The 119850-nt window shown below is 42.1% G+C and overlaps 1 protein-coding gene across 2 annotated transcripts; it reads left to right on the forward strand.

The window, feature by feature from the left end:
* Nucleotides 1–40748: 40748 nt before the first annotated feature.
* Nucleotides 40749–115393, forward strand: top2b (DNA topoisomerase II beta). Of its 2 annotated transcripts, none has more exons than XM_077222535.1 (35): nt 40749–41264; nt 42533–42727; nt 43006–43096; nt 45403–45466; nt 46661–46806; nt 53139–53236; nt 53362–53574; nt 53723–53896; nt 54260–54361; nt 54500–54637; nt 54820–54958; nt 55350–55507; nt 58197–58322; nt 58460–58570; nt 58654–58759; nt 58842–58951; nt 59085–59177; nt 75835–75949; nt 76113–76234; nt 76525–76673; nt 78794–79025; nt 80880–81014; nt 81120–81320; nt 96423–96618; nt 98587–98678; nt 102470–102625; nt 103123–103206; nt 103297–103494; nt 104569–104722; nt 104909–105073; nt 105317–105488; nt 105719–105801; nt 105877–105966; nt 112204–112427; nt 114890–115393. In XM_077222535.1, exons 1-35 carry the CDS (start codon nt 41223–41225, stop codon nt 115052–115054), a joined length of 4839 nt encoding a protein of 1612 aa, XP_077078650.1. In that variant the 5' UTR covers nt 40749–41222; the 3' UTR covers nt 115055–115393. The 2 variants fall into 2 exon arrangements, with proteins under 2 accessions (XP_077078650.1, XP_077078651.1); XM_077222536.1 differs by having other exon boundaries at nt 40755–41264; nt 42548–42727.
* The last annotated feature ends 4457 nt before the right edge of the window (nt 115394–119850 follow it).

Raw genomic sequence — 119850 nt, forward strand, 5'->3', positions numbered from 1 at the left:
CAGATAAAGCGTTGTGGAATTTTTCGGTTCGCGTACCTACCCAAAGTGATAAGATAAAATAAAAATTCTGCATCGAAATTTATAGACAAGTAGTTTGTTTAGGCATGGTTTGTAAGGAATTACAAACCTGCGCACATATATTCAAACGCACATAACTATAGAATAAATTCTTAATGCGCATGTGAACACCATCAGCGTCTATCACAGGTTCACGTTTAAAGTCTGTTTAGAGAGAACGGTGTCGTCTTAGCGGCCCCTAATTTAATAACAAATGATCATTTAGACGGAAGTGAATCAATCAAAACTAACTTTAGCTGGAAAAAACATTTTTCAAGAGCCACTATAAAACCAAACCAATCTCTGTTACCTTAAATTATATGTTTATCTCTGTAAACCTGCTTTGAAACAATCTACATTGTTAAAAGCGCTATATAAATGAGGATGATAGACGGGCCTCGTTAGATCAAACAGTACAGTGCCACGTTAGGCCAAAAAAAATAATATATATATTATTTTTATTTTATTTTTTTCATACTGGCCACGAGCAAGCCACGTTAGGCTACACGGTCACGGTAGACCACATTGACGAGAATGAGGCCACGATATCGTGAGACACAGCCTAATGAGAATGTAATAGCATAACACCACCACCAGTAGTTGCATAGGTATTTACCTGGTTTGTTACTGGAGAACTTGCTGAGCTTCGAGAATGGTTTTTAAATCAGGTCTGATGTATGATTCGAATGCACAGGAAGACCATCTGCCCATGGTCTTAATGGCTGGTGTAGAGATTCCTCTTTCGGCTGTTGAGGTAGCTGCCCCAATTCTGAAGGAATGGCCGGTATAGAGGGTGGGGGATAGACTGCAGCTTTTAATGACGGTGGTTAAGTGGGTTCTGAAACCGGCCATCGAAAGGGGTGCTCCGTTAGGTGAATAGTGGTGCGTGGTTGGAAAGTTCTAGGGTGTATTTTTAGAAATTTAACCATAGATGTGAAGGGGCAAAAATTGTTATTGATTTTTGAAAGTGTTAGGGTGACGCCAGAGCCTTGAGCGTCAGTCTTGGAGTGCTTGAGAAAGAGTGTGAAGAATATGGGTGCGAAATGTAGGTCGGAAAAGGAGATTGTCATGAGGTAAGAGAGCCAGACAACAGGTGCGGAGAAATAGTATAATTTAATGAGAGAGCTTGCCAGGAGATCGATAAACACAAATATTCTCAATAAGAACTTAGGGCTTCTTGAAGAAGGGTAACATTCAAATAAAGTCTCTGCTTGAAGAAACAACTAACACAGCAATCAGCCTAGAAGACGATAATTAGAAGAGATCTCCGTCAAGTGAGTAGAGGCACAGGCTGAAGGCGCTCGAGGGAGACTTGAGGCAAGCGGCGATTCTCCGGCTCAGATCAAAAGTCTCTCTATAACAATCAGCTCTCCGACACGACAGGACAGAGACAGGACAGAAGACAAAATGTTAGATGGCATACATAGCATACACACAGTAATGGAATTCTCAGGCAAAGACAGGAAGGAAGAGAGGGGAGAAATAGAGACGCTAATCAAGAGAAAAGGATTCAGGTGAAAGGAGGCAAGAGCCCCAACTAGTGAACGAGTAACAGCTGATGAGGATAACGAGGGGGTGTGTGAGATAATGAAAAAATAGCGTGATGTGAGAGAAATGACCAGGATCATGACAGTGCCCCCCCCTCAACGAATGCCCCCTGGCGCTCCCGAGGGAGAGAGCTGACGGGACCGAAAGAAATCGTCAATGAGGGACTGATCTAGGATGTCACGAGAGGGGACCCAACTCCTCTCCTCAGGACCATAACCCTCCCAGTCCAAAAGGAACTGTTGACCCCGACCCCGGCGGCGAACGTCTAATAGTTTACGGACTGTGTAAACAGGAGTACCCTCGACACGAACAGGAGGAGAAGAGTAGCGCAGAGGGGAACGAATAACCGGTGTAATACATGAAACGTGAAAGACAGGATGGATGCGACGAAGATGATTGGGGAGCTTTAGTTGGACCGTGACAGGACTGATGATCTTAGACACACCAAAAGGTCCAATAAAACGAGGTGCGAGCTTTCGAGAGACAGATTGGAGAGGTAGATTAGAAGTTGATAACCAGACCCTCTGCCCGCAAATGTATCTAGGGCTCTTGACACGACGACGGTTTGCAGCCCTACGAGTGCGTCTACGGGAACGGCAAAGAGCGGTTCGAACTCTCAACCAGGTGCGCTTACAGCGTTGAACGAATTTCTGAACAGAGGGGACGTTCGAAACAGGACCCTGAGACAGAAAGAGGGGAGGCTGATAACCAAGGCTGGCCTGAAATGGCAAGAGACCGGTAGCGGAGGAGGGGAGCGAATTATGAGCGTACTCAGCCCAGAGAAGCATTTCAGCCCAAGAAGAGGGGTTACGAAAGGCAAGAGAGCGTAAAATTCGACCAACAGTCTGATTGGCCCGTTCGGCTTGACCGTTTGTCTGAGGGTGAAAGCCGGACGAGAGACTGGCGGATGCACCGATCGACCGGCAAAACTGTTTCCAAAACTGTGACGAAAACTGAGGACCCCTATCCGACACAACGTCAGAGGGGAGTCCATGGAGCTTGAAAACATGTTCGATAACGATCTGGGCGGTCTCCTTGGCAGAGGGGAGCTTTGGAAGTGGAACAAAATGAGCAGCCTTGGAAAAGCGGTCTATAATGGTTAAAATGACGGTGTTGCCTAGCGATGTAGGGAGCCCAGTAATAAAATCAAGTGCTACATGAGACCAGGGGCGTGAAGGAATAGGTAAAGGTCTCAAGAGTCCGGCAGGTGGATTGTTGCTAGTCTTAGTCTGAGCGCACTCAGAACAAGAGGCAACAAACCGACGAGTATCACGTTCGCAAGAGGGCCACCAAAAACGCTGGCGAAGGGACGCTAGAGTTCCCTTTACACCGGGATGGGCAGCGAGTCTAGACGAGTGAGCTCACTGAAGAACGGCACGACGCACAGAGGGTGGTACAAAAAGTAAGTTACTAGGACCCGACTGCGGGGAAGACGTTCGTGAGAGGGCGCGTCTAACAAGTCTTTCAATTCCCCAGACAACCGCCCCAATAACACGCTTCTCAGGAACAATAGGGGTGACGGAATCCTCAGCCTCCGAGGGACCAAATAGACGTGACAATGCGTCTGGCTTTACGTTCTTTGTTCCAGGGCGAAAAGAAATCGTAAAGTCGAAACGGGTAAAAAATAAAGCCCAACGCGGCTGACGGGCATTAAGTCTCTTAGCCGATCGAATAAATTCGAGGTTCTTGTGGTCGGTCCACACGACAAACGGAACAGACGCACCCTCTAGCCATTGACGCCACTCTTCAAGGGCAAGACGAATGGCAAGTAGCTCGAGGTTTCCCACATCATAGTTGCGCTCGGAGAGAGACAACTTGTGTGAGAAAAACGCGCAGGGGTGGACCTTATTATCGACGGGTGAGCGTTGGGAGAGAATGGCTCCGGCACCCGATTCGGACGCGTCCACCTCAACGATAAATTGCCTGGTAACGTCAGGGAATAACAGGATTGGAGCTGAGGTGAATAAGGATTTCAGACGATCAAACGCGTTCTGGGCGGACTCGGACCAAAAAAAGCGGGACTTGGAAGATGTCAAAGAAGTCAAGGGAGCGACAATCTGACTAAAGTTACAAATAAAACGCCGATAAAAATTGGCGAAACCGAGAAAACGCTGAAGAGCGTTTCGAGAATCTGGAACTGGCCAATCAGTGACTGCTTTTACCTTGTCAGGGTCCATACTAACCCCCTCCGGCGAGATTACCGAGCCCAGAAAGGAAACTGATTGGGCGTGAAACTTGCACTTCTCAGCTTTAACAAACAGTTTATTCTCGAGAAGACGTTGAAGGACCCGTCGAACGTGCTGAACGTGCACCTGGAGAGATGGAGAAAAAATAAGAATATCATCGAGATAAACGAAAACGAAAACGTTCAGCATGTCCCGAAGGACATCATTGACCAGAGCCTGAAAAACTGCGGGGGCGTTGACCAACCCGAACGGAAGAACGCGATATTCAAAGTGCCCCAGGGGAGTATTGAACGCAGTTTTCCATTCATCCCCTTGCTTAATACGGATTAGGTGATAAGCGTTGCGGAGATCGAGCTTAGAAAAGAACTTGGCTCCCTGTAAAATCTCAAAGGCCGATGACATAAGCGGTAAAGGATAACGATTCTTTATGGTTATGTCATTCAAACCACGATAATCAATGCACGGACGCAGCGATCCATCCTTCTTTTTCACAAAGAAAAACCCTGCACCGGCCGGGGACGTGGAGGCAACTATGGTACCTGTGTTTAAGCATTCAGACAAATACTTCTCGAGAGCCTCACGTTCTGGCGCGGATAAAGAATACAAGCGTCCGCGAGGGGGCGTGGTACCGGGGAGGAGATCAATGCTACAGTCATATGGACGGTGAGGAGGGAGCGAGGCCGCCCACGAACGACTAAAAACCATACTAAGATCGTGATATTCCTTCGGTACGCCAGACAAATCCCCTGGCTCTTCCTGCAACACAGAGACAGAGGAAACAGGAGGAAGGGCAGAAGTTAGACACTCAACATGACACGAAACATTCCACGACACAACAGAACCCTCCACCCAATTAATCTGAGGATTGTGTTTAGTAAGCCAAGGATGACCTAAGACTAAAGGGTAATAGGGGGAACAAAAAATCTAAAAGGTAATGGTCTCATGGTGGTTACCAGAAACCGTGAGAGCCAAAGGAGAAGTCTCTCGTCTGACCCTCGGTAGGGAACTTCCATCAAGGGCAAAAAGGGGAGTGGCTTCTTCTAACTCTTTCAGGGGAATACCCTGTTCACGCGCCCAGCCCTCATCAACGAAGTTTCCCTCCGCGCCCGAGTCGATGAGCGCCCTGCAGAGAACAGAGGAACCGGGCCAGCGAAGGTGAACCTCAAAGGTGGTACAGGAGATAGGTGGAGAGTCCAGAGAAATTGCGCTCGCCAGTAGCCCTCCCCTCACTGGCGAGCTTCTGGCTTTTAATGGGCATGACAAGACAAAATGGGCGGCGGAGGCACAGTAGAGACAGAGACGATTTACAATTCTTCGTTCCCGCTCCGATGGAGTGATACGGATACCACCCAGCTGCATGGGTTCAGAGCCAGACGGAACAGAGGGAGAAAAGGGCAAGGCAGCTGGTGCAGAGGAGAGAAGGGCCGATTCCATTCCACGAGCCCTACGGCGGAGGTCGAATCGCTTCTCAATCCGTATGGCCAGCTCAATGAGAGGGTCGAGGCGAGTCGGAACCTCACGCGCCAGTATCTCATCCTTGACTTGAGCGTTAAGACCCTTGAGAAAGCGAGCCAACAGTGAAGGTTCGTTCCATCCGCTGGTGGTGGCCAGGGTACGAAATTCTATGGAAAAGTCAGCAACTGAGCGCTTACCCTGGCGCAGTGAAGAGAGAAGGCGAGAGGCTTCCTCCCCATAAACAGAACGGTCGAACACCTTGATCATCTCTTCCTTAAAACGAGGGAAACGCCTTACACACTCGGCGTCCAACTCCCAAACTGCTGTTCCCCATTCGCGAGCCCTTCCAGAGAGAAGTGAGATGACGAATGCCACACGAGTGGAGTCCTCGGAATACGTGGAGGGCTGGAGAGAGAACACAACCTCGCATTGAGTCAAAAATGAACGGCAATGAGTCGGCTCACCGGAATAACAGGTAGGATTATTGACGCGAGGTTCAGAGAGGGCCTGCGAAGCGTGAGTAGCAGATGGATCATGGCGGACCCGGTGAAGCTGTAGCGTGAGATCATTAACTTGAGCAGCTAGGGAATCAACGGCGCGCCGCGCAGCAGCCAGTTCCTCCTCGTGTCTTCCCAGGACAACTCCTTGGATCTCTATAGCTGACCTGGCAGGATTCTCCGCAGCTGGATCGTGATGGCCTGAGTATTCTGTCATGAGGTAAGAGAGCCAGACAACAGGTGCGGAGAAATAGTATAATTTAACGAGAGAGCTTGCCAGGAGATCGATAAACACAAATATTCTCAATAAGAACTTAGGGCTTCTTGAAGAAGGGTAACATTCAAATAAAGTCTCTGCTTGAAGAAACAACTAACACAGCAATCAGCCTAGAAGACGATAGTTAGAAGAGATCTCCGTCAAGTGAGTAGAGGCACAGGCTGAAGGTGCTCGAGGGAGACTTGAGGCAAGCGGCGATTCTCCGGCTCAGATCAAAAGGCTCTCTATAACAATCAGCTCTCCGACACGACAGGACAGAAGACAAAATGTTAGATGGCACATAGCATACACACAGTAATGCAATACTCAGGCAAAGAAAGGAAGGAAGAGAGGGGAGAAATAGAGACGCTAATCAAGAGAAAAGGATTCAGGTGAAAGGAGGCAAGAGCCCCAACTAGTGAACGAGTAACAGCTGATGAGGATAACGAGGGGGTGTGTGAGATAATGAAAAAATAGCGTGATGTGAGAAAAATGACCAGGATCATGACAGAGATACCGGATCGAATTTATTAATTTCTGAGGTGAATTCCCCTGGACGCATAAAACCATAGAATGCAGATAAAAACATGGCTTCTAGTAGAATATTGAGGTACGTGGAAAAGAGACCTTTGCGGACAGAATTTATTAATCTTCGCAGTAAAGGCAGGGTAATATGCAGACGTTTATCTGTAGTTATACTGGAAGATTTGGCCAACCCTTTAACTAATAAGCGAATAGAAGTTTCGGAAAAAATACTTGGAAAATTGGGATTATGATATTTTGTGTAGAATTGGACGCCAGCAAGGAGTCTGCAAATAGAAGACATTTTTGAGTGCGATTTTCAAAATTAAAGATGAGGAAGGAGCAAACGGTCGAAATTATAATAGGGAAAACGGAAATATGGAAGGAGAAGCAAAACATTAGGAAAGCTGACCATGCTGACGTGTAAGCTTTAAATGTAGAGGGAGCGACACCTTTAGAAATGTAATGTCTCACTGACGTGCGCAGATCGTTTAATCTAGCGTGATTGCTGCTAAGGGAGGGCAGGTTGTTGGATCCGGGTTGGCTGAAGGGCACAGCTGTCTGAAAGTCTGAAATCGAAAGCGAGAGAGCGCATCAGCAATAACATTGCAGTGGCCGGGAATATGTTCGGCTTTGATAATGAAATTAAAAACAACAGATTGCCAAATTAATCGTCTCAAGAAAGGCATGATCGTAGGGCAAGCTGATCTTCCTTTATTGATGATGGCAACTGTGGCTTCGTTGTCACAGAACATCATAATACGTTTGCGTGACCACTCTGGGCCCCAGATGACGCTAGCGACGGCTATAGGATAAATCTCATAGAGCTCAGATGACACGGAGTCAGACGCTGTTTTAGGAAAATCATTAGGCCATTTCTCGGCGAACCATTGCCCTTGGAAGAACCCACCGAAGCCGATAGACGGAGCAGCGTTGTCATGATTCTGCCATCATGTCCTTGTATTCTTCTAGTATTGTGGCAGGATAATGACAGACCCATGTTTTATGTACAAGCGCATGGTCTGTTGTTTGGGCCATGTGCTTGTGTTGTCTTGTCTTGCAACCCCGCCCCCTTGTTATCCTTGTTTTGTCATGATTGCCTTGTTAGCGTCACCTGTTCCCCTCGTTAGTTTCTTGGTATTTAATCCCCTTGTGTTTGCTGTCTTGTGTCGGTTCATTGTGTCAAAAAATTTGTGTATCATTCTCCGTGCTTATCTGAGTACTTTGTGGAAGGTTGTGTCGTTGTGAACATTTTAGTAGTAGTATAGTTTGTTTTCGTACAGTCATAGTCTAGTCTTGTCAGTCTAAGTATCCCTGTCCTGTCCGTATTTTGCCCCCTCATGGGTTTTGTTTTCTTGTTTGTTACCAATAAACCTTGTGTTCATCGCACTCTGTCTGCATTTGGGTTCACCTCCTTCATCCACATAACAAGCGTTGGTGAATAATTGTAGTTGTAACAATGATTCGAAATCATCATTGTAGAAGAACGAAATACCGTTCCAAACGTTTATCAAGCTCTTTCAAAAGTTTAAGTCGGACAAACAGCCATCGTCTATTAGGATCTGATCGCTTAGCTTTTCCACGGAATGGGCCAGAGTTAACAACAGTGAGATAAAAGCCCTGCCTTGAGGAATGATGCTCGTGGCGAAATTTAGGTGGCCGAGTAGCGAAAGCATTTCGCGCTTTGATACGGAATGTAGGGAGGAAAAATACTCCAAAAAGGACCTGATTCTTGAAAGCTTTTTGGGGGGGAGAGAAGCTTGCATTAGAACTGAGTCGAGGGAAATGCCTAGAAATTCTAACGAAGTAGAAGGGCCCGAAGTTTTCTCAACAGAGAGGGGAACGCCGACGTCGCTAAAAATCTGTTTATGTAGAGAATTGATGATTGAGATGATGGAGAAATCGATCAGCAGAAATAATCATCGAGGAAGTGCAGGACGAAAGGTAGTCTGCAAACGTTCAACAAGATCCAACAAAGAGAAAGGCTATTGAAGATATGGGGGCTACTCCTGCACCCGAATGTAAGCCTAACTGCAAAATAGAATTTTGAATTCCATTTAACGCCGAAAAGTGGCAAGTCAGAAGGGTGAATTGGCATGGTTTTAAAAGCATCCGTGATGTAGGCTTTAGCTAGCCAAGCAGCTTGACCGGTTATCTTAATTAAATGAATAGCATTGTCTACCGAAGGCGTAATGTTGGGAGAAGGGTGCTAAAGGTATACATTCGTTCACGCTCGCTGTGGTGGCAGAATGTGGAGAAGACATATCAAAAATGAGATGTTTTTTGCCGTAGTATTTCCGTGTTGCGACGCCGATGAAATTGTTACGAAAAGGCGAGAACGGAGGGGAAGCAAAAGGGCCAATGACATATCCTTTATTGACCTCTTTTTCTAGCAGATTAGTAACCACATCAGGTTCAGTTCACATTGGCTGATTGCCAATTTTTAGCTATGAAAGAGGTAGTGAGATGGGAAAGAATGTCCACCCGAAACCCTTGAGATTGTTGATTAGATAATCGACAAAAGTCGGATTGGGGTGGGAGTAGAGGTAGCTAGAGAGATTAGAAATGTTAATGGGAGTAGAAGGGTGGCTTTTCAGAATTTCCTCCCTTTTCCTCGGATTGCAGGTTTGTACCGGCGTGGGCAGACCGATTTCGGGTGCGGATCCTTGCAAAAGCTGCAGATGTGGTCATATTTACATTGGGAAAAAGAACAAACAGATTCATTAAATTTGTTACAGATAATGCCACCTTTGTGATCTGGGACATGAAGTTTCTTGCTGTCATGTGAAAGCCTTACGTTCTCAGCACCATGGACAGTGTGCGGCTCTTGGCTAGCGAATGCTTTCGGGAAAAAAGGAGCCGTGTGTCCGTAAGCGCTACAAATTGTAACCGCAAGCAGATGGCCAGTTCTGCCATTTCTTTTAAATTTTCTGGTTTCTAATCTACAAACATAGCTCCACTGTTCTCTGATCGGGACACCAGCAAATGGGTGACTGCCATTTGATTAAATTACTAGTGAAGACACAAAGCAGTGTCCGGTTTTACCGACATGTGACCAAAAGGCGCCGACCTAACTAGAGATCCCGTGTGCAAACTCCCCAGGGTCCCCCTCCTGAAGATTGCCCCTCACAAACAAGACAGTGTGTAGCCAGATAGTCAACCACTATTCTGGTGTTAAACTCATCAATTCACAGAAAACGCACACACAATCCCCCGGAGGGGATGAGCAAAAGTTCACCAAGCGTCAACCACGGGATGAACTTTTACACACACGCACACACATACACCCACAAATACACCCACAGAAACACTCATTTTGACCACGTGTGAGACAAAATACCTTGTTAAATGTTTCGATATGTGTATAAAATGTTTGTTGTTGTGTTCCACTATTCCCATGTGATTTTCATTGCTACAACCATCAGCTTTATGATATGTGATATGCGTTTAATCACAAATAATCATGTATCTTTATCTTACTAGCACACAGAAGTACCGTGTGTGGTATTGTTATGATCCAAGCAATTCAATGGTATCGAATTCTTAGCCCAAAGTGCAACATGATGCATTCTTTTATTAATACTAGACTAGAAATGTTTTATGATTCAGTTCTGTCTCCTCTGTACATTGACCGGAACGAAGTGTGCCGCCACGCCTCCTCCCAACCGATTGGATCGGGCACATGAGAAAGGCGTGCCACTGCTCCCTTTAAACATGAAGCGCCACTTCTGTTCTGTGCAATCCTACGCCAGAGAGAGGTTCCCTTCTTCAACAAGAACTCCAACCAGAGCTCTTCGTTGCTTTCTAAATTTCGTTTTACTTTTAATCTAAGTTTTTCTTTCCGTTTATCTACCTCAGTTGATAGTTTTCCTTCGTTCAGTGCACTCACGAACGAAACGAATTTAAGATTAAGCATCTGTCGTACGAGCTGAAGAGATCGCAACATCTACCTCCATCCGAAAGAAACTCCGGACATCAGCCTACGTTTCTTTTCAAACCAGCTGCACAAAAAGGGGCCATATCAATGCAAGTATAATCTCAAATGGAATGCTGTTTTTAAGGTTGTCTAGAACCTCCTAAAAGCCTTTGGGTCTCATTTTGAAGTAACTGTATGAACTTCTGTCCTGAGAAGTTTTCTCTCTCTCTCTCTCTCTCTCTCTCTCTCTCTCTCTCTCTCTCTCTCTCTCTCTCTCTCTAACTTTCTCTCTGCAATATTTCGTATTGCAATTGTGATACACACAAAGTATGTACACAATTTTGTGGTTTTTCCCTTCTTTGGAAAATGTATATTGTAATGAGTGAAATGATTGCATTATTGTCTTATGTTGTGGTAACATTCAAATTAACATGTTTATATATTTACATTTATATGGGCGGAAAAAATTACTCTTATTTTGACATGCTGGCTGGAGAGTCGCGGACGAAACCGTGAACTGCGTATGCTCCCTCATATCTGCAGAGGAGCTGTGAAAGAGCAGACGCGACTCTTTCGTTTCTTTTCATTGAATCCTGTTTTTGCAGGTAAAAACATGGACATTCAAAAGAGTTATGTAACTATACCAGCGATTGCACTATCACTATTACTGTTTAGTGAATGTAAAGTGTTATATCTGTTTTAGTTGATGATGACGTTTTGTTTGCCTTGATGTATGCTCACTGTAACATGACGAAAATGAGATACGTTTGCTCCAGTGGTCATTATATGTAGCTATACTGTTGTATTAATAGTTTGTGTGTCATGAAAAGTTTGTTTGCTCGTGTTAATTAGTTAATATGTCGAGTTTAGTGTATCTTTGAAGCTCTCTCTGTGATCGCGTTTGGCGCGCTTGCCGGTCACGTGATCGGGCACTGATAGAGACGTAGGAAAAAAAGTGAATTGTTTCACAATGGTTTTAAGGAGCAAGTGCGTTTTTGAATGCACATTTTCAGAGTTCATGTGAATTAAGTTCATACTTAATCTCATCGTGTTAGTGAATATTGGTATTACTAATTATAAAACACAATATATATATATGAATATATATAAGTTAAATGTTAACTAAAGATGGTAAAGGGAAGAAATGAGACAAAAGGTGATCTATTTTGGTGTTGGTGACAAAAGTGATGTAATAAGACAGACAAAAGAATGTGGATTAATGCTTTAAAAGCAACTGTTGTGCTTAATTGATTTATTGTGCATTAAATAAAGATATCTGCAGAGGAGCTGTGAAAGAGCAGACGCGACTCTCTCGTTTCTTTTCATTGAATCCTGTTTTGCAGATCACAGTAATCTGTCAGCTGGGTCTCCTGAGCCGGGACCTGTAACACAATCATTTTCTGTTTCGTGTAATTGTATGTTTTTCTATGCATATTTACTCCTGCGTGATTTAAGTAGTTTATGTAATCTTTAGTCTTGTTTTATTAAATTCCATAATCCTTTGTATTGAATCTGTCTCATTGTTCCATACTTGAAGTCCCTGAAAATGTCGATTTAAGTTCCAAGCTCTATTTGGTTTAACTTTTGAAATATCTAAAGTGCCTTACACGAAATTATCCTTTCTAGTGGCCACAGAAAGGGTATTGTCGCGCATACCTGTCAAGTTTTGGATTTGAAAATAAGAGAAATTTTCCGGCGCCCACCGCGATCAGTCCCACCACCGCAACCCTATGGAATTACTTTTGTGCCAATAATAATGAACGTAACTTTTCAAGAAACTGATGAAAATATAAATTGAAACTGAAAAAAATATCTTTGAAACTGAAAAAGAATAAATCGCGGGCACATTTTTTTACTTCGTTCTTAATACACGGCATGTTTTGCTAACTATTTCTCATATTTCGTTTGCTGATCTGAACTTACAAATGCGCTTCCAGAGTTTTCAGTTACGCTTCTGAAGTTTTCGTTTACGCTCCCTGAGTTTTCGTTCGCAGTTCTGACACATATCTCTCGGTGGGGGCGGGGCTAGTAGCAGTGTTTTCTCATTGGCTACTGAGTTTTTGATTGACAGCTTCGTGACTTGGAAGTGAAGACGTCAGTGTTGTTTACATGTTTGAATGTGAGCGTCTGTAAGCGCAGCTTTCTATTTCATTTTACTGATATTAAGTTATGTTTGTTTTTTAATTTTATCTGTATTTACCTGCTGCTACTACTTTGTCGACAGAAGCTTTTAGGAGTGCAAGAGATCTATTGAGTCTATTCACTATTCAGGTGTAATTGTACATTAAAATAGGCCTACTGTATAATACTGAAAATATTGTATAGTGTCCAATGTTTTCGGAGAATATTTGTTTATTCCTGATGATTCTTTTGCATGTTAGGCTCTGATTAGGTTGAGCTGTTACAATTAAAAAAAAAACTAGCATAGTGTGTGATATTCAGCCGTCGAGAAGAAAGTTTCACTTCAACCAGGTAATCAAGGTTGGCAACCATGTCCATCACATTACTCATTGTCAGCATATGCATTTACACCATCAACATTAATGATCACTTACATAAGAGGAATTTAAACAATATAAAAATTACAATCGTGGCCTGTTGTCAAATGATACAGAGGGCATTTCATTACATATGTCATACAAAGAATGTTTTTTATCATGCTGATAATTTTATTTAGTTATTTAATTTAGTTAATATTATCTTCTAACATTTAAAATTGTAAAATTAAAATTTTAACAATCATCAACAGTTTCAATTGTCAAATCAATTGTGATTTATACAACCAGTTAAATGAAAGTAATTACAAATATGAATTCAAATAAATGTACATTCTTTATTGTCAATACGGCATATACACAAGTATCAAAGTGAAAGTCTTGGATGCAATAATGTTGTGACAGGAAAGACCAGAATCCACAAAACATTACCTGCATACTATACGTGTAATGCACAGTATTATCATGATATACATTACTATACAAAATGCACAATTACAAATACAGAATACATATTTAAAATTCATATACATTTTAAATGATGCTATGATCCTTTGAACAGTTCCTGTTATAGTAAAAGTAACAAAGCAGTGACTGGGTGGGTACAAGGATAGTCCGCCCAAAAAATGAGAATTCTCTCATCATTTACTCACTTCATGCCATCTCAGATGTATATGACTTTCTTTCTTCACATAAACATAAACAAAGATTTTTAAGGAAATAATCCATCTCTGTGAGTCCATATAATACAAGTGGATTGTAATTCATGTACATATGACAGTTGGTCGGAAGTGAGTTTTAATAGTTTTAAACGGTTTACAATTTACATTATTAGTATTTTTCTTGTCTAGCCTATTGTTTCACTCCAGAAGTGATTGATTCATCCACTGAGGTCGCATGGACATCACGGTCACTGTGTGTGGTTTTTTAAGCATCTTTAGGACTCGCAGAGATGGATTACTTTCCTTTAAATCTTAATTCGTGTTTATCCGTAGAAAGAAAGTAAAATGCATCTGGGACAGCATGAGGGTGAGTAAAATAAGTGAGAATTGTATTTTTGGGTGAACTATCCCCTTAACATTCATATGCTGTTGGTATGCTAATCCATGATCAGCATAAACTAATATAAATTAAGTGCAACTTCTTGTGTACTTGTGAACTGTTTGTTTTGATCTAGAGGAAATTAAAATATTTGCTATTTTATAAAAACAAAATAAATCAGGTGTCTGAAGATCAAGATCCCAGTCATTCAAATGTGATGTGTCTGAACAAAGTCTGATGTGGACAGTGTATCTCTGGTACTATCACTCCATCCTCTGTGTCAGCATCAGAAGTTTGTTTATGGAAAAGTTGCTCAACTCCCTGGAAAATGAGAAAGGAAACATATTATAATCAATACAAACTGATTTGAACTCCCACATACAGTAACAAGTTGAAGACTTAAAATATTTATTTCAAACAAATTATATAAATGTTTTAAGGGATTTTACAGTACTAAATATTTACATCTGAGTCATGCACCATTTATCATCTGTAATACTGTTGTGTAACCAGTAGATGGCTGTTATAGCCCTATATATAAACATATATCCATGGCTGTGTATTCCCTAGTTGCTGGATGTTTTCAGTCATAATTACTTGCATGTATTAAGTTTTGAATTTGGACATATATTTATTATTAAAGAGTATTAAAGATTAAACATTTTTCTCAGAAATGTTAATTTGAAGTGAACATTTTTGCATTATTATTAGTCAAATATGGACACAGAAAAAGCATTTTGTTACTCATACTAGCTACATATAATAGCTTTATCAGTCATCTTTATCACACAAAAGTAATCAGAATAAATATTGTGACCAGGGTGATACTTCAAAATAATTGTGTGTTTACATATCATGAACAGAGACGTGGTCTGAGTTCAAAAACTCTGCATCACAAATTCATCAGAAATTGAGAAATTCAGGTTTAAATAGCTTTATTGGCATGGTAAAAAAAGGCTTTACATTGCCAAGGTTGAATCAGGCAGTGATTGACAGCGCTCTGGTCCAATGGCATCGGTCATTGTCTGATACAGTACTTTTTGTACTGTAGGCTACACAGTACAGATACTGTACAGTACTCTAGCCCAATGTTGTTTGGGGTGGCTGGGGGGAATATTATCTAATCGAAGCAACTATGATCTAATCAAAGACATAATCGTATGTAGATAAACAAGTCATGTAATGATTGGGCTAACCGTTGAATCAAGACAACACTGTATAATGTTATGGGCTCACTGAGCTCTAAAATGCCTCACCACCTTAAAAAGCAAGTACTGCATTATAAATAGTATTAGTATTGTATATATAAAAAATAAAAAAAGACTTACCACGAGTATCCAGTATCCTGATAGTGACGATGACTAATGATAATGATATCATTCGTCTGTAGGCTACTATTCCTTCTATAAGAAATCATCTCAACAATATAGTGTACCAGCAAATAAATACACAAACTTAATATCAGTAAAATGAAATAGAAAGCTGCGCTTACAGACGCTCACATTCAAACATGTAAACACAACACTGACGTCTTCACTTCCAGGTAAGTAAGCTGTCAATCAAAAACTCAGTAGCCAATGAGAACACACTGCTACTAGCCCCGCCCCCACGAGAGATATGTGTCAGAACTGCGAACGAAAACCCAGGGAGCGTAAACGAAAACTTCAGAAGCGTAACTGAAAACTCTGGAAGCGCATTTGTAAGTTCAGATTAGCGAAAGAAATATGAGAAATAGTTAGCAAAACATGCCGTGTATTAAGAACGAAGTAAAAAAAATGTGCCCGCGATTTATTCTTTTTCAGTTTCAAAGATATTTTTTTCAGTTTCAATTTATATTTTCATCAGTTTCTTGAAAAGTTACGTTCATTATTATTGGCACAAAAGTAATTCCATAGTTACGCTGAACCCAGCAGAAAGCAGCAGGGCGCATAGATGACGTCACGACCCCGGATAATGAGCTTTCCAAGGAACTGGTAGCTCATGCTCTTATACGCACCGGAACTCTGGCCATTGGTCAAACCTAAAACAAGTGGGAGGGGTGCTAACCCATCCTGCCACATTAGCATTTTCTGAATTTTGGAGTGCAAATTGAGATGGGAGTAGTTGATATGTTAATAGCAGTGTATATAATAGCTGTGCAAGTAGCTATGTTTTATTTTAGAAACCAAATTGGTTTCTCATTGCATTTTCTATTTTTTTTGTTGCATTTATCAATCCATTCAACTCAGCCATTCAACCCTAACCAAGTTATTGTAAGTGTATAGTAAGTGAATTACCCAAGTTATAAGTGAAATTACATGTTATGTTTTGTTTACTTTGTGTGAAAAATTGCTAAATACATTTATCAATAACTACATAGGCCTACCAACACTATTAGTCAAATTAGTTAGATTAAAAAAACCACAAACTTAGTGTAAAATACACATTTTACATACATTTAGTTTGACCTCCTGAAGAGCACAATAAACATTTTTGAGGGTTAGCCACCTCCTTCTCCAGATTGTACGTAACTGTGAATGAATACAGTAATTACAAACTTTTTAGAAAAATTCAAACATTTTTTTTTGGAGCTTTTTGAAATGTACCTTCGCCTAGGGATGCTAAGTGGGCTTATTTTGCATTTTAGGCTCATTTTGAGCAGAGCACATGCTTTTTGGATAATCATCACAATATTAGTTGATTTTTTATTTTATTTGTCCATATTGGGGTGTACTTTTCAACCATGTAGTATTGTTAAGACATCCTCAAGTCAAGTCACCTTTATTTATATAGCGCTTTTTACAATACAGATTGTTTCAAAGAAGCTTTTACAGAGATAACAGGAAAATAATGTTATAATAATATTGTTAAATTTAAATATAAAATTAAATGTACTCCCAACTAAGCAAGCCAAAAGCCAATGGCGACAAAGACGAAAAAGGCAACTGTGGCAAGCAACCAAAACTCCATCAGTGACAGAATGGGGAGAAAAACCTTGGGAGAACCCAAGCTCAGCCAGGGGGCCAGTCCTCTTCTGGCCAATGAACGAACAGTGTATGATTATGATTCAGGCAGCATTACAGGTAAGAACAGTGGCGGTTCTACATTGAATTACACACTGGTCGAGACCCCCTTCAAGCACAAACAGTTATATTCTATTATCACAACATAAGTGAAAGAGAAAATTATATTTCTCAATTGCACAAATCCTTCATTAGAACATTTGAAAAACACACTTAAGAGAATCCAGTTATTTAACTATTGCAATTACAACAGGAAACACACTTTTTAAGGTTCACAATCTCCACCTCCAACATTGCCAAAAGACAATGAATATAAGTATATGACAGTATATAAGTTATCAGAACTTAAATAAATATACACTATATACATAAATGTGCCAAAAATATGGCCAATAAAATATATAAAAAATGTAACGAGAGCAGCAATAATATAAAATATTAAGAACAATATACAAATAAAATATAGAATAAATATTCTAAATAGCACACATCCTTCATCACACAAACCATTAGCTCCTTGGTTACTGCCTCAAATTCTATGCATGGCCACACTTTTAGTTAGTTTAGACTTGTTAAGTTATACTTTGTCATGAAATAGAGTTGTAGCAAATAAATAGCAAATGTTCGTCTTTGAAACTACCTACAGATTTGAAAATTCCGTTGGCTAATTACAGGGCCTAACGTTAACCCAAGTGATGGAAATAAATAATAACTGAACTTGTAACAGTTTTGTTGCAAAGCACAATATTATGGTGAAATTAGATCTCGTGTTTGTTGAGTTAAAACCAAATTATTGTTGTATAAGCATAGAAAGCATCATAGCAAAAAGGCTAACAAAAGTAAGAGTTATACCCACCAATTAACATTAGCCCTTTTATGTAAATCCCTCCCACTTTGGAAGGATAAAACACTGTGTTTTTAGATATTGAGTTAGACTTGATTGAGATGACTACAGCAGGGCTCTCAAGTTTTATCAAAAGTTTAGAGTGAGATTTAGAGGAGGAGCCACCCAAATATTTATAGCAGCGGTCCCTCGACTCAACCAAATTCGCTTCAATTTTTGCTAGCAGTTCAATTTTGCCTATATTGTTCATAATTGACCAGCACAAATGGAAATTATAACAATTGTTAAATCTGATAAAAAGACAAATTCATCCAAATAAAATAAATAGTTATATTTAAAAAATACAAATTTATTGAAAAATAAAAATAAATTTGACCCCAAACAAGCCAACTGAACATCAGTGCTCAATGTACATAGTGCTCAATGTACATAGCATTGTGTCATAACAACTTGCCCTGAGCATGTATGTCAAGACCCAAACCGGTCACCTTTACAGGGGTCATCGGATGCCCATTTTCCACAAGTTGGTATGATTCTTTTGGGTCTTCATGTAAAGTTTGTAAAATACTTTGGTTAAAATTTCTCAATGGTTGTGTAAAACAACACCCTTTTTTTACCTCTTAAAAAATCCATTCATGACATGGATACCGTAATCATACAGAGAGAACATAGTTGCATACCTTTATCTTTTGCTAGTTTCTCCTCCTCTTCTTTTTTTTTCTAAATTGGGCACCTGATGGCTTTGACCTTGTCCTGTCCATCTCTGTATTTATTTGGCACTCGACAATCAACAGATCCCCCCAAACACTGTCTGTCACTCATGAGTCACGACCAGAAGTCAAGACTAAACCATTTCCCAAGGTGACAACATAATCGTTTTGTATTATCTATTTTTATTAGCTATTTCACACAATACGGAAAAAAAATATTTGCAGGAACTGTAGGGCTGTATTTATAATATTATGATTGGGTGAACTGTCCCCCGCGCCCCTCCTCCTCTTTCCCCTTCTCACACAGCTTCTGTGCATGGCACCTTCTCAGCAAGCAGGGGCGGCTGGAGCTGCAGGGAGGTGCCAATTCCCCACACACAGAGAGCTACTGGGTCAGAAGTCAGATTGGATCAGAACATTATATTATGCAGTTCATCTGGTTGAAGATCAGAGTCATCACGCGAGAATGGGGACGAGTTTGTTGAGGATCAGTGCCGATGACATGTTGTGTTGATGAGGTCTTCACAGGGAAGAGTCTAGTTGACACAAACTCTGCTGAGACTTCAGGGATGCGTTGTGGTCATGTCTAGGCGCAGTATATTGGCCCGGATCCGGCTGATTACATCATGCGTTGTGGTCGTGTCTAGGTTCAGGACCACCATCTGATCTGGATACGGTCCAGATCCAGCTGCTAACAGTAAACCTAAAAAGCTAAAAAGACAAAAATTAGTGTAGATGCCATTCTTTTTATGAAGTAGTGAGTACATCAGGTGTTATAGGAAGTGTTCCTGGTTCAGGCTGACCTAATTTTTGCAGCCTAATAATCATTTAACTGATTTGAATAATAGGAATGTATAGTGTTCTATGTGTATGGCAGGTTGAAGAGATGTGTTTTTAATCTAGATTTAAACTGACAGAGTGTGTCTGCTTCCCGAATGTTGTCAGCTCTGTAGTGTTACAAATTTATCAAATGTTTTTAGGTTCCAATACAATAGTATATACACTGAGAAAGTTTAGTAGACTGAATTTAGCATTTGAAGTATAAATGATGATATCAGAATTATCAGTAAGAGATTCATTGCCAGTCCTGATCTATCTATTGTAAGTCAAGCAATTCAGGTGTCGGACATTAGCTTTTGTCTGTATGCACTTCCTGGCCATTAAGATGGGTGATACAGTCGGGCAAATTACTGAAACTCTCACCTTTTGTTCTAATGGCTCTCGAGCCACTGTCCCAGTCGGTGAAGAGTCTGGCTGATTGGATTAGGATATTTACATTTGAATCACCCTGTTATGCTGACGAGATCAGGGCTGTGGAACTTCCGGTAAAGTGCTGATTCCTGTACTTCACATTTACATGCGTTGTTCAGATTGCCTCGCCCCTTTTATGTAAATCCCTCCCACTTTGGAAGGATAAAACACTGTGTTTTTAGATATTGAGTTAGACTTGATTGAGATGACTACAGCAGGGCTCTCAAGTTTTATCAAAAGTTTAGAGTGAGATTTAGAGGAGGAGCCACCCAAATATTTATAGCAGCGGTCCCTCGACTCAACCAAATTCGCTTCAATTTTTGCTAGCAGTTCAATTTTGCCTATATTGTTCATAATTGACCAGCACAAATGGAAATTATAACAATTGTTAAATCTGATAAAAAGACAAATTCATCCAAATAAAATAAATAGTTATATTTAAAAAATACAAATTTATTGAAAAATAAAAATAAATTTGACCCCAAACAAGCCAACTGAACATCAGTGCTCAATGTACATAGTGCTCAATGTACATAGCATTGTGTCATAACAACTTGCCCTGAGCATGTATGTCAAGACCCAAACCGGTCACCTTTACAGGGGTCATCGGATGCCCATTTTCCACAAGTTGGTATGATTCTTTTGGGTCTCCATGTAAAGTTTGTAAAATACTTTGGTTAAAATTTCTCAATGGTTGTGTAAAACAACACCCTTTTTTTACCTCTTAAAAAACAGCTCTGTTCACAGTGACCCGTTTCGGTGCATGTCTCTTTAAATGATAATGAGCAACAACTTTTTGGCTTTTTTAGGATTAAAAAAAGTGAATGGATTTTTTTCATTGCATGGTGATTGTGTCCACACACTGCAAAGACACATTTATTTGCAAATACCATATAAAAGTGTATTTTGCATCCGATGACCCCTTTAAAAGCAGTTGGAGAGTTTTTGAATGCATCAAAAAATAATTTAGCACGAATTTGGCTATACTCCTCAACATCAGCTCTCACTGTCTTTGATCACAGGCAAGAGATATCGTCCAGGAATCGTAAAATCAAAATGCTAAAATAAATAAAAATAAATGAAGATGTCCGCAAACCGCATTCATCAGATCGTGCTCTTTCAACTTCCACTCCGTGTGTGCGCGTGTTGTCTAGTAACGAACGTGCTTGCAGCGGGAACACATAATTTAACCGGAAACAACTAATTCTAATTTCTGATTGGCTGGTAGCTAGCATTTAACTCTGTATAACTCGAGACAGATGCTATGAACTCGGCAGAGAACTTCCCTCCGTTTGCCTGCGTCTCGTCCATTAATTGTATAGCGGGACAAGTTCCCTTACTCCTCAGCGTGAGAAATACAAGGTGTGGCGTGTGAGCGTGTGAACGGGTTGAAATGCGTGTGTCTCACGCCCAATGCGTGTGATTTGAGAGCCCTGCTACAGCGACGAAATAAATAACTTATACCTCAACAATCTCCTGGTCTGCAACTCTATCTTTTCTACATGTGAGAAGAAAAAAGTTCACCACAGATGGTGCTGTGACCCGGATGGAGAAACTGAAACTCAACAAAGAATGAACTTTTCCAGACTGATTTGAAACTTCAAAGCTCAAAGATCTCAAAAAAGCTAACTGAGTTCCAGAACTGAAGCTCAACAAAGATCTCAACAAAGATCTCAACATCTGACTTTCCAGTTCCAGACTGAATCTTTTGAATCCAGATTGAGCTCAACAAAGATCTGACTTTCCAGTTCCAGACTGAATCTTGAAACTTCAAGCTCAACAAAGAAAGAACTTTTTTTTTTTTTTTTTAATTTATGCAGATTTTTTTTAACAACAGGTGCACATAATACAAACAAAAAAGGCAGTAAATCAGACAATTAAGGCACAAACAAAAACAACCTAAAAAAAATAAAAATGAAAAAAAATTTAATAAAAAAAATAAAAAATAAAAAAAATAAAAATAAAAAAAATAAAAACACATACAGACAGCAGTTACACATTTTATAGAAAGAAACAAGTATAAATATACGTGTCAGTACAATGAATAGATATCACAAAAAGTCCATTCACACCTTGAGTCGCGGAGGCCTGAGCCAGAGGGGAGTGGCAGTCTCAGTAAAGATAACTACCCAAAGATTAAAAAAATAAAAAATAAAATAATAATTTTTCTTTTTTTTAAGTGCATTGCATTTAGGTCCCAGTTTGAAATCTATCCTTCCTGATGTATTCTATGAAAGGGCCCCAGATCTTCTTGAACTTATCTTGGGAGCTAGACATAGAGAACCGAATTTCTTCAAGGTGTAAACAGGAAACCATATCATTAAGCCACCTCTTGAAGCAAGGAGAGGAAGCTGACTTCCACTCCTTTAGGATAACCCGTTTTGCAATGATCATACCAAACATGAGGGCTTGTTGTAAAGCGAATCGAAGAGCCAAAGAACCTTCGGAGCAGCCCAGTATTACTAAGAGACAGTCAGGAATCAGTTGTCTATTGTAAACAGCACTGTATAAACTGAAAATGTCGACCCAGAATTTAGTGAGCTTAGAGCAAGACCAGAAAAGATGCCCAAGAGTTCCATTAGTTGATTTACATTTATCACAAGTGGGGGAGACAGCCGGAAATAATTTGTTCAGTCTAGTCTTGGAATAGTGCAACCTATGAACTACTTTGAACTGAATAAGCTGAAGTCGACCATTAATAGAGCATGCTTTTATCCTTTTTAACCCTTTCCCCCATAGCTCGTCAGATATAACTTTGCCGGTGTCCTTGATCCATGCCTCTTAAATATGGAGAGAGGGGGTTGCCACAACAAAGAGGTTAACAAACCGGGAGATCAAATGCTTGGAGGTGGGAGGGCTGGTCATAGTATCAAAAAAGACATGTTGCATGGGGGTCACATCTAGGCGAGAAAAAGTATGCTTGACAAAATTCCTAATTTGTAAATAACGAAAAAATTGTTTATTAGGGAGTTTGAACTTAGCCTGGAGCTGAGCAAAAGATGCAAAGTGATTATCAATGTAAAGATCCCTGATAGTAGTTAAACCTTTATCTGACCATTGCGTAAATACAGCATCCATCAAACCAGGCTTGAAACAGGGGTTCTGACATATGGGGGCATGAATTGAATTTTCTGGGAGTTTCAGAATTACCTTGATTTGCTTTAAAATTTTAATCGAATTACAAAGCAGAAAATTGCGTAGCGATTTAATTTTAATGTCATGTTTTGAAAATAGAATGGCTGACAAGGATGCACCAGTAAATAACACAGCATTACTAGGCTCAATCTCAGGCCATCTAGGGCAGGGTCCACCCACCTCTGCACCCCCAACCGTGGACTGATTCCAGAAAACCCATGCTCTGGCGTTGCAGGCCCAGTAGTAATGTCGAAAGACAGGCAGGCCTAAACCACCCTCCTCAGTGGGCTTCTGTAAGTGGGCCTTTGAAATACTGGGGGGCTTGGAGGCCCATATGAAGGGCATGATAATAGAGTCTAACGTCTTGAAAAAGGAAGAAGTTAGGAAGATGGGCACATTCTGAAATAAATAAGTACATTTAGGGAGCACGACCATTTTAACTATGTTGACACGGCCAATCAATGAGAGGGGGAGAAGTTTCCATTTATCTATCATACCCTTGAGCCTGCCAATCAGATCCATATAATTAAGTTTAAAAAGAAGTTTTGGATTTCTGGGGATGTTAATCCCCAGATAGGAAAAGTGGTCATGAGAGACTCTGAAGGGCAGATTGAGATGAAGACTGGAGTCAAGACTGCTAGACAGAGGCATAAAAACAGATTTCTCCCAGTTTATAGTAAACCCAGAGAGTCGCCCAAAGCCGTCTATCAGATTAAGAAGGGGTGAAAGGGATGTTTTTACATCTGAAAGGGTCAGAATTACATCATCTGCGTACAGACCGATGGTGCACTCGGATGTGCCGCACCTTATACCGGAGATTTGGGAGTTGGCTCTAATGGCTATGGCCAGCGGCTCAAGAGCTAGAGCAAAAAGCATTGGAGAGAGGCAGCAGCCCTGCCTGGTGCCGCGGTGTAGCGGGAATGGGTTGGATCTTTCGTGGTTGGTTATAACAGAAGATTGGGGGCTAGCATACAGCATTTTTAATATATTCATAAATTTCGACCCAAAACCAAATTTGTCAAGAGCAGCGAACATGTATCTCCACTCCACCTGGTCAAAGGCCTGCTGGGCATCTAGTGAGATCACAGCAGAGTGGGGCAATTTAGTTGAATACATTAAATTAAGCAAACCCCTTGTGTTTGAGAAGGAAAATCAATTGGGGATGAAACCTGATTGATCAGGATGAATTAAAGTGCCAATATATTTGTTTAACCGGTTAGTCAGGACTTTAGCTATAATTTTTTGGTCAGAATTGAGCAGAGATAGGGGACGATTTGCAGAGACATTTGTTTCGTCTCTGTCCTTTTTTAAAAGGACACAGATATGGGCGTCGTAGAGAGTATGAGGGAAGGTACCCTTTTTTACAGAGCAACTGACCATCCGAAGCAGGAGGGGGGCGATAACGTCAATGTGCGTCTTGTAAAATTCTATCCCAAATCCATCTGGACCGCATGCTTTGCCACCGGGAAAAGAACGAATAGCATCTCTAATCTCCTCCAGTGTAAATTCAGATTCCAACTCTAGTCTTGCGAACTCAGAAAGGACTGGAATGTCTAAAGTATGGAGAAAATTGGCAATATCTGTATCCGTGGCAGTAGATCTGGAAACATATAGCTGGCTGTAAAAACTAAAAAATCTTTCATTAATCTGCTTGTGATCAGTTAATAGCTCACCGTTGGAGGAGGCAATTTTATGTATTGCCCTCTCAGATATGACGCCCTTCAGTTGCCTAGCGAGTAATTTATCGGCCTTCTCACCCAGCTCAAAGTGCTTCTGCTTTAGTTTACGAATATAGTTCCCAACCTGCTCGCCCAAAATATGATTATATTCATATTTCACTTTCAAAATAGAGCTAAGTGTGTCATCAGAACCTGTGTTTCGATAATCCTCCTCCAGTTCAGCTAGTTCAGCCTCATTATCAGTGCGACGCCTGAGCCTAGCCCTTTTGCGAGACGACTGATACGAGAGATGTGCCCTCTGATCACGGCCTTAAACGACTCCCACAAAATAGAATCTGAGACAGCACCATTGTCATTTATGAGCAGAAAATCAGCCATCTTGGTAGATATATAGCCACTGAACGTGTCATCTAAATATAGAGAGGGGTTGAATTTCCAACTATAGTGAGTGGCATAAAGTTTAAAATCAATAACGAATGAGAGGGGCGCATGGTCGGAAATTAAGATGCTATGGTAAGTTGAGCTTATTACATTCGAAATAAGTCTAGAGTCAACCAGCATATAATCAATTCTTGTGAAACTGCCATGCACAGGGGAGAAAAAAGAAAATTTCCTTTCTAAGGGGTGTTGGTGCCTCCAAATGTCAACCAGGTCCAGAGATTTGGCAAGGCTATTGAGAACATGGACAGATTTCAATAACGGGGCCACAGACGAAGAGAACCTATCTAATATCGGATCAAAATAGCAATTAAAGTCGCCGCCTATGATTATGTTGTAATCATTGTATTCTGTGACCAGGTTGAATATTTTACAGAAAAAATTGGGGTTATCGAAATTTGGGGCATAGATGTTTAAAAGAACTAAAGGGACTGAGTTGACCGTACCCGTGACAAGTATGAACCTCCCACCAGGATCGGTAGTCTGCGATTCGAATACAAATGGGATGGTTCTGCGAACAAGAATGGCACCCCCCCCTGGCCTTGGAGGAAAAGGTGGACTGGTACACCTGAGAAACCCACGCAGATCTTAAGCGCCTCTGCTCTGAGGGTTGGATATGGGTCTCCTGCAAAAATACAATATCAGAAGACAGGGACTTCAAGTGTGAGAATACTTTACCTCGTTTTAGAGCCCTGCCCATACCCCTACAATTCCAAGTAGTAAAAGTGATGTGGATCCAACAGAGAACTTGAACAAAATCCAACAAGACATTCTTGATCTTTCAGCAAAAGTACACCAGATGACTGAAGATAATTTTTCATGGTTCGGAAACTTGATTGGTAGACCCTGGCTGTGGATAAAGGAAATAGCAATTATGTTGTTGTTTGTTCTACTGGCGTACTATCTATGCGTCCACAGTATCAAGTGTTTCATTCAACATATGAATCACGCCTCTCACGAGAAAATCACAGTTCCTACCAGAAAAGACTATTACACGTAGGAACGTCACGGACCCAAAAATTGCATGTTTGTTTCTGTGTCAGCATGCAATTGCAGAAACAGCAACACAGAAGCATGTGCTTGTAACGATCACAAGTTACAAGAATTAACTTTTAAGTGTTTAAATTTGTATATAATGTGAGAGTTATTAGAACTCTCAAAGGGGGAAATGTAGTGTTACAAATTTATCAAATGTTTTTAGGTTCCAATACAATAGTATATACACTGAGAAAGTTTAGTAGACTGAATTTAGCATTTAAAGTATAAATGATTATATCAGAATTATCAGTAAGAGATTCATTGCCAGTCCTGATCTCTCTATTGCAAGTCAAGCAATTCAGGTGTCGGACATTAGCTTTTGTCTGTATGCACTTCCTGGCCATTAAGATGGGTGATACAGTCGGGCAAATTACTGAAACTCTCACCTTTTGTTCTAATGGCTCTCGAGCCACTGTCCCAGTCGGTGAAGAGTCTGGCTGATTGGATTAGGATATTTACATTTGAATCACCCTGTTATGCTGACGAGATCAGGGCTGTGGAACTTCCGGTAAAGTGCTGATTCCTGTACTTCACATTTACATGCGTTGTTCAGATTGCCTCGCCCCTTTTATGTAAATCCCTCCCACTTTGGAAGGATAAAACACTGTGTTTTTAGATATTGAGTTAGACTTGATTGAGATGACTACAGCGACGAAATAAAGAACTTATACCTCAACAATCTCCTGGTCTGCAACTCTATCTTTTCTACACATGTGAAGAAAAAAGTTCACCACAGCTCTTAGTAGCCTACAAAATGATATTAGAAATGTACTAAATAATAATTTATTTTGTTTTAAACGCTTTTATAACAGTTAGTTACATTTTATTGTAAATTTAAGTAACAAGGTACAATATAGGCTTCAACTTGAAGAATGTTTGGAAAAAAAATTCATGTTGTATGTAGTGGTGTAAAGTATTTGAGTAAATTAAATTATAGTTAGCTTATTTTTTGGCTTATCTTTTTGGCTACTCTGTAGTTTTACTGAGTATCAAAGGTTTTAGCAATTTTTACTAGAAAATTGATTTATTCGTTTTTACTTTACATCCATGCATGAATGAATTCCCAGTTCCTATGGGTTTCAGCATTTACATTTTACAAAGCAAATTCTGAGTTGACATGTCCGTGTCCCACCCCCCAAGATTACGGTTATAAATATGAACCTCGTATGAAAGGCAAAGTGGGAAGTGTTGCTGCAATTTATAGTAATATTTCCAGAATTACTAAGAAGTCTAGTTTCAAATATAATTTGTTTGAAGTGTTGTTGCTTAATGTTGTAACGCGGTGCGGTTGAAGTAAAGATGAGGCAGGATCCAACTGCAGCACACGCTTTAATTAACAAACTACAAACTTTACAACAAGCGAGACTGGATACAGGGCTCGGGAACAGGAACAACCAACATCACGTTAAACAATAGACAAGAACTCACAAAGACAAGACCGAAACACAGGGCTTAAATAATCAGGGACAAACGAGCTAAACAAGGGGGCGTAGGAAATCAGAAACACCTGGGATAACTAATAGACAAGACAGGGAACCATAGAACAAGACAGGGCACAAAACCACATTGTAACAAATGTAACAATATCTAGCATAAATGATAAATCACATTTGAAATTTGTACTGGCTACTGCATACAGGCCACCAGGCCACCATACAGACTTTTTCAAAGAATTGACTTTCTATCAGAGTTAGTGCTGGCTGCAGATAAAATCCTAATTGTTGGTGATTTTAATATACATGTAGATACCAAAAAAGATCCATTGGGATTGGCATTTGCTTATTTTCAACCCTATTAGAAGAAAATAAACAAACCCCTACGTCAAGTCAAGTCACCTTTATTTATATAGCGCTTTTTACAATACAAATTGTTTCAAAGCAGCTTTACAGAGATAACAGGAAAGTAAAGTAGTAATAGTATTGTTAAATTCGATATTGCGATATTGATATTCAATATCAAAATTAAATGTTAAATGTCCCAAACTAAGCAAGCCAAAAGCCAATGGCAAATAAAGGCGAAAAAAGGCGACAGTGGCAAGGAACGTCCTGGTTGCGTATGCAACCCACCGTTCCCTGAAGGAGGGAACGGAGGACGTAGTCGACGGTCGACTGAATGGGGATCTCGCTAGAGAGCCTATCCTCTTCGAGTACTATTGAACGAGCCAATGTAATTGGCGTGCGTGATTCGCATCACACACTCCGCCCCCGCGGCGCGGGTATAAATACGGAAGTGGATGCACGCACTAGTTGCTTTTCGCTGAGGAGCCGAGGGTAACCCGGGGTCAGCGGTGGTCCAGCGGTAGTGGCAAGGGGACTACGTCCTCCGTTCCCTCCTTCAGGGAACGGTGGGTTGCATACGCAACCAGGACGTTCCCTTTCAGTCGATAACGTCAGACGTAGTCGACGGTCGATTTAATGGGGATAACCTTTGAAAACGCCACTAAAGCTGCCACCTTCCAGTGCCTAAACAAAAGCCTCCTGATGCCCCCGCAAATTTAAGGCGGGGAAGGACAGGGCTTAGGCCAGGGAAGTCACTGCTGTTCCTACAGGACCACTGGGAAAGCGTTCCCCGTACATTGGAAGGAAGGGACGCTGCGGAAGCCACATCCAACCCAGATGGAGGTAACGTGGAGAATACACATATGAACTGGGCGGAAACCGGGCAGTCTAACATATGGAATGTCACTGGGGTGGCTCCAGCCTAAGACGGGGGAGACACACCGGACAGTGACGGCAGAGAGACTCTGCCGAGGGAAGACACGGGCTCGCCGCAGGGAGCCGTATCGTGGAAGAATACACATATGGGGTCGCCGTAGGGACCGCAACATATGGACCCAGCCTAACACAGGTTCCACACTGCTTACGAGTGGTAGGCCTAACACCAGACGTTCCGCACGTCCGACGTCGGAGGGGTGTGGAGGAACTCAACAGGGTTCAAATTTAAGGGAACTCAACTGGAGTAGAAAGGCCCACGTATCCAGTCCATAGGAGGGGAATGGCGCAGCAAGCCGACACTTGAACCGGGCTCACGGTGAAACTGGCTTCATGAGAAGGGAGCCCACAGGAAGCAGCGGTTCAACTAGGTGTCGTCCAGCCCCCAACTCTAGAATCTGTTTAGCAAAGCATATCGTCAACGCCCAGGTGTCCTCCCCATAGAGGAGCTCAACACCTAAGTGGACATGTTGCACCTCGGATTTTTACCGAAATGAAGGCAAGCACTAAGTGCAACTTTGCATGGAAACAGCCTTCCCTCTCTGCTGAATTCCAACAGATATTTGTAGAGCTGGTCTGAGGTCTATGGCTTGCGTTCGGTACACGTCCAAGCGAACGGACAGAGAAGCCAGGGCTGGATCTGCCTCCTCCAGGGCAGCGCTTGCAGGCTAACCACCTGCTCCTATTACGGGAGAGGTAGGAACCCTGGGCACAATCCGAGCCGGGGTCTCAGCTTGTGAGAGTTAGCCGGCCCAGACTCCAGGCACAATACGTTGACCGAAAGTGAGCAAGTCGTTACCCTCTAGTAGAGACCACGCGAGCAGGGGAACTGATATAACAGAATTTTTAACTCACTGCCTGCAGTGGCTCAGGGGCGGTCTCTGCAGTGCAGTCGCACTAGGGACAAGGCCCAAGAGGATAAAGAGGGATGCAAGGATTTACAAGACCTTGCTCCTCAGGAACCTGACGATCAGAACGTGCTTCTGCCCACTTCTGCAACACGATGAGCGTCGTTTAAACACCGAGGCAACATCATTTTGAGGGTGAAGGAAAACAGCCTACTCCAACCCATTTTGCAGGAAAGAGAGCACTGAAGTGATCGAAAGCTTTCAGGATCTCCTCTGGAGAGAAGACGCACTCAACGACTAGGTTCCACTTCCAAAGGCGTAAGCACGCTACCCATTTCTAGGGGGTGCTCGCAGAAGTGATGGTAACTATCACATGTCCCTGTGATAGCCACCTGAACCTTCGCGTTCAGATGTAAGACCGCCCGGAATCTCCGGGGGAAGAACGCGGGTGCCATCGTGCCCCGTCCCTGAAAGAGTTTTCAGGGGAAGTCAGGAAGGCTGTCGATGGGAACCAGGTCTAGTTGGGCCAATAAGGGGCAACTATGAAGACCTGTTCCTCTCCTGACTTGGCACGTAGGTGCAAACGACAGGCGCAAAAAGACAGGAACATTGCTCAACACAACATGTGAAGATCACTGGGCTTCAGAAGCATTTTCTGCTCAGCACTTGAGTGTGATAAGTTCACTGAGCTTCAGGAGCATTCCTGCTCAACACCTGAGTGTGATAAACTCACTGAGCTTCAGGAGCATTTCTGCTCAACACTTGAGTGCGAAAAACTTCACTGAGCAACAGGAGCATTTCTGCTCAGTACTGCGTGTGATGAATTCACTGAGCTACAGGAGCATTTCTGCTCAACACCTGAGTGTGATGAACTCACTGAGCTACAGGAGCATTGCTGCTCAACACCTGAGTGTGATGAACTTTCAGGAGCATTTCTGCTCAACATGAAGTGTGATGAATAAACTGACTTGAGCAGGCGCAAGGCGACCATGAGTCGCAGTCGCTTTTAGAAGGCTCACTGGGGTTAAACGCATTTCTGCGGGCCCCTGTGGCAGCTGAGAGCCAGTGTTTGTCCAAGGGTAGTCCGCTCGGTTTATACAAACACTGGCAGGAAGACGAAACCGGAGGGGCAACTGAGCGGCCCCGGAATGGTCATGACCCAGCTGGACCCAGGGGATGGAGTCTCCACTTGCCCTGGCTATAACTGTCGTGAGGCTCGATGCGGCACGTTTGAGTAGAGCGGGAAGAGTGGAACAAAGCATCCTCAGAAGCTTCTGACTCCAAGGAGGAGGTGACGGGTGAGTTGTGACATGCAAGGGAAGCTTGCGCAACGGTCGCAATGTCTAACAACTCGAGGCACGAATGCCCGTGTAGTCGAGGGTCGCCCAGGCCCCCGTTAAAACACGCCCTTTGTACATGGCCCCTCTGTTGAAGAGGGTTTGGCAGCAGACCGGGATGAACTATAGTCACACAGGGTGAGCTGCTCTGCCACGGTCACCTCGGGACTCGATCATGAAGCTAGCGCTGAAGCGGTCACATATGGAGGAAGCCAATGGCTGCAACTACCATATACCCCAGGAGCCTCTGAAAGTTCTTTCAGTGGGACCCTTTCTCACTTCAAACACCAGCTGAACACATTCTCATTGGAGAGACGTGTTAGACCGAGTCCATCTCCAAAACTGAAAAAGAGATACTCAGCCCGTGGGCGAGATTACTCTCTTCCAGTTGACCTGAAGACCCAACGAGCTCTGGAGCACTCGAAGGGAAGGACACTGTACTGATACTCCACCCTTACACGCAACACACAGGATGGCCTGCGGTGCGGAAGGTAGAGATCTGAAGCACATGTCTTTCAGGTCGGAGCTGCAGACCAATCTTGGGCCAAGATGGTCACGACCCACCACCTAGTAGCACGAAGAACGAGTTTACCACTGGCCTTCGTACCGACTGGAGGAGCGGCTATATCAAATCCTTCGCCAGCAGGATAAGATAAGCACGCACAAGTCAGGAGCACTGCTCAACACTCGGTGTGATGAACATCACTGAATTTTCAGGAGCACGTCTGCTCAACACCTAATGTGATGATTATCACTGACTTGAGCGGGGTAGCCGAGCCTGAGGTGGGGCAGCAAAGTAGAGAGAGTGGTGTTAGTGTGCCGTGCAACACCTGTCTCCACTAGCGGCAGGGGGCGCGTGAGAAGGCGGATGACCGGGTCCTCGAACGCACCAAGCTGCCTGCTGGTGACCAAGGGGGAGCTGAGGGGTGTAAGGCTATACAGGGTCACACCCGCCAGACTGGCCCTCTTGGGACCCAGGAACAGATGAAATTGCTCTCTCTTTGAAGTGTGGGTACCGCTTGCTCCGTTTTTTTTTTTTTTTTTTTAGGGAGCCAGCGGCGGACAGACACACACACAAACAAAGGCTCCCCCCGGCCCTCACCCGGGGGGAGGGAGTGATCGTGCCACTCCAAGAGCATCTCATCCATTCCTGGGCGGCCCGCTCCGGAATGCTTTCGCTGTCGCTTGCCACCTGGCTTGGCAGCGCCTGGAGCGGGCTGGGCGTCTCTACTGCGGCCGGCTCCATGCTGAGGCCTGGGTGGAGGCTGCTGCGGAGGCCCAGCAGGAGCGGCGGCCGGGGAACGCCCACGGCGACGAGCAGGCGGAGGAGCTGCCACCGGCGGCAGGTGGAGGCAGCAGCTGGCCACCGGGGCAGGATGTGCCGGATGACCTCCGTCTGCGCTTGAGCGGCACAGAACTGTTGGATGCAGTTCTCCACCGCGTCGCCGACCAGCCCAACCTGGGAAATTGGGGAGACCAGGAACCGAACCTTGTCCGCATCCGCCATACCAACCAGGCTGAGCCAACGAAGGCGCTACTGGACCACCAAGGTGGACATCACCAGACCGATCACGCACGCTACGACACTCGTGCCCCGGAGGGTGAGGTCGGATGCAGTGCGGTGCTCACCTATGAGCGCACGGTCTGGATTACCCTCGTGCATGCCATGGGTGCCCTAGCCTGCAGCAACGCCATGGCATTCAAGAGGAAGCGGCTTGCCCACAGGCTTTGTAAGCTCTGCCCGTCGGAACGGACGAAAACTCACAGGCCTTAGGGGGGAGACGAGGATCCCCCCAACAGGCAGCGGCCGCCAGACACAGGTGCACCTGTGTCGACAGACCGCTCCAATGGAGGGACACCTCACAACCCTTCACCGTTCCTCCATCAAGGGTAATGAGGGGGAAAAGCTATTCAGGCAGTTTCTGGCAGAGAAAGATGCTGTTCACCACCTGATAAGCTCTCCATGCATTTCGGGAAAGAAAGGCACTGGGGCGGCGAGCTGAGAACCAGCGCGGCCCGCCCCAAGATACCAAACTCCAGATTCCAACCGAGACTGAACGGGACACGGTGGAGGTTCCACTTGAGCCCGGCAGCCTCGGCGGCCCGTTTCAGCATAGCTGATAATTCTGGATCCGGCTCGGGCAACATTGAACTCCCAGAGGGAGACAATGCAGCCGAGTCATCATCTCTAGAAGTCAGCTCACCCTCCGATGCTGCAATCGGCGTCCTGTCCTCCAGGGGAGCCCCGAGTGAAACCGCTGGCCCACCCATTACAGATGGACCAGCAGACAACACAGGAGGCTCCCTTTGGTTGCAGTGGAAGGGAGGAGTGAGGAGCCCACAGGGAATGGTTACCGGGCGGGACATCCAACACTATCCTCCGGTCACCCATCCCACACAGCACCCCGAGGGTGGGGCATGGTAATGGGGACTCGCTCTCCGCGAACGAAGGCGAGTCTCGCCCTCAACACTGCGACAGTCATGTTCCCACTCTCTTTTTTTTTTTTTTTTTGTGAAAACATGAGCTGTCCACAAAAGTTGTCTCAGCGTGCTGTAAGGCCAAACACGTGACACAACAATTGTGACCATCAGAGAGAGACAGGGAACGACCGCACCCAGAAACGCACGGGCGGAATGACATCTTGAAAAAGACGCAAACGCACCCGTGTTGCTCTTTCAGAAAATAGGACCGTCACCAGTGCCGGAGCACACAGGGGAATGACCGCGGCAACACTGAACAGAGAACTGAAACAGTGAAGCACTCACTTTTCCGCCCTCTAACCGGCCGTCAACACACACAAACATTTAGAAATTTGTTGCTGTTAAAACAGCAGTTGAGAGCTCAAAGCTCGCGATCACCGCTGCACTCGCACTGTAGAACACCAGCACTGGGAGAGTCTTCCTGAAGAACACCGACACACTGCTCGTTGTAGACAACAGCACTCTCAGAGACATCAAACGATCGGCTCCGAAGCGAAAGGCAACTAGTGCGTGCATCCACTTCCGTATTTATACCCGCGCCACGGGGGCGGAGTGTGTGATGCGAATCACGCACGCCAATTACATTGGCTCGTTCAATAGTACTCGAAGAGGATAGGCTCTCTAGCGAGATCCCCATTCAGTCGACCGTCGACTACGTCTGACGTTATCGACTGAAAGGGAACCAAAACTCCATCAGGTGACAGAATGAAGAAAAAAACCTTGGGAGAACCCAGGCTCAGTATTTATTTGAAACAGTGGTATTTATTCTAGGTATTTATCTAGGTATTTATTTGAAACAGTGGCTAAACTAACGAAAAATAAAGCTTCAAGCCCAGACGTTTCCAAGCAGCACAGCAGTAATGACTTTATCAACTTTTTTACTTACAAGATTGATAATATCAGGTAGAAAATTATAACTATACAACCGTCTACTACAGTATCGCATCAGGCAGTGCAGTTTAGCCTCACTGACGAATAATTTGATTCATTCATTGCTATAGGAGAGGGTGAATTTTATAAACTCGTTAATTCATCAAAATCGACAACATGTATGTTCAGGGGTGATAGTAGAAAAAAATCCTGAGCCTGAACTTTTTTCCCTGGGACAGATGCGTAATGGCGAGTTTATCCTCCGCTAATTTCTGGCACAAAGTGATGATCAATTGTTCTTCTAGTCTTCTTATATTGTTGTCATATATTTTTTCATTATTTTTTGAGAATGCAAGACACACACAAACACATGCCTATCTTCATAATTCTTGACTTCTAAAGTTTTTTTAATTCGACCCAAATCCTAAATGTCACTTGCACTGCACTGCAATGTATTTTTTTCATGATTAATATTGCATTGCAAAATAATGTGTGCTGGTCAACTAGTCTAAAATTAAGAAACCCCTAGAAAACAGTAAAAAAAAAAACCATTTGTAGATTTAAGATAGTTCTAATTAATTTGTTATTTCAATATCCAAATATGATAGCCTACTTGATAAAAAAAAGGGCTTTTATTTGAGCCGTGCTGTCTTTGCATTTGAACATTGCACGTTTTAAACAGGACACGCATTAGCTGAATAAACGTTAGCCAATACAAACATACTTATAGAAAATAGTTGACAATGAATAGACAGCTGGAGTCCTGTCACAGGACCAATAATAGCAAAACGAATCACTTATTCTAAAAAGAATATCAAGTAGCCTATATGTTAGAAGAATCTGACATAGGGCTGTGTTAATAGTAAACGTCCGTTATTTAATGAATTTTAAAAACACGGGATCGATAATAAAAAATGCTTTCTGGCATTTTGACAGGAAAAAAACCACAACCAAGAACAAAACAGTTCGTCAATTTTCATTTTACAATTATCATCTCTCTCTGTGCGTGCGGTCTGTGTTTGTGAGAGAGAGAGAGAGAGAGAGAGAGAGAGAGAGAGAGAGAGAGAGAGAAAGAGAGAGAGAGAGAGAGAACGCAGCACTGATACAACGGTTTCTTATCCACAAGTAACGCGCTAGTTTTCATACAAAATTATTATGTAACATAATTAGGTACTTTAGTTATTATAACACAATAACGTAACACATGCAGGCTACGTTTCTCAACACTGAGGCCATGTCCACACGGACACGGGTATTTTTATAACCGGAGTTTTTCCTACAGCGTTTTTAAAAAAAATCCCGTCCACACATGCTCGGTCTCCGTCTACATGAAAACGTAAAAACACGCAATCAAGCGCGGTCAAGAGCATGACACGCCAGCAGGCGGTGATATAAACCTTAACCCTAAAGCCACGTTGGCCAATCAGAAGCGCAAATCTGATGTCAAACACAGCTGATAACGGCGCACACTCTGACGTCGCAAGGCAAAAACCCCGGTTTCACTGTCTACACGACAACACTGTAACCGGCGTTTCTGAAAATCCTCACCCTGGCAGGGGTTTTCAAAAATGTTCGGTTTCAGTGCGTTTTCGTGTGGACGAACGGCCGAACCGCGTAAAAAAAGTCACGGTTATAAAAATACCCGTGTCCGTGTGGACAGGGCCTCATGAATAAATAAACGCCTGTTTGCAGACTCGCGCTTATTAGTAAATTAATCCACAAATCACAGCACTTTCATAATCAGTAAGCCATAGCGATTTTAATTTTATTTAGATTTATTGTTCATCAATACTTAAGCTTTTTATAATTTGCATGGCTGTATGATGTCTTCATCTTATCTGAGTGACATGAATGACGGAGTATTTTAAGACAACCCATGCGATTGCGATCAGTCCGTGTGATAATAGAATCCAGATTAAGTTAACTCAATACAATATTTAAACTTTCCACATCCACCTCAGCCCTTTTACCTTCAGGAATCAGAAGTACTGTGACTACTGTAGCCTACTGTCCTCGCTCATGAACTTAGGCGGCCGTGGGAGTGGAAGAGGATCGAGCGGGATTCTTTATTGCTGTCGATTTTCAGTCTCTGTTTAATGATAGGCCTTACGCATCTGTCAATCATACCCGCTTGCTATTTGGGGAATGAACCCAGCGCTATGATTGGTCGAACTCTGCTTCTTTTGCTGTTGCTTTTTTTTCTCTTTTTTTCGCAGACACGTCTGTACGCCGGAAATCCGGCGTGGCGCCGGACCGCTATCAGGCCTGTATGTTAGACCCTATACCGACTAGACAGCTGAAAAAGATGCTTCCAGAGGTCCTGAATCCTCTTCTTAATATCATTAATTCATCTTTGCATTAGGATACGTGCCAAAAATTTAGCTGGCTATGATTAAACTGCTTGTTAAAAAACTGCAACTTGATCCTACAGAATTAGTCAATTACAGGCCGATCTCAAATCTACCTTTTCTGTCAAAGATACTAGAAAAGGCAGTATCTTCACAACTATGTTCCTTTTTAGAAAGAAATGGTATCTGTGAGAATTCATAATATTTATCTAGTTCCATCTGGTTGGGGGTCGGAGTCATCACGCCGGTATGGAGACTGGTTTGTTGAGGTGTCCATGAGGGCTTCACAGGGCTGATGAGGCTGGCACTTCAGGGATGCGTTGTTGTCGTGTCCATTCGATGGTCCTTCATCAGATCTGGATATGGCCTGGATCCGGCGGACTGTGGTAAACCTCGGGATAAACAGAGAGACTAATATTAGCATAGACGCCCTCCTTCTTATGATGTACCAAGTACTCCATGATTTATGGGAAGTGTTCCCGGTTCCGGCTGATCTAAACTAGTTGTTGAATGCATCAACAGATGCTTGACAAATGCATTCACAACCTTGAAACTATTGAACTTTGATACATAAAGTAATACATAATTTCCATTCAACCTTTGGCCCGCAACAATAGAATAATGACAAACAAATAAAAAAAAGAAATTTTTGCACACGGCGCACTCCGTCTCCCACTTATCCTGACTGGGATGGTACGTGGGAAATTATGTTTGCAGTTCAACTGTGAAACTGCACTTACGCTTTAGCATTTTGCGTGCAATGCTGCTCCGCTGTCTGCTCTGCTCCCTGTGTATGTGCGCGTCGCAGAGCCATCCACAAGGCAGCCTCTCGGGAATTACGTCACGCAACAAAGTACCGTATTGTGTGCAAAGGCAAGCGCCAGTCAATTTAAAGCTGCAGTAGGGAGTTTTGAGAAAATGTTGACTTAGCCTGAAAATTTGAACAAGCACAACTTACAGGTCCAACCCCCTTGCTCTCTGCTGCGCTACAGCCCTCCCTCCACAGCTCCTCCCCCACAGCGAAGCCTGCCGTGAACGCGCAGGCTAGTAAGCAGGAGCACCGATGACGGCGGATTATAAACTGTTATGGAACATTCACTAATAGGGATGAAACATCAACAATATGCTTTACATTGACTATGGCCTGCCCATACTTTGACTACAAACTTGGTCCTCAAATCATTATGTATTTTGCAATACATGTAACTTTATAACGTTGCTCTCTTTCTCTAAGTTATAAATAGCTAGTAAGATAACGTTAAAGGATTAGTTCACTTTTAAAAATACTTTACCTGATAATTTACTCACCCCCATGTCATCCAAGATGTCCATGTCTTTCTTCAGTCGAAAAGAAATTAAGGTTTTTGATGAAAACATTCCAGGCTTTTTCTCCATAATGGACTTCAATAGGACACAAACGTTTCAAGGACCAAATGACAGTTTCAGTGCAGCTTCAAAGGGCTTTAAACGATACCAGACGATGAATAAGGGTCCTATCTAGCGAAACGATCGGTCATTTCAAAAATAAATAAAAAACTTTAAGTTGGATAAGCACAAATGCTCGCCTTGCTCTGTTCTGTGATGCACGTTCGTGATCCTGTTCGAACTCGTTCATCAAAATGAACAAATCTTTTTTCGAGTCATTTCGTTCGTTGAATGAACTAAATGACTCTGAAAAAGACTCGTTCAAAATGAACAAATGTTTTTCGAGTCATTTCGTTCGTTGAATGAACGAAATGACTCAAAAAAAGATTTGTTCATTTGGATGAACGAGTTCGAACAGGAGAGTAACGAACGACGGTACGTGCTGGCGCTGTGCAAGAGAGGGGTGATCAGCGCGTACACGAGCATGATTGACACTGCTAAGACATTCCTCCTGGCTCTGATTAGTTGTTTCTGACCTGGAGCGGTGTATTTCAGCAAATGGCAATAGGACCACAGGGAGGAGCCAGAGGAGCTTGATTTTTTCACAGATTATCCGTCTCATATTCTACTGTCAGGACATAATGACAGTTTTAACAAATATTTGTTTACAAAAGTTACCAACTGGAGCGTTAAAGTACACGCTTAATGGTCCCATAATAAACAGTGAAACCGGACATTTTCATGAATTTATAGCCCCCCCCCCCAGGCAGTACGTAAACAGTGGACGTGTCCGGGCAAGAGGGCGTTTGGTCACCCTAGCCTTTTAGGCCATTACTGGATGCCAGTGATTATAGCTTATAAAGTAATAAATATGGATATTTTTCTTACAAAAACACATCGCTTTGCTTCAGAAGGCATATTTACCCTCTGGAGCCATATGGATTACTTTTATCAGGGATGGATGCACTTTTTGGAGCATCAAAATCTCAATCTCTTAACTCCCATTAGGAACTGTATATATATTCCTAGGCTTGACCAATGCAATATTATGGGATAATTTTCATTTTTGGGTGAAGTAACCCTTTAAGTTCTCATGACTGAAGAAGGGGAGAGCGAACAAGGAATCAGTTTCGCTAGCAGCCCAGTCTTTTGATAAAAAATAATTACTACCCTAATTTAATAACAAATGATCATTTAGACGGAAGTCTTTATGCTAAACTTTAGCTGGAAAATTTTTTTTTCAAGAGCCACTATAAAACCAAACCAATCTCTGTTACCTTAAATTATATCTTTATCTCTGTAAAGCTGCTTTGAAACAATCTACATTGTTAAAAGCGCTATATAAATGAGGATGACTTGACTTGACTACTTGACTGCTCTGGCAACCCTATAGTATCCAGCTGCAGACCCGCAGCACCACCAGTTTCAGAACCCCAGCACCAGAACAGGAAGTAAGGGGCGGAGCTTACGTTCTAACACCAGCGCCAGGACCGGAAGGGAGGGGCGGAGCTTACGTTATAAACCGAGTAACGCCACCTAACTTTTTGGAGCGTAATTTGCTTAGACACGAAACAGCATACTTTTATTACACACGAAACGTCAAACTTTATACGTATGTTATAATCATACATTAAGGAACAGTACAATAAGCATTTTAAAACATTGATTTTGTGTAATATAATTGTATTTAGTTATCCGTTTCATTGTATTATGAGAGTTACTTCCTGATCATGATGGTGAAAAATAATGCTTGAAACTTATGGGCATTTTAATGTATAACAGTTTAATGGTTTTAGCTAAGCAGTTACATAAGTGTAGATTTATGAAGGTAAGACCTTTGTTTTTGGTTTTAATGAAGGAGTTTTGAAAGATATAAAAACAAGACAAGCCTTGGAGGTTTTGAAAATTATATACAATTTGATAGCTGATTAGACCTCTGTGATATTTTATTTTCTATTTATTTATTTATTTATTTATTGTGTTTACAATTTTTTTTAAATTGTTGTGATATTGAAGGTATGCATTGTTGATATGAATTTGCAATACCTGGTTTGGATTGTTTGATAAAAAAAACGTATGGGCATTTTATATAAAATTTACTTTATTTCACAAGAACATGTGCAGCATGCATTTTTCTTTATGTAAAATAATAATGTCAAAAATCTAAAAAAGAGAGAGAAAATTCGGCATTGTTTTAAAAGAAACAATAAAAATGTATACAACAAATGACCAATTCACCCCTAGGCCCATTTTATCACAACAATCCTGTATAAATTTAACTTACAATGTATCAAATGAGGAACTCACTCTCAGGCCCATTTTGTCCTTACATTCTTGCAAAAATAACTACAATGCAATAATAATAATTCCGCCCTTCCCTCACCTCCGGTTCTGGCGCTGGGGTTCTGAAACTGGTGGTGCTGCGGGTCTGCAACCAGCAGTCAATGATGGTCTGGCTTTTTGTAACGTTAGTGTACCTGCGGGTTGAATTGAACCTGATGTAAAACGGGGACAGCTCTAGTCGACTCCCAAAAAACTGGACTTCTGGACACCCTACCGTATTTTTACAGACAGAAAGTGAAATTGCTTGGGTCTGTGGCAACGGGACAAGTCAGTTATTCCCGAAATTTAAAGTGTGTGACGTTGCAAGACGCCGAACATACTCCTATTGGTTGAAATGCCGGCGCTTCAGATTCTTTGGCATCTTATTGGTCGGGTGGAGCTGTGGGGGCATGTCGCCATGCGGATTGTGTAGCCGGACGGACGCCGCGGCTGTTTGTTATTGAATGGAAATCCTTTTTATGTGGCAATATTCCTATTTAGCACACGAAAAATTAAATGTATTTGTTTGTATCTTTTATTAACTTTTTTGTTTTTTTTAGCATGTAATTACGCAGTTTTTTAAAAACATCTTTTAATATTAAGGAGCTATTTAAAAGTCTTAGTTAAAGCCCTAGGCCTTGAGCAGGCGCCGGTGGTCGATTTTAACAATAGCCGAGGCATAGTCACGTAGAAGCGGGCACACTTCCTCCATGAAACCAGCACGCAGAACCTCACATCCATCACAACAGTAAATACACAAAGGAAAGAGAAACCACGGGAGCCCAGCCCGGATGGTGCCCGGCGTTTGAGGCGTTTGGAGATCACATATGGACAATTCCTGATTATTTTTCTGGGCACACACAATAGAAAATGTCTAACGGTGCAGCGGGGAGCGGGGGCTTAACCTGGGTGGTAAGTCATATATGATTACTAACGTTGTAATTCACTTGTTATTAAACACATACGTTGCGAATTCAAGATTATAACCACGATGTGTACTCACGCGTGTGCTTTAGCCTTTTAGCTGCAATATTCACCCATTTCAACATAAATGATCCCACAGACTCATCTGCATCTCTTTATTATTCAAACAGTGCACATAATATTCATTTAAATCTGTTTTAAATACCTCACATTTAATCAATTTGTGTATAAAGATAATGATTTGTGAAGCTCTTCATGGTGATGTAGAGGAAAGTTATTTTGTGTTGATTCTCAGCTGTGAATAACTCTTCACTGATTTCAACTCTCTCATCTTTGTTAGAGACAAACCTACGGATATGATGTTTACACATCAACAGACGTTTGCTCTATTACAACCAAAAGGCCAAGATTACCGGGGGACAGGGTGAAAGGGTTTATTTGGGTTTGATCACTCAGTCACAACAACAGGGCAGTCCATTGAAAAATAGATGTTAATTATAATAACTGATCCCAGGCCAGTACTAATGAACTAGGTTACTATGAATTCAAGTGACTGATCTTAACAGATATATGATGTGTAGATTTTTGGAAGTGACATTGTTAGACTTGGTAAAAATAACGTTGACCCAAAAAATGTTGTTACACATTAGAGATTTACTTTTATTATTTACGTTTTTTTTTAGATACTATTTACACAGTTGTAATAGGAATCTTATGTTTACAGATTATATTTACAGTTAGTTTACAGCCCTTGCTATCATAATTCATTTCAGCCCCAAAAAAGAATTCTGTTATAACAGCACCTTAATAAATAAGTGTGTGATGTTGTTTGAGACCAATACATTGCAAGTCACTGGAAATCTGACATCATGTTAATTCAATGTAATCTAGGAAATAACAGCTTAGAGAGTATTATAAAGCACTGACATTACACAGTTTCGAAAATAATTTTTCCAATCATAGACATGTTAAAAGATTATGGGTGGGTTCAACAAACTTCAGACAAGACAGACAGATAGATAGTATACACCAGTACATGCATGACTTTAAAGAGATTATCTATTGCACAAGTATATTTGCAAAGCAATTGTTAATCCTGGCAATCTAGATGATTCACCAAATATTTCAGCTACCTTTTGTTTCTGTAAAATAATTCCAACCTCAAAAGCAACTAAAAGGTTCGCAAACTTTTTGAGAGAACCACTTGATAGCCGCGGACAAGTTTAACAAAGTTGCATGGATGTATCTAACAACAGACCCTCTTTGACAAGAACAATGGTGCGAAGAAAGAGGAAGTGAACGGCCGGGGAGATGCAGGGAAGAGTGAGGCGGGCAAGAAAGAGAGCTCTAAGAAGATGTCAGTGGAGAGGATCTACCAGAAGAAGACTCAACTCGAACACATCCTCCTCCGTCCAGACACCTATATCGGCTCCGTGGAACCCGTCACTCAGGTAACCGAAAACTTTGATTAAGATCAAGATAAGTCTATCAAGATAATGTCTAAAATTTAGACTGACATTCAGAAAAATGTGAATCCAACCTTTTATAATAAAACTCATTTTAAGACAGAAACAAGTTATTGAAATTTAGCATGTTATGCTTATTGTAGTAGAATTAGTCTTGAAATAAATGTTAAAGTGACTGATTGACTTCTTCAAAGCTTGTTTCAGTGTCATCAAATGCATTTTAATTACTTTATATAATACTCAAGTGATTGTGTGTTCTACAGCAAATGTGGGTTTTTGATGAAGAAATTGGAATGAACTTGAGGGAGATCACGTTTGTCCCTGGATTATATAAAATCTTTGATGAGATCCTTGGTAAGATTTCTGTTATTTTCCTTTCAGTGAAAAGAAAAATCAGGATTGCTTAGTGATCATTTGTTTCCACTTCATTGTTCAGTAGTCTTCATTAAACTTAGATTTATAGCATTTCACCAATAACAGATGTTCTCAGAAGTTATCTATGTTATTTAACCATTTGTTGTTTCATTCAATTTTGCATTCAATTCTTGTCTCACAACTTGCTGGTTTGAAAGCATTAAGACACAGAGGTTTTTGTCTCTTATATCTGTAGCAAAAATGACATATAAATTAAGTTTTGTTCATTTCTCATTTCAGTGAATCGATTCAAAACTGATTCAGCCATTGTTTTGCATCATCGCTAAAAAAATTTCACATACACTATCTCTGAAATGTACCCCTCACATTTCAGCAAAAATTTGAGTATATCTTCTCAAGGGACTATACTATAGAAATGAAACTTGGATATATTTTAGAGTAGTCAATGTGCTGCTTGTATAGCGGTTTATATTTATTGTCCTCTGAAAATAACTCAACATACAGCCATTATTGTTAATATAGCTGGCAACAAAAGTGAGTACACCCTAAGTGATAACAGCTGTACGTCGTCTAACCATGCAAATCCACGTCCTATTCATCATTTTTATGTATTTGTCTGCTTGACAGGACCGTACAAATTTGTGTATCTTGTATTAGAGCAGTTAAAATTTGTGCTTTGAGTCCAATTCTCTCATACTGACCACTGGATGTTCAACATGGCACGTCATGGCAAAGAACTCTCTAAGGATTTTAGAATTAGAATTGTTGCTCACCACAAAGATGGCCTAGGCTATAAGAAGATTGGGAACACCCTGAAACTGAGTAACAGAACAGTGGCCAGAGTCATACAGAGGTTTTCCAAGAAGGATTCCACTCGTAACAGGCCTTGCACGGGTCAATCAAAGATGTTGAGTCCTTGTGCTGTGCGTCAGGTGCAGAAGCTGGATTCAAAAACAGACACTTGAGAGCTGCCAGCATTGCTTTAGAGGTTGCAGAAGCGGAAGGTCAGCTTGTCAGTGCTCAGACCATACACCGCACAATACAAGTTGGTTTGCATGACCGTCGTCCCAGAAGGAAGCCTCTTCTGAAGCTGGCTCACAAGAAAGCTGGCGAACAGTTTGCTGAAAGCTACCTGTCCAAGAGCATGAATTACTGGAACCATGTCCTGTGGTCTGATGAGACTAAGATAGACTTGTCTGGCTCAGATGGTGTCCAGCATGTGTGGCGGCGCCCTGGTGAGGAGTACCAAGAAAATGTTGTCTTGCCTACGGTCAAGCCTGGTGGTGGTAGCATCATGGTCTGGTGCTGCATGAGTGCTGCTGGTACTGGGGAGCTGCGCTTCATTGAGGGAAACATGGATTCCAACATGTACTGCAACATTCTGAAGTAGAACATGATGCCCTCCCTTCAGAAACTGGGCTGTACGACATGATAACAACCCCAAACACACCACCAAGATGACAACTACCTTGCTGAGGAAGCTGAAGGTGAAGGTGATGGAGTGGCCAAGTATGTCTCCAGACCTGAACCCTATTGAGCACCTGTGGGGCATCCTCAAGCGGAAGGTGGAGAAGCACCATGTGTCTAACATCCAGAAGCTCCGTGATGTCATTATGGAGGAGTGGAAGAGTATCCCAGCAACAACCTGTTTAGCTCTGGTGAATTCCATGCCTTGGAGGATTAAGGCAGGGCTAGATAACAATAGTGCTCACACAAAATATTGACACTTTGAACACAGTTTTGTTCAGTTAGGATGTACTCACTTTTGTTGCCAGCTATTTTGGCATGTTGAGTTACTTTCAGAGGAGAGTAAATATATACCGCTATATAAGCAGCACATTGACTACTCTAAAATCTATCCAAGTTTCATTTCTATAGTCCCTTGAGAAGATATACTAAAATGTTTGCTGAAATGTTAGGGGTGTTCTCACTTTTGTGAGATACTGTAAGTCTCAGCATGGCATTTTTCATATATTTAAACGTTTTAGTAATATTATATGGAGTAAAGTAAATATTTCTGGACTAAATACGTACTATAATATTTGCTGTAGTCAGTTGACAGAGAATTTTAATGTTTCTGCAGTTTGTCAACATTTTGCAGTACAAAATGTTTTTTTTGTATAATTTTGAAATGCGTTATTTTTCTTATTAATACTATCACTAGTAATAATACAGATATTATCACTATTAGATTTGTTTTATAGGTAATCTGCTATTTTAAAACATCTGTATGATAAATGTCTGTGATCTTTCATGCTGTAACCAGTGATTTTCTTTACTATCAGTCAATGCAGCTGATAACAAGCAAAGAGACAAGAACATGACCACCATCAAAATCACCATCGACCCGTGAGTGCAGCTTTAAAATTCTCATTCACATCTGCTCTGATTAAAGACTCTGACTCTAAATGATCTTGTATCAAGTAAATGTTGGTGCTGGCAGACAGTTGACTACTGCAGTGGCAAAATGTTGATGTGATTGATTCTTGGGAGAGCATGCAGTGGGTGTTACGATCTAATAAAGTCCCATGTCTGCTCATTTCACATTCACCTCACCTCCATCACACACACACGCACGCACGCACGCACACGCACACCTGCTTATGTAGTTTATGGCGACTCTCCATAGAAATAATGTTTTTTATACTGAGCTTATCATATTTTCAATCCCTAACCCTAAACTAACCCCTAAACATAATTCATACAGAAACCCTGTGGTGTTATTGGAATAAAAAACACACCATGTAGCAGAGGTGTGAATCTTGCAAATTCAATTCGAATTCAGACGGTAACGATTCGATTATTAAATGATTCTCGATGCATCATGACCTCCAAATCTTTACTTGAAAAACAGTCAATTTAGTTTAGTTAAAACTCTTTCTCTTTCAGCTTATTTATTTACCAGCTGTTATCAAACTTAATCACATTTCAAATTACATGACAACCTCTTCTCGTATCACCTTAAAAATTATTATATTCCAAAGCTTTACCGTTTTGTATGTTTGGTTTACGGGGACACAGGAAGTGTTTACGTTGTAATACCAGTATAAAAGTACATAATTTTGTCTTCATAAACCATGTACACACACACACACACACACACACACACACACACACACACACACACACACACACACACACACACACACACACACACACACACACACACACACACACACACACACACACACACACACACACACCACACACACACACACACACACACACACACACACACACACACACACACACACTCTGCATCTGTCTGTGTTTGCTGTCTCTTAATAGATTTGCAGATTTAGTCACTTTCTTTTGACAAATAGTTTTATAATGCTAATCTGTCCTAGGCAGATGTTTTGTATACTATCCTTTTCTTAAACACAGAAGGACATACTACAGTTCTTCTTTTATGAGAATTTTAAATATATTTGAATTGTTAATAATATTATAGCAACAGCCTGATCTTGCTGGAAAACACAATTTGTAAATTCTGAAAATTCTGTTTCTTTGCGTTGTAATGTCTTGTCCTCCTGGTTCTAAAAGAGAGTCCAACACCATTGCCGTGTGGAATAATGGGAAGGGAATTCCTGTTGTTGAACACAAAGATGAGAAGATGTACGTGCCTGCACTGATCTTTGGACACCTCCTCACCTCTAGCAACTATGATGACAATGAGAAAAAAGTCACAGGTAATACAAGCACACCCTATATACTGCAATTGTCAAATGGTGCATCTTCAAAAACTCCTGCTGGCGAGTTTCTTTTTGATGGTAGTGTTTTTCTTGTTTTCTGCTGGTTATTGAACTTGTCTGTGTCACAGGATGGTTAAGCAGTCTAATGGGTTGACCAGTGTTGCACAATTAATCATATTTAACACAATCAATTGTAAATTATAAATTTGATTAAAATAGTGTAGTATTGGTGTGCACGCAAACACAAATATCAGAAAAAATTGGTGAATAGATAGACAAAATGGCTTTAATTGAGCCTGGTTAATTCTTGACATTTCCTCACTCAGGCAAGGGTGATTTTTGCAGTGTGGCTCAAGCTGAACAGATGCTGAACACCGTGAGACAAAAATTCACTATAAACCTATTTATCAACATGATCTTTTGCAGTACAGATGTGAAGCAGTACAAAATACTGAAATGAAGCTGACTCACTCTGGAAGATTAAACAAATTATATAAGTGTTACGTATGAGCAGGGAGGAGGAGAAGTTAGAAAGATGCAGCAAAAAGTTTATTAAAAAAACAAACAAAACACACACACACACACACACACACACACACACACACACACACACACACACACACACACACACACACACACACACGCAGGCACACACACACACACACACACACACACACACACACACACACACACACACACACACACACACACACACACACACACACACAACTGAAACACATAGGTATAAATACAAGGGCTAACAAGGGACAGGTGAAGGTGTTTTGTTACTATAGAAATTGTGAGGGTAACTAACTACAGAAACTAACAAAGTAGGCAATGAAACAAAGGAAACAGGCACTAAACATTGGAAGACAAAAAAAAAACAGGAACAATAGGTACAGAACGCTACAAAATAAAAGTCCATTAAACAAACCCAAGAACCACAAAATCAAGGCAACATGTACCACTAATATTTAAAATCAAAATAAAATCCAGTCAGTTTTTAAAATGTACATATTTCAGTTATATGACAAATTATCATCAAATTAAATGGAATAATCTTTAAATGGTGTGTCATGTTAATATACAGTCTACTTTATTCTACTTTATAGTTTTATATATGTGGTGCGTACCTACTTAACCATATTTTGGGAACACATTTGAAAGCGGAAAAGAGCTAAATCGGACAAAACCTCCCTTTTGGGAAGTCCTCATTTGTGAAAACTACAATATATATATATATATATAAATTTTTTTTTTTTTTCAATTGTAAAAAAAAAAAGAAGTTTTTCTGCTAGGGTTTTCAGGTTTAGTTATTGTATTTATAACTAGCTGTATATAAAAAGAATGGAAATCTATGGAATGGCCCTGTTTAGGTAGCTAAACAAAAAAAATGTTCTTTTTCACACACATTCTACTTATTCTTGACCAGTTGGTCATCAAAATGTCTGTGGACTGCCCTGTATTCACATCTTTAGTGGTTGTTAAATTCTTTTTTACATTCATTTTCATATGTTCGCCCTCTCTATCTTTAATTACTGTTGAGTGAGTTCTTCTCTTAAAGGTGCAATGTGTAATATTTCTGATAATCTATTGACAGAAATGCAATATAAGATCCATAACTATGTTTTCAGTGGTGTAAAAAGACCTTTCATAATGAACTGTTATGTTTTTATTATCTTAGAATGAGACATTTATATCTCAATAACCGCGGGCGCCCCCTTCTATGGAGGTCGACATATTGTGTCGTCATGTTTCTACCGTAGCCGACAGCGAACAAACAGCGCTACAGACCGTGTTTCGTCTCTACCTTGAAAAAGAAGTTTTCAGTGGTGTAAACTTTGCCTGTGTAGATGCTAACTGCATAAAATTTGGCACAGGTGTGTGTTTTTATTTGAATTTTACTATTTCACCGCCATTTTCTTAAAAAAATCTTTTTTGCACTAGCTACACAAAATATTCCCACTCAGCGCCTTTTGGACAAAAATGTCCCCATTGAAACCCATTAAAAATGCAATTTTTAATCCCAGGTCCATTTAACTATAAAATGATGTAATCTTTTTTAAGAGGCTTTCATTCTGTTGACAAGACTTCAAAATTAAAATTTTTACTATTTTTTATCAGATGGTGCCATTTTTCCAGGTTTGGCCTATAAAACCAATATCGCTTTATTCCTGTTTTCTGTTTCGGCATATTATAGAGCCAATTGGATAAATTGTGCAACAATAATTGTGTGGGTGTGTTGGTATGGATGTCAGAGTGTGGTTAGTATGTGTGTAATAAAAAAATGTGTGTGTATATGTGTTTGTGTGCTTGTAATATTTGAGAGAGAAAAACTCAATTGCAAATCTAAAATCCAATCACTGTGTGCACCAGTGGAGTTTTGCTGGCACCCAATGGGGAAAATCTGTTACTGCGCCCAACAAACTCTTACCGAAAGCTCATTTTTTGAGATATAATCCTCAAATTTGGAACAAAACTTGTTTAGATTTATGGCTTTGAATTTATATCAGTTTTAGAGTTCAACATGTTTCATAAAATATATATTTTATATAAAATAACGATTATAATGTTCATAAATAATTTTCATAAACTTAAACCTCTATACAAAATTTTTGGTTTGACTTTTTTCACTTGTTTAACTTCAGCAATTATCTGCCAAGGGTCCTCTTTAAAATGAGACCAAACTTAAGTCTTTGCACCCAAACCTAACATTTTTATGACAGTTTTTTGACATGGACATTTTTGTCCACTTTGTAGCTATGTGTAACTTTTTTTTTGTTAATGTTAACTGCATGAATTTTGGCACAGGTGTGTATTTTTATTGTAATTTTACTATTTCACCCCATTTCCTTTGAAAAATCTTTTTTGCACTAGGTCCACAAAATACTTCCCTCTCAGCGCCTTTTGGACAAAAATGTCCCCATTGAAACCCATTAAAACCGCAATTTTTAATCTCAGGGCCATTCAACTATAAAATGATGCAATCTTTGTTAAGAGTTTTTCATTCTGTTGGCAAGGCTTCAAAATTAAATTTTTTACTATTTTTTATCAGATGGTGCCATTTTTCCAGGTTTGGCCTATAAAACCAATATCGCTTTATTCCTGTTTTCTGCTTCGGCATATTATAGAGCCAATTAGGGCTGGGCGATATGGACCAAAAGTCATATCCCGATATATTTAGTCTGAATATCGATATACGATATATATCCCGATATTTTTTCCGCAAAGTGAGAGCAAATGTTCAGTCAAAGTCAAAGCCAAATATGACATGTCACAAGTAGTTTTATTGAAACTGGCTATTTCGGTGAACAGTTGCAAAATCAAATGAATAAATAATAAACGGGTTTCTTCACCTGGTTCACAATTAAATGCTTTGTTCAATAACAATAAAATGTAAACATAAACAGTATACTGTATAACAACAGGAGTACCTTTTTTTAAATCAAAGCTCCATAAGGTGCACATTTAAATAAATAAAAATTCTTAAATAAAAATAGCCTATAAAATAAAATAGGCCAATCTTTTTCTGAAAAAATATATTTTTTATGAGAAAAGTACAATATCAAACATTTCTTAGTTTGACAACTATAAATGACTTATTAAAATCAAATTACAGATTCTCTTCTCCTTTCTAACAAATCCACAGATGCAAATAACGAACGAACATTACAAAATAATAAAATATGACAAACCCTAGTATGAGCAGCATTTATATATAAAGAAAGAACAAAATAAAGTGCTCAGTTTAAGATTTTTTTTTAAACATCAGCTTGAGATAACCTTTTCCTTTTTGTTAACTCAATTTCTTATCTGAACAGTCTCAACCAGTTGCAGAAACAGACTATCAACTTAAACATTTCCCCCCTCTTTTTTTACTTTGATAAACAGTAATGCTGTCTTGAGGTAGACATTTGAAGAAAGACAAGTGTGTCCTCCTTCATTTAAAGATTTTGTGCGAGAAACACCAGCCTGTCAACGGCATCCGGCTTCAGAGATGCTCTGTGGCAGGTCACGATATTGCCACTGCAGCTGAAAACCCTTTCGGAGGGTGAACTGGTAGCTGGTACCAAGAGATACTTTTTTGCCAGTTGGCACAGAGCTGGAAAGACAACTTCATGATCCTTCCACCACTTTAGGGGATCAGTGTCACTATCCACACTTGCAAGTAACTTGACGGTTCATTTTCAATAGCCCCCCTCTTGGTTGGTACAGTGGTGGTGGCGGCTGTGCGCTGCTTGAAGAAGCTTGCCAGTGTCTTAGCTTTTGGTGCTACTGCTGCTTCTTCGTCTTTTACTAACCAATTCCTCCGCACGCTCCGCAGACGTTGTTGCTTCCTCCATGTTTGTTGAAGAGTGGCTGAGCGTCTGTTCCTGCCCCTCCCCCCTCGAAAGAGGAGGAGCAGTGGCGGGTGTGCGGGAAGCAGTGCAGAGAGCAATGATCACAGCACAAATTTGAACTATATCGCGATATATGCGATATGGTCTAATTCCATATCGCATCTAAAAATATATCGATATATTTTTTATATCGATATATCGCCCAGCCCTAGAGCCAATTGGATAAATTGTGCAACGATATTTGTGTGGGTGTTTTGGTATGGATGTGAGTGTGGTTTAGTATGTGTGTTATAAAAAAATATGTGTGTGTGTGCATGTGTGTGTTTGTAATATTGAGAGAGAAAAACTCAACTGCAAATCTAAAATCCAATCACTGTGTGCACCAGTGGAGTTTTGCTGGCACCCAATGGGGAAAATGTGTTACTGCGCCCAAATAAACTCTTACCGAAAGCTAATTTTTTGAGTTATCATCCTCAAATTTGGAGAACAATTTATTTAGATTTATGGCTTTTATTTTCTTGCGGTTTTATAGCTCAACTTGATTTATAAAATATATATTTTGTATAAAATAATTTTCATAAATAATTTTCATAAACTTAGGACATTTTCATAAACTTATACCTATATAACTTTTTTTTGGATTTACTTATTATAATTTTTTTACTTCAGCAATAATCTGCCACGGGTCTTCTTTAAAATGATACCAAACTTAAGTCTGTGCTCCCAAGCTTCACATTTTTATGACAGTTTTTAAACACGGACATTTTTGTCCTCTGTGTACCTATGTGTAACTTTTTTTAATTGATGCACAAGGTTAATGAACCGTTATATTTGTATTACCTTAGAATGAGAAGTTTCTATCTACATACATACACCGCGGCTTCCTTTACATTGAATTCGGCGACATGTTTCTACAGTACCCCTAAATGGACAAACACGTTTCGTTACTATGTAGCTCTTCGTGCAAGGAAGCAAGCTTAGTTCAGCGAATAAAACACGGACACAATGATGAACAAGTAACAATAATATTCGGAGTAACATACAGTTTTACTAAATAATTAAGTAAACATAATTTCTTAATTTATCCTTGTAAAGAAACCTTATTGCTGAACAGGCTACTCTCTGCTGTCTCAGACGATGACATATTTTCCTTTCGGCCACCGTAACTTTTGTTGGTTGCGATTCGTAACCTCACAACTAGATGCCGCTAAAAATCACACATTGCACCTTTAAGGGAATTTTTTAAAATTGAATACGGTTTAAGTGGACAATTTTTTATATTTTCCTTAAACCACAAACAAACAGTAGCCTATACATAAACTAATAATCAAAACACTCTCATCATGACCAGAAAACAAGTTACTATAAGTAGTAATGTAAAAGTTTTAATTTTCTTGCCATCCATGCCAAATAATTTCCTCAATTAGAACATAATTTATTATGAAAGTTCTTAGCATGCTGATTGACAGAGTAAAATGTTATCATCTAAAGGCGACTCGTTAACTTGTGTCAAACCTTGCTTATTTGAATGCCCGCAGTCATACATGCAGATAAAAATATTTTTACCTTGCTGCATTCTCATTTTCTGCAGCGTGGTAGTCAAAGTTAGTGCTAGATACAAATATTACCGCATATAGCGGCAAAAGATCATTGTCATAAATGTCATAAAGTGTATGGCTCCGTTGTTTTGACGCGCTGCTCACTTTTTAAACTGCAGGATTAGTCAAATAGCTCCACCGTTGTCATAGTCTCACAGTCCGGATGGAATCGAGCTTTGTTTTTCATGTGGCTAAGAGGACATACAGTTGCCCCTCACAATTTTTTTTTTGATTAATCGCTATTAATAATCAATATTACAATATCAAGAGAAATAATCAACAGTTATGATTTTTGTCATGATCATGCAGCCTTTAGATGCAGTTTTGCTGTTTGTTCATGTTAAGGATGAGCTTTCAGCTGATTGTAACTCATCAATCTTGTGTTCTTCAGGTGGCAGGAATGGATATGGTGCTAAACTCTGTAACATATTCAGCCTGAAGTTTACAGTAGAGACAGCCTGCAAGGAGTACAAACGCAGCTTCAAACAGGTACAGACGTTTTACTGAAGGGTGATTTGGATTACAGGAAATATGTTGTGGTTGTGATAAAACTGCTGCTATCTTGAAGTCTTACACTTTAATTTAAAGTTTTTCTCCTCCCATCTCTCCCAAAGACATGGCAGGAGAACATGGGAAAGACCAGTGAGGCGAAGATCAAATACTTTGATGGGGATGACTTCACGTGTGTCACCTTCCAGCCTGATCTGGCCAAATTCAAAATGGAGAAACTGGAAAAGGACATTGTTGCTCTGCTAACACGCAGGGCGTATGATGTGGCTGGCTCTTGTAGGGGTGTCAAAGTCATGCTCAATGGAAAGAAGCTACCCGTAAGTCAGCTGTCATTTCCTTAAGTAAAAAAGAGATTTTTAGACAACAGTGTGATGAGGATTTTCTTTTAAATCTGAAAGACATACAAACATTTCTAGAAATTTCTTGTTGTCTCTAATGAGCATGTATTTTTGTCTCGTGCTGCAGGTGAATGGTTTCCGCAGTTATGTGGATCTCTATGTGAAGGACAAACTGGATGAGACGGGAGTCGCTCTAAAGGTGGTGAATGAGACGGTGAATGAGCGCTGGGAAGTGTGTCTCACCATGAGTGAGAAGGGCTTCCAGCAAATCAGCTTTGTCAACAGCATTGCCACCACCAAGGTCTCTGAAACACACCGTTACTTATTCCTGAAACTAGGGATTTAGAAAATCACACATTTTTCAGAATTGTCGGTTGGCTGTCTAAACGACTAGTTAACTGAAACCTCTGCATAATTAAACTAGTTTAAGGTATGCCAGACCCCAATCTGATTGTTTTAATATAGCAGTGGTGCTTTAAAGCTGATTAAATTAATTGTGCACTGTTAGGAGGGTTAAACAAACTAAACTAACAACAATAACACAGCATTCTCTGCTATACTCCACTCAGCGCATCTGCTATACTGGTGGTTTCTTAATATTCATCTGTTTTTAAGATGCTTCTTTTAAAGTGATGTAATACTTATGAGATGTGTGATATCTTAGGGAGGAAGACATGTTGACTATGTTGTGGACCAAATTGTGGCGAAACTGATTGAAGTGGTGAAGAAGAAGAACAAAGCTGGAGTCTCTGTGAAACCATTCCAGGTTTATATTCACTGCTCAACACACTCACAAGATATAATATCTATTTACACACTTGGAAATTTGCTTCTTCAATATCTTAAGATGTTGAGTGCTAAGAATGTCCTATTTCAACTATTCTAAGAATTTTTTTAATTTCAGGTTAAAAACCATCTGTGGGTATTTGTTAATGCCCTGATCGAGAACCCAACCTTTGATTCCCAGACCAAGGAGAACATGACTCTACAGACCAAAAGCTTTGGCTCCAAATGTGCTCTCACTGAGAAATTCATCAGATCTGTAAGTGTGTGATTATCTCTTATCTTAGTTCTGATGATAGAAAAAGAGAAAAGTTTCACATTTAATGTGCACAAGACAACACGTAACATGTATTAAGAAAATCAATTGGTAATATTTGGTTTAATTCTGACTTCAATAACCATTGAGTTGTGGTAATATCTTAGTTATTTGTCCAATCATAGGCCACAAATTGTGGTATTGTGGAGAGCATTCTGAACTGGGTGAAGTTTAAGGCTCAGACACAGCTCAACAAGAAATGCTCCTCTGTCAAACACAGCAAGATTAAAGGAATTCCAAAACTAGACGACGCCAATGATGCTGGTGAGTTCATGAAAGATATACCCCTTTTCTCTTTTCTGCTGTCCACAGCCATATCACCAGATTTTAAAGATCATGTTCTGCTCATTAGGACTTAGCGATATGGTCCAAAAATCATATTTCTGTATTGTATGTTATATTTCTTTTTTTTTTCCCATAAAGTAGGCTAAATGTTAAAGAGAAGTGGTGTAGAAAATGTTTAATAGTCAATAATAATGTTACAAAAAAAAATTAGAGGCTGTTGGACTTATTTCATTTGGTAATTGCAGTTTTGCTCAATATTGCATATTGTAGCAGCTTCTTTGCTTGGCAGATGACTTAAAGTAGAGTAAATATGAACGTATTGTTTAAAATGTTTGATTCATCTTTGAGTAACTCTTGCTCTGTCATGTAGGGGGGAAACACTCTTCAGATTGCACTCTGATCCTGACTGAGGGAGATTCAGCCAAGTCTCTGGCTGTGTCTGGTTTAGGAGTGATCGGGCGAGATCGATATGGAGTGTTTCCGCTCAGGGGAAAGATCCTCAACGTGAGGGAGGCCACACACAAACAGGTAAGCTGCAGGAATCTTGACACGGAAAGACAAACCATACTAGAATATAAAAGCAGAGAATGTAATGATGAAGTACAATATTGAAAAAGGTACATGAGAATGCTTTATATTTATAATAGTGATCGACCGATATTGATTTTTTATAACCGATACCGATACAGATTATTTGCATGTGTATGTGCCCGATAACCGATATGCAGAACCGATATTTATTTACTGTTATACTTCTGTTTTTGGCACAATTATTACAACACAAATGAACTGAACAAACCATTTTATTTATAACAATCACTCCCTCCTTGCATACAAAAAAAAAAACCTTTATATTTATACACAAATAAATAGAGGGGTCTGAGTCTAAAAAATAAAGTGCACTGTTACTAAGTGTCTTTGTTTAAAAATAAAAGCTTTGATGAGGTAAAAAACTATTCTAACATATTTGGATATGTTTATTTGTTTTCATAAATGGTAAACTAATCAAATTACAATAAAAACATTTATATTATTACATTATATAATTTATATCTAAATTATACATATCATTTATAAGCATTAGCAGCAACAATGTTAACAATAGGCAAAATAAATGTTAAAAGTCTAATGTTTTCATATGGAAAAAATAATTGACAGGGGAGTCATATCACCTTTGCAGAAATGTAATTCATTTTAAACAGTTTTAGAAGGTTTATGTGCCGTTTAATAGGTTTAAACTAAGAGTGAGGAATAATTCACTGGGTAATATTAATTCACTGCATAATATTAGCTGGAATAGCCTATAACATCAGGAAAGTAACAAACAAAACAGCATAGCCTATACATCATTGCATTTTCCAACTAGTATGTTATTAATTATTATTAATATTTTTGTCGGTCTAGATCATGAAATGCTTTATGACAAAGTGCTGTTTATCTATGCATTTACACATAACTATAACATTAGGCTATACGTTACTCAACCGCGATCGCGAGTGCAGATAATAAATAATTAATTTCCACAAAGAGGTATATTTAGATGTGTAATAGCGAAATAATTGCTATGTAGTAAATGATAATATAATCTAGGGTGTTTAAACAAGATAATCTTGTCAAAAGTTTCATTCAGTGGCCGTGCTTGAGCATTCCTGATCATCAACCCAGTGAGTGCTCAGCAATATGAACGAACTTTTTTTTCGAGACTAATGGTGAGCAAATACAACAGATAGAGAATTAAATTCAGCGCTTTTATTTTCAACATGCACTTATTCATGTCTGTTTTATTTAATTCATGTAAAGTTACGTCTTTATTGGGGAAGGACATGACGGATTAGGCTACGGTACGTGGCTCAATGAGTTCGTCTCAATTTTTTAGAACCAAGCTGCATAAATAAACTATATCAGGCATTTATGTCTCAAATCTCATTTCTGCATGTATGTCTGTTATGTTAAATAAAGTTGAATAATTAAAGCAAAGCAAGTAGAACATATACTTTACCTGTGCACAGAGTTGTTATTGACTGATCTCCTCAGACGCGGGCTGCAATGGCGGAATTCTCAAAACGGCCACAAGATGGCGCCGTTTATCGGAAAATCCGATATTACAAAACCGATTCCCGATTATGGGAAAATGCTTAAATATCGGGAAAAATATCGGTAAACCGATACATCGGTCGATCACTAATTTATAAGCGCGTCTAACAGACCTGGTGTTTACTGCGTCTTGCCCTCTCATGCTTCGATAGATGTGTGTGCTGTTTAATGCCTTTGATTCGTTTTTCCTCATCGCATAGCTTTCATTTGATCCTTATTTGTAATTGTTAGAAAGTCCTGTGAGTATTTCCATTTAGCATATTCTTACAACAAGTGTCCTGTTATACTTAGGTTTTCAAAGAGCGCGTCAAACAGACGAAGCACAGTAGAATAGGAGCGCAATAATTATGACTAAAATACACATTTTGCTAAAATAATTTTTTTATAGAAATTAAGTGTAGGTTTCAAATTCTACATGTAAAACAAGTAATCATATTTTTGAGAGCAGTAACTGTAAAGGTTAAACCGAATAATCCATTAATGTAATATGATTACCATGTTCAGACGAGTGAATGTGTGTTCTTCATGCCTTGTACCTTGTAAAGTTAAGATTTTGTGCTTTTATTTTTGTTTATTATCATTTTTAATGAAGTCGTTTTAATTTCTGCTTTAAAATAGTAAGCAATCAGTTGATTTTAGGTTTAGAATGAAATGTTTGTATTTTAACCCTTTTTTCTTATAATGTAACGCAGGGGCGTCCAATCCTGCTCCTGTCGATCGACTGTCCAGCAACCAATTAAGGTCTTCAGTATCACTTGAAAATTAAAGGCAGGTGTGTTTGATTAGGGTTGGAGATGAACTGTGCAGGACAGTCGATCGGCAGGAGCAGGATTGGGCACCCCTGATGTAAAGCATAGCCTACATAGAGACATTCACTATATTTGATTTCATAGGTTTAATATTACACATTGTTTGGAGGACAGCATCGATTAATCGACAAAAATTATTGACAGATTAACCGATTATCAAAATAATCATTAGTTACAGCCCTACTGGATAACCCCACCCCAGTTAAATCTCATTGGCCCAAAATTCCACTTTAAACATATCTGCTTATTAAACATCAAATATGTTTTGACTGTGATTTTTTTTAACTGATAGTTGACTCTTGCTTTGATTGTAGATAATGGAGAATGCAGAAATCAACAACATCATTAAAATTGTGGGTCTTCAGTACAAGAAGAGCTATGAAGATCCAGAATCCCTGAAGAGCTTACGCTACGGAAAGATTATGATCATGACTGATCAGGTGTGATTATGTGCTTTAGTTGGTCTTAATCTTATTAAATTTTTAAGAGAACAGACACTTTCTATTCAGAATGCATGCAGGATTTTTTATGATTTCCCTAAACCTCTATTCATAATTTCTGTTATGTGTACTATCAGGATCAAGATGGCTCTCACATCAAGGGTCTTCTCATTAACTTCTTCCATCACAACTGGCCATCTCTGTTGAAGCACACCTTCCTAGAGGAGTTCATCACACCCATTGTGAAGGTATGATAATCATCCAACTACAACAACAAAAAAGTTCAGTTTATCAAGTTCTTTTATACTTGTTTCTTAAACTTTCTCTTTAGGCCAATAAGAACAAACAGGCAGTATCGTTCTACAGCATCCCAGAATTTGAAGAATGGAAGAAGCACACAGATAATTTTAAAACTTGGCACATAAAGTACTATAAAGGTTTGTTTTCTGGTTATTTGAAAAAGTCTGCATCAAATAACAAGCAGCATTCTTGACTATATGTTAACTGCATATTTGTCAGGTTTGGGTACCAGCACAAGCAAAGAAGCAAAGGAATATTTTGCTGACATGGAAAGACATCGAATTATGTTCAAGTACAATGGCACCGAAGATGATGCGGCCATTACACTGGTTAGTTTTTTCGCTGCTGTTCATAATGTTGGATCTTGTTTGTACTGTGTTTTGTGTAACATTACATTGATTCAGATATTAATTGCATATAACTTGGACATATTGGTTAACATTGTCTGTGATTTCTGCTCAGGCTTTCAGTAAGAAGAAAACGGATGACAGGAAAGAGTGGCTGACTAATTTCATGGAGGACAGACGGCAGAGGAGGATGCATGGACTGCCTGAGGTACAGCTGCCAGTTACACACTACAGCTCAAATTAAAGAGAAATGTTTCTAATGATAAACATAACACTCTTAAAACAGTCTTTATGTAGAAGTAGCGAAACGTCCTGGTTGCGTATGCAACCCACCGTTCCCTGAAGGAGGGAACGGAGGACGTAGTCGACGCGACTGAAATGGGATCACGCTAGGGAGCCTATCATCTTCGATTACTATTGAACGAGCCAATGGAATTTGGCGTGCGTGATTTGCATCACACACTCCGCCCCCGCGGCGCGGGTATAAATACGGAAGTGGATGCACGCACTAGTTGCTTTTCGCTGAGGAGCCGAGAGTAACCCGGGGTCAGCGGTGGTCCAGCGGTAGTGGCAAGGGGACTACGTCCTCCGTTCCCTCCTTCAGGGAACGGTGGGTTGCATACGCAACCAGGACGTTCCCTTTCAGTCGATAACGTCGGACGTAGTCGACGCGACTGAAATGGGATCAACCATTGAACACGCCACTAACGCTGCCACCTTCCAGTGCCTAAACCAAAGCCTCCTGATGCCCCCGCAAACTTAAGGCGGGGAAGGACAGGGCTTAGGCCAGGGAAGTCACTGCTGTTCCTACAGGACCACTGGGAAAGCGTTCCCCGTAAGTTGGAAGGAAGGGACGCTGCGGAAGCCACATCCAACGCAGAGGGAGGTAATGTGGAGAATACACATATGAACTGGGCGGAAACCGGGCAGTCTAACATATGGAATGTCACTGGGGTGGCTCCAGCCTAAGACGGGGGGAGACACACTGGACAGTGACGGCAGAGAGACTCTGCCGAGGGAAGACACGGGCTCACCGCAGGGAGCCGTATCGTGGAAGAATACACATATGGGGTCACCGAAGGGACCGCAACATATGGACCCAGCCTAACACAGGTTCCACACTGCTTACGAGTGGTAGGCCTAACACCAGACGTTCCGCACGTCCGACGTCGGAGGGGTGTGGAGGAACTCAACAGGGTTCAATTTTAAGGGAACTCAACTGGAGTAAAAAGGCGCACGTATCCAGTCCATAGGAGGGGAATGGCGCAGCAAGCCGACACTTGAACCGGGCTCACGGTGAAACTGGCTTCATGAGAAGGGAGCCCACGGGAAGCAGCGGTTCAACCAGGTGTCGTCCAGCCCCCAACTCTAGAATCTGTTTAGCAAAGTATATCGTCAACGCCCAGGCGGAGCCCTTTACACTCATCATAGAGGAGCTCAACACCTAAGTGGACATGTTGCATCTCGGATCTTTGCCGAAATGAAGGCAAGCACTAAGTCCAACTTTGCATGGAAACAGCCTTCCCTCTCTGCTGAATTCCAACAGATATTTGAAGAGCTGGTCTGAGGTCTATGACTTGCATTCTGTACACGTCCAAGCAAACGGACAGAGAAGCCAGGGCTGGATCTGCCTCCTCCAGGGCAGCGCTTGCAGGCTCACCACCTGCTCCTATTACGGGAGAGGTAGGAACCTTGGGCACAATCCGAGCCGGGGTCTCAGCCTGTGAGAGTTAGCCGGCCCAGACTCCAGGCACAATACGTTGACCGAAAGCGAGCAAGTCCCTACCCTCTAGTAGAGACCACGCGAGCAGGAGAACTGATATAACAGAATTTTTAACTCACTACCTGCAGTGGCTCAGGGGCGGTCTCTGCAGTGCAGTCGCACCAGGGACAAGGCCCAAGAGGATAAAGAGGGACACAAGGATTTACAAGACCTTGCTCCTCAGGAACCTGACGACCAGAACGTGCTTCTGCATACTTCTGCAACACGATGAGCGTCGTTTAAACACCGAGGCAATATCATTTTGAGGGTGATTTAGGAAAACAGCCTACTGCAACCCATTTTGCAGGAAAGAGAGCACTGAAGTGATCGAAAGCTTTCAGGATCTCCTCAGGAGAGAAGACGCACTCAACGACTAGGTTCCACTTCTAAAGGCGTAAGCACGCTACCCAATTCTAGGGGGTGCTCGCAGAAGTGATGGTAACTATCACATGTCTTGTGATAGCCACCTGAACCTCCGCGTTCAGATGTAAGACCGCCCGGAATCTCCGGGGGAAGAACGCGTGTGCCATCGTGCCCCGTCCCCGAAAGAGTTTCCAGGGGAAGTCAGGAAGGCTGTTGAAGGGAACCAGGTCTAGTTGGGCCAATAAGGGGCAACTATGAAGACCTGTTCCTCTCCTGACATGGCACGTAGGTGCAAGTGACGGGCGCAAAAGACAGGAGCATTGCTCAACACAACATGTGAAGATCACTGGGCTTCAGGAGCATTTTCTGCTCAGCACTTGGGTGTGACAAGTTCACTGAGCTTCAGGAGCATTCCTGCTCAACACCTGAGTGTGATAAACTCACCGAGCTTCAGGAGCATTTCTGCTCAACACTTGAGCACGAAGAACCTCACTGAGCGACAGGAGCATTTCTGCTCAGCACTTGAGTGTGACAAGTTCACTGAACTTCAGGAGCATTCCCTCACTGAGCTTCAGGAGCATTTCTGCTCAACACTTGAGTGCGAAGAATTTCCCTGAACGACAGGAGCATTTCTGCTCAGCACTTGAGTGTGACAAGTTCACTGAGCTTCAGGAGCATTACTGCTCAACACCTGAGTGTGATAAACTCACTGAGCTTCAGGAGCATTACTGCTCAACACTTGAGTGCGAGGAACTTCACTGAGCACCAGGAGCATTTCTGCTCAGCACTGCGTGTGATGAATTCACTGCGCTACCTGTGATGGACTCACTGAGCTACAGGAGCATTGCTGCTCAACACCTGAGTGCGATGAACTTCACTGAGTTTCAGGAGCAACTCTGCTCAACATGAAGTGTGATGATCTCACTGACCTGAGCAGCGCAAGGCGACCCTGAGTCGCCGTCACTTCTTAGAAGGCTCACTGGGGTTAAACGTATTCTGCGGGCCCCTGGGACAGCTGGGACCCCGTGTTTGTCCAAGGGTAGTCCGCTCGGTTTACTCAAACACTGGCGGAAAAATAAAACCGGGGGGGCAATTGAGCGGCCCCGGAATGGTCAAGACCCAGCGGACCCAGGGGATGGAGTCTCCACTTGCCCTGGCTATAACTGTCGTGAGGCTCGATGGCGGCACGATTGAGTAAGCGGGAGGGGTGGAACAAGGCGCCCTCAGAAGCGTCTGACTCCAAGGAGGAGGTGACGGGAGAGTTTGTGACACCCGCAATGTCTAACAACTCGAGGCACGAATGCCCGTGTAGTCGGGGGTCGCCCAGGCCCCCGTTAAAACACGCCCTTGGTCACCTCGGGACTCGATCGTAAGGCTAGCGCTGAAGCGGTCACATACGGAGGAAGCCAACTTAGGCTGTCGCTATCGTATACCCCAGGAGCCTCTGAATCTTTTCAGTGGGACCCTTTCTCACTTCAACACCGGCTGAACACATTCTCACTGGAGAGACGTGTTGGATCGAGTACCTCTCCAAAACTGAAACAGAGATACTCAGCCCGTGGGCGAGCTCTCTTCCAGTTGACCTGAAGACCCAACGGGCTCTGGAGCACTCGAGGGGAAGGACACCACGTGTCCTTCAGGCCAAAGCTGCAGACCAATCTTGGGCCAAGATGGTCACAACCCACCACCTAGTAGCACGAAGAACGAGTTTACAACTGGCCTTCGTACCGGCTGGAGGAGCGGCTATATCAAATCCTTCGCCAGCAGGATGAGATAAGCACGCACAAGTCAGGAGCACTGCTCAACACTTGGTGTGAAGAATATCACTGAATTTTCAGGAGCACGTCTGCTCAACACCTAATGTGATGTTACTATCACTGACCTGAGCGGGGTCGCCGAGCCTGAGGTGGGGCAGCAAAGTAGAGACAGTGGTGTTAGTGTGCAGTGCAACACTTACCTGTCTCCACCAGCGGCAGGGGACGTGAGAAGGCGGATGACCGGGTCCTCGAACGCCCCAAGCTGCCTGTTGGCGACCAAGGGAAGCTGGGGGATGTAAGGCTATTATACAGGGTCACATCCGCCATACTGGCCCACTTGGGACTCAGGAATAGAAAAATTGCTCTTCTTCTGAATATGTGGGTACCGCTGACCCCGTTTTTATAGGGGCCAGCGGCGGAACAGACACACACATAACAAAAAACTCCAGCCGGCCCTCCAACCAGCCAGAGGGAGTGGATCGGCGACCACTCCACAAGCAACTCCTCCATCCCTGAGAGCCCGTCCAGGTTCAGCGTTTTCTTTTGCGCTGGAACTTACCACCTGGCTTGGCAGCGCCTGGAGCGGGCTGGGCGCCCCTTCCGCGGCCGGCTCCGCGCCGGAACCTGGGTGAAGGCTGCTGCGGTGGTTCGGCGGGAGCTGAGGCGGCTGCAGGCGGACGCCCTCGGCGACTAGCAGGCGGAGGATCTGACCTCGGGGGGCGGGTGAAGGCAGCAGCGTCCCTCCGAGGCAGGATGTGCCGGATGGCCTCCGTCTGCTTCTGAGCTGTAGAGAACTGTTGGGCAAAGTTCTCCACAGCGTCGCCGAATAACCCAACCTGGGAAATGGGAGAGTCCAGGAACCGAACCTTGTCCGCATCTCTCATATCGGCCAGGTTGAGCCAGAGATGGCGCTCCTGGACCACTAGTGTGGACATCGCCGAACCCACCGCGCGAGCTGCAACCTTCGCCGCCCGGAGGGCGAGGTCAGTTGCAGTGCGGAGCTCACCCATGAGCTCAGGGTCCGAACTACCCTCGTGCATGTTCATGAGTGCCTGGGCCCGGTGGACCTGGAGCAACGCCATGGCATGCAAGGAGGAAGCGGCTTGCCCACAAGCTTTGTAAGCCTTGCCCGTAAGAGCGGACGAGAACTTACAGGCTTTAGAGGGGTGACGAGGATCACCTCTCCAGGAAGCGGCCGCCGTTGGGCATAACTGCATCGCAACGGCCCGCTCCACCGGAGGGATAGCCTCGTAACCCTTCACCGCTCCCCCATCAAGGGTAGTGAGAGGGGAGGAGCTACTCAGGCGGTTTCTGGCAGAGAAAGGTGCCATCCATGCCCTCGTAAGCTCCTCATGCACTTCAGGAAAGAAAGGAACCGGGGCGGCGGACTGAGAACCAGTACGGCCCGCCCCGATATACCAATCATCCAACCGAGACGGCTCGGGACACGGTGGAGGGTTCCACACGAGCCCTACCGCCTCGGCGGCCTTTTTCAGCATAGCTGACATCTCTGGATCTGGCTCGGGCAACACTGGTCTCCCGGAGGGAGGCAGTGCAGCCGAGTCATCATCTCCAGAGTTCAGCTCCCCCTCCGATGCTGCGATTGACAACGTATCCCCTGGAGGGGCCCCAAATGACACGGCTGGCCCGTCCATTACAGAGGGACCAGCGGGATCAATGGGGAGCTCCACCGGTTGCGGTGTGAAAGAGGAGTGAGGGACCCACGGGGCGTGGCCGGGCGGATTACCCCTCACTGTGATCCTCAGATCACCCAGCTTGGACGGCACCCCAGTCCTCCTCTGGGAAGGTAACCCAGAGGAAGAACAGGGGCGGGGCCCAGAGGTGGGGACTGCGCCAACGCTTTTAACGAAGGCGAGTCTAGATCTCAACACCGAGATGGACATGTTCCCGCAGTGAGAACATGTCTCATCCACGAAAGCTGCCTCAGCATGCTGTAAGCCCAAACATGCGACACAACTTTCGTGACCGTCAGAAGGGGATAGTGCCAGACCGCACCCAGAAACGCACGGATGGAATGGCATCTTGAAAAAGACGCACTCACACCCGTGTTGCTCTTTTAGGAAATGGGACCGTCACCAGTGCCGGAGCACACAGGGAATGACCGCGGCAAACACTGAATAGTCTTCCAACTAACAGTGAAGCACTCACTTCTCGCCCTCTAACCAACCGTCAACACACAAACAAACAGTAGAAATTTGATGCTGTTAAAACAGCAGTTGAGAGCTGAGAAGCTCGCGATCACCGCTGCACCACGCTGTAGAACACCAACACTGGAGAGGTCTTCCCGCAAGAACACCGACACACTCGCTCGTTGAACACAACAGCACTCTTCAGAGACATCAAAGACGAACGGCTCCGAAGCGAAAGGCAACTAGTGCGTGCATCCACTTCCGTATTTATACCCGCGCCGCGGGGGCGGAGTGTGTGATGCAAATCACGCACGCCAAATTCCATTGGCTCGTTCAATAGTAATCGAAGATGATAGGCTCCCTAGCGTGATCCCATTTCAGTCGCGTCGACTACGTCCGACGTTATCGACTGAAAGGGAACAGAGTATTAGGACCCGTTCACACAAAACAAGTGTGTGAATGCACCTATGGCATGACTAACTTTTTAGTTAAACTGCTTTGGGTTAGGCGATATGGAAAAAAATATTTATATGCATCATTTAACTGTGACCAAATAGAAGTCAAGTCACATTTATTTATATAGCGCTTTTACAATACAGATTGTTTCAAAGCAGAGATTACAAAACTTTTAAACATAAACTTAAGATATGGCTTAAGGCACAACAGACATGTAGCCATTAGCAATTTATATATTTTTATATTTCTTATATATATATACGTATATAAATTTTTTTGTTTTTACATACTGTACTTATGTCGCTTTTGTGATGTATTTCATCTTCCTGCAGTATTTGCAAAATTATATTGTAATGTAATGTAGTTTTGCATGATCATTTTAGTGTTTTTTTTTTTTTGGTGCAGTATTTGTTGAAGCACTGTAATTTTGTATTGATGATGTTGGACAATAGTTAGTATCACCTGCTCAGGAACTACAGATGAAAATTGGCTACTTAGCTAACTCTGGCACATTTACATTGTCCCTGTTAAAATAAATAAATGAATAAATAAAATAAAATAAAGATAACAGGAAAATAAGGCAACAAAATTTGTTTCCAGAAGAAAATAGCATCACAGTCCAGTTTATGTAAGTTCAGTGATGTTTCATTTTTGTTGCAAAAAAGTTATTAATTTATATATATATATATAGCCGCTCTGGAGAAACCCGTAATGTCATTGTCCAGCTCAGTTCAGTTCTCATATAATTGTGTCAATGCAGGCAGATCAATTGTCTAGTTGACACAATCTCTGCTGACACTTCAGGGATGTGTTGTGGTCGTGTCTAGACGCAGGTCCACCATCTAATCTGAATACGGCCCGGATCCGGCTGATTACAGTAAACTTCGGAATAAGCAGAAAGACTAACATTAGCGTAGATGCTATTCTTCTTATGATGTAACGAATACGAATGACCTAATTTATGCAGCCTAATATTATTAAAATCATTTAACTGATTTGAATAATAGGAATGTATAATTTTCAATGTGTAAACCAGGTTAAAGAGATGTGTTTTTAGTTTAGATATAAACTGACAGAGTGTATCTGCTTCCCGGACAATGTTAGGGAGACTGTTCTAGAGTTTTGATGCGAAATAGGAAAAGGATCTACCGCCAGCAGTCGATTTTGATATTCTAGGAATTATCAACTAGACAGAAATTTGAGATTGCAATAGACATGATGGACTATAATGCATTAAGAGCTCGCTCAAGTACTGTGGAGCTAAACCATTTAGTGCTTTGTAAGTAATCAGCAATATTTTAAAATGTATATGATGTTTAATAGGGAGCCAATGCAGTGTTGACAGAACCCAGGCTAATATGGTCATACTTCCTGGTTCTGGTAAGAAGTCTAGCTGCTGCGTTTTGGACCAGCTGTAGTTTGTTTATTAAGCGTGCAGGGCAACCACCCATAAGAGCATTACAATAATCTAGCCTTGAGGTCATGAACACATGAACTTTTTAAGATGAAAGAATGCGGTTTTACAGATGCTAGAAACGTGGCTTTCAAATAAAAGATTGGTATCAAAGAGCACACCCAGGTTCCTAACAGAGAGCAGCCATCAATTGTTAGACAGTTCCCCTTCAGGGACTACCGCTGCGTGAAATCGCAGTGGGAACGCCCTCAGCGTGACGCGTCTGAAGCATGAATGAAATCAGTCAATGGAGAGAATGAGCGTACGGCGAGTGACGTCATCGACCAGGAAGCTATAAATATCCCCTGAGTACACAACACGCCAGCTTTTAGTTACTTCAGCAGCTCTGTGTGTGTCTGAATCTGTCGATTGTGTTTGTCTGTTTTGTCAGGAGTTTTCACTATATATATTTTATATAAAAAAAACAATATGAGCGAGCAGTATAAGAAGTGTGTTCCCCCCTGTACTCGGCACATCACGGGTGGGGATTCACACGAGCTAAGTGTGGCTTGTTTGGGAGTGCAGCAATGCCCAGTCGGCTCTCGAGGGAGTCGATTGTCAGCATTGCGAGCGTTTTCCCTTGAGAACTCTGCGCTCGCGGCGATCGCTCTTCGAGGAGAGTGATTTGCTGCGAGCTCCCCGAGGCTCGGGTCCCGCTTCTGTTGAGGCAGAGCGGCGGCGCTTGTCTTGGGGCTCGCAGATGGATCTCGCTGGCGACGTTGAGACGGGCTCCGCCCTATCTCAGCTATCTCCGACGAGATCTAGTGCCTCTCACCCGGCTCTGGAAGCACGCGCTGCGGCGGTTACTTCTGCCCGGGTGGAGGCACATGATGATGTTGAATTGAGATTTTCCAGTTCTGAGGAGCTGGATGTCGAAAGTTTATTATCAGAGAAAACTAGTTTATCACATTATACTGCAAATGAAGAAGGTTTGATGGATGTATTATCTCGGGCTGTTGAAAAGCTAAAAAAAAAAAAAAATAACAGTATCGAGTGGCCAGCTGATAGACAGGTTTCTAGAATTAAAAGCAATCTAGATGATAGATTTCTGTCTGCACGACCTCAACCTTCTAGCCGGTGCTTACCGTTCTTCCCAGATCTTCATGCTGAGTTTTCAAAGACCTGGGTTAGACCGGTTTCAAGCAGAATTTACACAAATCAGTCCAATGCTTATGGTAACATTGTTGGTGCTAAATCTGCTGGTTATGTGACGATACTGTAGGCGGAGGAGACGCTTGCGAGCTATCTCTCTCCTGCTTCATCGTCTTCACTTAAAGCACCGGCTCTTCCACCAAAAAATAAATAAATAAATAAATATATATACCTCTGTGCTGGTGGGGAAGGCTTACTCGGTGGCTCGGCAGGCGGCTGCATGTTTGCATACGATGACTTTTATGCAGGCTTTTCAGGCCGACCTGCTCAAAGGAAATCTGAGGGGGGTCCCCGCCGAGAGAGACTTGCGTTCACCTCCCTTAAGGGTGCCCTGTCTCTCCCGGCGCCCTCAGGGGCCCGTCCTACTAACCCTGCCGAAACAGGGCGTAGAAGGGTCTGGCGAGTGCTTTCCCGAGGGACGCTCGCCGCCTCTAAGGAGGGTTCTAGTGTGTTCAGACCAGTCGTTCCCTGCCGGTGCGCCGTTACAGGGCACTGTGTCTGTCACGCAGAATGTTCAACCAGAGCAAAGTCTTTCGTCGAGTTCGTCTTCAAAAAGAGCACAGCAGAAGCGGAGTGTCACGTCTCGTGCCCCCCTGCAGAGAAACTGGAGGGACGAGGCGGGGTGCTCTCCGGCGCGGCCTTCTCGGGGCAGGACTGATCTGAGGACAGTCATTGTCGCCAGAAAGGCCGCGTCGAAAAAGTCCTGACGGGCTGAACGTCAGGACTCTGAGGGTGGTCCCCATCGGGAAAAACTTGAGTTCACCGCACAAAAACACGGTGCCCTGTCTTTCTCGATGCCCTCAGGGGTCTGTTCTACTAACCCTGCCTATACAGGGCGTAGAGAGACTCGGCGAGCGTTTTCCCGAGGGACGCTCGCCCCCTCCAAGGAGGGTTGTGGAGTGCTCAGACCAGCTGTTTCCTGCCAGTATGTTACAGGGCGCTGTGTCTGTCACTCGGGATGTTCATCCGGAGGCCAGCCTCGAGAGGCTGGTTCCCTTAGTAGAGTTCCTGGCGGAATGGGTCCCCCACCCAGCAAGGAGTTAGGATACTACTTCATCGAAAAAAAAAAAAAAATCCTGACGTGCTGAACGTCAGGGTTCTGAGGGTGGTCCCTATCGTGAAAGACCTGAGTTCACTGCACAAGAACACGGTGCCCTGTCTTTTCCGATGCCCTCAGTGGTCTGCTCTACTAACCCTGCCTTCACAGGGCGTAGAGAGACTTGGCGAGCGATTTCCCGAGGGACGCTCGCCCCCTCCGAGGAGGGTTGTGGAGTGCCCAGACCAGCTGTTCCCTGCCAGTACGTTACAGGGCGCTGTGTCTGTCACTGGGGATGTTCAAATCAGATCCGAGGACTGGTTTGTCATGATAGATCTAAAGGACGTTTACTTCCATGTATCTATCCTCCCTCAACACAGGAAGTTCCTGGGGTTCGCTTTCGGGGGCGAAGCGTACCAATATCGGATTCTTCCGTTCGGCCTAGCACTGTCACCCCGAACATTCACGAAGTGTACGGATGCTGCTATAGCCCCGCTGAGGTTACAGGGCATCCGCTTTCTGTACTATATAGACGATTGCTTGATTCTAGCTCAATCGGAACAACAGGCGGTTCGGCACCGAGATGTCGTTCTTGCTCATATCAAGTGACTGGGGCTGAGGCTCAACGCCAAAAAGAGTGTTCTTTCTCCATTACAGAGAACCACTTTTCTAGGTGTAGTGTGGGATTCAACGACGATGCAGGCACGATTGTCACCTGCTCGTATTGCTTTGATTCTCGCTGCAGTAGATCAGATCAAGCTAGGCCAGTCATCCACTGTAAAACAGTTCCAGAGACTGCTAGGTCTCATGGCAGCTGCATCCAACGTGATACCTCTTGGCCTCTTGCACATGAGACTGTTACAGTGGTGGCTCAGGACCAAGGGATTCTCCCCGAGGGGAAATCCGCTTCGCATGATCGTGAGTTTGCGACGGTGTCATCACGCCCTGATCATGTGGAAAGATCCTTGGTTTCTGTCCCAAGGCCCTGTGTTAGGAGCTCCTTGTCGTCGCGTTATGCTAATGACAGATGCCTCTCTCACGGGTGGGCTCAGGGTCTGTGGGAGGACCATCATCGTCTGTGGCACTTAAACTGCCTAGAGATGTTGGCGGTGTTTCAGGCTCTGAAACACCTCTTCCCAGACCTAAGGGGCCACCATGTTCTTGTCCAGACAGACAACACATCGGTGGTTTCTTATATCAACCATCAGGGGGGTTTGCGTTCTCGCCCGCTTTACAAACTGGCACGTCAGATCCTTCTATGGTCCCAGGGGAAAATTCTTTCTCTGAGAGCTTTTATCTCCCGGGGTATTTAAATCAGGGGGCAGACATCCTGTTAAGACAGGGGCCGAGGCCCGGGGAATGGAGTCTTCACCCCGAGGTGGTGGAACTCCTATGGAAACATTTCGGTCTTGCCGAGGTAGACCTATTTGCTTCTCGAGAAACATCACACTGCCCGCTGTGGTTCTCTCTCAGCCATCCAGCCCCGCTGGGGTTGGATGCGATGGTACATCCGTGGCCAAGGTCACGCTTGTACGCTTTTCCCTCGATCGCTCTGCTCCCAGGAGTTCTGGAGAGGGTTCGCCGGGACGGGCTCAGTCTCCTGCTAATAGCCCCGTTCTGGTCGGCCCGGGTATGGTTTGCGGACCTAGTGTCTCTCCTCAACGGCTCTCCCCTAGAGATACCGATCAGGAGAGATCTGCTCTCTCAGGCGAGTGGGTCGATCTTTCACCCCCGTCTAGAGCTATGGAGGCTGTGGGCTTGGCCTCTGAGGGGGCCCAGCTCATAGATTCTGGTCTCTCGGCTGAGGTCGTTGAGACCATCCTCCGATCCAGAGCTCCCTCCACGAGGAAGTTATATGCCGCGAGGTGGAAACTTTTCACCTCTTGGTGTGGAGAGCGCCAGCAGGACCCAGTTAACTGCCCGGTTGGTACAGTCCTGGATTTCCTGCAGGACCGTCTCTCCACAGGGTTATCCCACTCCACACTGAAGGTGTATGTGGCGGCCTTAGCTGCTTACCACACCCCTTCAAGTGGAGGTTCCCTCGGGAAACACCCGCTTATGTCTCGCTTCCTTTGTGTCACCTTGAGGCTGAGGCCTGCAGTTCGCACAAGGGTACCAGCTTGGGATCTGGCCGTCATCTTAGAAGGTCTCTCCCTTGCTCCTTTCGAGCCCATCGAGGAAGTTTCGGAAAAGTTTCTTACTCTAAAGACTATCCTTCTTCTCGCTATCTCATCTCTAAAAAGAATTGGAGATATTCAAGCACTTTCGGTGGCTCCCTCGTGCCTGGAATTTGCTCCTGGTTGGTTAAGGCCTTTCTCTTTCCGAGACCAGGTTATGTTCCTAAGGTTCCAACTGTTTCAGTTAGACCTATAGTTCTGCAGGTTTTCTGTCCTCCGCCTTTTCTGACGTCAGACCAGGAGAAAATTAATTTGCTGTGACCAGTTTGGGTTTTGATGCTTACGTCCACAGAGCTGCCCTGTGGAGGAGATCGGAACAAATGTTCGTCTGTTTGGGTCACCTAAGAAAGGGTGTCCTGCATCTAGAAAAAGGATGAGCAAGTGGGTGGTCGAGGCCATCCCACTTGCTTATGGTTCGGCCCATTAGCATTCACTTTGGCTGTAAGGGCTCATTCCACCCGGAGTATGGCTGCTTCTACAGCTCTTCTTTCAGGAGCTTCTCTTCAGGACGTTTGTGATGCGGCAGGCTGGTCCTCACCGCACACTTTCGTTAGATTTTATTCCCTCGATCTTAGCTCCACTCCCGGGGCTCAGGTTCTCTCGTCGGTTTGTGTCTCCTAATGACACACGACGGGGATTTGGTCGTATGGGGATGTGGGTATTGCGTTCCCACTGCGATTTCACGCAGCGGTAGTCCCTGAAGGGGAACGTCCCGGGTTACGTATGTAACCCTAGTTCCCCGAAGGGACGGACGCTGCGTGTCCTGCCATACTCTCGGCATCCCCTTGGGTCGCTGCTTCAGTAACTTTTAAGCTGGCGTGTTGTGTACTCAGGGGATATTTATAGCTTCCTGGTCGATGACGTCACTCGCCGTACGCTCATTCTCTCCATTGACTGATTTCATTCATGCTTCAGACGCGTCACGCTGAGGGCGTTCCCACTGCGATTTCACGCAGCGTCCGTCCCTTCGGGGAACTAGGGTTACATACGTAACCCGGGACGTTTCCATTTCAATGTACATAGTTTTCTCGTGGAAGGAGCTCTGGATTGAAGGACGGTCTCAACGACCTCAGTCGAGAGACCGGATTCTATGAGCTGGGCCCCCTCAGAGGCCAAGCCCACCGTTTCCACAACTCCGTTTAACCCCTTTCTATTATGTGCAGGACCCATAGAGAAATATTTGGCAGAAGTTTCCACGCTGCCAGAAATTCCGATAAGGGAACCAGTCTCTCGAGACTGGCCTCTGGATTTGATTGAACAATCATTTCGGTGCCCTGAAGCGGCGAACCGGCAGGGAACAACCGAACTGACCGTTCTACAACCCTCCTCAGAGGATTGCACAGGGACGCTGACACCTCGGCGACCTGAAGCGGCGAACCGGCAGGGAACAACCGAACTGGCAGCGCTGCGACCCTCCTCAGAGAGTCGCACCCCAGAGGGCGCCGTTAGGAGAAACGATTTCTCAAAACTGTCCCTCTTTTTTTTTTTTTTTTTTTTTTTTTCATTCGACAGGACTTCTTGTCTAAGCTTTATTAGAGATGACGACAGTCCTCAGATCTTGCCTACCTCTAACTAGCTTAGTTCCTACGACCCTCCTCGGAGGATCGTAGGAAAAAGCAGGCACCTCAGCACCCTGAAACGGCGAAACGGCAGGGAGACCGAACTGACTGCTCTACGACCCTCCTCGGAGGATCGTATGGGGACGCTGACACCTCGGTGCCCTGAACGGCGAACCGGCAGGGAACAACCGAACTGGCAGCGCTGCGACCCTCCTCAGAGAGTCGCACCCCAGAGGGCGCCGAGGAGAAACGATTTCTCAAAACCGTCCCTACCCCGGAGGGGACCACCCTTAGAAGCCTGATAGCCTCGGCATTCAGGTCTTCTTCTTTGCACTCTATGCCAGTTTCAGGAACATAGATTGGTGAGGAAGAAACCTCTGGAACGCCGCTGAAAGGTTTAGTTTTCTTGAAAGCGGAGCGTCCAGAAGAACAGACATTTATCTTTCTTTTTCTTTATTTTTATATCAGAAAAACGTATACATATAAACATATATATATATATTCTCGAATAGAGTCAATGCTGACATCCCCACATTCATCTATGTCCTTAAATACTTTACCCACCAGTACTGCCTAATAAAATGTATTTATTATTAAAGATGGCTGGTGGGTTAAAAATGATGACGCCGACGCGGGAGAGAGAAAGCTCGCAAGCGTCTCTATAATCCAAGGCACTGTCATACCATGATACTTAATACCCATAACATTACTCTAGTTAGACATTTGGGTATTAAACACATAAAATAGAAACCGGTTTATTCCACGATCTCGACACCTCAGTGTGGAGATAGGGAAAAACCAGTAATCCCCGACGAGCAGGCTGAGATACAGAGTTTTCCTGTTTTTTTTTTTGTTTTTTTAGATATATTTCATCTAATAAACTCTTTTTATTTTCACTCTCATAATGTTCAGCTGTCCAGTAAATATTTAACTAGCAACAGCATTAGAAAAACCTCCTTTTAAAAGCTCCTCTTTATTCAACAGAGTTATGAGCTGCCTATTTATTGAAAAATCAAACATCTGCCTTTTTCTTAATATTTTTATTTGTTTTGTTCACTTTTTCTTAACAAAACACTAACGATACCAATTCCTCGGAACTGGAAATCGCAGCACACTGGATCTGCAGGTGAAAGCTGAGATAGGGCGGGGCCCGTCCCAACCCACGCTGTCAGATCCGTTTTCGAACCCCAAATGCGAGTCGCCGCCGTGTCTAGGCAACAGCGGGACCCACGCGGGGAGCGCGAACCGTACCGTCCTCCTCAAAGAACGATCGGCGAGAGCGGAGCGTCTTCATAGATAGACTCATACAATGCTCACAATCAGCCCCCGCGAGGACTGACTGAGCATGCTCCACTCCCAAACAAGCAACACAAAGCTGATGTGTGTGTCCCCACCCTTATATAACGAGGGCAGGGAACAACACACCGTCTATAATCTTGCTTGCTCGCCATAATAATGATAGATATATTGGGCTTGACAGATAACAATAAATAGACAAGGACAGATATACAGAGAGCGCTTGCTGAAGGTATAGAAGCTGTCGCGGTCTGATTTCAGGGCTGCTTTATAGTTTCCTGGTCTATGACCTCACCTATGTCGTAGTGGGCTTCCATTGGACTGATTTTACACGTGCTTCACGACGTAATCACGCAGAGCGTTCCCATCGCGTCTCAAACGCAGCTCGAGTTCCCTTGAAAGGGAATCTTTTTTTTCCAGAATTAAGCAATAGAAAATTACTAGTCATCCAAATTTTTATATCAGCTATTCATTCCGTTAATTAATTAGACTTGTCACTACACCAGATTGTTATCAATTGAACACAACCTTACAGGTTTCATAATTCTCACTATTAATGCGTATGGTAGTAGAGGGTTAATAACCACTACTTGCAAGTACTAAAAGTATATCCAACTTTTTTCACATACATACGGTCCACTCACATAAAGCGATATATACTCTACAGCAAATCTGACACAGACACTGAGAAAAAAGTGTGAAAACTCTTCTAATGTGCTTGTGCCCATGACCCTACTGAACATCTGAACACAAACAACGATCAAATAAATGCACATTGATGGATCTTCTTTCGCCTGTTCTCCAAAATGTAATCAAATATATGTTTGTAACCTGTGTAACCTGGTTTACTGTATCTAAGCAAAGGCATTCGTTTTCAAGAGAAACAGGTCGCCGCCACTGCACAATACACACAAATTGCAGGTTCTGGGTGTTCATTTCGTTCTCTGTGCACAATGGTAGCTTATTTAATGTATAAATTAAGGTATGTCCAAAAAAAACTGGTAATATTATATTTTGTAGTAATGGTAATTGTGTGCTTTTAGCGTAATAATCTGTTTGGTTGTAAAAAAAAAAGATCTGTATAAAATTAAATTGAATGTAACTATACCTGTGGAATCGTTCACAGATAAGTAGATGTTCAGCTGATAAAGATCTTCATCACTGTCAAACAATAGGATGCATCTGCAGATTTGTTTCAATTGACTGAATATAGGGAACTGAACAAATAATTCAAACTGATTCATGAACCCAATTTAGACAGTTTTGCCAACTTGTTTGATCAAGTCTTTAAACAGAATCGACTCAAACGAGTGATTAATTTGTGAATGGGGCATAGCTCATTAAAATATGGGGCACTAAAATAAATTAATAAGAGGAGTGTTGCCCAGCGTAACAAAGTAAAAGTACAGGGTTTTTTATTTTATTTTAAATGTACTCAAGTTAAAAAAACAACAACCCACATTTAAATATAAAAGTACAAATTTTCCCCAAAAAAGTACATGTAACGGAGTAAATATGGTTCGCTAGTACTTACCTCTGATATTACACATTTTTACGCATTACACATCCCCATCCCTACTAACTACATAAGGCCAATACAAACTTAAAAATGTCAAGACTTTTTCAAGCTGTTTAAAACTCACTACTGTTAAAAAATTAATACATTTCTGATCTTTCATTGTGCACATCTTTTTCTTTTCACAGCAATACTTGTACGGCACAACAACACGACACCTGTCCTACAATGACTTCATCAATAAAGAACTCATCCTCTTCTCCAATTCTGACAATGAGCGTTCTATTCCATCGCTTGTTGATGGTGTGTATCTTGATTTACGTTTTGTAACATGTTAAACTCTGGATTTCTCTTCTTAGCTGAGTAAATAAATGTTGTTGTTTTTTTTGTGTGTGGAATAATTGCAGTTCTGATTATGTTTGACCGAAGTAATAATGTAGATGTGACTTTCATCTGTTGTATACAGGACTGAAGCCAGGTCAGAGGAAGGTGTTGTTCACCTGTTTGAAGAGGAATGATAAAAGGGAGGTTAAGGTGGCCCAACTGGCCGGATCCGTGGCTGAGATGTCTGCATACCATCACGGTGAAGTTAGTAGCAAACATTTATTTTCCTTTCTTCTTTAATTTGTTCTGGGTCATTATCAGTGCAATGATTTACTGGTTTTCTTGATGCATTGATTAAAATGTGATTCATATGCATTAGCCTTGGAATATGTATTTTAAAACTTGAATTGCTTATTAAAAAAAAAAAAAAAATCAAGATATTATAATGTTGAAAATGACCAGGTATCAAGTGTACACTTATTTATTGGAATAAATATGAAATTGAACGAATTAAAGATTTATTTTTTTTACAAGAAATGCTGTCTTTTATGCAGCAAGCCCTGATGATGACTATCGTGAATTTGGCCCAGAACTTTGTGGGCAGCAACAATGTCAACATCCTTCAGCCTCTTGGCCAGTTTGGTACCCGTATCAATGGCGGTAAAGATGCTGCCAGTCCTCGTTACATCTTCACTATGCTTAGGTAAGATTTTTTATTTATTTTGATATAGTAATTTGTGAAGTGAGTGCTCAGACCATGTATAATGGAGCATTTCTAATAATGATTAGATTTTAGAAATGTTGAGATCTTCATGATGATGCTTTTTAAGGCTGCAACTAGTGCTGCACGATTAATCGTATCGCAGTCGCAATCGCGATGTCAAGCCAATGTGATTATATGACGCAAAATGCTGCGATTTTATATGAAATAAACAAATTGGGGCTATTAACGCAATTAACGCAGTATCTGTTATTTTTGTCATCCTTTGGCTAGTGTTATATGATCCCGCTCTTATTTGTGCGAATGCTTTTGAACCATTCATGCGCGACAAGACAAAAGAGAGCACGCTGCCTGTGAATGTCCTGACTGTGACGCAAAAAAGACGCGCGACAGTATCATGCGTGCGCACAAGACAGCACACCAGAATACAGTTCTCTTTCGCGCTTGAAAGAACAATAACACACACAATTATGCCAAAATGTCGTTTTGTCGAGTATCTTCGTAACATAAGAGCATTCTTATGATGGACGTAAAGAGCTGTGAGAGAATGAGGCGCGTGTGAGATGCGTGTCCCTGTCAGCAGCAGCTGGTCTTAAAGGGACAGTAAACAGTAGCCACTAATTATCTGTCAGTAAAGTTAATCAAAGAACAAAGGAAATAGAGAAAATTACTCAATGCTCTTGACTAAAGAGCTTTTGTAGCTTTAATAAGGATTAGTCTATATATATAATTTATAATTTATGCAGCACCTGTTTGATAACTTTATTTAATTTCTGTAGATGTCCTACCTGTTAGACAGGAAGGGCACAGGTAAATATGACATTTATTATGGGTTTATATCAGGATTGTTTGAAGTTCACTGAAATTAAAAGCTGTTATATTTTTTGAAGCCTAAAAAATGTTTTAAAAAATGTATAGCTTTCAATTGTAACAGAATCACTGTAATGTTGGACGGCTATAATTAATGTTTAAAATGGGGAGGGGCTTCATTTTTATCCAGACATCAATAGCTTATTGATCATTATAGGTGTTATTAATCATTTAGTTGTTGTTGCTAGTTTGAGTTGAGAAATACACATTTCAGAATTATCACCAATCTGTGTGTACATTTTGCTTTAGAACCAAGCAAGTTGACTCATGAAACCATTTGTTTATTATATCGCTATCGCAATCGCAATATTAACCTCAATAATCGCAATATGACATTTTCCCCAAATCGTGCAGCCCTAGATGCAACTAACGTTTATTTTGATAATTGATTTTTCTGTCAATTATTTATTTGATTAATCAGATGAAAAAAAACAGTAATAAAAATTTGTACTCTAAATCCATTATTAAAAATGGATTGTACTCCAAACAATGTGCTATTTGAAGGCTATGAAAACAAATATAGTGAATATGTGAGCAATATCACACGGGTATCAGTACGGCTGGAATTCGGCCGTAGGTAATCACAGCATGCTGATATACAGCCATACCACGAGCCTACGAGTGTGATATTGCATTTATACAACAGTTCTACGGCACAAGGGAGTAAATAAATAAGAAACAACAATGGAGTGTCTTCGCCTCCTTTTCTAATTCTAGAATACAAGAACCAGTAATGAGGTCGTATTTGTTGTATTATGTAGAGTAGAATATTATGAGAGAGAGATTGACTAAATGAGTGTATTACCTGCATTTGATATAGCATTCATTCTTCAGGTCGATGTTCATAATATTATAACCAAAAAATCAGTTTGGATATCCGCTGAGGAAAGCGATATGTTCGTCTTTGTCCTTCACATGACAGGGCTAAAACAACTTCCATATCACGTTACTTTCTCAATACCAAATACGGCATATTATTTATAGAAAATAATATTTATTGAACAACAATATTTAAATGGGGTACAGGGTACTTATGCAATTAATTAATAATCAAATCAGTCAAATGATCATTATCGATTATTATCAATTTTATTTGATCGATTAGTTTTGGCAGCCCTTTGCAATGTTTCATTACATTAATTCATCCTGCTAGCATATAGTTTGACATATTTTGGTTAATAACTCTGTCTTCAAATACACACACCAAAATCAGTTTTTCTCTTTTCACACAGTCCATTGGCCAAGCTGCTGTTTCCTGCTGTGGACTCCAGCCTGCTGAAGTTTTTGTATGATGACAACCAGAAGGTGGAGCCAGAGTGGTACATACCCATAATTCCCTTGGTACTGGTAAACGGAGCTGAGGGTATCGGGACTGGCTGGGCATGCAAGATCCCCAACTATGACCCGCGAGAGATTGTCAACAACATCAGCCGTATGCTCAACCACCAGGACCCTCTACCCATGGTAACACCTTATCCTCGCTCTTTTACTGATTTAATGGAAATGTGACAGCATCAAATTTTCATATAATGATTTTCGCTGAAACTTTCCTCACAGTATCCACTATAATTTTAACTTAAGAGCGGGAGTGGCCATATGTGACTTGTGTGTAAGGCTTCCGCTTTTAGCTATTTTAGTCGTACAGAAACTATTTGTTATGCTTCTTAATATTGTACACTTAATTAGTAAAGGAATTTGGCCTAATTTGCAGAGGTGAACTGCAAGTGCCATTCTGTCCATGTCCAATGTATAACCAAAGAAAAAAAAAAGTGAAGGGACCAGTGTTTTCAATTTTGTAGCATGTTTGTGTCTTGAGACCTTATCTAGCTACAGTGATTAACAGCTGCCACTACTGCTTATACAGTCATATAACACCATATACCAGGGGTATTCAATTAAAGTTCCAAGAGGTCCGGTCTCTATATTTCCTTCCCAGCGAAGGTCCGGACAATACTTTTTTGGAACAGTTATACGTTTCCATAGGGGCAGCTGTAGAACTCTGTAAAAGAAAAAAATCCTAAACACTCAAAATAGTCATCAAAGATGAGATACCCCAAAAAATTTAATATTTCTCCCAACTGGACATGAATATAAAAGGTTAGATCAGATGTTTTTATTAGGCTCTTTTTTTTTTTTTTGCTCATCATGAGCACAAAATAAAGTTAACTAGTAATTTCAGATTTTTTTGTCTTCTCTTTCCGTCTCTAAATGATTTTTCAATTAATCATGCTAAATATCGGGGAGAAAACGTCTAAAGGTGCCACACATTAACTTAGCTGTCACAAACCCGGTTTAGTTAAACGGTCGGAGTCATCTGTATGACAGATACAAATTTTTGTATTTGCTGAATTCTCGTTTTCTGCAGCATTTTTGCAAAAGTATCTTTTTTTCTTCTCACCGTGTTTCTGCTGTTGTTAAAATAACCGCGTCATCTGCAGCTCTTAATGCTGGGCTTTATGTCTTTATCGGGAGAAAGCAACGCGGATGGAGCGGAATCTATTACTGAACATGCATCTCAGGACTTTGTTTGTGATAATTGACTGTCTTGTGTAGTGTAGTACTATTTTATAATAGAACCAGCGGTCAATGTAACCTCTGTAAAAAAACAATGTTTAAATAATAAGCTGATGGTTCTTTTCATGTTCAATGAATATTTTCTGTAGCTTCATTTAATTTCCGGGTTCATTCTGTCATTTACCATCTACCCATTTATGTGTATTTGTTTGTATGTTTGTTATGTGTTTGTGATTTTGTTAATAAAACTTATTTTACGATCTTAATCTTGTTACTTGCTCTAAGCGCTGTACATGCTAAGAAAGAATTATTTTTCTGTGGCCATAAAAGATACCCTTTTCTTAGAATAAATAAATAATCAAAAGAGTTTGTTGGACGAACTGATTAATTGATTGTAATATTAATTTAGCTACATCAAGTTAATCCAATTAACTGACCCAAATATTCATAATTAGTTATTATTAATATTTCCAAACTTTGAGCTAATCCGTTACAAGGGCTTGAATGAAGTGCGTTTGGCTCTACATTTAAATATTAGAGGATGTTACGCTGAAAGATCATTATCGTAAACAACCCTGATCGCTTGTGGTGTGTACCACTCCGATGTTTTGACACGCTGCTCACTTTAAACTATAGAAACAGTAAATGGCGCAATTATGTCCTCCGGTCCGGATAGAATTAAGGTCCGCCATTTGAATATCACTGCCATATACCATATCTTCTGACAGATGGAGGAATCATCAAACTCAAGACTAGATTAAGTTAAGACTACTCATTCTGTGCCTCTCTTTATGCTTTTCTTAGCTGCCCAGCTACAAGAACTTTAAAGGTATCATTCATGAGCTGGGACAGAACCAATATTTGGTCAGTGGAGAAGTGTCCGTCCTGGACAAAAATACCATTGAGATTATTGAACTTCCTGTTCGCACCTGGACTCAGGTAAGGTCCCTGGTAGAAGTCTCGATTTTATGACATTAGATCTATTTATTGGAATACCGTGTGCTAGTGATGCCAAAAATTACATGTTTTTTTTCTCTCTCTCAGGCGTATAAGGAGTCGGTTCTTGAGCCCATGCTCCAAGGGACAGATAAAACTCCTCCTCTGATCAACGACTATAAGGAATACCACACTGACACCACAGTGAAGTTCGTGGTGCGCATGACAGAGGAAAAGCTGGCACAGGCAGAGGCAGCCGGCCTTCACAAAGTCTTCAAATTGCAGTCGTCCCTCACCTGCAACTCCATGGTAAAGACCTTCCCTCCTGAACAGTTTCACACCTTGATTAATTAAGTCAGAAACATTCTCTACGCTGGTACACAGGTTTCGGTGCTTTGTTTGATGGCTGTGTATGGTCCTGCTGTACATACTTGATGTGCAGTCTTGCATTATTGCAGTAACAATTTCTGTACTCAAGGGTCTGATACCCCTGTTACCTGTTAAAAAAAAAAATATATATATATATACATATTAAAAAAAATCTAACCTTTCATTGAAGTAAGACAATTGAAAGTGGGGGAAAAATCAAAATATGAAATAAATGTTTTTCTCCAAAACGCGTTGGCATCAATTAATGACATCCCCAGAATTTTTAATGAGTAAAATGTCTCTGAAGTACAGTCAAACCAAAATTTATTCAGACACCTTCAACATTTCTCACATTATCACAGTTTATTCGTTATAGTTTAGAAAATGGTAATACAATATGACAAGAACTTTAAATTTAAGGACATAATTAGATAATACCAATTTAGGTCAACCAATTACCAAGCATCGCTTAATTTTGTGTAGTCTGTGGTGTAAAAAGGTCGCATTAGCAATTAAAGAAAAAAGTAAAACATGGTCAGGTCAAAGTGTCTGAATAATTTTTGGTCCCATATTTTTTATAAATTTTACTGTTAGTCCACTGTATGAATAATTTTTTTGGTATGATATGTCACAGTTTACTTTATTTTGCTATCCATAAATGAACTATAGTGTCCTGTACCCACTAGTAAAAAAATATAAAAAATTATATCTGGTGTCGGAATAATTTTTGGTTTGACTGTATATTCCCATTAATATTTACCTTGTTTTAGCACACCAGGGTGACTAGGAACATGCAATTATCTAGCTATGACTTCTTGTTTCACAGGAGTTTAAATATGAGGAAACACAAAGGCCAAAATCTGTTTTTTTTTTTTTTTTTTTTTACTATTTTTTATCCATCACAATGGGTAAAACCAAAGAATATAGTTCTGATGTGCAGCAAAAGATTGTTGAGCTTCACAAAATAGAATGTGGCTGTAAGAATTCCCATTTCTACCATCAGGGCAATAATTAAGATTCCCTTTCGAGGGAACTCGCGATGCGTCACTTGACGCTTTGGGAACGCCCCCAGCGTGCATCCGTCTGAGCATCAATGTCAACTAGTCCAATGGAAAGAATGAGCGTCACGGGCGGGTGACGTCATGACCAGGAAGGGATAAAGGCTCACCCGGTGAAACGCGGCATTAGCTTCTGTGTCTCAGCAAGCGATCTGTGTCATTTTGTCTCTGTCTATTTACTGTTGTCTGTTGCGGAAAAGGATGGAAACTAAGCAAGTGTACAAACAGTGTGTTTCTCCCTGCCCGCGTTATTTAACGGGTGGGGACACACACGAGCTTTGTGTCGTTTGTTTGGGAGTGGAGCATGCGGTCTCAGCCTTCGAGGGGGCTGAGTGCCAGCATTGTGAGATGTTACCGCTTCGCATTCTCCGCTCTCGCCTGTCACTCTTTGATAAAGTGAGTGGGCAGGCTCGCGATCCACAGGGATCAGGACCCGCGTCTGCTGAGGCGGCGCGGAGAATGCATTCCTGGGGATCGCAAAAGGATCTTTCGGAGGGGTTGGAGACGGGTCCGAGGGCTCTTTCTCCTTCCTTACCCGAGAGATCCAGTGCTCTCTCCCCGGTGTCGGAAGCACGCTCTGCGGTTTCTTTCGCCCGGGGAGAGAGCCCTCCATTACTTTGTTGCTCTTCCTCCGAGGAGGTTGATGTGATGAGTGTGGAGAGTGTAAGCACACACATGGGGGAAAGGGATTCACAATTTATTTCCCCAGCATATGATGAGCTGGTGGATGTTATGTCGCGGGCTGTAGAGAAATTAAATATTGAATGGCCATCTGAGAATAAGGGCGCTCGTCCTAAAAGCAAATTAGATGAGCGCTTTTTATCTTCCACCACATTATCTCCACCACGAGGGCTTCCATTTTTTCCCGATTTGCACAATGAGATTTCTAAATCGTGGAATAAACCATACTCATCACGTCTTTTCAGCCCTCATGTTAACACTTATTCGAGAATAAGAGGGCTGAAAGAGTATGGTTATGAGGCGATGCCCCAGGCGGAAGAGAATTTAGCCAGTTATCTTTCCCCTGGTCCCGCATCGTCTCTGAAAGCCTCGGCTTTGCCCACTAGACCGCTTAAAGCCACTTCGGTGTTAGTGGGCAAAGCTTATACGGCAGCAGGTCAAGCTGGAGCATGTCTGCATACTATGGCAGTGCTCCAGGCTTATCAAGCTGACCTGCTGGGGGATCTGGATAGTAGTGAGGGAGTCAGTCATGACGATATTCGTGAACTTCGTCGGGCTACCGATCTTTCTCTCAGGGCTACTAAGGAGACCGCCAGAGCAATTGGGCGGTCTATGGCAGCCTTGGTAGCTGCTGAGAGACATTTATGGTTAAACCTGTCTGAAATTAAAGAAAAAGATCAAGCTTTTTTATTAGATGCTCCGCTTGATCCTTCTGGTCTCTTCGGCGACGCAGTCCATGCGGTCGTCGAGAGATTTCAGGAGTCAAAAAAACAAGCGGACGTTTTTAAAAAGTTTATCCCTCGCCGGGTCCAGCCCCCTGGGGCTGCTGGGCGTGAGCAGCCCCAGCCGTCGAGCTCATCATATCGTGTGCATCAGAAAGAGAGTGTTGCATCTCGTGCACCTCCACGTAGAGACTGGAGACAGACGCAACCCTCTCAACCGAAGTCTTCTAAGTCGAAGCCGGATCTGAGGACCGTACTTCAGGCGAAGAAGACTTCGGTTAAAAAAAAAAGGTCCTGATGTTCATGCATCAGGCCTGTGAGGACAGCCCCGACCGAAGTGGAGCGGTGTACACCTCATTTTACGGTGCCCGTTCCATTTCGGGGTCCTCACGAGACCGTTCTGCCAACCCTGCCACCCTCGGTGCTTCAGGGCGCAGCGGTCTCCAGCGAGTCGCTGATGCTATGCTGCGGCACAGCATCGGTTTCGCGCCCTCTGAGGGGGGCCTTAGAGCGGCCAGTTCAGGTAGTTCCTGCCATTATGTTTCAGGCTCCGGAATTGGCTGTCTCGATAACACCAGAGACCAGCCTCGAGAGGCTGGTTCCCTTAGTAAATTTTCTGGCAGCGTGGAAGCTTCTGCCGAATATTTCTCATTGGGTCCTGCAGATTGTAGAGAAAGGATACAGAATCCAGTTTGGTTCTCGTCCTCCTCGTTACAACGGGGTGCTGCCCACAGTGGTGCATCCCGAGCAGGCTCTGGTAATGGAGCAAGAGGTAAAGGCCCTGTTAGCAAAGGAAGCTATAGAACAGGTGTACTCACCCGACAGAGAGTCGGGTTTTTACAGCCGTTATTTCATTGTTCCAAATAAGGATGGGGGGTTGCGTCCCATTTTAGATCTTCGTCTGTTGAATCGTTCAGTACAGAAACTCAAGTTCAAGATGCTGACACTCAAACAGATCGCGACTCAAATCAGATCCGAGGACTGGTTTGTCACGATAGATCTGAAGGACGCCTACTTCCATATCTCCATCCTCCCTCAGCACAGGAAGTTCCTAAGGTTTTCTTTCGGGGGCAAAGAATACCAATATCGGGTTCTTCCTTTCGGTCTAGCTTTATCACCCCGCACGTTCACGAAATGCGTGGATGCAGCTCTAGCCCCTCTCAGGCTTCAGGGCATACGTATTCTGAACTACATCGACGACTGGCTGATTCTGGCGGAATCAGAGCAGTCGGCGGTTCGGCACCGAGGTGTCGTTCTCGCTCATATGCAGATGTTGGGGTTGAGGCTCAACGCCAAGAAGAGTGTTCTTTCTCCAGTACAGAGAACCACTTTCCTTGGTGTGGTATGGGATTCAGTGACGATGCGGGCCACTCTATCGCCCGTTCGTGTAGCTGCTATCCTGACAGCCACCAAAGAGCTAAAGCTAGGCCAGTCACGCACTGTGAAACAGTTCGAGAGACTGTTGGGTCTCTTGGCGGCAGCGTCCAACGTGATTCCTTTTGGCCTGCTGTACATGAGACCTTTACAGTGGTGGCTAAGGACCAGAGGGTTCTCCCCGAGGGGAAACCCACTTCGTATGATCAAGGTCACGCGGCGGTGCCTTCGTGCCTTAATTATATGGAGGAAACATTGGTTCTTAACCCAGGGTCCGGTATTGGGAGCTCTTTGCCATCGTGTTACGATCTCGACAGATGCTTCCCTCACCGGCTGGGGAGCGGTAATGGAAGGCCGCTCGGTTCAGGGTCGGTGGAAAAGTCATCATCTTTCGTGGCACATCAATTGCCTGGAGATGATGGCTGTCTTCAATGCGTTGAGACAGTTTCTCCTAGACCTGAGGGGCCATCATGTGCTTGTACGAACAGACAACACATCAGTGGTCTCTTATCTGAACCGTCAGGGGGGTCTGCGGTCGCGTCCGCTCTGCAAACTGGCGCACCAGATCCTCCTGTGGTCTCTGGGGAAGGTACTCTCCCTGAGGGCAGTGTATATTCCTGGGGACCAGAATGTGGGGGCAGACATCCTGTCGAGGCAGGAGCTGAGGCCAGGGGACTGGAGACTCCACCCCGAGGCGGTGGAGAAAATTTGGGAGTTTTACGGCCAAGCAGAGGTGGATCTGTTTGCGTCTCAGCACACGACGCACTGTCCACTTTGGTTCTCCCTTACTCACCCAGCCCCCCTGGGGCTGGATGCTATGGTGCAGACGTGGCCGAGGCTACGTCTGTACGCATTTCCCCCTGTTGCTCTGCTCCCAGGAGTTCTGGAACGAGTCCGCCAGTACGGAATAAGCCTACTGCTTGTAGCACCACGCTGGCCGAGTCGGATCTGGTTTGCGGACCTGATCCATCTCTTAGACGGTCCTCCCTTGGAGATCCCGATCAGGAGAGACCTTCTGTCTCAGGCCGGGGGCACAATATTTCACCCTCGACCAGAGATTTGGAACCTGTGGGTTTGGCCTCTGAGGGGGCCCAACTCATAGAGAGTGGTCTCTCAGCTGAGGCTGCTGAGACCATCCTAAGCTCCAGAGCTCCAGCTACTAGGAAACTATATGCGCTGAAATGGAAAGTTTTTTCTGTATGGTGTCACCGACATCAGTGGGATCCGGTTAACTGTTCTGTGAACACAGTACTCGAGTTCTTGCAGGAGCGCTTTACGTCAGGTTTATGTCCTTCCACACTTAAGGTTTACGTGGCGGCCATTGCGGCTTACCACGCCCTGGTTGGGGGTACATCGTTGGGTCGAGACCCCCTGATTACACGTTTCCTTCGTGGCACATTGAGGCTGAGGCCTGCAACTCGCACTAGGGTGCCAGCTTGGGATTTGGCATTAGTACTAGAAGGCCTGTCTAGGGCTCCATTCGAGCCCTTAGATTCGGTTTCAGAGAAATTTCTTACCCTTAAGACTATCTTTCTGCTAGCTATTTCGTCCCTTAAGAGAGTTGGAGACCTTCAGGCCCTTTCGGTTTCCCCCACTTGCCTTGAGTTTGCACCGGGGATGGTCAAGGCATTCTTATATCAAAAACAGGGATACGTCCCTAAGGTGCCGACCTTGATTCCGAGGCCTATCGTGCTGCAGGCTTTCTGTCCTCCTCCTTTTACATCTGCGGACCAGGAAAGGCTGAACCTCTTGTGTCCAGTGCGAGCACTGGATACTTATGTTCATCGGACATCTTCTATGAGGAAGTCCGACCAGTTATTTATTTGCTTTGGATCACCTAAGAAGGGTCTTCCTGCTTCTAAACAGACGGTTAGCAAGTGGATAGTCGAGGCTATTTCACTTGCATACAAGTACTCTGACCATCCGTGTCCCTTGGTGGTCAGAGCTCACTCAACGAGGGGTATGGCGGCCTCTAAAGCCTTGTTATTTGGGGTTTCCCTCCAAGACGTTTGTGATGCGGCAGGCTGGTCCTCACCGCTCACATTCGTCAGGTTTTACAGTTTGGACCTGGATGCTGCCCCAGGTTCTCAGGTGCTTAGTGCTTAGTTCCAACAGACTGACACTCAGGTACTTGGAATTCTGGCGTTTTGGGTATTCTCGTTCCCAAAGCGTCAAGTGACGCATCGCGAGTTCCCTCGAAAGGGAACGTCTCAGGTTACTACTGTAACCATAGTTCCCTGAGAAAGGGAACGAGACGATGCGTCACCCTGCCATACTTCCTGCTTCCCTGTGATCGGCTTGCTTCGACTTTTTGAAGCTAATGCCGCGTTTCACCGGGTGAGCCTTTATCCCTTCCTGGTCATGACGTCACCCGCCCGTGACGCTCATTCTTTCCATTGGACTAGTTGACATTGATGCTCAGACGCATGCACGCTGGGGGCGTTCCCAAAGCGTCAAGTGACGCATCGTCTCGTTCCCTTTCTCAGGGAACTATGGTTACAGTAGTAACCTGAGACGATTTCCAATCAACTAAAGATTGTTACAAATCTGCCTGGAAGAGGACGTGTGTCTATATTGTAGTGAACTTTTTCCTTGTAGAAAAGTTAGAAGCTCAGACCAGGAGACGGAGGAAGTTTTCCAAGCAGAAGTTCTTTTATTGCTTGTCGGTAGCTGCAGTCATTCCAACATCATCTGACTTCTTGAGTCAAACATTGTAATATATATACATTATAAGAGGGAGGGATTACATTGTGATGGTGAAAACTCATATACAGGTTTAGGAACCTGTATTCAAAGAGAGAGGGAAAAAACCTATTCAAACCCTGAGACTCCAGAACAGGTATGACAGGACTCTCTCTTGCTAAGACAAAAGCTCGCGAGAGTCTCCAAGAGTTTCACTAACATGTTTCATTTAACTTACAATAGAAAGAAAACCCGTCTGACAGCTGTATATAGAGACACAGAATAAGACAGGACTTTCGTGCTCCACAGCTGAATGCTAAATTCAATTTACAGAACTTTCTCAGTTTATATATGATAGTATTAGAAGTTAAATTAAACATTTGACAAAGTTGTATTCCTTCAATTCCCCCTTTGGGAGTTCTAAATAACTCCCACACTATATACAAATTTAAACAATTAAAAATTCATTCTTGCAACTTGTGATAGTTACAGGCACATAATGCGCTCTGTGTTTGCTTTTCTGTAATTGCATGCTGACACAGAAAACAAACATGCAATCAGGGTTTGTGAAGTTCTTACGGATAATAGTCTTTTCTGGTAGGAACTGTGATTTTCTCGTGAGAGGCGTGATTCATATGTTGAATAAAACACTTGATACTGTGGACGCATAGATAGTACGCCAGTAGAACAAACAACAACATTATTGCTATGTCCTTTATCCACAGCCAGGGTTTACCAATCAAGTTTCCAAACCATGAAGACTCATCTGGTGTAATTTTGCTGAAAGATCAAGAATGTCTTGTTGGATTTTGTTCAAGTTCTCTGTTGGATCCATTAACCCGGTTCAGCGCTCAGGTCCGATGATGGTGCAGGCTCCTCCTTGAGTTGCTAGAATGTAATCCAAGGGCACTCTGTTCTGTAAGATCATTATCTTGTGCGAAGCGAGAGTGTCCGTGATGTTACCAAGGGCCAAAGCCGTATCATTGGCCAATTTCTGTACAGAATTTGATAAGCTTCTGACTTGATCAAGGGCTTGCATGACACCATGTATTTTTTTTTCTTTCGTGATAGTTGGTTCGGCAGTGAGTCTAGTTGTTTTCTGGAGGTTGTGGCTTCATACGCAGGTGAGGAGGTTGGTGCATATGGGTCCCAGACAGTCATCAATGGTATCTGCACAGAGCAAGAAAGAAAAACAAAAGACAGTAGAGCAGTATTTGTTCAAACACTAGGTTTGTGAACTTTTTCTGAGTCTGCTATTGTTGTTCCATCTTTCCCTATTTCTTAAACCTTTGACACCTAAGGAACATTGAGGTAAGGATGGACTAGGATAGGGCCTATGAGGGAATCTTCACCGAAGGGTTGGCCCCCGACGCCTGTTGCAATCTGTTCTTCCCTCGGCTCCTCACTGGTTCGTGTCCTATCCTATCCCTGTTGGTGGGGGAACAACCTTACAGTGTGTACAATGAGTCCAGGTTTTCCTTCCCTGACACAATACTGCAGCGGCTGTAATCAACATCACTTGATGTGGCCCATGCCACTTTGGTTCTAATGGCTTATTTCTGAATGACTTTATCATGACCCATTGACCTGGGATGATTGTGTGTCCACCTTCTGGTGGAGTCTGCCAACATGACTCAACTCTCCCTCTGGCACTCTGTACCGCCTTTGTTAGGTTTTCACAGTAAGCAATCAGGGCATCTGAGGCAAATGTGTACATCAGCATTTCTAAGATCAATCACACCTGGCGTCTGCATGGGGCGTCCAGTAATAATCTCATGAGGGCTCAGTCCTACTGTTCTGTTAGGTTATGCTCTCATACTACACAGTACTGCTGGCAGTGCTTCGACCCATGGTACCCCTTCCTGATGCATTTTGCTTAGTCTGGTTTTGATTGTTCTGTTCGATCGTTCAACCTGTCCTGATGCTTGTGGCCTGTATGGGCAGTGAAGGTTCCACTTAATCTGCAACATTCTAGACACTTCCTTGACTATCTGTCCTGTGAAGTGTGTACCTTGATCTGAGTCAATGCAATCTGGTAATCCCCATCTGGGAATGAAATCAGTGACAAGACATTTAGCTGTATGTGCAGCTGTAGCACGCCCTGTTGGACAAGCTTCTACCCATCTTGAGAACTTATCTATTACTACCAAAACATCAGTTTTTCCCTTACAACGAGGCAATGATATGTAATCAACTTGCAGGTGACGAAATGGTCCTGTTGGAGCTGGGGTATGTGCTGCTGGTGTAGTGGCTGCTGATATATCATTATTCTTCTGACATGTAACACACCTCTTGGCTGTTTCTGTGGCTACATTTTTGAATTTTGGATTCCACCACTGATTTGAGAACCTGTGATTCATCGTTGCTGGACCACAGTGACCCAAATTGTGTATTTGTTGAGCCAAATATGGCAACAGTGATTCGGGAGCAACATACTTTCCCCCTTTGGTCCAGCAATCAGATGAATCCACTGTGGCTCCTTTGTCTAACCATGTCCATGCTTCATACAGAGGAACGTCTTTGTACAGATCAATTATTGATTCAGGAGGCATAACCCTTGTCTTCTGTGCTGCACTACCTGAACACACTTGTACAGTTGCATAGAAACAAGCCAGTTTAGCTGCTATATCAGCAAGAGCATTACCTTTAGCTTCCGTAGTATTAGTTGTGAGATGTGCTTTCACTTTTATCACTGCTAATTTCTTTGGAAGTTTCATGGAAAACATTAGATCTTTCACTAATTCAGCATGCTTAATGGGGGATCCAGGAGAAGTTAGAAACTGTCTGGTTTGCCAAATGACACCAAAATCATGAATTACCCCAAAAGCATATCTGGAATCTGTGTAGATATTAGCAACTGATCCTGAAGCTAGCGTGCATGCTCTTGTTAGGGCTACTAGTTCTGCAGCTTGAGCTGAAAAATGATCTGGAAGACGTCCTGAAGCTAACACTTCCATGGTGGACGTTACTGCATAACCTGCTCGTCTGTTACCTTCAATTACTTGAGCTGACCCGTCAGCAAACAACTCAAATTCTGAATTCTCTATGGCAGTTTCTTTTACTACACTCGTAGGTGTATATGTAAGCGTAACACAATCGTGAGTCATTTCTCCTACATCCTCTAACAAATTCTCAGTCATTGCAGACATCATGCATGAGGACGGATTCGTGACAGGTGCACGCTGTAAGACAATATTCGGGGCTGTGAGAGTTGCTAACCAATTTCCCCAGCGAGAGGAAGTGACAGAAGTGACTTTTGCTTGATTCATTAATGCGGACACTGCGTGCGGACATCTTACGTTTACAGACTGTCCTAACACCATTCCTGATGAAGCCTGAAGCGCTAGATGCACTGCCTGTACTGCTCTGAGGCATGGGCCCATACCTTGAGCTACTATGTCAAGTTTACCAGAATAGTAATGAATTGGGCGTAAACTGCCCCCATGATCTTGCATTAGACATGCAGTCATGAAGCTTAAATGTTCATGGACATAAAGTACAAATGGTCTATCAGTTTGGGCAATTCCTAATGCTGGTGCTTGACATAGTGCTCTCTTCAAATCATTGAACGCTTTGAGGTGACATTCTTCCACACAAACAGTATCAGAATCTTTACCATGGCCTTTCAACAAGTCATAGAGCGGCTGTGCAATTGAGGCATAGTCTTCATCCAAGGTCTACAGTAACCTGCTGTTCCTAAAAATGATCGGAGTGTTTTAATGGTAGTAGGCGGGGGTATGGCTTTGACTGACGCCGCTCGATCCTGTGTAATGGATCTGTTTCCTGCAACAATTGTTTGACCCAGAAATGTGACTTGCTTTTTAGCAATTTGAGCTTTGTGAAAGCTGCATTTGTGTCCTTTCTTATGCAAATAGTCCAACAATGATGCCAATTCAGTTTGATGTACCTTGTGATCTGTTGAGGCAATCAAAATATCATCGACATATTGGATCATAGTGGACTGTTTTACCGGACATTCTGGGTCACACAAATCACGTCTGACAGCCTGATGGTATATGGTTGGGGAGTTTTGAAATCCCTGTGGCAAACGTGTCCACTGGTATTGCTCATAGTCAACTGTGAAAGCTAACCATGACTGGCTGTCAGAGTGCAACGGTACAGAAAAGAATCCATTAGACATCAATTACTGAAAAAATCTTACTCTCTAATGGTATGCCATTACAAATTGTGGAAGGATCTGCCACTAGAGGGGTGATTTTATCAATATTTTTATTGGCTACTCTATAGTCTATTGTAAGTCTCCATGTCCCATTGGATTTCTTGATGGGCCAAATGGGTGAGTTACAGGGACTGTTGGTTTTAACTAGCACTCCTTGCGTCAGCAACTTTTCTACAATAGGTTTGATCCCCTGTATAGCTTCCTTATTGATCGGATATTGTTTGGTGACCGGAGGTGGAGTCCCCGTCAATTTTATTGGTTCTACACCTGTCAACAAACCACAATCATCCTTGTCTTTAGCCCAAATTGGATGATTCTGTAAGAAAGCATACTCTGGAGGGATTACATTATTGGTAGAAACTTGTGCTGAGGAAATTTGAATGCTAGCAGATTCTGAGGACATGTCTAAAGTTAGATGTGCCTGTCTCAGGAGATCCATGCCTAAAATTGCACCTGTGTTTAATGGAGCACATAGCAGTTTTGTAGTCAGAGTTTTAGGGCCAAATTGTTCCTCTATGGGCGGGGTTTCATACAAAACAGAATCTTCACCTACTACACCAGTTAAAGAAAGTTTGGTTTTCTTGTACGGTATGTCTAAACTTTTAGCCAATTTTGTAAGAATTATTGTAATCTCTGCACCTGTATCAAGCAAAAAATCTATTTCTTTCTCTTGTATGCTACCTTTCACAAAAATTCTTTTGTCATTATGATGGATTACAGGTGAAAGGTAGCTACTCACAGCCCCAACAATTAGTTTTTTTCTGGTCTTTTTGTGCTCTTAGAAGAGCCTGAACTAGCTGTCCTAAAGTTTCAGTGGACACTTGCGGAACTATTTCAGGGTTGTATGCAGGCTGAGAAGGAGCAGAATTATGCATAGCATTTCTTTTTGTATCTTGCAACTTCTTCCTACACTCTTTCTCCCAATGTCCTAATTTTCCACAGTAGTGGCATTTGCCTTCTTTTTTAGACCACCTGTTTACTGGTGGCGTTGTGGTAAATGTAGCTACTCTCACTTTGGCTTTAACATCAGCATCTCTTTCCCATGCTGCCAAACTGTCTAAGTTACTTCTGAGAGTTCTGTTAGATCAAGCTATATCTAGGAATGGCAAAGCTCTTACGAATCAGTGGTCCTTTGTCATCAAGCACACTTTCAGAGTCATCCACTATTCCACTGTACGTTACAGCTGACTGACAAAACCTCTCAGTATATTCGCACACATTTTCATCTTTCTTTTGTACACAGCTAGTAATTCTAGACCAATCTATTTTGGGCCCTAAGATATTCTTTAGGATTTTCAAAACACCTTCTCTCATATCACTTCTACTGGCATGTTGTAGTTCAGAAGTCACGGCAGATTCAAAACTGTTGAATTCAGTTTCAGTTAAAATTTGTGACATTAACTGTGTGACCTCTGTTAACGACATGTCATATAGACGCATTTTGCTGATTAATGTTCTTCTAAATTCAGAAAACTGTTTACGTGCTGAAGGTAGGCTCTGGGACAGTCGCTCTATGTCTTTAGGTCCAAGTGCTTTTGCAACAGTTTGGATTTGGACAACAGAAGAGTTGGGAGGAACACTTTCAGTTCCCTCAATTCCCTGCGATCTCTTTCTAGCACCACACACATTTACTGAATTTGCAGGCACATCAGTTACTGGGCGGAGAGCCGCATCTGTTTCAAAGAACGCTCGTAAGTCAGGGTAAATGTTATCCGGCTGACTAACTTCTTCTACATCATTTTTTTCTATAGGTTTGTTGCGGTTCAATTTCTTAGTCAAAGAAGAAATTCTAGCACGAAGCTCTTTGTTCTCTTTTTCTAGTTCTGAGTTATGCTGAGACTGTTGTGTAGCTACTGCTAAACCAAATTCTCTGTGACAACAGATAATTGCTTCCACATTATTCTTGCGAACACTTGCTCCTAGAACCTTTTTACACTCTTCTACAGACCAAATCTTATCTGGATGAATCTCATATTTCTGTGTTAGTTCTTGTCTAACTTTTTCAGTGACTATTAGATCCATCTGTTCTCCTAACAGTGTTTTAAATTCGCTATCTGACGACAAAGGAGTAGCAAGACCACCTTTTTCCGTTGTTGGAACCAGCCGAGCATTTTTTCTAACCATTTTGTGATGTTTCTTTATCACACAATCAAAAACACTAAAACTTCTCTGATCAACAGAGGGTACACTTGTTAACACAAATCAACTATTGTTAAACTTCCTTGTTACCAACACATCACAAACTATTAGCATGTTACGCTAATCTTCCCTAAAAGAAAAATGCAAAGGATCTTTCACCTTCTTAACTTTTAGAGGATAAAATAAACAAAAACACTAAATCTTCTCTGCTCAAAAGAGGCTACACTCGATAACACAGTTAACCTTCCTTGCCCAGAGCAAAGGGTAACACACAAAATATTAGCACGCTACGCTAATCTCCTCTAAAAGGAAATGTAAAGGATCTTTCACCTTCCTAACTTTTAGAGGATAAACACATCCCTGTTTGAACAGAGGTTCACCAATATTAACACGTAATGTTAACCTTCCCTAACTTTAGAGGATACCTTCTCTAGCAACGTAGAGGCTATACTTTCATCTTTAAAATAAACTTTTAAAGGGTAACTTTGTTAGCCAGACACTGCAGCTGTCTGATAACTGTTCTCTGACGGCGCAGAGGATTGTACTGGTCTTCAGTGGTTCTTTGAATAGAGTGAAACTCACCAAATCGTTGTTTATACGGAAAGGATTCCGTCTGGAACTCAGTCAAAAAAAGTTTGTTCTTTGTTGAGCTTTGAAGTTTCAGGATTCAGTTCTGGAACTCAGTCTTTGTTGAGTGGAGATTTCAGTTCTGGAACTCAGTCTTTGTTGAGTGGAGATTTCAGTTCTGGAACTCAGTCTTTGTTGAGTGGAGATTTCAGTTCTGGATTCAGGTAAGATTCTCTCTGGAATGCAGTCAGATCTTTGAGCTTGAATTCCAATCTGGATTCAGGTGAAGTTAATTCTATCCGGCTCACGGCACCATCTGTAGTGAACTTTTTCCTTGTAGAAAAGTTAGAAGCTCAGACCAGGAGACGGAGGAAGTTTTCCAAGCAGAAGTTCTTTTATTGCTTGTTGGTAGCTGCAGTCATTCCAACATCGTCTGACTTCTTGAGTCAAACATTGTAATATATATACATTATAAGAGGGAGGGATTACATTGTGATGGTGGAAACTCATATACAGGTTTAGGAACCTGTATTAAAAGAGAGAGGGAAAAAACCTATTCAAACCCTGAGACTCCAGAACAGGAATGACAGGACTCTCTCTTGCTAAGACAAAAGCTCGCGAGAGTCTCCAAGAGTTTCACTAACATGTTTCATTTAACTTACAATAGAAAGAAAACCCGTCTGACAGCTGTATATAGAGACACAGAATAAGACAGGACTTTCGTGCTCCACAGCTGAATGCTAAATTCAATTTACAGAACTTTCTCAGTTTATATATGATAGTATTAGAAGTTAAATTAAACATTTGACAAAGTTGTATTCCTTCAATATTGTCTTAATGCATGGCAAGGAGGAAAGTTTAAGTGGCCAAAGACTCTCCAAGGATCACAGAAGGAGAATTACAGAGATTAGTCGAGTCTTGGGGTCAGAAAGCCTAAAAAAATAAAAATAACCCCTAAATCACCACATGTTGTTTGGGAGGGTTTCAAGAAATATCATCCCCGCTCGTCCAAAAACAAACTCCAGCATATTCAGTTGTCAGACATAACTTGAATTCTATGGTCAGATGAAACTATAAAAAGAGCTTTTTGGCAGCAAACCTACCAGATGGGTTTGTTGCAAACAGGGAGGAAAAGTACCCCATGTCCACAGTTAAATATACCAAGGGATCTTTAATGTTGTGGGTCTATTTTTTTGGTTGGAGGTCTTGGATATATCTTGTTCAGATACGTGGTATCATGGATTTTACACTGTAATTATTACTGAAAAAATTATATGATCACTAAGTTTTGACAACATATTTTGTTGAGTTAAAGCAATGTAAAAATATAAGTTAAACAATTTTCAACTTTTTTATGTTGTACAAGATTAAACTATTTTTTAAGTTCAAATGACTTAAACATCCAAGTTGATTGTACTTCTTTTTTTTCTTCTTTTTTTTTACAGTTTAGCTAAACTTGACACTATTTTCTGAGAGTTTATCAAACCGAAGTAATCTAACACTGTTTTAAGGATAATTAAAATGTGAAACGATACTAACCGCCTAGACATTTACCATGGTCTATTGTGAAACGGATAACTGATAGATGATACCATATGATTAGTTTTTTGCCTCATGCTTCTTTCTCTGTGGTCTGTAGGTGCTGTTTGATCACATGGGCTGTATGAAGCGCTATGAGTCTGTGCAGGATATCCTGAAGGAATTCTTTGAGCTGCGCTTGCACTATTATAAACTGAGGAAGGACTGGCTGGTGGGCAGTCTGGGCGCTGAATCAGCCAAACTCTCCAACCAGGCACGATTTGTGCTTGAGAAGATTGAGGGAAAACTATCAATCGGTGAGATATTTATCGAAATGTCTGTCAGATTTTAAGATCATTTTTGGCCTGCATTCTCTTCTGAAATATATGTATTTTTCCTGTCTTTTGGGTTGGTAAGTTTGAATTTTCACTTCAGTGTAAGTGGTAAGTTTTACTGCAGAGGACAAATTAATGAAGCGCTCTTTAAATTTAAATTTTAAACAATAAAAAATGAATGTCATGTGCTTTCAGTGTATTAGGCTTGGGCAGTATCCAAATTTTGGTACCGTCAAACCTCCTCCCTATTTTACCGGGGTATACGGTATTACCGTGACTAATTAAAAATTGTGACATAAGGCTCAGACAGCTTCACCAAACTGTTGGCTTTTGCCTACACCGTTCAGAAACTTAATACCAGATCGGGCAAAAAAAAAAATCAAGGCCAACCCGTGCACGTTGTGTCTGATCCCCCCTGACGGCATTAAATGTAATATGAGCCGTAGCCCTATTTAGACTCGACTATTTTTAATACGTGGGCCATTATAATATGGTGGCGCCAAATAATTTTTTAACCCAGGTGCTGAGGGGGTGGTAGATATAAATACTATTTATAAATGAGCAAAAATGGGACAATTAATAATATTTAATTATTTTAATTATGACAATTGTATTCATTTTATTAATTAATTTAAATTAAATTAACAAGCAACAAGCAAGAAGTGCATTTGTAAATCCGGTGACACGCGTCCATTGATTTTTATTAATACAACTTTTCTGTCAGGGCTGCAAAGATTAAGTTGACGATCGCCATCTCCTAGTGAACTCGCATATATAGAGAGAAATGGAAATCATGGATTACATAATCAGAAGGTATAGGCTAGCCTTTTTCTTTTCGTTTTGAATTGTTTCGTTTAAAGAAATTGACGATTGATATCTCCGTATGAACGCGCCTATAGAGAGAAATGCACATCATGGATTAATCAGAGAGTATGCTGCCTACATTTCTTTTCCTTTTGAATTGTTTCGTTTAAAGAAATTGAAAAATCGCCATCTCCATAGTGAACGATAGAGAGAAATGCACATCATGGATTACATATCAGAGAGTAGGCTAGCCTATTTCTTTTCGTTTTGAATAGTTTCGTTTAATTTGATGATCGCCATTTCCGTATGAACGCGCATTGAGAGAAATGCACATCATGGATTAAATATCAGCGGGTGGCCTATTTCTTTTCGTTTTGAATTGTTTCGTTTAATGAAATTTCAAGCTTTATTTAGTTATAGGCCTATCTGTCATGTCTGTGAGACATACACTGAGTTTCGGTTAATTTTTTGATGAGATTTCAATGCAAGTGACCGCGGCGCGCCAGCGCACGATCATGTCATGATTATGTTGTCTGCTATATTTGATTCTTATTTATTATTTGTTGATAAAAAATTATTAAAATTAAGATACAATTTATACAAAACGAAATTCACTTTAAAGAAAGGCCTTTTACAAAATGAAACTTAATTAAGTGGTCAATGACTGACTCCCGATGCATCCAATCTTACTCGTGCTGTTCAGTTTTCATTATCAAGTTAAAAAAATAACATTATAATATTTTAACAAATATAAACTAATGCGCTTATTAAATGAACTCGGGGCAAAATGCATCCTCGCAGCAGTGAGTGGGTGGTTGTTTCGGAGATGCGACATTAGGTTAGAGGCGTTTCCATCTCTCGCGGTCACCTTTTTTATTGCAACATTTACAAATTGCCTCGTCAGTATTTACCGCCTCTCCCTTCTCTCTCTCTCTCTCTCTTTCTCCTCCACACTGTCACTTGATGACAACTACATAAGCATTTTTAGGCATTGAATAAAATATATTATATATTATATATAAGTGCCGGTAATGACGGTATTGAAACTGATACCGTTGCTATTTTAAGACCCCGCGGTATACGATATTACCGTAATACCGCCCAACCCTACATTGTATTTTAATAGTTTGTATTATTTTTTACCAGAGAACAAGTCAAAAAGAGATTTGGTCCGAATGCTGGTGCAAAAAGGATTTGAATCCGACCCCGTGGCTGCCTGGAATAAAGCCCAGGAGAAGGTATGTGAGGAAACATAGATGATAGATACAGTAATGTGTTTATATGCATCTGTTAGAGGACAGCATTAAACATAGAGGACATGCATTAAAATAAAGCCAGAGCCTGACCCATACATTTTAAGACCAAACCCACAATTTTAGACATATGGAATATTACTTTAACTTTAATATTTATTTTTATTATTAATTACTTTTAAAAAAAATCTCATTGCAAACACCATGGACTACAGGGATTTTTAAATCCTAACCGATTATAAAATCTGGTTGCATCACGTACATAACGAGAATCTTTACAGATTTTCTTGTCTCAAATGTCAAACATGCACACTTGGGGTATAACGGTACATGTACGGTGCATGCAGTCGCAAAGTCTTAGCCTCAGACGTCACACCCACTGTGGTTGGCGTTGACGTTGGCTGAACGTCTGATGCATATGGCACACTTTTCTGGAAACACATTAGGAGTTTTGAAGTCGTCATCTGATTGGTTGACTTTTAGAAGTTAATGCAAAACCTGCCTTATGTGCAATTTAAAGTACATGTTTTTTTATTTTATTTGAATGTTGATTATTATTTCTAAAAATAAATAGCAACTGAATTTAATCTTTTAGGCTCTGTTGTTTAATATTACAGTAATATTTAATTAAGGGCTCCCCATATAGTTTTTACAGCTGTAATAAGATAGATTGTTTTTATCCTTAAGAAAAGGTTAATTTGTTAAAAAAAAGTTTAATTAAAAGAAAAAAGAAATTTTTTTTTTACTAAGGACTAAAATGTTTACCGTTGCTTGGCAACATCATCAGCATGTTAGCTAGCAGCGTTCTACACTCACCCGGTATGTTCAAAACTGAGGCGAATTCTCCTCAGCTCTTCTCTTTGTTTGTACAGTTGTGGTACATATTCGAATATGTCTAAGGCAGTCGGGTTGCCGCAGTTCCACAAGCCGTTGCTCTGTCTCCGCTTTCTCACAGACCCGTAGAACAGTTTCGTTGTTGCCGTTTCAAAACTTCTCTTCACTACACGTCACTTAACTTATTCACCTCCGTTTTCTTGTTGACATTTGTCTCTCATTGGCTATTGTGAAAGTACTGCGTAATCATAGTCATAATAATCCTGATTTAAAATGCTAAATATCAAACATATTTCATATTATCGGGGTGGCGCTGATGTGTCTGCGAGCAGATAAGGAGGTTTGATTTGTAAACGCCTCACATTACCAGATTATCTGGGCCAAACATCGTAACTAGGCTTTCCTGTAGCTCAAACAGTAGAGCGTTGGCGCTAGCAACGCCAATTTCATGGGTTTGATTCCCAGGGAAAGCAAGAACTGACAAAATGTAAAATGTGTACCTTCAATGCAATGTAAGTCGCTTTGGATAAAAGCGTCTACAAATGCATAAATGTAATGTAAAAACGGACCAAGGTCCTGGACAAGAAGATTTTTTCTCAGATTGTTGGGTTAAATCGGCCTAAAACTCCTGTAGTCTAAGCCCTCCCTGCTGAAAAGTCCAGCTTAAAATTGTATGAATTCTATGTTGGTCCAAGCTGGTTAGAGCTGGTATTATGCTGGTATATATAATTCTTATGCTGGTGACCAGCAATGTGACTCTACTGAACCTCACATGCGTTAATGGAGTTTGCACATCACTAGTTACGTTTACATAGACACCTTTTGTTTCAATGAATCCGAACATAGTGTTTACATGAATGCTAAATAAAAATGTGTCACAAGCTTCAAATCGAAATTGATTTTTTTGACATGCGCTCACTGCATGAATTTAGTTTACCGCTGTTTGCGTGTACTAACCATTCTCCTATATTGCTTATTTTCTTTTTTTTAAAGAGCAGACATAATATTGAGGGTCCAAATTAGGAGACGACAATCACATGAACCTTTCTTATGTGCTGCTTATGTTGAAACGCCCCTTCCCTTGCATCTGTGGAGGACAGTCCAAAACAAGGACCGGTGGGACCTTGTCCTGCTCCACTTCAAAGACGATGAGTGGAAGGAGAATTTTAGAATGACACGACGACAACAACAACAGCTTGTTCCACATGTCATACATCATTACGGAATTTCTAAATCATTGCACATGCTTTCCAGGTTCGCGTTTCAATCTGTTCGAGTGTAGGGCTGGGACGGTTACCACAATACCGCGGTCACATGACGCCTACCGCGGGTCTGAGCTTGTCACCCTCATCACCGCAAAAAAAAACTTCGGCCTGCACATTTGTGCATGTTGTGTCTAATGACATGGATTCATTGATTCTAATGACATAGATTATGTCTAATGACATTGTGTCTTACATGGATTCAAGGATTACATGGATTTTCTAAACAAAACTTATCATCAAAAGATGGAGCAAATCCGACCTTTCGTGAGTTGGGGAGCGCCATCCATCCGCACCAACGTTTTTTGACCAATTTTCGTGACCAATCGTCGCACGGGGATAAAAATAAATAAATAGCCTTAATAAAACGCACATCGGCAAACCGGACCTTACCTGACTAGGCTACTGTACAATTTTATAATTTCGTTTTGAATTTTGTTTAAAAGTAGACATTTCAAGCTTTCTATTTATTTCTCATGTCTCTGAGGCAAGTAGTCGCTGAGTTTCCGTTCATTTATGAGTCGAGTTCCATTTCACGTGCAATGCAAGAGATCGCACAGGCGCCTCCACGTCCTGATTACATGTCTGCTTTATTTGCTTCTTATTTATTAATTCTAGGCAATTGGTTGATGAAACAGTGATTACAATTGAGATATTATTTATTCAAAACGAAATTCAATTTAAAGAAAGGCTTTTTACAAAACAAAACTTAATAAAGTCAAAGTCATGTCTGTGCCATCTTATGGTCATATCTTACTCATGCTGCACTTTTCATATAATCAACATAGATTAAATAAGAAAATAACATTATATTATGTAAACATAAATATGTAATACAATTTTTGTAATTAAGACATGTTGGAAAAGGTGTTTATCTTTAATTTCCAGTGTGAACATAATGTATTCTCCTGAAAATTATGTATTTTCAAATGTGTGCTGAATGTAAACTCCTCTTAGGAATTTCACATTCAATGCGAATGTATCTGAGAATATTCTTGGTTTTCAACCGCGGTTAGAAAAAAATCCATACAGTCCCAGTCCTATTCAAGTGTTTACATGTCATCTCAATCTGATTAGAAAAATTTTAAAACACCCCTTACAATCCGAATAAAATTTTAATCGGATTTGGCCAATTCATTCCGATGGACGTGGTTACATGTGACTTTTTTATTCTGATTGTGCTACAATTAGAAAGTCTAATTACAATCGGATTATTAGGGTCCATGTGAATGCAGCTAGTGTCCCTGTGATGTGTGTGGAATGTTTAATAGGACTCATATACCTGTAGTATATAGAGTGTGTGTGTATATATATATACTCGTGTGATACATATCATCATGATCTGTGTCGTGCTTTCAGCGGCTCGTGATGCACACTGGTTGGCTTTTGGCTTGTCAGAGCTACACACTTTCATTGACTTGAACAGTTTGATTCTCATCCTTTAATAGTATAGCTCCTAATTTATTTAAACAAGCTGTGTTACTATGAAAAATTATTACCTCAAAATATAGATCTTTATGCAGCTGCAAGGTACTTCATCTACATTAAATACATACACCTCTTTTGCTCACATGCCAGCGATCACCAACCCCTGTTCTAGTGTTTTAACAAGACTGTTTTATTTAGTTTACCTTTTTACTCACTGTTTCTATATGTTTGGTCGGATTACGATGCTGTCAGTCTTTGGAGGATGAGGATGGTGATGGTAATGACAGTGACATCTCAGTGGACTCTGGCTCCTCCTCTGGGCCAAATTTTAACTACATTCTGAACATGCCTCTGTGGTGTCTGACCAAGGAGAAGGTTGAGGAACTCCTCAAGCAGAAAGACCTGAAGGTATCACTCTTACAGTCATCTGTAACCGTGTTAAATTCAATGATTCATATCAGTTTTTATACACTTAATTAATATGACTGAACTTCGTTACTGTAATGTTATATCATGTGTGAAGCAATGTTGGAACCTTCTTTTCAAAGGAGTGACCCAAAAATGTAAATTCTGTCATTATTTATTTTGTTATAAGGATAAACAATATAAGGACAAACTTTTGTGATGACGCAACAGGAACATCACTTGAGCATAACAAAGATAGAAACGATAATCCAATATTTATACCGGTTGCCAAATTTGTAAATTTTTTCTGGTTTATTGGTATATTTGACCACTTCTGTTCCCGGTCTTCTAAAGTCATGTAATAGCTTTGTGTGAGGAAAAGACCAAATGTTGTTATTCACTGAAAATCGGGTGTAGGGTGAACTATTCATTTGACTAATAACAGCTGCAGGTTGAAACCTTCGCTGTTAAATCTGTGTGCTCTTTAATTTGTTGTATAGAAAGCAGAGCTGAATGAACTCCAGAAGAAAAATTCAGAAGATCTGTGGAGGGAAGATCTGGCCGTCTTCATTGAGGAGCTGGACGTGAGTCTCATTTATAGATGGTAGCTTAAGGATTGGGTTGAATCATGATGATGTGTAATAAAGTACTTGAGAGTTTTGTCTTTCTTTCAGCGTATAGAGGGGCAGGAGAGGGAGAGTGTGAACTCTGGGAAGGCCACGAAGCTGGTGAAAGGGAAGGTGGGCAAACCTAAAGTGAAGAAGATGCACCTGGAAGAAACTCTGCCCTCTCCCTTTGGTCGCAGGATAGAGCCACAAGTCACACAGGCTATGAAGGCCGATGCCTCCAAGAAACTCACCAAAAAGAAGAAGGTATGGATGTGTGTGTGTGAATCTGAAATGTGTTATATTTACTCTGAACGTTTTTACATTAATATGTCATGTATTAAATATTTTACAGGAGTTGGAGAATGCAATAAACAGCGATTTTTATTACAAAGCTATTTCAGTTTTTGCATTTATATTTATAGAAACTCTATAGTTATTTTTTACAGTGATAGTAAAAAAGTGAATTTTTACATGCATTTACACCCGTGGTTACCATGATCTACAAATGTATAATATTGTGAAAGAACAATGGTAAATTTTAACGAGCTGGTATAAAGTAGAATCAAGGGCTATAGAGTCTAACCCAGGCGTTGGGAACCTTTTTTGACCAAAGAGACATTTTTATGTTTATTTTTGGCTAATGCATTTTCCTAAAAGAGCCACAGCTAAAAAGAATATAATATTATATAAAAAACATATTTTTTTCAATAATAGCAACTTTATTAGGTCCATAGCTAACTTCAAACAGTCCCGCCCACTGAAAGCAGCGCGCATTATCATACAACACATTTATAGGACATAAAATGTCTCTGGGGCAAAAGCGAAAGTACCCAGTGAAATGTAACTCGCGAGCCGTTTAGGTTTCTGACCGCTGGTCTATCCTGTCCTAGTTTCAGAACCTTTGCATTTTTTCCCCCTGTAAAAAATAGTTTTTTTTTACACTTACAGATGTTACTGTTCTTTATGGCAGTAAATGTATGTCTGCATCGCAACTCAAACTCAGTTTTTTACTGCCAAATATCTTTTTCAACTAGAAATATTTTGTAATATTATTAGTAACTGCACTTATTTGTGAAAATACAATATTAATATTGTGATTATTAGTTTATGTAATTGTCTAGAGCAGGGGTGGGCAACTTCGGTCCTGGAGGGCCACTGTCCTGCAGTGTTTAGCTCCAAACCTGACAAAAACTCACAATGGCCCTCCAGGACTGAAGTTGCCTTTCCCTGGTCTAGAGTCATGTATCAATTAAACCTAAATAGGCTGAAGCACAACTAATAAATGTCAAGTGTGGTACAGTGCGTGTCTGTGTCTAATGATGTCTGTGTTGGTGTCAGAGTGAGGTAGATCCAGCCTTGAAGGTGCAGTTTGATGAGGACAGCGCGCTGGGCTCCAATGGAGGAGAGAATTCCCTCATTTCTCCATCCGGCCTTCCCAAACCAGGAGCCAAACCAAAAGCTCCGCGGGTCAAGCGAGAGAAGAAAGAACCTGGTAACAATAAATATTGGCACTGTATTTAACTTCAGTTTACTTTCAAAAGCATTTTTTTATGTATTATTATATATATATATATATATATATATATATATATATATATATATATATATATATAAAATAATACATAAAAAAATGCTTTTGATATATATATATATATATATATATATATATATTCTTCAGGTACTCTGAAACAAAGGAAGCCATCAGGTTCTAAATGTCCAGCTAAGAAAGTAAAAAAAAGGAATCCATGGTCAGATGATGAATGTGATGATGATCGTTCCGATAATGAGCTGGATGAAATTGAACCTGTTATTCCCAGGGACACCACATCCAGGAGAGCCTCAGGTGTGTGTGCTTCCATTATACCTCTGTACAAAATGAAAATTGTTACTGTTTTAATAATGTAAACCAGGCCTGAGTGATATGATCGTAAATGCGGTGTTATTTACAGGTGAAAAAAAACATTAACTATAAGTGGTAAGATTGAAACATTTTTAAGTTGAATTTACAACAAAAGTGACTCTTCCATATGAAAACATGACATTTTAGACATGCCTGAAATGTTCTGTTGTGTTTTATGTTTTACAGCTGTGAAGGCCAAGTACACGTTTGACTTCTCTGAGGAAGAGGAGGGTGGCGACGAAGAACAGGAGAATGATGGTTCATCATCACCAGTTCACTCCTATAAAAACACAGAGCAGCAAAATGACGATGAAGAAGATGATGAAGACATTTTTCCTCCAAAAACAACATTTACTTTGTATGTTCTGCCTATGTATTCACATTTGGGTGAATCTCACAAAGCCTGTCACAAGCAGTTTAAGTTTTACAATAACCTAACAAGAATCTGAAAATAATGGCAACTTTTTGTGAGGTCCACCCATTTAATGAAACAATGTTGTATACTTTTATTATTATTATTATTATTCTCAAAGTGAAAATCAAATATGGATTCCAACTCTTTTTTCATTTTAATGAAATAATTTTCAGGCCTTCTTCACCAGCGAAGAAAAGGGACCCAGAGCCTGTATTGTCATCTAAAACAGAGTATGCTAACAAGAGCAGCGATGATGGTATGTGTGTGTTCAATGTGGTGTTTTATCGTGTTAATAATGTGCGTGTGTTAATAATGTTAATTTATTCTTCAGATGTGAAGCGAGACAGTGATGATGACAGGGGTCCAGTGTTTTCATCATTTTCCAACAGTTCTGTTTCTGAGAATCCTCCAGCTAAAAAAGGTACCTGACCGGCAACCAACCTGTGATGAGTGATAATGTTTAAATGCCAAAATTATCTTGAAACTGACCCTTTTAATTTCTTTATGTTTGTTATTCCTCTTATTGTGAATGATTCTTGAGTGCATGTTATTACAAAAATAAAATTGCCCTAGCAGTATTTCATCAAATTACAATAATGTATGTTATTTCCTGATCAAATCCTGATGGTGAAGACCTGGTGATGGTTTTTCATTGAACATCCTGTTGCACTCTTTAAATTATCAGTATAAATGCAATAGACTATGGATATTGTACAGAATTTTACCACCTCCACCTCGTTTTGAGCCCGGAAAAACGTCTCGGGTTATGACTATAACCCTTGTTCCCTGAGAAGGGAACGAGACACTGCATCGAGAATCGACTCTTTGGGGACGCTCCCTTAGCGTGCGCCTCTGAAGTATGAATGAAACTATTCCAATCCTGATTGGTGTTGCGTCATGACGTAACATGTGACGGCATAACCGGATGCATAAAAGCGACGCCGGCACACACACACACTAGCCTAGCGATGAAGCAAGACGCTCTAAGGCCTCGAGGGGTGTGGCAGGACGACGCAGTGTCTCGTTCCCTTCTCAGGGAACAAGGGTTATAGTCATAACCCGAGACGTTCCCTTTCGAGAGAACTCTACACTGCGTCGAGAATCGACTCTTTGGGGAACGAGTGCCCACTAGGCCACGCACCGAAATAGGCCTGTCCCGGAGTGAAACTGTTTAGGCACTCAGCAAGGACTGAGCACGTGTGCACCAGGCGTACAAGGAAGGTTGAGACTGTAGAACGTAATAAAAGTATGTGGAGTAGCCCAACCGGCTGCCCCACAGATCTCCTGTAGAGGTACTCCCGAAAGAAAGGCCCTAGAGGAAGCTATGCCTCTAGTTGAATGGGCCCTCACGGCTAAAGGTGAAGGCAAGTCGCGCACCTTGTAAGCCTCAGTAATAGCCTGAACAATCCAATTACTAATAGTCTGCTTGGATGCCGGGAGCCCCTTCTTAGGTGACCCAAAACATACTAATAATTGGTCCGACCTTCTCCAAGAAGAGGACCTCTCAAGGTACATGCTCAAAGCTCTGACGGGGCAGAGCAAATGAAGCTTCTCTTCTTCTGCCGACACATGAGGCGGAGGATGGAATGCCTGAAGGACTGTAGACCGAGCCGCATTAGATGGAACTTTAGGCACATAGCCCGGACTCGGGTGCAAAAAAGCTTTTACTCTGCCTGGGGCAAACTCCAAGCAAGCTGGTGTCACTGCCAGGGCTTGGAGATCTCCCACCCTCTTAAGTGAGGTAATAGCCAAGAGAAATACCAATTTTAGCGTTAAGTCCTTAGGCGAAGCCGACTGCAAAGGTTCGAAGGGGGCCAGGGATAACCCTTCAAGAACTATTGCCAGGTCCCAGGCAGGAACCCTGGACCTGGTTGCCGGTCTCATCCTCCGAGTACCACGGAGAAAACGAATGACCAACTGGTGCCTCCCCAGAGGCCCATCACTCAATGGCGCATGGAAAGCCGCAATGGCAGCCACGTACACCTTAAGTGTGGAAGGGGAGAGACCCGCAGAGAAACGATTTTGAAGAAACTCCAGAACTGAAGCCACTGGGCAGTTAACTGGATCTAACTCCTGTTCTCTACACCAAGTGGAAAATACATTCCACTTGAGGCCATATAATCTCCTAGTAGACGGAGCCCTAGAGCTAAGTATGGTTTCAACCACTCCAGCTGATAGACCAGCATCTAGGTACTGAACCCCCTCAGAGGCCAGACCCACAGCTTCCACAGCTCTGGGTGAGGGTGGAAGACTGTGCCCTCCGCTTGAGACAACAGATCCCTCCTCAGAGGAATCTGCCATGGCGGAGCTATCAGGAGTGATATTATCTCTGAAAACCATACTCGGGTCGGCCACAATGGGGCAACCAGAAGTAGACTGATGCCCTCTTGACGGACCCTCTCCAGGACTGCCGGAAGCAGAGCGATCGGGGGAAATGCGTACAGTCTGCACAGAGGGCGCGATCTGAGTCCCCCTTGTCGGTTCAGATAGGCTACCACAGACGTATTGTCTGATCGTACTAAGACATGGCAACCTTTGATGTCTGGGAGGAAGCTCCTCAAAGCCCTGAACACAGCCATCATCTCTAGGCAGTTTATATGCCACGAATGATGATGGTCCTGCCACAGACCCCTGGCAAAGCGGCCGTCCATGACCGCGCCCCAGCCAGTGAGGGAGGCGTCTGTCGAAACGGTTTTCCGGCGACCTGACACTCCCAACACTGGCCCTTGGGATAGGAACCAAGGTTTCTTCCATATTTGTAGAGAATGAAGGCATCTGCGCGTTACTCTGATTATACGAAATGGATTCCCCTTGGGAGAAAACCCCTTGGTTTTTAACCACCACTGAAGGGGCTTCATGTGTAGAAGGCCCAAAGGAATGATGTTGGATGCCGCTGCCATGAGGCCCAGCATTCTTTGAAATTGCTTTACAGTGATGGCCTGGCCTAGCTTTAACCTGGATACCATCGTCAGAATCGACTCGATACGTGCGGGAGACATTCGTGCCTGCATCGTAATCGAGTTCCACACGACTCCCAAAAACATTGTGCACTGGGATGGTTCTAGCACACTCTTCTTTGTGTGAGAACCCGATATTGGTAAGCTTCGCCCCCGAAAGCGAACCTCAGGTATCTCCTGTGACATGGAAGGATGGAGATGTGAAAATAAGCGTCCTTTAGATCTATCGTGACATACCAGTCCTCGGATCTGATGTGACTCACGATTGCAGGAATGGTTAGCATTTTGAACCTGAACCTCCTCAGAGACCGGTTCAAAACCCTGAGATCTAAAATTGGCCTTAACCCCCCATCCTTCTTTGGAACTATAAAGTACCAGCTGTAAAACCCGGACTCCCTGTCTAAAGGATGAACACGTTCTATGGCTTCCTTTAGCAGCAGAGTCTGTACTTGTTGTTCCATCACCTGAGCCTGCTCTGGAACCACTGTAGTCTGCACCACCCCCGAAAACCTGGGGGGGCAGCGCGCGAACTGCAGTCTGTACCCTGATTTTATTATATGCAGGACCCATGCAGATATGTTGGGAAGATGATACCATGCCTCTACAAAATCTACTAAGGGTACCAGCCTCTCGAGACTGGCCTCTGGTGTTTTTCGAGGATTTTTCTCGACTCCCTGAAGCGGAATACCGGCAGGGTGTAGTCGAAACGGTTTTTGTGACCACAATTGATGCTCTTTCTTTGTTATAATATTTTCGCTGGAAAGAGATGCGGCCCGAAGCGTCGTTGACGGCGGGCAACCTACATCGTTTCCTAGAGGGCTCTGCTGCGAGAACAACCTCGGTTGCTCTACAGCGGAGGGGACAGCCCTCAGAGGTCCTACCACTTCGGTTAGGACCTCTTTCCCGAAGCCCTCCTAGCCTGAATTACGTCCCACAGGTCGCCTTTCTGGCTGGAGGACTTCGATTTCTGAGAGTGTTTCCTCTGTTGCCAAGCTCCAGGAGGAGGGGCTCTAGAGGAAACGCTCTCTCTTTGCTCTGCTCGGTGTGAGGAGCTGGCTGATGGCTGGGGCTGATCTCTTGGCCCCACCCTACTAGATTTAGACTTCGCCTTACGGGGGAGGTACTGCTGGAACGCCGCAGATTGTTTCTTCGCCTCCTGAAACCTGTCGACGACCGATGTAACGGCGTCACCGAACAGGCCAGAAGGCGAAAGCGGCGCATCCAGCAGAAAGGATCTATCTTTTTCCTTCATACCAGATAGATTTAGCCACAGATGTCTCTCCGTGGCCACCATAGCTGCCATAGAGCGGCCAATGGCGCGGGCCGTCTCTTTTGTGGCCCGGAGAGACAGATCTGTGGCTCTTCTCAACTCCGCAAAATCCTCAGGAGTTGGCCCCTCCCCCTCATCTAAATCTTTCAGGAGGTTCGGCCTGGTATGCCTGCAAGAGTGCCATAGAGTGCAGACATGAACCAGACATGAACACGACCTGCCGCCATGTAAGCCCTGCCTATTAATGCAGATATATGGGCTTACTAGGCAGCGCCGGGGTTTTTAGGGAAGATGCAGACTCAGGGAAAGATAACCCGCTAGAGCCTCCTCGACTTTAGGCATCTTCCCATAACCCAAATCCCGTGCCCCCACTACATTGCTGTAATCCACCACACTGGGATTGGAGACACGGGATGAGTGCGGTTTATACCACGATCTCGAGATCTCTTTGGAGATCGGGGAAAAACGGCAAACCCCGGCGCTGAGGTTGTGATCTGTGCTGCAGGAAACGCTCATCAAGCTTGCTTCTCACTTGCGTTCCCTGCTCATCATGTGGCCAGCTAATGTTGAGTCTGGCCACAGCACGAGTCACAACCTCTACCAGCTCCTCATAACCTTGGCCGTGAACTGGCGCGCCTAGATCACGGTCATCCGCTTCAATACTGAGCACATCCACTTCCTCGGAAGCAGAGAGCTCAAGCATTGGGACCTGATCATGGGCAGGAGAAGCCGCGATGCGGGCTCCTGCACCACTCTCAGGGGCCACGAGATCCTCAGATGAAGAATGAGAAGGTGCCTCAGCAGTCTCAATTTCATCTAAAAGATCCCGCTGCGAACCCCACGATCTCAATCGCCGCGCCGCCTCAACAGACGCGGGACCAGAACCATGGGGAGCGCGAGCCTGACCGTGCTTATCAAAGCACGCCAGCCGGGAGCGCAGCACTCTAATGGGAAGTGCTTCACAGTCTACACAAGCAGCCCCCTCGAGAGCTGCTCGTGCATGCTGCGCTCCCAAACAATTCACACATAAAGCATGTGTGTCCCCACCCGTGATAAAACGAGGGCAAGGGTGCACACAAGCTTTAAATTGTTCGCTGGCCATTTAATCAAACTTTCTGTGACAAACAACACCAAATAAGACAGACAGTTTTCAACATAGAGCGCTTGCTGAAGAGCGAAAAGCTAGTGTGTGTGTGTGCCGGCATCGCTTTTATGCATCCGGTTATGCCGTCACATGTTACGTCATGACGCAACACCAATCAGGATTGGAATAGTTTCATTCATACTTCAGAGGCGCCCGCTAAGGGAGCGTCCCCAAAGAGTCGATTCTCGACGCAGTGTAGAGTTCCCTCGAAAGGGAACCCTGATCATGGCTGAAGAAAATTATTTTTACAGGCACGTATTTTAGGTATTTTAATAAGATAATTGGATTTTTTTATTTTAAGAACTCTATCATATACAGTGTTTCCCAAAGGAATTTGTGAAACTGGGCTGGGTGGGACCTCTGTCCCACTAGGGGTGTCCATACAACCCCCACTTTTTTTACTTTCTTACATTTTAAAAATAATTCATTAATCTGGTGCACTTTGAGAGTTAAAAATTAAGAGCTCCAACCCATGTTCAGTGTGTAAATTGAACAAAGAAAGAGTGTGTATTGACTTGTACCTGAACTTTAAAGGGGGCTCTAGGGCTCTTGCGCTAGAGATGCAGATCCGCTGAATCCGCTGTTAAAAATAAATCATTTCTCCCGCCAAACGCACGAACCTATTATATTCTCTGATTTAGATATATCTGCAGCTGATCATCGCATTACAATTATTCAAATTGTATAATTGTAAGCATGATGTGTTAAGCATGATGATATGTTACATACTAAGTGTAGTAGGCTACTACTACACTTAAGTAGTGTACTGAAGTAGGCTGCTTTTAAATGAACATTTATTTAAAATAAAAGTCCTTCTTTGGCAAAATTACATTTCATTAATTAGCCTAAACACAGTGACAATTTAAGTTTGAAGGGATTAAAGCCTGTTTCTTTATTCAATGTTGGAAAACACTCTAATCAGAATAATTTCTGTTAAGCTTGTGTATATTTTTAGTTAAAGCTTTTAAGTTATAATAAAGCAATATCTCAGGGTTTTACTTTGTGTTTTATATAATGATCACTACGAGGTGCTCTAGGCATATGTTTTCTTTGATTGGTTTTCCCTGAAGAGAAAAACATTAAAGAGTGATCTCTTACGCATCTTAAAGTGAAATGATCCCATGTCTTTATTAAAATCAACACATTAATGATTTATCTCTCATCTGATCTGCAGAGATCTTTACTAGTGGCCATGTAGCTCACCAGTTCAGCCCAGTTATGATCTTAACAATAAATGTGAATGGCCAGTTTCCAGTCTGTTAAAATCATTTTGTTCTGTTTGTCCAGCTAAGAAACATGCTGACACGGCACCTAAACAGAAGAAAGCTCTAGCAAAAGCCAAGAAGCCTGATATATCCGTTTGGGACTCAGACTCAGACACGGGCACTAAAAAAGCACCAGCAGCATCAAAAGGGGGTTGGAAAGGCCGAGGCAGGAAGAGGAAGCAGTCGAGCTCAGAGGAGGAGGTTTATAACCCTGTGAAGAAGACTGGAAAGACTTCCACAAGCAGGGTGAGTGATATATCCACTACTAATAATAATCCTAAAAGCTATATCTGTATTACAGCTTGTGAAAAACAGTATTTCAATGCAGATAATGTAATGCATTTTAAATAGTTTTTAAAAAAATGCATCATATTATCTGTTTATTATAAAATAATTAGGGAGTGGGAAACCAACATATTGATTTCTGTGATTAATATTTACTGTTTAATGCAGTAAAAATAGAAATAAGAATAGAGAATCAGTATAGAATGAAGCTATCTTTGGAACACTCACCAGCTCCGCAAAGTGAGCGAGAGAGAGCGTGTCCAACTGATGGTCTGCATATGTATCCAGCTGTGCTCAACCCAGTGTCCTCTTCTTTGGAAGAAGAGCACGAGCACGACATGCGAGACGAAGGACCTCATGAAGGAAGCTTGCACGTTGCAAGCTCCGTCTGGCTACTTGTTTTTGATCCTGTCAGTAACATGCTTCAGTGTAATTACAACAGTCAAGTCAAGTCAAATTTGTTTCTACTCTTCACAAATACTCTTCACAATTTTCACAATACTCACTTTTCACAAGCGTCAGCTAAATGAATAAATGTTTTCACAATACTCTTTATTCATGTGTAAAAATCACATCATAAAATACATTTCAGTTGGATCACTAATCATCCACATATAGGCAATTGCTGCTTGGACCCTGAAGATTGCTGCTTGTGGCTGTATTTTGCTCTGTGATTAATAGTGGTTCTTATTATTATCAGTGTTAAATGCAGTTTTTGCTGCTCAATATTTTGGAGCAAACCATGATACGTTATTTTCAGAATTCCTTGATGAATTAAAATTTTATGAACACCATTTATTTTAAATTTAATTGTATTTACTGCTACTTTTGATCAATTTAATGCATCATTGCTGAATAAAAGTATTAATTTACATACCCCAATTTTTTAAATGATAGTGTATCATGGTTTCCACAAACGTATGAAGCAGCACAACTGTTTTTCAACATTGCTCCTCAAGAAAAATCTCTGATTTTTATCAAATCAACATATTAGAATGATTTCTGAAAGATCATGTGACACTAAAGACTGGAGTAATGATTCTGAAAATTCAGCTTTGAATCACAGGAATAAACTACATTTGAAAATATTTTAAAATATAATTTTTTTCTTAAATTTTACAATATTCTTAATTGTAATATTTTTTTTACCTAATTAAATTATTATAGTTAAAATTAGGTACAGTTAAATGTGATATTTATTATAATGTGTTAATGTGAATAAAGTTCACTTTAATTAAAAGTTTATTTTTTTAATGTTCTGTAATTTTTTAATAAATTAAAAAATAATGCCATAGAAAACAGCATTACTGGTGTGCATCTTGAGACGAAGCAGTGGCACTGACATATTTTAATTAGTTGCTTTCAGTTAAAACAGCTCAAACATGTATTTTAGTCTAGTTTAAGCCTTGTCTGTAAAAGCAGAGGAAAAAGTGATACTTATGGTCCACTCAGTGAAACCATTCACTCATATACCTAATCTTCAGACCAAGTCTGCAAAACTGCAAGCATAATATATACTGCATTATCTGCAGTTTGCAATTGTAAAACCATCTTTTTGCAAAATGCTAAACAGTTTCCATCACTAGAAACATAATTCAAAACTGCCATTTAAATGCCACACTCATTTTCTTATGATCGTTATTATACCCAATTAAAACTTACTGTTTTGAGAAATAAATTATTTTTTACCTTGTTGTATTTCTATTTATTTTGTATATGCTGTACATACAAGTCGTGACCTATATTTCTGTAGTGCTTTATACAAGACAACATGTCTTGAAACAAATTCAAATTCTGCTCTAAAGCAGCTCTAACAAGCCAATAGTGTCATTATACAGCTCAAGCAACAATTTTACACATGTACGTGTGAGTGCTATAACAAACTCCTGTGCTCTCCACTGCGCACTGAAAATGTAAAAGACACAAGATAGTGTAGTTTGGTGTACATATGGATAATCATTTGTGTAGAGTTGCTATGCAAAAACAATTTTTAGAAGTTAAAATAGTTTTGAATTGTTTGTTGTGTGCATGTTTTGTGTGTAGATTTTAGAGAAAAGGAGCCATAGTTTTCCGTAAAGTAATTTTTTAAAAACGGCTAGTCAACAAGATGTGTAACACATGAATATGTGGATGAACATTTTGGCCTGCAGGGGATGCCAACGGTCTGGTGATTATAAATCCAGGCTGGTGCTCAAAACTGTGCCACTTAAAGATTCAAAATAATTGCAGAACCACAATATTTTATTATCAATAGAACTGTGATGCACAGTGGTAAATAATATTGCGCACTGCACTCAAGCTATACTCAGTGGTCAGATGCGTCCAGATAAGTTCTTCACTTTTTTTTTTTTGACTCTGTACTCTTCCTCATGGGTAAATGAAAGATCCAGTGTCTTATGTTGTGTATGTGTGTTTGCATCTAGAAACCAAAGAAGGCTGTGTCTGACGATGAAGATGATGAAGACGCAGGCATGAACAGCTTCAGCCGTCTGGACTCAGGCAGAGATCGATCCGGTAGAGCAAAGAAAGAAGTCAAATATTTTGCAGAATCTGATAATGATGAGGACGACGACGATATGTTTGACTAGAAAACTCACTCACACATAGTCCAGAAAAATCCTTGTTGAAGAACAGGTTCACTGTCTACTGCCCTGCAGAATTTTGTACATTTTACTCTCCATTTTATTTCTTCAATTGTGATGTTGAATTCTTTCTACTGTGTAACTGCTTTACTCTTTTTATCATTATTGCTATATTATTATTGTTATGATACATTGACAATGTTGTTTTTTTTATCATTGAATTGTATTTGTCCTGAGCAGCTTTTAGAAATGTAGACTGCTGTGCTTTAGCACCTTTAATGGTTCAACGTTAGAGATCACTTACCTTTTTGAGATGACTTGGAAATAAACATGAAATGTAAATTATTTGTTAGTCTGTAGCAATGGCAGTACCACTGAAATGTTGCAAAAATGTTTGAGAGACAATGACAGGACATGCTGTTAATTACCACAGAAATGTCGACTCATCCTGCCGTTTTTAAAAATGAGCTAAAGTAGTTAGGCAGAACCAGAAGTTGATCTACATCGAAAAGTTCTCCAAGGATGCAAAAACAACGATTTAGACAACTGTTACAGCACAACATTTAACATTGTATGAAATAATTGCACACAATCAACCACAATCGCAACCTCTATCTCACACATTATGCATACATTAACATGGACCATCCAAGTACTTCCAAACATTTTAAAATAAATACATTTTTTTATCGTTTTCCTAGAAGGGTGCATGGTAAAGGCAATGGTAAACATAAACTAAAGCAATATTAATGTCCAAAAAAGACAGGCAAAACAAAGGAATTTACAATTTGATACACTCAGGGTTTTGATGAAAGATATTCTTGAATTGTCATTATCTAAACTCCTTGGGTTCACAGGTTTTAAACACAAGTTGATAATTTCATCCTTATGAACTGTTTTTTTAGTTTTGTTTGTTTTTTGGAAAAAACAAAATGTTTTGTAAATATTAAAGGACTGTTCCTTCGTAGGTTAAATTTGGGCCAACTTTGTGTTTGACAGTTGACTGCCTTTCAATGAAAAATCAACAAGATAAAAACAAATCTAACATCTCTGACCAAAACCGACATGTACAAAAAATGTTACAATCTACTCTTTCATCGGTTCAGAACTCATGTAAGTTAGTAAAGAGCTTCCTTTTTGTTCAGAATCAAAATGACAAATTTGCATCACTCGCTTTTCTTTATGTACAGAGACCAGCAAACAAATGCAATGGTTTCGGCATACAGTATAACAACAGCAAAATTATGTTTCCTATTATTAAAGATTTCCATTACACGAGAGTAGATGTTAAAACTTCATGCTGATTTGTACTCGGCTTTCGCCAAGATAATCACCAACTAAGACGTAGCTTTACAGTAACCTATGCTTCTCCATCCATTCTTTCCATCTGGTGACGTGAATTTTCTGTCTGGTGTTAATACAGTGTATTGCGTGTCAGCACACACAACGGCTGCAACCACAGTGCGGTCCCCCCATAACAACCCTCTGGATTGAGCGGAGTAGGGAACATCTCTAGGGTCTTCAAGTGGGCACCTTCCGTCCTCAGTGTTTCGTCGACTAGCCCACGACACCTCAAGAGGGCTCGACAGTGACTCTGGCGTCCCAGAGTCACCCCCTCCGTCCCCCACTCAACTCAGCCCAGCTTACTGACCTCTACTTCCCTCTTGCTGCTGAGACCTAACCACAATCTCACAATCTCTCCGCAACCCAACCATACGCGCCAACCCGTTTGACTAAGGCTGTCGAGCCCCACTGGTGCGTTAATATGCAGTTTCAGTGGCAACGGTTCCGTATGGCATACCACCTACCACAAAACACAATATCTGCCCAACCACCCGTCATCCACGCAATATACACAGGAACGTAATGACTGTGAATACTATACAACCTATACAAATAAACCAACAGTTGCTGCTGAGACCTAACCACAATCTCACCGCAACCCAACCATACGCGCCAACCCGTTTGACTAAGGCTGTCGAGCCCCACTGGTGCGTTAATATGCAGTTTCAGTGGCAACGGTTCCGTATGGCATACCACCTACCACAAAACACAATATCTGCCCAACCACCCGTCATTCACGCAATATATACAGGAACGTAATGACTGTAAATACTATACAACCTATACAAATAAACCAACAGTTGCTGCTGAGACCTAACCACAATCTCACAATCTCTCCGCAACCCAACCATACGCGCCAACCCATTTGACTAAGGCTGTCGAGCCCCACTGGTGCGTTAATATGCAGTTTCAGTGGCAACGGTTCCGTATGGCATACCACCTACCGCAAAACACAATATCTGCCCAACCACCCGTCATTCACGCAATATACACAGGAACGTAATGACTGTAAATACTATACAACCTATACAAATAAACCAACAGACCTTTCAAGTTTTCAAGAATTCTACGAAACCGTAGCATGGCGGCCTGTACACAGCCAGCTAGAATCTTTCCGTCTCAACCACAGCCAGTTGCTGCTCCTTTCTGCTGCTTCAGATAAGTTCTTTACTGTACGACGCAACTCTTGGCCACTGAATCCGACGTCTCTGAGGAACCGGGTTGTAGAGTGTGCGACAAAACCACAACAACCCACTTCCACTGGATAAACCTGGACTCTCCATCCTCGCTGTTCTGCTTCAGTGGCCAGATGAGCATACCGCAGTTTCTTCCTCTCATATGCCTCATCTACCGCATCCTCCCATGGCACTGTTAACTCTATCAGTTGAACAATGCGTGCTGATCCAGACCACAAAACAATATCTGGTCGTAGGTTAGTGGTGGCAATCTCAGGTGGAAAAATAAGCCGTTGATCAAGATCAACCAGCATCTTCCAGTCCCTAGCAGCTTCCAGTTGTCCTGGGCGAGAATTGGTGTTAGCACCTTTTCTTGGTGGTTGCTCGTCTGGGCGGAGGAATATTGTTTTCTGCGTGTAATGTTTTGCTAGAACAGGCGGCAATTTATTGGTCATACTACGCTTGCCTTCCAATGCTAAAGCCAAACATCGCAATACTTGGTCATGACGCCAAGTAAACCGACCCTGGCTAAGAGCCACCTTACATCCTGTCAAAATGTGCCTTAATGTGGCAGGTGATGAACACAAAGGACAAGATGGATCCTCTCCTACCCAGAGGTTTAGGTTCTGCGGTGATGGGAGAACATCATATGTTGACCTAATAAGGAAACTGATCCTACTCTCTTCCATTGACCAAAGGTCTTGCCAGCCCATTTTGCGTTGTTCCACACTCTCCCATCTCATCCACTCTCCCTGCTTGGCCTGGGAAATGGCCTTTATACATCTCATCCTCTCCTCCTGCTTTCGCACCTCGTTGACTACCAGCTTCCTCCTTTGGGCTGGGCCTGCCTTGTGCCATTTAGGAGGAGCTAAACTGAGCCCAAAACCCCCTCTTCCATGCTGTACCTGTCCCACGATATCCCCAATTTGAAGGTCAGCCTTTGCCTCTACTACAGATTTCTTTGCTGACCACTTTCTACCAGTTTTTACCACAGGGGCTGTCTCCCTTACACATTTGTCGCGTGACTCTGCTAAAGTCATTTCCAGTCTGACCTTGGCACACTTAAACTCCTCGGTTAAAGCAGAGACTGGCAGCTGCAATACTCCTTTACTATAAAGTCCCACTCTGCTGAGGCAGCGTGGAACTCCCAACCATTTCCTGATGTATGAACTTATTAACGCTTCCAGCTTATCCACTGTTGTCAAAGAAACCTCATACACAGTCAGTGGCCACAGCAACCTTGGCAGTAGACCAAACTGAAAGCACCAGAGTTTCAGTTTGCCTGGTAGAGCACAGCTGTTTATGCTCTTCAACCCTTCCACTGCTTGTCGTCTAACTTCTCCCACTCGAACTGTGTCCTTTAGATCCCCATCGTACCATCTCCCTAGACTCTTCACTGGCTTCTGAGAAACTGTTGGTATTGCCTCACCATTAATGAAGAATGTTTTATCTACTACCTTGCCTTTAATTATGGAGATGCTCCTTGATTTAGAGGGCTTAAATTGCATTCGTGCCCATTCAATATTATCTGTTAACTTCCCCAATAACCGATTAGTGCAGGCTACCGTTGTAGTCATGGTTGTCATGTCATCCATGTATGCTCTGATTGGTGGTAGTCGCTTCCCAGAAGCCAAGCGCTCTCCTCCTACTACCCATTTTGATGCCCTAATGATTACTTCCATTGCCATGGTAAAAGCCAGTGGAGAAATGGTGCATCCTGCCATTATTCCAACCTCTAAGCATTGCCATGTAGTGCTGAATTCTGGAGTTGAGAAACTAAATTGCAAATCTCCAAAATAGGCTTTCACTAAATTTGTTATCGACATCGGTACCCTGAAAAAATCAAATGATGCCCAAAGAAGCTCATGTGGCACTGAACCATATGCATTAGCCAAATCCAGGAATGTCACGTGGAGCTCCTTCCTCTCCTTTTTAGCTGATTGAATTCGTTGCCAGATAACACTGATGTGTTCTAAGCATCCTGAGAATCCTGGAATGCCCGCTTTTTGAACTGAAGTGTCAATGAAGCCATTCTTTAATAGGTAGGTTGACAATCTCTGAGCAATAATGCTGAAGAAAATCTTTCCTTTGACGTTTAATAGTGAAATAGGGCGAAACTGACTGATGCTTGTAGCATCTTTTTCTTTGGGTATAAAGACTCCCCCTGCTCTGCGCCATGCTCTAGGTACAACCTGCTTTTCCCAAGCCACTTTTATCAATTTCCACAGAATTCGTAGAACTCCTGAAGCACTCTTGTACACTCTGTACGGAACTCCATTAGGC

This window comes from Siphateles boraxobius, unplaced genomic scaffold, assembly GCF_051911475.1.
Source record: "Siphateles boraxobius isolate OS27281-9 unplaced genomic scaffold, OSU_SipBor_1 89, whole genome shotgun sequence".
Taxonomy (NCBI): Eukaryota; Metazoa; Chordata; class Actinopteri; order Cypriniformes; family Leuciscidae; genus Siphateles; species Siphateles boraxobius.

Bases quoted from the DNA above. Each gene is read 5' to 3' on its own strand.
- top2b (XM_077222535.1), top strand. From the start codon at position 41,223: ATGTCTAACGGTGCAGCGGGGAGCGGGGGCTTAACCTGGGTG. The intron at 76,235-76,524 runs GTTAGTAGCAAA...TCTTTTATGCAG, and splicing joins CTGCATACCATCACGGTGAA to CAAGCCCTGATGATGACTAT. The intron at 105,074-105,316 runs GTGTGTGTGCTT...TATGTTTTACAG, and splicing joins CACATCCAGGAGAGCCTCAG to CTGTGAAGGCCAAGTACACG.